General features: G+C 41.7%; 2 protein-coding genes across 2 annotated transcripts in view; both read left to right on the top strand.

The window, feature by feature from the left end:
• The first annotated feature begins 31707 nt into the window (after positions 1 to 31707).
• Positions 31708 to 121404, top strand: wnk2 (WNK lysine deficient protein kinase 2). The gene is given in 30 exon segments (XM_034166479.1): positions 31708 to 32773; positions 48642 to 48814; positions 53945 to 54165; positions 56047 to 56204; positions 57027 to 57115; positions 57257 to 57476; positions 57947 to 58214; positions 62957 to 63258; positions 81088 to 81891; positions 82350 to 82472; positions 83016 to 83129; positions 93895 to 94581; positions 98133 to 98179; positions 98299 to 98461; positions 98554 to 98670; positions 105708 to 105878; positions 106003 to 106045; positions 106127 to 106285; positions 111190 to 111549; positions 111552 to 111712; positions 111715 to 111876; positions 111879 to 112067; positions 113037 to 113094; positions 114672 to 114736; positions 114864 to 115453; positions 115575 to 115807; positions 115891 to 116100; positions 117747 to 117823; positions 121229 to 121273; positions 121358 to 121404. Coding segments are annotated over 29 exon segments (6642 nt in total). The 5' UTR covers positions 31708 to 32107; the 3' UTR covers positions 121241 to 121273; positions 121358 to 121404.
• Positions 121405 to 136537: 15133 nt separating this feature from the next.
• itih3b (inter-alpha-trypsin inhibitor heavy chain 3b) overlaps positions 136538 to 144179 on the top strand; it is a 290232-nt gene continuing 282590 nt past the window's right edge. Inside the window, exons 1-5 of the mRNA XM_034167581.1 lie at positions 136538 to 136637; positions 142436 to 142596; positions 142695 to 142799; positions 142898 to 143060; positions 143148 to 143258. Of these exons, the coding sequence (XP_034023472.1) occupies positions 136566 to 136637; positions 142436 to 142596; positions 142695 to 142799; positions 142898 to 143060; positions 143148 to 143258 (612 nt within the window). The 5' untranslated portion in view covers positions 136538 to 136565. The remainder of the gene's footprint in view (positions 136638 to 142435; positions 142597 to 142694; positions 142800 to 142897; positions 143061 to 143147; positions 143259 to 144179) is intronic.

The following is a 144179-nucleotide window of genomic DNA, read 5'->3' as shown; positions in this document are numbered from 1 at the left end:
CAACCTCTCACGTCCGGAATGCGAATCAATGGAGACCTACATCCGGGACTTGTTAGCTGCCGGGTTGATCTGGAACTCCACCTCCCCGATGGGTGCTGGTTTCTTTTTTGTGGGCAAGAAGGACGGCGGACTCCGTCCATGCATTGATTACAGAGGGCTGAATGAGATCACGGTTCGCAACCGATACCCGTTACCCCTGTTGGATTCAGTGTTCATGCCCCTGCATGGAGCCCAAATATTCACGAAATTGGATCTTAGGAATGCTTATCACCTGGTTCGGATCCGGGAGGGAGACGAGTGGAAGACGGCATTTAACACCCTGTTAGGTCACTTTGAGTACCTGGTCATGCCGTTCGGCCTCACCAATGCGCCCGCGACGTTCCAAGCGTTGGTTAATGACATCTTGCGGGACTTCCTGCATCGGTTTGTCTTCGTATATCTAGACGATATACTCATCTTTTCTCCGGATCCTGAGACCCATGTCAAGCATGTACGTCAGGTCCTACAGCGGTTGTTGGAGAACCGGCTGTTTGTGAAGGGCGAGAAGTGCGAGTTCCACTGCACTTCTTTGTCCTTCCTGGGGTTCATAATCTCCTCCAACTCCGTCGCCCCTGATCCGGCCAAGGTTGCGGCGGTGAGAGATTGGCCCCAACCAACAAACCGTAGGAAACTACAACAGTTCCTCGGTTTTGCAAATTTCTACCGGAGGTTCATCAAGGGCTACAGTCAGCCCCCTGACAGCTCTCTCTCTCTCTCTCTCTCTCTCTCTCTCTCTCTCTCTCTCTCTCTCTCTCTCTCTCTCTCTCTCTCTCTCTCTCACCAAGACAAAATAATAATAATAATGTTAAATGACTGTTTTTGAGCCGCACCACACCATGCAGTAGAGAACAGAGTGCGCTTCCACAGAGGCAGAAAATAGCACTAAAATGGTGCGGCATGCACACGCGACTGTGTGCACACATTAAAACGCAAACACACGCAGTATGTGTATAAGTATATTTGGTACAGTAGCCTTTGTTTGCAATTACAGAGGCCAAACGTTTCCTGTAGTTTTTCACCAGGTTTGCACACACTGCAGCAGGGATTTTGGTCCACTCCTCCATACAGATCTTCTCTAGATCTTTCAGGTTTGGAGTTTCAGCTCCCTCCAAAGATTTTCTATTGAGTCCAGGTCTGGAGACTGGCCAGGCCACTCCAGAACCTTGAAATTCTTCTTACAGAACCCCTCCCAAGTTGCCCTGGCTGTGTTTGGGGTCATTGTCATGCTGGAAGACCTAGCCATGACCCATCTTCAATGCTCTTACTGAGGGAAGGAGGTTGTTTGCCAAAATCTCGCAAAACATGACCCCATCCATCCTCCCTTCAATACGGTGCAGTCGTTCTGTCCCCTTTGCAGAAGAGCACCCCCAGAGTATGATGTTTCCACCCCATGCTTCACAGTTGGGATGGTTTTCTTGGTGTTGTTCTCATCCTCTAAACATGGTAAGTGAAGTTGATTCCAAAAAGCTGTATTCTGGTCTCATCTGACCACATGACCTTCTCCCATGCCGCCTCTGGATCATCCAGATGGTCACCGGTGAACTTCAAACAGGCCTGGACATGTGTTGGCTTGAGCAGGGGGACCTTGCTGCCCTGCAGGATTTTAAACCATGACAGCATCATGTGTTACTAATGTAATCTTTGTGACTGTGGTCCCAGCTCTCCTCAGGTCATTGACCAGGTCCTCCTGTGTAGTTCTGAGCTTTCTCAGAATCATCCTTACCCCACAAAGTGAGATCTTGCATGGAATCCCAGACAGAGGGAGATTGACAGTCATCTTGTGTTTCTTCCACTTTCTAATAAATAATCATAACAATTGTCTTCTACCAAGCTGCTTGCCTGTTGTCCTGTAGTCCATCCCAGCCTTGTGCAGGTCTACAGTTTTGTCCCTGGTGTCCTTAGACAGCTCTTTGGTCTTGGCTATGGTGGACAGGTTGGAGTGTGATTGATTGAGTGTGTGAACAGGTGTCTTTCATACAGGTAACAAGTTCAAATAAGTGCATTTAATACAGGTAAAGAGTGCAGAATAAGAGGGCTTATTAAAGAAAAATTAACAGGTCTGTGTGAGCCAGAATTCTTGCTGGTTGGTAGGTGTTCAAATATGTATTTGCAGCAGTAACATACAAATAAATGATTAAAAAAATCATACATTGTGATTTCCGGATTTTTTTTTTTTTTTTCTTTTTAGATTATGTCTCTCACAGTGGACATGCACCTAAGATGAAAATTTCAGACCCCTCCATCATTTCTAAGTTGGAGAACTTGCAAAATCGCAGGGTGTTCAAATACTTATTTTCCTCACTGTACCTGAAGATAGCCAGAATAGCTGGTGGCACAGCAACCACCATCTACAAGACTCTGGTTGAAGTATTTGCCACCTACCACATATCAACTGAAATTCAGGTATGTACTCTCAACAATTCTTGCATTTGGATTGGAATCTAGTGTTACATATATGGTGTACAACTCATAAGTGTGTGTACAGTATACTTACAGTGATCAACTACAGTAAGTGGTTTTCAATAGAAATTGCTGTTTTTCTATATTAGCATTTTACAAACGACCAGGTTGGGGGTCCAGCCTACAAATTTCTCAAGTTCAAGAAGGTAAATTGACCTTCGTAACTTCATAACTTTGACTTATTTAAACAATATGCAAATAAAATGTTTCTTAGTCTATAATTTAAATATTTTATTATAAGTTCACAAAATCATGCATTTGATTTCCCTATTCAGGTGTTTGAAATAAGGTGGCTGTCCCTTGGTGAGGCTGTAAAGGCTGTGAACCACAATTATCAGCCCCTACTGGTTCTGCTGGAGGAGGCTGTACAAGGGGAGCCCACTGCGACAGGCCTGCATAGACAGCTAAAGCAGTACAAATATATGGCTATGCTTCATGCGGTACAGTGGCTTACAGAAGTATTCAGCCCCTTGGCATTTCACGCATTTTAATTTGTTTATGGCATTTCAAATACAAAAACTAAATCAGGCTTCTCAATATAAAAATTTCTAAAATTATCTTCCTTACACTAAAACTTAAAGTAAATCTCACCAACTTGATATAAATTAATTAAAAATATAAAAGCCAAGCTGATGGGTTGCATAAGTAATCAGCACCTTTGGTATAATACCTGTAAATAATCAGTTTGTCAGTTTTCTTCAGACAAGTCAGGGGATGGATACATGAACATTTCCAAGTCACTAAATATGTCTTGAACTTTATTTACATCAGTTATGAAGAAATACAAACAGTATAACACTCTATGGTAAATCTGTGTGGAGTAGACAGTTTTCAAAAACTGAGTGACTGTGCAAAAAGGAGAAGAGTGAGGAAAGCCACCAAGACACCCAGGCAACCCAGAAGATGTTACAGGCTCCTGTGGCTGTGACTGGAGAAATTGTGCATAGTGCATGTTTTTCATTTTGTATCCCCAGTTATACAGCTTCATGATGAAAAGGTATAGATGAGGGTTTTATTAAAAAGAAGACCTGCAAGTTCAGCTACAATTTGCCAGAAGGTACATCTGAGATGCAAGCCTATATTTAATGTTTTGGTGAAACAAAACTCTACTCTGTACCACTTCACCTGGATATTGTCTTGCAGCATTACAGTACTCCCAAGCCTGTTGGGGATCAAGGCAGGGTAATGCAGCCTGTCATCAATGCAGAAGATGCAAGGAGAGCATTCGACCTCTTTAAGAGGCAGGTTGACCATTTGAGAGGGGAGGAGAGAGCGGGCGAGTTCCATTATTTCAGGGCAGAGGAACTTTTCAAAAGCTGTTTGGTGGCCCCAGGAGTGGGAACAGGGGCATATACAGGGGTATGCAGTAATTAACCCAGTTTACTGTAAATTACAATAGTATAATGATAATATTTACCAAATCAAAGATAATCTCAAATATTGAAATTACTGATAAACTGTGATAACATTAAGCCAAATACAAATAAACTGAAATGTTAATTCCAAGATGATTTTGACTAAATGTTTTGTACATATTTCTTTGTAGAAATGTACAAACTCATGCAGCTGGCCCTCATCATCATCATGCCATCCAATGCGGAGGCCAAGAGAAGTTTTTCTGTGCAAAACAGAATTAAGACCAGGCTCTGTTGTTGTCCGAGCATAGTAAGGCTTGACGAGCTGATCAGACTTTCCTATTGGTGCATTCCCCTGAAGGAATTCCCATACCAGGATGCTGTTGAGCAGTACATGTAGAACTCCCACAGGTGGTATTGTGAGAGATATGGACAGTGTTACAGTGTTAGCAGAAAAGCTTAACTGCCTAGTCATTGAAATGGAATCCTTTTTTAATTCTATGTTAACATTATATTATTATAAAGTACATGTATGTTAATTTCATAAATATCTTATGGGTAATGAACTTTGTAGTCCATATCATTTTTTTAATTTGTTAATTGGAATAAAGTTTCTCATCCACCAATTTTATAGAAATTTACAGCCATCAAATTTGAACTTGATTTTTATAGACAATTCTAGTTTATGAAATCTCTCTATACATGTTAATTTCAGAAATTTGGAAATGACACTGAGTCATTCTATTTTCATGAAAAGTGGCAAATGTACAGTGTAAGGTTGATTCTAAACATTATATTGTTATAGCATGTCAAATTCAAAAATGTGGTTAATGTTAATGGATTTTTTATATAAAGTGACAGCAGCTGTTCAGATTTACTTTATAGATTATACTAGTTTATTGAGTATAAATATTCAGTGATCATTTCTTTTGGTAGTTACATATATGGTTCCTTTAAATATTTAATCATTGTTTCATTATTTTCATGACTTATTTCTTCATTTTCATACTGTAGATACATATTTGTATATATTGTGAATAATTCATTTTTCATCTCATTAATCAATAAAAAGTTAAATTATTAAATGTGGTTGATTTGCTAATTAGGTTGTTAACATGCAGAAATCAAATAAGCATACAATATCCAGTTAAAAACTAAGAATAGGATAATAGAAACTATTTCCGAATCTACAAAGGTGCACAGTTTAGGGTGCAGAAAGAAGCAATATGCCAGCTACAGGGGGTTTAAACAAGCACATGCAATGAGTTGGAGTGAGTTGAGGCAGGCACAGGACAGGTACAGGTTCATGGAAGGTTGGAAACCATCACCAATGAAAAGAAGCCGTTACTTGCAAAGAAAAAGATAACATTTAAACGACAAGAAAGGGTGTATATATATATATATATATATATATATATATATATATATATATATATATATATATATATATATATACACTCAACAAAAATATAAATGCAACACTTTTGGTTTTGCTCCCATTTTGTATGAGATGAACTCAAAGATCTAAAACTTTTTCCACATACACAATTTCACCATTTCCCTCAAATACTGTTCACAAACCAGTCTAAATCTGTGATATCAAATCAAATCAATTTTATTTATATAGCACCAAATCACAACAAACAGTTGCCCCAAGGCGCTTTATATTGTAAGGCAAAGCCATACAATAATTACGGAAAATAGTTTTAATAATGGGAAATAATGATAGTGAGCACTTCTCCTTTGCTGAGATAATCCATCCCACCTCACAGGTGTGCCATATCAAGATGCTGATTAGACGCCATGATTAGTGCACAGGTGTGCCTTAGACTGCCCACAATAAAAGGCCACTCTGAAAGGTGCAGTTTTATTACACAGCACAATGCCACAGATGTCGCAAGATTTGAGGGAGTGTGCAATTGGCATGCTGACAGCAGGAATGTCAATCAGAGCTGTTGCTCGTGTATTGAATGTTTATTTCTCTACCATAAGCCATCTCCAAAGGCGTTTCAGAGAATTTGGCAGTACATCCAACCAGCCTCACAACCGCAGACCACGTGTAACCACACCAGCCCAGGACCTCCACATCCAGCATGTTCACCTCCAAGATCGTCTGAGACCAGCCACTCGGACAGCTGCTGAAATAATCGGTTTGCATAACCAAAGAATTTCTGCACAAACTGCCAGAAACCGTCTCAGGGAAGCTCATCTGCATGCTCGTCGTCCTCATCGGGGTCTCGACCTGACTCCAGTTCGTCGTCGTAACCGACTTGAGTGGGCAAATGTTCACATTCACTGGCGTTTGGCACGTTGGAGAGGTGTTCTCTTCACGGATGAATCCCGGTTCACACTGTCCAGGGCAGATGGCAGACAGCGTGTGTGGCGTCGTGTGGGTGAGCGGTTTTCTGATGTCAATGTTGTGGATCGAGTGGCCCATGGTGGCGGTGGGGTTATGGTATGGGCAGGCGTCTGTTATGGACGAAGAACACAGGTGCATTTTATTGATGGCATTTTGAATGCACAGAGATACCGTGACGAGATCCTGAGGCCCATTGTTGTGCCAACATCCAAGAACATCACCTCATGTTGCAGCAGGATAATGCACGGCCCCATGTTGCAAGGATCTGTACACAATTCTTGGAAGCTGAAAATGTCCCAGTTCTTGCATGGCCAGCATACTCACTGGACATGTCACCCATTGAGCATGTTTGGGATGCTCTGGACCGGCGTATACGACAGCGTGTACCAGTTCCTGCCAATATCCAGCAACTTCGCACAGCCATTGAAGAGGAGTGGACCAACATTCCACAGGCCACAATTGACAACCTTATCAACTCTATGTGAAGGAGATGTGTTGCACTGCATAAGGCAAATGGTGGTCACACCAGATACTGACTGGTATCCCCCCCCAATAAAACAAAACTGCACCTTTCAGAGTGACCTTTTATTGTGGAGAGTCTAAGGCACACCTGTGCACTAATCATGGTGTCTAATCAGCATCTTGGTATGGCACACCTGTGAGGTGGGATGGATTATCTCAGCAAAGGAGAAGTGCTCACTATCACAGATTTAGACTGGTTTGTGAACAATATTTGAGGGAAATGGTGATATTGTGTATGTGGAAAAAGTTTTAGATCTTTGAGTTCATCTCATACAAAATGGGAGCAAAACCAAAAGTGTTGCGTTTATATTTTTGTTGAGTGTATATATAGTATTTGGTTCCAAATTTTCCAGGTGAAGGCCCAACACTACATGTGATGCTGATCAGCACCTAAAATTTTGGACACCTTGATTTTTTTTAAATATATATATATTTTGTCACCCAAAAGTTGAATTGCTGCCTAAAACTCTGATATGTTTCCAATCTCCCTTTATGAAAGGGTCATCACTAACCACAGATGCAAATGCCAGACAAACAGAACAGTATAGAGACTGATTTTTATTTATAGTAAGTCAGCCGCCACTTGCAGTTGGTTCCATCTTTGCTATTGAAAAATTTTGGTTTAGCAATATTATGGGTTTGATGAGGATAAGGAAATAAATGTATGTATATCCTGTGACTGAGGGTGAGCAAAATAATCAAATCTATCAACAGACTCATCTTCATCTGTCTCATTCCTAACTTGTGATTCAAGGTTCTGCTGAGCTGCTGCCTCTGTAATCAGTCCCCAAGTGGACTTTGCGCTCCCTTTCACACTTTCTCCAGTTTCTCTAGACTCACCTGCACCTGTGTCACAATAAAAATATAATAATCTGTAAGGCTTTAGCACATTTGATATGGAAAACCCATTTTGACTTAACCAATTAAGATATTTCCAACAGCAAAATATGCAGGCTTATTTCATATAACTTGATTTACTATTTACTATCTTACTTTTAATGATAAAAAATATAACTAGTCACTACTATGGTTTGGGCATACAAAGTGGTTATATTGAAACTAATGCTTGCTTGTTCATACGCTGTTCCAACAGTTTACCTGTTCCTTCTGTACTGACAGCAGCGATCCCCTCATCACTGGCTCCTGCTTTTGACACTAAAACATATTTTATAATGGTCCTGAATCTCAGCACAAATCTCCCCTTTTTACAAAGCCTTTTGATCAATACAGGTCAGTTTTATTAACCCTCTGGAGTCGAATGACATGCCCTTGAATAAAAAGTCACATGACCTAATTAAGTGGATGTAACAATCTGCTGCACACTGAGGCTCCCTTTAAATGTGTGTTGAACATGGAGATTTCAACCTTTATAGCACTTTTAAAATTTTGTTAATAGGCCTAGTATAACTTGACTTATGAGTATTTTTTACACTATGCGTTTTCATGAATATTACTGTCATTTTTCGCTGCGCGTTTATGTACGAGGTCTATTAGAAAAGTATCCGACCTTATTATTTTTTTCAAAAACCATATGGATTTGAATCACGTGTGATTACATCAGACATGCTTGAACCCTCGTGGGCATGTGAGAGTTTTTTCACGCCTGCCGGTTACGTCATTCGCCTGTGGGCAGTCTTTGAGTGAGGAGTGGCCCACCCTCTTGTCGATTTTTTTCATTGTTTAGGAATGGCTCAGAGACTGCTGCTTTGTTTGATCAAAATTTTTTCAAAACTGTAAGGCACAACTGAGTGGACACCATTCAATAAATTCAGCTGGTTTTCGGTAAAAATTTTAACGGCTGATGAGAGATTTTGGTGTGTAAGTGTCGCTTTAAAGACGGCCCACGGCACCTGACGGCAATCTGCGCTCCGAGGCGGTGTTGTCTCGCTGTTTCAAGCTGAAAACTTCCACATTTCAGGCTCTGTTCACCCAGGTCGTCGTCAGAGAACAGAGAAGTTTCAGAAGAGGTCGGCATGAGGAGTTTATGCGGACATTCCACTGTTAAAGGAGATTTGGCCTCTTTTGCCTCTACTGGTGGTTGGCTCTCACTGCGGTATTGTATCACTTCCTGTTCCGGAGCACAGCGGTGTTTTTCTGTATCTGTTAGCTGTTTAATCTGCGCAGTTAGATTGATCTAGTTATCTAGATTACGATTTGTTTCCCAGTGTAATCTTTACGTGCCTTAACTAAAGCACTCCTTCTGCTGAATCACCCCTAAATTATTTACACATTATTCACTTTGCGTGTTTTTAGGAATCCGCTAGCTTAGCGTTGCTACTAGCTCTTAGTCGGTTTAGCATGGCGGCTTCTCCTGTCTCTCCCGCACTTTTCTGCTCTGGGTGTGAAATGTTTAGTTATTCCTCGGCCTCCTTTAGCAGTAATGGTACTTGTAATAAGTGTAGCTTATTCGTAGCTTTGGAGGCTAGGCTGGGCGAATTGGAGACTCGGCTCCGCACCGTGGAAAATTCTACAGCTAGCCAGGCCCCTGTAGTCGGTGCGGACCAAGGTAGCTTAGCCGCCGTTAGTTCCCCCTTGGCAGATCCCGAGCAGCCGGGAAAGCAGGCTGACTGGGTGACTGTGAGGAGGAAGCGTAGCCCTAAACAGAAGCCCCGTGTACACCGCCAACCCGTTCACATTTCTAACCGTTTTTCCCCACTCGACGACACACCCGCCGAGGATCAAACTTTGGTTATTGGCGACTCTGTTTTGAGAAATGTGAAGTTAGCGACACCAGCAACCATAGTCAATTGTCTTCCGGGGGCCAGAGCAGGCGACATTGAAGGAAATTTGAAACTGCTGGCTAAGGCTAAGCGTAAATTTGGTAAGATTGTAATTCACGTCGGCAGTAATGACACCCGGTTACGCCAATCGGAGGTCACTAAAATTAACATTAAATCGGTGTGTAACTTTGCAAAAACAATGTCGGACTCTGTAGTTTTCTCTGGGCCCCTCCCCAATCAGACCGGGAGTGACATGTTTAGCCGCGTGTTCTCCTTGAATTGCTGGCTGTCTGAGTGGTGTCCAAAAAATGAGGTGGGCTTCATAGATAATTGGCAAAGCTTCTGGGGAAAACCTGGTCTTGTTAGGAGAGACGGCATCCATCCCACTTTGGATGGAGCAGCTCTCATTTCTAGAAATCTGGCTAATTTTCTTAAATCCTCCAAACCGTGACTATCCAGGGTTGGGACCAGGAAGCAGAGTTGTAGTCTTACACACCTCTCTGCAGCTTCTCTCCCCCTGCCATCCCCTCATTACCCCATCCCCGTAGAGACGGTGCCTGCTCCCAGACTACCAATAACCAGCAAAAATCTATTTAAGCATAAAAATTCAAAAAGAAAAAATAATATAGCACCTTCAACTGCACCACAGACTAAAACAGTTAAATGTGGTCTATTAACATTAGGTCTCTCTCTTCTAAGTCCCTGTTGGTAAATGATATAATAATTGATCAACATATTGATTTATTCTGCCTAACAGAAACCTGGTTACAGCAGGATGAATATGTTAGTTTAAATGAGTCAACACCCCCGAGTCACACTAACTGTCAGAACGCTCGTAGCACGGGCCGGGGCGGTGGATTAGCAGCAATCTTCCATTCCAGCTATTAATTAATCAAAAACCCAGACAGAGCTTTAATTCATTTGAAAGCTTGTCTCTTAGTCTTGTCCATCCAAATTGGAAGTCCCAAAAACCAGTTTTATTTGTTATTATCTATCGTCCACCTGGTCGTTACTGTGAGTTTCTCTGTGAATTTCAGACCTTTTGTCTGACTTAGTGCTTAGCTCAGATAAGATAATTATAGTGGGCGATTTTAACATCCACACAGATGCTGAGAATGACAGCCTCAACACTGCATTTAATCTATTATTAGACTCTATTGGCTTTGCTCAAAAAGTAAATGAGTCCACCCACCACTTTAATCATATCTTAGATCTTGTTCTGACTTATGGTATGGAAATAGAAGACTTAACAGTATTCCCTGAAAACTCCCTTCTGTCTGATCATTTTTTAATAACATTTACATTTACTCTGATGGACTACCCAGCAGTACGGAATAAGTTTCATTACACTAGAAGTCTTTCAGAAAGCGCTGTAACTAGGTTTAAGGATATGATTCCTTCTTTATGTTCTCTAATGCCATATAACAACACAGTGCAGAGTAGCTACCTAAACTCTGTAAGGGAGATAGAGTATCTCGTCAATAGTTTTACATCCTCATTGAAGACAACTTTGGATGCTGTAGCTCCTCTGAAAAAGAGAGCTTTAAATCAGAAGTGTCTGACTCCATGGTATAACTCTCAAACTCGTAGCTTAAAGCAGATAACCCGTAAGTTGGAGAGGAAATGGCGTCTCACTAATTTAGAAGATCTTCACTTAGCCTGGAAAAAGAGTCTGTTGCTCTATAAAAAAGCCCTCCGTAAAGCTAGGACATCTTTCTACTCATCACTAATTGAAGAAAATAAGAACAACCCCAGGTTTTCTTTTCAGCACTGTAGCCAGGCTGACAAAGAGCTCTATTGAGCTGAGTATTCCATTAACTTTAACTAGTAATGACTTCATGACTTTCTTTGCTAACAAAATTTTAACTATTAGAGAAAAAATTACTCATAACCATCCCAAAGACGTATCGTTATCTTTGGCTGCTTTCAGTGATGCCGGTATTTGGTTAGACTCGTTCTCTCCGATTGTTCTGTCTGAGTTATTTTCATTAGTTACTTCATCCAAACCATCAACATGTTTATTAGACCCCATTCCTACCAGGCTGCTCAAGGAAGCCCTACCATTATTTAATGCTTCGATCTTAAATATGATCAATCTATCTTTGTTAGTTGGCTATGTACCACAGGCTTTTAAGGTGGCAGTAATTAAACCATTACTTAAAAAGCCATCACTTGACCCCGCTATCTTAGCTAATTATAGGCCAATCTCCAACCTTCCTTTTCTCTCAAAAATTCTTGAAAGGGTAGTTGTAAAACAGCTAACTGATCATCTGCAGAGGAATGGTCTATTTGAAGAGTTTCAGTCAGGTTTTAGAATTCATCATAGTACAGAAACAGCATTAGTGAAGGTTACAAATGATCTTCTTATGGCCTCGGACAGTGGACTCATCTCTGTGCTTGTTCTGTTAGACCTCAGTGCTGCTTTTGATACTGTTGACCATAAAATTTTATTACAGAGATTAGAGCATGCCATAGGTATTAAAGGCACTGCGCTGCGGTGGTTTGAATCATATTTGTCTAATAGATTACAATTTGTTCATGTAAATGGGGAATCTTCTTCACAGACTAAAGTTAATTATGGAGTTCCACAAGGTTCTGTGCTAGGACCAATTTTATTCACTTTATATATGCTTCCCTTAGGCAGTATTATTAGACGGTATTGCTTAAATTTTCATTGTTACGCAGATGATACCCAGCTTTATCTATCCATGACGCCAGAGGACACACACCAATTAGCTAAACTGCAGGATTGTCTTACAGACATAAAGACATGGATGACCTCTAATTTCCTGCTTTTAAACTCAGATAAAACTGAAGTTATTGTACTTGGCCCCACAAATCTTAGAAACATGGTGTCTAACCAGATCCTTACTCTGGATGGCATTACCCTGACCTCTAGTAATACTGTGAGAAATCTTGGAGTCATTTTTGATCAGGATATGTCATTCAAAGCGCATATTAAACAAATATGTAGGACTGCTTTTTTGCATTTACGCAATATCTCTAAAATCAGAAAGGTCTTGTCTCAGAGTGATGCTGAAAAACTAATTCATGCATTTATTTCCTCTAGGCTGGACTATTGTAATTCATTATTATCAGGTTGTCCTAAAAGTTCCCTAAAAAGCCTTCAGTTAATTCAAAATGCTGCAGCTAGAGTGCTGACGGGGACTAGAAGGAGAGAGCATATCTCACCCATATTGGCCTCTCTTCATTGGCTTCCTGTTAATTCTAGAATAGAATTTAAAATTCTTCTTCTTACTTATAAGGTTTTGAATAATCAGGTCCCATCTTATCTTAGGGACCTCGTAGTACCATATCACCCCAATAGAGCGCTTCGCTCTCAGACTGCAGGCTTACTTGTAGTTCCTAGGGTTTGTAAGAGTAGAATGGGAGGCAGAGCCTTCAGTTTTCAGGCTCCTCTCCTGTGGAACCAGCTCCCAATTCAGATCAGGGAGACAGACACCCTCTCTACTTTTAAGATTAGGCTTAAAACTTTCCTTTTTGCTAAAGCTTATAGTTAGGGCTGGATCAGGTGACCCTGAACCATCCCTTAGTTATGCTGCTATAGACGTAGACTGCTGGGGGGTTCCCATGATGCACTGTTTCTTTCTCTTTTTGCTCTGTATGCACCACTCTGCATTTAATCATTAGTGATCGATCTCTGCTCCCCTCCACAGCATGTCTTTTTCCTGGTTCTCTCCCTCAGCCCCAACCAGTCCCAGCAGAAGACTGCCCCTCCCTGAGCCTGGTTCTGCTGGAGGTTTCTTCCTGTTAAAAGGGAGTTTTTCCTTCCCACTGTAGCCAAGTGCTTGCTCACAGGGGGTCGTTTTGACCGTTGGGGTTTTACATCATTATTGTATGGCCTTGCCTTACAATATAAAGCGCCTTGGGGCAACTGTTTGTTGTGATTTGGCGCTATATAAAAAAAAAATAGATAGATTGATTGATTGATTTGGTAATGAAAGAACGTGTGGGCAGATTCGCATGTCGGGCCGGACCAAAAGCGAAAGAAACTCCACAACCTCTCATCAGCCGTTAAACTTTTCACAGAAAACCAGCAGAATTTCTCGAATAGTGTCCACTTGGATATCCCTCACAGGCCCTGAAAAAATTTTTGATAAAGCAATGCGCGCCGTCTCCAGCAGTGTCTCAGACAAAGGATTTCAGTCGAGAGGGCTGGACCAGTGCTCACTCAAAGCCTGCCCACAGGCGGATGACGTCACCGACACGCGTGACAAAACTCACGCATGCGCACGAGGGTTCAAGCATGTCTGGTGTAATCGCACATGATTCAAATCCATATAGTTTTGGTTTTTTTTATAAAACTGCCGGTTAGTTTTCTAATGAACCTCGTACACACACACAGCCAGAAGGATCATTTCCTTCTCTACTGCAGCAGTGACAACAGTGGGAAGAAATCTGATGAATATGAATATCCTCTTTCCTCATTGGTTGGCTGGCTTGTAAATTTTCCACCAATCAGAAGTCACTAACCCGACATGTGTTCACTAACCCCACTTATGTATGATCACAGCCCACCCACCCCATGTGGGTCTCATTGTGTGGTCGCTTTCTCTTTATTACTGGTGGAAAGCGTGTGTAGTTAGTGTTTTGTTGTTTGGTTTTCTTTTGTAAAAATGAGGCATTTTATGAATGTGGAACAAGCGCTTCAGTTATTTTTTGAAATGGAGGAAGACGGAGCGCACAGCGCGTCGTCAGAGTCTGAAACAGACAGTGAGGATTCTGGTGCTGAAAGAGATGATCCTTCTTTTGTTCTGGAGGAGCAACCAAAGCAGGTGGATCCACCAACGTGTGCACGGAGATCTGAACAGAGGACCAGAGCATGCGTTTCTGTTTCCAGATCCAGATCTCCGCTCCAGATGCAGACACCGCTCCAGCAGTAAGCAGATTTCAGCCTCGGAGAACACCAGGAGTCCAGGTTGATACACTTTCCACCCAAAGTCCAAAACACCTTTTTCTTTTGTTTATTGCAACTGACACAATTAGAGCAATTTGCACCAACACCAATAAAATTGCTGCAAAAAACAAGGCAGCAGGGGAAAAAATACAACTCGACAGACATTGAAATGGAAGATCTTTACATATTTTTTGGACTTCTGATACACATGTCGTTGGTGTCACTGCCAAGTCTCCAGGACTACTGGAAACAAAATAATATTTTGTCTGTGCCCTTTCCAGTGAAAGTAATGTCCAGAGACAGATTTAGATCGATATTCTGGAACATCCACCTAAGTGATCCAGATGAGGATGTAGAAAATGGTAGAAAAAAGGGAACACCAGGTCATGACAAACTGTTTTGAGTTAGGCCTCTTTATGATGACATCCTCAGTGCCTGCCAGGCATATTACCACCCGAGGAGGGAGCTGGCAGTGGATGAAAGGATGGTGGCGATGAAGGCAAAAAGTGGAATGATTCAGTATTTGAAGGACAAGCCAACAAAATGGGACATGAAACGTTTTGTGTTGGCTTTTTCAAGTAATGGCTACACACTCAAGTTCACCATTTACACTGGCAAGACTGTGACCACAAGTGAGCACAGGCTGTCATACGATGTGGTCATGAACCTGATCCAGCCATCCCCGCTTGGTACTGGGTACATTAACATGGACAATTTTTGCATGAGTCCCAAAGTGTTCATGGTCCTGGCTAACATTAAAATTGGGGCATGTGGCACATACAGGGAGAACAGATGAGGATGCCCCAGAGGGAGGGCAAATGCTCTCACAAAAAAATCTGAAAGAGGATCTATATACAGTGGCGGTCCTAGAGTGATTTACTCCCCAGGCGAAACCCCCTGCGTGCCCCCCGCGCACACTAACGTGGCCACCACCTCCGCCCCACCACCTATGAAAACACTAACTTCGTCCAGAACACCCATAATCCCACAAATTAACTCACAACAGCTATTTTCAAGAACAAATTTCCGGTTTTAATGACTACTGCGATAACAAACACAAAGAAATTGGCACAGTCTAATGTGTCATCATCCATGGACTTATCTGCAATGATCATCTCAAAAGTTTGCAGGAGGCATCATAATTGTTTGCCACATTGCTCACGATCCATGATGTGAAATTCCATCGAGTAGGAGCATTTCTGGGCAACCTTGAGCAGCCTGCAGACTCAAGAAAAGACATCCTCATTGTGGATTTTGAGAAAAATGTGGCAAACCCAGAGAGTGATGCAAAAAATATTCTGCACTCAGATAAGCATTTAGCCCCCTGAGACAGAACCAGATTCAGCCTGTGTGCATAGCAATGCACAAACATTGCACTGGGGGCTATTGCTTTAACTTTGGCCTGCAAACCATTGAGACAGCAGCCACGGCTTCTTCGTAAGGAAGACTATCAAATGACTTCGCCAAAATCCGGTCCACAGCATTCAAATTGTCTGCCATTATGTGCAGCTTGCTACCTAGCTAGCTCACTAGCTGGGACTGGCGGGAGGCTAGTGTGAAGTTTGTCCGCCTGTGAGTGCTTTGTGACGGTGGAGGAGCTCAGCAGCACCCGCTGCTCGGTAGGGACAGAAACTGCGATAGAAGTCAGAAAGAGTGATAGAAGTCAGTCTCCAAACACGAGCAGCTACAAAAAAACCCCACCAGAAATAGAAGCTCGATTTGTCGCTAGTCTTTTTTAACAAAGAAAATGCCGCTAAGAGGATTAGGAAAGTCTCCGGTTCAACTCAGAACAGAATGAAAACTAAAAAATGCTCCCACGGATGTTTACACTGCCCCATAGACCCCCAGACACGCTGAGCGTCCGATGGGCGGGACAAAGCCCAGCATTTATCCAATGACTCGTCTCGTTTCGCTGCATGCTTTGTGTCGCTATTGAACTCTGTGGATGCTCAGCGTCCACACTGTTTAAAGCACTGTGAAGCTGTGGGTTTGAGTGAGAGGAAAGCCGCGTCGTTACCAGTGATAAGAAGCTGATTCTGAACAAAAGTTGAGCGCGTTGTAACCACGACCCCCTCCCCCACCCCGGTTTTTTTTGGGGGGGGCAGTTTTTTGTTTTTTTTTCCCCGCACGGTCGTATATAATACGTTATATAGTACAATATATAACGTTATGTTACATGCCACAATGCCACACAATTCATTGACGTGACAATTTACAATATATATATTATTATCATATATGTATATTGTATATATACGAGGGCTGTCCGTAAAGTATAGGTCCTTTTTATTTTTTTCAAAAACTATATGGATTTCATTCATATGTTTTTACGTCAGACATGCTTGAACCCTCCTGCTCATGCGTGAGTTTTTCCACGCCTGTCGGTGACGTCATTCGCCTGTGAGCACTCCTTGTGGGAGGACTCGTCCAGCCCCTCGTCGGAATTCCTTTGTCTGAGAAGTTGCTGAGAGACTGGCGCTTTGTTTGATCAAAAATTTTCTAAACCTGTGAGACACATCGAAGTGGACATGGTTCGAAAAATTAAGTTGGTTTTCAGTGAAAATTTTAACAGCTGATGAGAGATTTTGAGGTGATTCTGTCGCTTTAAGGACTTTTCACGGTGCAAGACGTCGTGCAGCGCTCTCAGGCAGCGTCATCAGCCTGTTTCAAGCTTAAAACCTCCACATTTCAGGCTCTATTGATCCAGGACGTCGTGAGAGAACAGAGAAGTTTCAGAAGAAGTCGGTTTCAGCATTTTATCCGGATATTCCACTGTTAAAGGAGATTTTTTTATTGAAAGACGTTGGGACGCAGCCGGCGCGGCGCGGCGGCACAGGAAAAACACCTCCGTGTTGATAACCATTTGTTAAAATCCAGTTGGCTTTTGATGGCTTTCAGTGGAGTGAGTATATGAGAAATTTTTTATCAGCTGGAGATGTTCCAACTTGTCCTCAAGGCTTCCAACAGAGGTGTTTTTCCTGTGACAGAGCATCGCGGCGGCTGCGAGCCGACGCTGCAATCCGCCCGCACGTCTTTCATTAAAAAAATCTCCTTTAACAGTGGAATATCTGGATAAAATGCTGAAACCGACTTCTTCTGAAACTTCTCTGTTCTCTCACGATGTCCTGGATCAATAGAGCCTGAAATGTGGAGGTTTTAAGCTTGAAACAGGCTGATGACGCTGCCTGAGAGCGCTGCGCGACGTCTCGCACCGTGAAAAGTCCTTAAAGCGACAGAATCACCTCAAAATCTCTCATCAGCTGTTAAAATTTTCACTGAAGACCAGCTTAATTTTTCAAACCATGTCCACTTCGATGTGTCTCACAGGTTTAGAAAAAATTTTGATCAAACAAAGCGCCAGTCTCTCAGCAACTTCTCAGACAAAGGAATTCCGACGAGGGGCTGGACGACTCCTCCCACAAGGAATGCTCACAGGCGAATGACGTCACCGACAGGCGTGGAAAAACTCACGCATGCGCACGAGGGTTCAAGCATGTCTGACGTAAAAACATATGAATGAAATCCATATAGTTTTTGAAAAAAATAAAAAGGACCTATACTTTACGGACAGACCTCGTATATATATATATATATATAACGCTACATATGACATGATAATTTACAATATATAATGTTATGTTACATGCCACAGTGCCACACAATTCATTAGCATGATAATTTACAATATATAACGTTATGTTACATGCTACAATGCCACACAATTCATTAGCATGATAATTTACAATATATAATGTTATGTTACATGCCACCACACCACATAATCCATTAATGTGATAATTTACAGTATATAACGTTATGTTACATGCTACAATGCCACACAATTCATTAGCATGATAATTTACAATATATAATGTTATGTTACATGCCACAACACCACACAATTCATTAGCATGATAATTTACAATATATAACATTATGTTACATGCCACCACACCACATAATCCATTAATGTGATAATTTACAGTATATAACGTTATGTTACATGCCACAACGCCACACAATTCATTAAGGTGACAATTTACAATATATAACATTATGTTACATGCCACCACGCCACATAATTCATTAACGTGATAATTTACAATATACGAGGCCTGTCAATAAAGTAAGGATCCTTTTTATTTTTTTCAAAAACTATATGGATTTCATTCATATGTTTTTACGTCAGACATGCTTGAACCCTTGTGTGCATGCGTGAGTTTTTCCACGCCTGTCGGTGACGTCATTCGCCTGTGAGCACTCCTTGTGGGAGGAGTCGTGTTGTGTGTTGGGGGGTGTGGCTGGATATTTTGGTGTTCTTTTCTTTTCTTTGCTCTTCAGGTGGCATGGAAACTGATTTGTCTGTGGAGAAGGTGCTGGCTGAAGAGTCCTCACCCTCATCAACATCATGTGTAGCACCTGTGACGGGTGCTCACATGCAACCTTAAAGACTTTCAGCTGAAGCAGATAATTGGATGGCGTTCTGCATTTAAGTCATGTGTGATTCAAGCAGAACTGCCGGGAACTCGACCTTGTGATGTTCGTTTGTGAGACGCTGAGGACCGCGCCTGTGTTTGACACATCGAGCCCGTGAAGCAAGGAAGGGTGAGGACACATGCTGTCAGCACACATTAAAGGTAATTAAGTGTTTGACTAATTGTTGATAGTAACTTGGTGTTTTGTTACACAGTATACTTGAATTGTGATGAGAATTGTGCAGCTTGCTTCTCACTACTGTGGCGTGCGGATAAGTGATCCTCCACCTGTTATGAGAAGCTGCTCATTTGCATAAAGTTAAAAAACATACAGACCTGAATGTGTTGCTGATAGCATGTGTCTTTTGAAAGATATTGTTGTAACTGCTGACTTACCTCACCTCTTCTTTGCTTCACAGAGAGTCAGTTTGTTGTGTCCACCTGGGGGGTGTTTGGCGGTGGTAGTGGGTCCAGGAGCGCCGGGCTTTGATCCTTGCGGGCGCTGGAGAGCGTGCCAACAGTCACTCCACCAGAAGGACGCTATTTTTGTTTTTACACTTTTTATGCACAGCGGGTGTAATAAATATATTGTTTTTGGAACCGCTTTTCTGGTTATTTGTAGCGCTGGGTTCTGTCTGACGCAGGTCCGCTCCTCAACCCGCGTCGACACATAACAGTAGTTCCCGGCCATTCCATAATGGACCCAGCGGCAGAAGCGGTTCCTTTTGCCGAAAAAGTTCAAGAACACTTGAAGAAAATATGGGAGCAATTACAGCATCTCGCAAACCAAATTAAACAAACAGACGCCCGTGTTACGGAGCTTGCAGCGCAAGCCGCTCCGCTTCCTGCTGCTCCAGCTGCGGCATCATCGATACTAGTGCAGATAACTCCGTCACCCAGAGATTCGGCGTCCGAACCGATTGTTTGTCGTCCAGAGCCTTGTGTGGTGATGCAATGTTCTCTGGTTTCTGCTCAGTCAGGTTGGAGCGCCGCAGCTTTACGAGAATGTTTGTAGATGGGTTAAATGAGTCATTAAAAGACGAGCCGGCAGTCCGTGACGGGCCAAACAATTTAGATGAGCTAATATCGTTGGTGATTCGTCTAGATGATCGGATGAAGGAGCGTGGACGCGAGAGAGGACGCCCATCAGAGCGGGTTTTTTCGTCTCGGGGCTTTCCCCGACACAGATCTGGGCCGCCTCTTCTTCGCTCCACTGAGGCTCCTCCGACGGGACCTCTGGCTCCTCCTGTTGATGAGCCCATGCAGCTCGGACGAGCAGAGATTACTGTATTGCCCCGACATATAAACGTCAAGAAAAATAATGGTGACGTATCTCCAGGTGTTCTGGGACAGGCAATATAACACACATAAAAAAAAAATTAAAAAAATCTAGTACGGGTTAATGTTTTGTTTTCTTTAAATAGGGGTTATAATTTGTTTGGGGAGTCAGAGGCGTGTCTGGTGGAGTGACTGTTAGGTGGTTAGAAGTCCGCCTGGGCTCACGTCATTGTTAATTTCTATGTGTTTTTAGGTATTTTCTGTTTGGGTTGTTGGGTCGTTTTATTTTGTTGTTTTATTTCTCTACATCCCTAACCCCAACCTCACTTGCCCCAAGACTGTTTGTCTTGTGGGTTGTGGGGTGGTGCAGGTTGGTCACACTGAGTATTCTCAGAAGACCTCTGCACCGGGGGGGGGGGGGGGTGTTAGAGGCGTTTTTCTTGGTTTGGTTAGGGCCCGGTTCCACTCCAGCCTCGGTGAGCCTTTGTACCGTTCGTCATTGGTGTTGCCAGGGTGTGGTGCAGCGGAGACTTACCTCAGTCGGAGGGGTGGGCCGATCTGTTGCCGTTCGCCATTTCGGTAGTTCCACCCCTCCCGAGAGGCTGGGGTATGGTCGAGTTGGGGCACCGGACGTATTTCCGGTTCTCCGCTGCGCCTTGGGGTTGGAGCTGGGTTAGTTTTTTCCTGTTCCCTTCTCCGGATTAATGCTTTGAGCCGTTCGCCAAAGTTGATCCGCCGAGGGGCTCTGGGAGGGACCCGGGGTCTTTCGGGGTGCCGGGGAGGGTAACAGGGTTTACGGTCGTTTTATATCCCCCCGGGGTTGTTTTTGGTAGTCCTCCGGGGGTTGATTTTTGATTTTGTTCTGTTTCCTTCCGGGTTCCACCTCCAGGGTTGATGGGACGGTCCTCTGGGGGGGAATTGGCTTGGGGCCAACTAGCCAAGTGTGACCGGGTCTGGGGTTCCGGGGTTGTGGGGAGGGTACCTCCTGGGGTTGATGGTACGGTCCTCTGGGGGGCGCCGTTTGCTCCATGTACACCTGGGGACCTTTGTGGGATTATGGTTCTGGCTGTTCCTCCTGGAACTGGCGATGAAGGCCTTCTGGGGGGGTTGGGCTCTGCAGGTCATTCTGGGGGGGTTGTTTGTTATTTTTCTTTTATGCATTTACGTTTGTATTGTGTTTGTGGGGCTGTGTTGGGTTTTTGCGTTTGGGAGTTTTTCTTTTCTTCCCGGGGTTTGATGGGACGGTCCCCTGGGGAGGTTTTGGGTGGGTTTTATGTTTTTTTCTGTGTTGAATTGTACTGGGGAATGTTTTGGGGCTTTTGTTGATGCCAGCCGGCCTTCCAGCTGCGGTGCCTGTCCTGCTGTCTGTGGTGCTGTCTGCTTCCTGACGTGGACCCCGGAGGGAGGTGCTGTTCTCGGGCCTGGTCTGTTCGGTCGCCGGGAGGCTTCCCGTTGATGGGGGGGTACTGTTGTGTGTTGGGGGGTGTGGCTGGATATTTTGGTGTTCTTTTCTTTTCTTTGCTCTTCAGGTGGCATGGAAACTGATTTGTCTGTGGAGAAGGTGCTGGCTGAAGAGTCCTCACCCTCATCAACATCATGTGTAGCACCTGTGACGGGTGCTCACATGCAACCTTAAAGACTTTCAGCTGAAGCAGATAATTGGATGGCGTTCTGCATTTAAGTCATGTGTGATTCAAGCAGAACTGCCGGGAACTCGACCTTGTGATGTTCGTTTGTGAGACGCTGAGGACCGCGCCTGTGTTTGACACATCGAGCCCGTGAAGCAAGGAAGGGTGAGGACACATGCTGTCAGCACACATTAAAGGTAATTAAGTGTTTGACTAATTGTTGATAGTAACTTGGTGTTTTGTTACACAGTATACTTGAATTGTGATGAGAATTGTGCAGCTTGCTTCTCACTGCTGTGGCGTGCGAATAAGTGATCCTCCACCTGTTATGAGAAGCTGCTCATTTGCATAAAGTTAAAAAAGATACAGACCTGAATGTGTTGCTGATAGCGTGTGTCTTTTGAAAGATATTGTTGTAACTGCTGACTTACCTCACCTCTTCTTTGCTTCACAGAGTCAGTTTGTTGTGTCCACCTGGGGGGTGTTTGGCGGTGGTAGTGGGTCCAGGAGCGCCGGGCTTTGATCCTTGCGGGCGCTGGAGAGCGTGCCAACAGTCACTCCACCAGAAGGACGCTATTTTTGTTTTATAACTTTTTATGCACAGCGGGTGTAATAAATATATTGTTTTTGGAACCGCTTTTCTGGTTATTTGTAGCGCTGGGTTCTGTCTGACGCAGGTGCGCTCCTCAACCCGCGTCGACACATAACAAGTCGTCCAGCCCCTCGTCGGAATTCCTTTGTCTGAGAAGTTGCTGAGAGACTGGCGCTTTGTTTGATCAAAATTTTTTCTAAACCTGTGAGACACATCGAAGTGGACACGGTTCGAAAAATTAAGCTGGTTTTCAGTGAAAATTTTAACGGCTGATGAGAGATTTTGAGGTGATTCTGTCTCTTTAAGGACTTCCCACGGTGCGAGACATCGCTCAGCGCTCTCAGGCGGCGGCGTCAGCCTGTTCAAGCTGAAAACCTCCACATTTCAGGTTCTATTGATCCAGGACGTCGTGAGAGAACAGAGAAGTTTCAGAAGAAGTCGGTTTCAGCATTTTATCCGGATATTCCACTGTTAAAGGAGATTTTTTTAATGAAAGACGTGCGGACGGGTCCGCGCGTCGGGACGCAGCCGCCGCGACGCTCCGCCACAGGAAAAACACCTCTGTTGAAAGCCTTAAGGACAAGTTGGAACATGTCCTGCCTGTTAAACAATTTCTCATATACTCACTCCACTGAAAGCCATCAAAAGCCGCCTGGATTTTACAAATGGTTATCAACACGGAGGTGTTTTCCTGTGCCGCCGCACCGCGTCGGCTGCGTCCCGACGCGCGGACCTGTCCGCACGTCTTTCATTAAAAAAATCTCCTTTAACAGTGGAATATCCGGATAAAATGCTGAAACCGACTTCTTCTGAAACTTCTCTGTTCTCTCACGACGTCCTGGATCAATAGAGCCTGAAATGTGGAGGTTTTCAGCTTGAACAGGCTGACGACGGCGGCTGAGAGCGCTGAGCGACGTCTCCCACCGTGGGAAGTCCTTAAAGCGACAGAATCACCTCAAAATGTCTCATCAGCCGTTAAAATTTTCACTGAAAACCAGCTTAATTTTTCGAACCGTGTCCACTTCGATGTGTCTCACAGGTTTAGAAAAAATTTTGATCAAACAACGCGCCAGTCTCTCAGCAACTTCTCAGACAAAGGAATTCCGACGAGGGGCTGGACGACTCCTCCCACAAGGAGTGCTCACAGGCGAATGACGTCACCGACAGGCGTGGAAAAACTCACGCATGCGCACGAGGGTTCAAGCATGTCTGACGTAAAAACATATGAATGAACTCCATATAGTTTTTGAAAAAAATAAAAAGGACCGTTACTTTATTGACAGCCCTCGTATAACGTTATGTTACATGCCACAATGCCACACAATTCATTAACGTGATAATTTACAGTATATAATGTTATGTTACATGCCAATACGCCACACAATTCATTAACGTGATAATTTACAATATATAACATTATGTTACATGCCAATACGCCACACAATTCATTAACGTGATAATTTACAATATATAACGTTATGTTACATGCCAATACGCCACACAATTCATTAACGTGATAATTTACAATATATAACGTTATGTTACATGCCACAATGCCACACAATTCATTAGCATGATAATTTACAATATAATGTTATGTTATATGCCACAACACCACACAATTCATTAGCATGATAATTTACAATATATAACGTTATGTTACATGCCACAATGCCACACAATTCATTAATGTGATAATTTACAATATATAACATTATGTTACATGCCACCATGCTACATAATCCATTAATGTGATAATTTACAGTATATAACGTTATGTTACATGCCACAATGCCACACAATTCATTAAGGTGACAATTTACAATATATAACGTTATGTTACATGCCACAACGCCACACAATTCATTAACGTGATAATTTACAATATATAACGTTATGTTACATGCCACAACGCCACACAATTCATTAACGTGATAATTTACAGTATATAACGTTATGTTACATGCCACAACACCACATAATTCATTAACGTGATAATTTACAATATATAACGTTATGTTACATGCCACAATGCCACACAATTCATTAGCATGATAATTTACAATATATAATGTTATGTTACATGCCACAACACCACACAATTCATTAACATGATAATTTACAATATATAACGTTATGTTACATGCCATCACACCACATAATCCATTAATGTGATAATTTAATGTATATAATGTTATGTTACATGCCACAATGCCACACAATTCATTAACGTGATAATTTACAATATATAACATTATGTTTCATGCCACCACGCTACATAATCCATTAATGTGATAATTTACAGTATATAACGTTATGTTACATGCCACAACGCCACACAATTCATTAACATGACAATTTACAATATATGTTATCTTACATGCCACTATGCCACACAATTTATTAACGTGATAATTTACAATATATAACGTTATGTTACATGCCACAACGCCACACAATTCATTAACGTGATAATTTACAATATATAACGTTATGTTACATGCCACAACGCCACACAATTCATTAGCATGATCATTTACAATATATAATGTTATGTTACATACCACAACGCCACACAATTCATTAACATGATAATTTACACTATATAACATTATGTTTCATGCCACAATGCCACGCCACAATGCCTTACAATTCATTAACGTGATAATTTACAATATATAACATTATGTTACATGCCACCACACCACATAATCCATTAATGTGATAATTTAATGTATATAACGTTATGTTACATGCAACAACGCCACACAATTCATTAACGGAATAATTTACAATATATAACATTATGTTACATACCACCACGCTACATAATCCATTAATGTGATAATTTACAGTATATAACGTTATGTTACATGCCACAATGCCACACAATTCATTAACGTGATAATTTACAATATATAACATTATGTTACATGCCACCATGCTACATAATCCATTAATGTGATAATTTACAGTATATAACGTTATGTTACATGCCACAACGCCACACAATTCATTAAGGTGACAATTTACAATATATAACGTTATGTTACATGCCACAACACCACATAATTCATTAACGTGATAATTTACAATATATAACATTATGTTACATGCCACAATGCCACACAATTCATTAACGTGATAATTTACAATATATAACGTTATGTTACATGCCAATACGCCACACAATTCATTAACGTGATAATTTACAATATATAACGTTATGTTACATGCCACAATGCCACACAATTCATTAGCATGATAATTTACAATATATAATGTTATGTTACATGCCACAACACCACACAATTCATTAGCATGATAATTTACAATATATAACATTATGTTACATGCCACCACACCACATAATCCATTAATGTGATAATTTAATGTATATAACATTATGTTACATGCAACAACGCCACACAATTCATTAACGGAATAATTTACAATATATAACATTATGTTACATGCCACCACGCTACATAATCCATTAATGTGATAATTTACAGTATATAACGTTATGTTACATGCCACAATGCCACACAATTCATTAACGTGATAATTTACAATATATAACATTATGTTACATGCCACCATGCTACATAATCCATTAATGTGATAATTTACAGTATATAACGTTATGTTACATGCCACAACGCCACACAATTCATTAAGGTGACAATTTACAATATATAACGTTATGTTACATGCCACAACGCCACATAATTCATTAACGTGATAATTTACAATATATAACGTTATGTTACATGCCACAACGCCACACAATTCATTAACGTGATAATTTACAGTATATAACGTTATGTTACATGCCACAACACCACATAATTCATTAACGTGATAATTTACAATATATAACGTTATGTTACATGCCACAACGCCACACAATTCATTAGCATGATAATTTACAATATATAATGTTATGTTACATGCCACAACGCCACACAATTCATTAACGTGATAATTTACAATATATAACGTTATGTTACATGCCACAACGCCACACAATTCATTAGCATGATAATTTACAATATATAATGTTATGTTACATACCACAACGTCACACAATTCATTAACATGATCATTTACACTATATAACATTATGTTTCATGCCACAATGCCACGCCACAATGCCTTACAATTCATTAACGTGATAATTTACAATATATAACATTATGTTACATGCCACCACACCACATAATCCATTAATGTGATAATTTAATGTATATAACGTTATGTTACATGCAACAACACCACACAATTCATTAACGGAATAATTTACAATATATAACATTATGTTACATGCCACCACGCTACATAATCCATTAATGTGATAATTTACAGTATATAACGTTATGTTACATGCCACAATGCCACACAATTCATTAACGTGATAATTTACAATATATAACATTATGTTACATGCCACCATGCTACATAATCCATTAATGTGATAATTTACAGTATATAATGTTATGTTACATGCCACAACACCACACAATTCATTAAGGTGACAATTTACAATATATAACGTTATGTTACATGCCACAACACCACATAATTCATTAACGTGATAATTTACAATATATAATGTTATGTTACATGCCACAACGCCACACAATTCATTAACGTGATAATTTACAATATATAACGTTATGTTACATGCCACAACGCCACACAATTCATTAACGTGATAATTTACAGTATATAATGTTATGTTACATTGCACAACACCACACAATTCATTAGCATGATAATTTACAATATATAACATTATGTTACATGCCACAATTCCATGCCACAATGCCATACAATTCATTAACGTGATAATTTACAATATATAACGTTATGTTACATGCCACAACGCCACACAATTCATTAGCATGATAATTTACAATATATAATGTTATGTTACATGCCACAACACCACACAATTCATTAGCATGATAATTTACAATATGTAACATTATGTTACATGCCACAATGCCACGCCACAATGCCATACAATTCATTAACGTGATAATTTACAATATATAACATTATGTTACATGCCACAATGCCACGCCACAATGCCATACAATTCATTAACGTGATAATTTACAATATATAACATTATGTTACATGCCACAACGCCACACAATTCATTAACTTGATAATTTACAATATGTAACATTATGTTACATGCCACAACGCCACACAATTCATTAACTTGATAATTTACAATATGTAACATTATGTTACATGCCACAACGCCACAGAATTCATTAACTTGATAATTTACATTATATAACGTTATGTTACATGCCACAATGCCACACAATTCATTAACTTGATAATTTACAATATGTAACATTATGTTACATGCCACAACGCCACAGAATTCATTAACTTGATAATTTACATTATATAATGTTATATGCCACAATGCCACACAATTCATTAACTTGATAATTTACAATATATAACGTTATGTTACATGCCACAACGCCACACAATTCATTAACTTGATAATTTACAATATGTAACATTATGTTACATGCCACAACGCCACAGAATTCATTAACTTGATAATTTACAATATATAACGTTATGTTATATGCCACAACGCCACACAATTCATTAACTTGATAATTTACAATATATAACGTTATGTTATATGCCACAACGCCACACAATTCATTAACTTGATAATTTATAATATGTAACATTATGTTACATGCCACAACGCCACAGAATTCATTAACTTGATAATTTACATTATATAATGTTATGTTATACGCCACAATGCCACACAATTCATTAACTTGATAATTTACAATATGTAACATTATGTTACATGCCACAACGCCACAGAATTCATTAACTTGATAATTTACATTATATAATGTTATGTTATATGCCACAATGCCACACAATTCATTAACTTGATAATTTACATTATATAATGTTATGTTACATGCCACAACGCCACACAATTCATTAACTTGATAATTTACAATATGTAACATTATGTTACATGCTACAACACCACACAATTCATTAACTTGATAATTTACAATATGTAACGTTATGTTACATGCCACAACGCCACACAATTCATTAACTTGATAATTTACATTATATAATGTTATGTTATATGCCACAATGCCACACAATTCATTAACTTGATAATTTACAATATGTAACATTATGTTACATGCCACAACGCCACAGAATTCATTAACTTGATAATTTACATTATATAATGTTATGTTATACGCCACAATGCCACACAATTCATTAACTTGATAATTTACAATATGTAACATTATGTTACAACGCCACAGAATTCATTAACTTGATAATTTACATTATATAATGTTATGTTATATGCCACAATGCCACACAATTCATTAACTTGATAATTTACAATATGTAACATTATGTTACATGCCACAACGCCACAGAATTCATTAACTTCATAATTTACATTATATAATGTTATGTTATACGCCACAATGCCACACAATTCATTAACTTGATAATTTACATTATATAATGTTATGTTACATGCCACAACGCCACACAATTCATTAACTTGATAATTTACAATATGTAACATTATGTTACATGCTACAACACCACACAATTCATTAACTTGATAATTTACAATATGTAACATTATGTTACATGCTACAACACCACACAATTCATTAACTTGATAATTTACAATATGTAACGTTATGTTACATGCCACAACGCCACACAATTCATTAACTTGATAATTTACAATATGTAACGTTATGTTACATGCCACAACGCCACAGAATTCATTAACTTGATAATTTACATTATATAATGGTATGTTATACGCCACAATGCCACACAATTCATTAACATGATAATTTACATTATATAATGTTATGTTACATGCCACAACGCCACACAATTCATTAACTTGATAATTTACAATATGTAACATTATGTTACATGCTACAACACCACACAATTCATTAACTTGATAATTTACAATATGTAACATTATGTTACATGCCACAACGCCACACAATTCATTAACTTGATAATTTACAATATGTAACATTATGTTACATGCCACAACGCCACACAATTCATTAACTTGATAATTTACAATATGTAACATTATGTTACATGCCACAACGCCACACAATTCATTAACTTGATAATTTACAATATATAACGTTATGTTACATGCCACAACGCCACACAATTCATTAACTTGATAATTTACAATATATAACGTTATGTTACATGCCACAACGCCACACAATTCATTAACTTGATAATTTACAATATATAACGTTATGTTACATGCTACAACACCACACAATTCATTAACTTGATAATCAGTTAACTTGAACAATGGTTTGTAGGCAAAGTTCAACATCTTGTCTTACCTGTTTCATTGTCCTCATTTGTTCCTGAGCTTGATTTAGTGAAAAATGTGCCAATTTTAGTGCATTTTCCTGTGTCTGTTTCCAAAACTTTCCTGTTTTAGGTGGTAAATCACAACATAATTATTTTTTTGGAGATCACCTGTACAATAATTTAATTTTTGCAACAGCCAGCAACTCTCTTTTTGTTGTCATGTACACTGATAAAATAACAATAATAATAATTTTATAATAATAAATTTAAAATGAGGGTTATCTTCATACATAACTGGTTTATTTAATGGAGAAAAGAATCACATTTGATTTCACTTCCATGGGAATGCTAATATTTCAGTTTACATTTCTTTAGATCCACAGATGAAGATCAAAATTTGGGAGAAAAAAAATGCAAACAATGCATGATGAAATGTCTGTCAAACCTAAAACTTTTGCAGATTAGTTTATGATAAGTATTTACACATTTAGCCTAATATTTACAAACATCAAGCTAAACATTTAGCTAAATGTTGAGACAAATATGCACCTTAATAAAAGAGCAAATTAGTAGAGAAGCTTGAATCTTCGACTGGACTGGGTTGCTTGACGTGAGGACATTTCGCTTCAAATCACAGAAGCTTCCTCAGCTAAAATTCTTGCTCTGGTGGTCTGACTTCTGTCTTGACTCTTGTAGAGAAGAATAAACCAGAAGCCAACAAAAGATGGAGTTTTTAACCTAACCAGACCCCACCTACTGAGAGGCCGACTGCTATAGGCTAGTGACTAAACAATAGCTCTAATTAGCACCTATTGTGTGCTAGTTAGCACTCTCCTAATGATGGGATGGAAGCCTCCCCTGATGGCTCCCTTGATGACTCTCCTGATGATGTGAATGACTCATTATCATGAACAAAAGACTGAAACTGCTTTGACCTGAGTACCCCATTGTAAACAGGGGACAAAGCGTGTCTGAGACCCGCTCCGCGGTTAAGGCTGGGTTTCAACTGTTTTACAAAGAATGCTTCCTTGACACCTCTCTCAAACCATTTCTTCTCTCTGGCTAAGATTTTAACTTCCTTGTCCTCAAACGTGTGGTTAGTGTCTTTCAGGTGGAAGCAACCCAGTCCAGTTGAAGATTCAAGCTTCTCTACTATGGAAACCACCTGGACAACTGAGAGCCTTCACAGAAAAAGAGCAAATTGTTCCTCCCTGAAAGACAGATTAAGAGTCTAATGACATTTAGGGCATCTTTATTCAAATTTGCAATTCATGGATGTATTGTAGCCTGAGGTCTTTTGATGTTAAAAGTAATAATAAGATAATAAAAAATGGCTGTTTGTCCAAAATGTTGGTTTTTTTTGGGGGGGGGGGTCTCGCCCGGGGGTAATTTAGTGTAGAACCGCCACTGCATAGACACATTTTTGTGGAGAAAAACCTGCGCCTAATTAATTTTGAGGGCCCTTGAATTGTAGCCCATTCCAGTCCGTGTGTGAATCCGCCCCTGTCCCCAGCAGCGCTGTCAGAGGGACAGACACGGTGCTCACTGGAGACGTCACGATGAGGGAGGACATGCGGTCCCAGAGGACACTCTAGCGCATTATTGGATATTTTAGGTGTTGCTTGGGGCGTGGGCCGAGCTGTGATATCTTGTAATTCTGCAAACCTCATAAAGGTGTAAATAATGGAAGTCTTCACCGCGGCTGGACGTTCTTCTGTGCCGCAGTGATCATAATCCGCTTTTGTCCACTCCGGGACACTCAGCAGAAGGTGTGTGTGTGTGTGTGTGTGTGTGTGTGTGTGTGTGGGAGTGAACTTAAAGGATTCATACAAAAAAAGCCGAGATGTGAGTTTTGGAGCTGAGTCACATGATCACACCTGCTGTCTGTTTTCATCAGCCTGATTGCGGCTCCATCGTTGTTGGCAGCAGACGGCCGCTGCCTGCGCGCACTTGCAGTCCCGTCATGCGTCTTTGGAGTGATTAGTGCGTATGCGCGGCCCAGCCTACATCCTGTCCGCTCCTGATTGCCTGCGGAACAAATCACATTTTTTTCCAGCACGCGCTCCAACGGAGAACAGCTTTCGTGAGCTCATAGGCTGGACAGACAGTGTGACATCAGGAGGACTGCAGGTGGACCGGGGCGGCGCGAGGCTGCGAGCAGCAATGCGCGCATCTTCCGAGCCGAGCGTTCTGTGAGGAGGATCAAGTCCTAAACAATTTCCAACCATATGTGCATGGAGAACTGCGTCACTGCGTGCAGGTAGGCTGCAAAGCTGCTCTCCCGCCGGCGGAGGGAAGCATGCTGATCGCACGCCCAGTGCCGTCGGTAAGCCTTTAAGGATTCACCGGCCATGGATTCGGCGGACATAGATCCGCCGCTGGGATCCACATTTTGCTCAGCACCCAATTTAGACTCGGACATCAATGCAAACGCGAGTAGGCCCATTTTTGAGAATGGGGCAGATTACAACGTCAGCATCCAAAACGCAGCGCTGCGAGGAGCCAGCGACCCCAGCGCGTACCCGTCCACGGACTACCGCGGGCTGCTCCGCCAGAGGTTCGTCCGGAGAAGTTTGTGGGTGTCGGATTCGGAGGAGCAGCATCCGCTGGACACGCAGGAGTGCGTCAGCAGCAGCCCGGCGCTCAACATCGACCTGCGGACCATCGTCGGTCGTAATCAGACCCGGACTCCAGCAGCCCGCCTGGGCCTCCAGGGGAGTTCCGGTACGGAGAGCCAGCTGGGGCCGAAGGACAGCGCCACAGAGAGCGTGAGCGCCGACAAAGAGCAGGGAGACGGGAGCGAAACCGAGCCAAGACCGGGCGCTGCGCCCTCGGATGGCACCGGGAAAGCGGGGAGTGACGAGAACGAAGAAGAACCCGGGACGAAGGCTGTGTCCACCTCACCCGGGGGCCGCTTTCTTAAGTTTGACATTGAGCTGGGGAGAGGATCCTTCAAGACCGTCTATAAAGGCCTCGACACCGAGACCTGGGTCGAAGTGGCATGGTGTGAACTCCAGGTGGGTTCTTCTTTGTAAAGTCCAGCTCATTCTGCTTCTACAGAGTTTCCAGTTTCCCAATAAAGTGTCAGCAAAAGTCACTGACAACAAAAGGCAGTAGGGCAGACAAAACATATAGGACAATATCAAGTTTTAGAGACCTCCACCAAACAGGAGCATTATATTTAGAACACTATTTGCCAACTGTAAGTAAATGTGGAGTTATATCCTGTTGAGTTATATGATTATAGTCATAGATTTGGCCAGTGTCTTAAACTAGCAGCCCTCGGACAGGCTAAGATCCAGTATCCCATAGTTAAAAGGGGAACCCTGGTATTTTACAACCTGGACTCTGTTTTTATACATTTTAGGATCATGTTTTCACTTTGGAGAAAAATGAAATTAATCAGTGTTATACTGATTTAGAACACAAAACATCCTCTTGTGATAACCAACTGTGTTATTAGATAGGGCAAGTTAAAAAGACCAGTAAACCACTTCTCACCACCAGTGAACAGCTGAAAATATCATGAGAAGTATTTGGTAGCACAGAGAGGATCCATGCGGAGGAAAAGTGAGCATGTTTACCTCTTTAAATCTAAAGAAACCTTAAAAATGACCAATGGTAAAGTTAGCCACCTTACCGGAGTGTAGCTGTGCTCCCGTGGCTCTGATCTCCACTCAGTGATTCAGAACCGATTTGTAGATAATGAGCTGTGTCTTATAGAAGGAGCCCTCATCAGCAGTGCTGTTTGAAAAGGTAACCCTCAAAATGTGTGGAGCTAGAGCCCAAGTGGAAAAATGTTGAACTTGATGCTCACAGCGTGCCTCACAGGACCGATCCTGCTCCTGGAGATCACAAGTTGGGCATATTTTCTTCTTTACCTGCTGTAAAGTACAAGCCATCTTCTTTCTTTCTTTCTTATTTATTTTTTTGTTAACTAGATCACCACGCTTGTAGAGCACAAACCTCCACCAACATTAGTTTCCAATTCCGCAAAAAATTTTCAAGGTCATAGTCCTGGTACACAGTACATTTTTCAGAGTAAAATTTACTCTGCTGGGATAACATTTGGTCCCATGCATTCCAAATAGAGTTAAATATACTCTTTCACAGTGTAAAATCAACTCTTATTGGAGTAGAAACTATTTGACAAGACGGTAGCGCTGATTACACTCTATAATAGAGTGTGTAGAAGTGGCTTTTCACAAGTTAAATTAGATGTCATCAAATGTCAGGAGTGTGTATTTAGTTCATGCACTTGAATCGAAGTGTTTTGTGGTGTTTTCAGTTTTTTTTTTTTTTTTTTTCAACCTTTTCGCTTTCTGAATTCTTTTTTGGATAGTTTTCACAGAACATTGGTTATCTTTGCTATGCACAATTTGTCATTGTTTTTTGACACTTGGCTTCTGACTGATAACTGTAAGACAGACAAACAGGCATACAATTGGAACCTCCATCCAATTTTGGTGGTGTAGGTAAATCCACAACAGAAAAATGACTGATTGAGGCACTTTTGTTTGAGATACAATGCAAAATGTACACCAAATGGGCTTTTCAATATTAAATGTCCACAAAATCCACAATCCGGATCAGACCTGGATCAAATTTTGTCAGGCGACAGTGAGTGCCAGTCTGCACCTCACTTTCAAATATGAGTTTGATTGGGGCACATTTGATTAAGATATAATGTAAAATGTACAGTAAATGGGGTTTTCAATGTTAAATTTTAATGGCAACAAAATCTGTAATCTGGATCAACCTTTGTCAGTTGATAAAGGATACACTCTTACACAACACTCTCAAACATAAAATAAATTTGATCTTTTTTTGACAATTTAGAATTTTTGGATATTCATTCAATATTAAAGATGCAGGGGTGGTGACCAAGTGGTTAATGCGCTTGCTTTCAGTGCAGAAGGTTCCGGGTTCAAATCCCACCCCTGCCACACTTCTCCATGTAATGTGGAGTCCGGCGTAAAACCTATGCTAATTCAACATGCAGATCCACCTTGGATTTGCTGTGGTGACCCCTAGTGCAAACAAGGGAGCAGCTGAAGGGACTTACATTCAATATTAAAGATAGGGATTTTTTTTTCCTGGCTTTGACCTTTCACCTTGAAAATTGAATCAGTTCTTGCCTATCAGGATATGAATCTTCAGTACAAGTTTCATAAGGATATATGAAAAATTGTGGGCTTCAGGCTATTCACAAACAAATAAACAAACAGGTGAAAACATAACTTCCTCCAACTTGTAAAAATCTACCTAGTAAGCAACTAAACAAATGGGTGTCAATAAGGTACCAGCAATAAGAGCTCTAAATACAAACAGATTTTTTTTCAAACCTTAAAATTACATAATGTAGTTAGAATCTATGCATTTCAAGATCATTTATCACATACTGCCAGAGGTGTTATTAAAATAATACACACACTATTTATCATATAGGTGCAACATCTGACTTAAGTAGACTGGAACTAACATATTAGACCAGGGGTTTTCAAAGTGTGGGAGAGTGAGCCCCCCCTCACACACAATTTCAGTATCTTTGTGTGTTTCTTTTTATTCTTTTACACATCTTAAACAAAACCGCCTCAAGTTTGTGCTCTGGATCATAAACAAACTGCAACACATGTCCACTTTCCCACTGCATCGTCACTTTTTCTTTGCATTTGCACTTTGTTTGAGTGTAATTTGCCCAAAACCCCATTGAAAATGCTGTGGTTTGTACCCTGGAAGTAGAGAAATTACATCATATGCGTCATATTTTACCCCTTTTGCGCCCGCCCCCAAATGAGACTCTACTGCCCTATTAGGTCTACTATGCTATGATCAAAATAGTAGAAAATGAAAGTATTTTTTAAAGTATTGCCCCTATGATTAACTTCCTAAACTAATTTAGGAAAATGGATGTCTAAAATTAAGCAGTCATCAAAGGTGAGCACTCAGACACTTGATTACTTGATTGCAACCAGTGTTTATCACTACCAGGGCTGTATCAGAACTAGTGCTGTTGTATTCAAGTTTTGTCTTAGTCTCGAGGCAACTTTCTCACTTACTCTGGTTTGTTTCGGATTTGAAAGCAATTCTACTTGATCTTCACTCGATTTCAGACGAAAATGACCATACGCATTAATTAAAAATTATAATAAAATGAATAAATTAATTGACATTGTGTTGATTGGTGCTTTATTTGATTGAATTTGTTTGTCCCACTGAGTGCCAGGAATCAGCGAACAATACATTGACATTAAATTTGGTTTCATCAATTACAAAAATTTCATTTGCAGAACGAATTTCAAAAAGAAGCATTGTGCAGAATGTAAGTTCTGTATGTTCAGACTTTAGGTCTCGGGTTTGACTCGGTTTTGCCTCCTCCAAAGCCTCAGGCTTGACGTGGCCTTTACCACTCTAATGGCCTCTTCACACATAACACGATGCTGGGCGAAAGAAGCAGAAACCAGAAGAAAATCCATGAATAAAAAACAAAATGGGGAACCACAAAACATTCCACCTGCTGTCGGGAGGGACACACAGTCAGACAGGCATGCACGATACAAAACTGGCTGAACTGCCTTGCAATAAAGTTGTGTATCATTATTGAAGTTCTTCTAACTTTATTTTAAATTCATTGTACTCAGAAATGTCCAAATGAATTGTTACTTTAATTTTGTGAAGATTTATTTTTTTAACTTATTCCACTTCAGCCAGAATAAATTAAATGTTGCAATTTGCAGTGTTGCAATCAAATTGATTATCTTAAAACCATTGGCAACCAATTTCCGTTTTTTTTTTTTAAACAATCTGTGAACAATTGTGTAGGAAAGGGTTTTAATGTTGTACATGTTAGCGTTGCTCCTGTATATCACTGACAGCAAATTGTAATCCTAACAAGTTGTGGATGTAGAAAACAACTTATTTGAAATTTTAACAATTATTACTCCAGGCTGCTAAAAAATAGACTTAAATCAAAGCTATTAACTTTGGCTTTTTAGTAAGTGTTTGATTTTTTTTTTAAATGACTAATACTCTCAATTTCAATTTATTTTATTATATAGCGCCAAATCACAACAAAGTTGCCTCATGGCACTTCACACAAGTAAGGTCTAACCTTACCAACCCCCAGAGCAAGCACACAGGTGACAGTGGTAAGAAAAAAACTCCCTCTGATGATTTGAGGAAGAAAACTCAAGCAGACCAGAATCAAAGGGGTGACCCTCTGCTTGGGCCATGCTACAGACACAATCTACACACTTTTAATATAAAAAAACAAAACCAACAGTAATCAAAATGACAAAATATTAATGTTTTATGTGTGTTCCATATAATGACCAGTGCAAAATTAGAAGGATGTCAGGCCAAATGTCTGATGTCAACATAATGTCACAGCACTGGAATAATTTATTATAGTTGATAAGTAGATCGTGTCATTATTAAAAGCCTCACTTTTTGATTTACACTCACATTTACAGTGTGGATGTATTGCTTTTTTTGGTTTTTCATTCTCATATGTGTTGTGGAGGATTTCCAGCTCAGAAAAATAAATATAAGACATACACATGTTGGAATTAATATTAATAATTATAAGAGAGACCCGTAATAAAGTGTCTGGATACACACTAAAAAAAGAGAATTGTTGGATCAAATGAATAAAGTGCTTCAGCTGTTCACAGTCAAATGAATTAGGTTGATACAAATTAACTTAAGTAATATTTAATTTATTTGAGTGTTACTAGTTGAGCCAGTTTCATGAAGACTTCGCTGTTTTCAGTGCACTGGACCAGCTTGGGATCTCCAAAGTTTTTTTCTTCCCTTTGTTCAAGTGGCCACCGTACACAAACAGACCACAGCCAGGTTTTTTTTAAAATGCTGATATGTGGTTTGCAGCATACAGAAGATATTGGGTTTGTTAATATGCTATTATTGTGTATTATCATAAGATTTTTGTTATAGGAGCAATGATAATCAGTGGTTTTCCTGTAATGTAAACTTGAAAGCAGCAGGCTGTCTGGCAACTGTAGCTTTTACTAAAATCAAACAAACTAAAGTCACTTTCCTCATGAACCCATTAATAAGGAAAAACAAAAAGAGTGCTTGAAAACAGCAGCAGTTATATACAGCAAAGACTGAGGTCCTTGTTTGTGCCCCTGACGAGTTTGTTCCCACTGTGGTTGGGAATCTTGGTTCTCTGGCCCCTTTTGTTCGCTCAGCAGTGAGGAACTTGGGTGTTACGTTCGATCACTCCCTCAATTTTGACGCGTATGTTACCCGCCTGGCACAGTCTTGTTTTTTCCATTTGCGTAATATTGCCCGTCTGCACAGCATTGTGTCTAGGGCGGAGATGGAGATGATCATTCATGCATTTGTGTCATCACGTTTGGATTACTGTAACTCTCTATTTTTTAGCCTTAGCAAGTCCTCTTTGGACCGATTACAAACGGTTCAGAATGTGGCTGTGAGGCTGCTGACGAGGTCATCAAAGAGGTCACATATAACCCCAATCCTCTCCTCCTTGCACTGGCTCCCCATCCATTTCAGACTCCAATTTAAAATTCTAGTACTGACTTTTAGAGCTCTGCATGGTAAAATGCCATCTTATATCACTGAGCTATTACATCCATATGTGACAAGTAGGTCTCTGAGGTCTTCGGACCTGGGCCTATTGGTTGTGCCTAGGACAAGACTGAAGACCAGGGGAGACTGTGCTTTCGAGGTGGTGGCACCTAAAATGTGGAATGCATTGCCTTTGGACCTACGCGCCGTGGACTCTGTTGAAACATTTAAAGTGAAGCTAAAGACCCTTTTGTATAGGCTGGCTTTTACCTAGTTTTTATGGTTTTATGTTTCTGCTGTTTTCAATTTCTCTGTTCTTATATGAAGCACTTTGTGATTTCTATTTTGAAAGGTGCTATATAAATAAACCTTACTTACTTACTTACTAAAGTCATATGAAATAACTAAAAATAACAACCTGACTCAGTCAACATCAGACATATTACACTGGAATGATGTTCTTCGAAAAATGAAATCCTATATTTGCTTCACTGAGTTATGTCAACTGGTCCCACATAAGTTGGCTGTGTGAAATAGAATACACAATCCGTTTTAACCGTGTAACAAGTTGCTAAAATTAAATGTTCTTTCGGCTGCTCCCGTTTTGTTCGGTGTCGCCACAGCGAATACAACCAGATTCACATTGGTATTTGGCACAAGTTTTACACCGAATGCCTTTCCTGACACAACTCCAGTTTTACCTGGCGAAACACACACAGCTGCTGGTGTTCTGAAGAGGTCTCCCATCCAAGTACTAACCAGGTCCTGCACTGCGTAGCTTTTGAGATCTGACGGGATCAGGCTGACACACAGCAGGCCAACAGTTTGCTAAAATTAAATGTATATTAAGAAAATATACAGTTAATTATAACAAGATGTGACAGTATATACAATCAATTGTTGCAGTTAATTGCTACAGTTAACTGAATGTTCAGAAAAAAAAACAATTGGATATTTGGAATATACACAATTAATTGTAATAAGGTGTGACAGAATATACAATTATCTGAGATCCTTCTAGGCCTGAAGCATGTGGAATCGACAGGGAAATGTGGAAATCTGGCGCATGCTGAGTAGTTCTGGGAGCATCTTATCAGTGAATACTGGACCATGTTCCTTCTGTGACTGAATTGGTTCTGATCACTGACGGGCCAATTGTGCTCCATTTTCTGAGACTGGTCTTCACTCTTCACTGGATATCTTCTGAGACTTCAGTCCACTGGACACCACGATTACTTAGCTGCAGCATTTCTGTCTTTGCATGTGTGACTTTTCTTTGTTGTGCTTTGTTTTATTTATTTTGTTGTTGATATGGCCAAAGCAGATGGTCGCCTCACTGAGTCTGGTCTGCTTGAGGTTTCTTCCTGTAATCAAAAACCATCGGAGGGCGTTTTTAATGACCACTGTTGCTAGTGTGCTAGCTCAGGTAGTGGATAAGGTTTAACTTTAGCTTTGTGAAGTGTCTTGGAGTGACGTATGTTGGGATTTGGCGCTGTGTAAATAAATTGAACTGAATTGATTAGTCAGTTTGCCTTCAACTCAAGTTTGGGGTCTAGTAATACATCTGATGGAAATGCTATCTGGCATTTTAAATCCAATATGTATGAGTTCACAAAATCAGCCTAATGGTGCCAACAACGTATAGAGTATTGATGATATTTTCTTTTTATTAAAACACACACAAAAAAATAAATTCCATAGCTGCTGTTGAAATTCTGTCTAAAGGACAGTGACAGAGAAATGTACTTGTAGTGTCTCTTTCAAAAGACAAACTGTACTGCTATTGTTTTAAAGCACATCTACATAATTAACTGCAATTTGGCAAATAACAGTGCCTTTACTGATGTGATCCGTGCAAGAGTACGTACAACACAAGCAAGCGTGCATTTGTATCTCCGTGGCATCTGAAGAGTGAGCAAAGCTCTTGAGGGAGATCTGGTGATGTGTCCCTGGAGGTGATGCCTTAGCCCTTCAAGGCATTAACATCCCACAAAGCATGAGCTGTTTGTCTGTGTGCTGCTGTGTGTAAGACAAAGAGACACGCTGAGAAAACATGGATCCTTACAGAAGGACTTAACATTTGGAGATGTGCTTGCACCTTGTGTGTTATTTATATACAGCATCTTCTAAATGAGGAGCAAACATCTGCTGAGGGAGCTGTTTGCTAGAAAGTGATGCGACATGATTGGGGAGAAATGCCTAAATCTTTTTACCTTCACAGGATTAAGATATGTTTAATTGTTCGACATGATATCACAATATCATTTGTCTGAAGGCGATTAGTGAACACTGAATGTGGTACGTGTATCAGGGTGAATTCTGCTGATGCAGTCCTCTGCAGCGAGCTGAACCAGGGGATGCAGGCTGAGGTCATCTAAGGATAAATCTAGTGACTGGTGCACAGTAAATGAAGAGCTCTGTATTTATATTAATTGCCACACTGGGTGCTCATAATTTCAGTAGATAAAAACACCATTGCTGTGAATGTAAGGATTTAATTTTTTTACTCAGCTTTTACTGTGAAAATTAATAGCTTTGTCAGATTTTGCATCGGGAAGGCCACACCCTACTCTGTTCTCCTCTGCCTGCACAATATAACAATCTCTATGGTAAGACAGAGGTTGGAGCTAAAATATTTATTCACAGTTACTGTCAGTATTTTGAAGTCATCTAAAGTGGCATACCCTTCATAACGCTGGCTGTAATTTAAGATGTCTTAGGCTGTGCACTGCTTAGGTCACTCTGGACTCTAGAGGCCGAAACACGACTCCTTAGTGTCGGTCAATAATCGATGTCAAAAGATGTACAGTGGGTTATTCTTGTATTACTGATGTTTGAAACACTCATGCACGCACATGCATCCTTGTTGTCATTTGAAAGTGTAAATTAAGAAAGAATTTGTAAAAATCTACAGTTTAAATATGGGATCTGCCATGGAACAAATGACAGGTTGTATCTGCCTTGCTGAGTGGAGTCAAATGTAGAAGCTGTTCACTGTCTGCTGTTTTACTATTTACACAGTTTGGGGAAAGCAGGGGCCAGAATATTGATCTGCTGTACTCACATTTGCACAGTCCTGTGCATCTAAATGTGTGTGATGTAAGATTTAAGCCCTGGATAATGTTTAAATGTTGCATTTGCACCTTTGAGATCACTATTTACTGTTGATTTGTGACACAATCAACTCGTAATGGTCTTTTTCTTGAATTATAAGCAACGACTACATATTTAGAGGCTCATAAAGTCTTAAATCTCATGTGTATGTGCCAACTAATTACTTTGTCAGCTGTGTCACTTCATTAGCAAAGCAATAATAACTGCAACTGACATCAAGGACTCAAGGAAGACAACATAATAATTTTATCATTCTGTTATTCCATTTGTTAGCCTCACCCAAGTTCGCTGGACAGAGGAGTTTGGCGATGTTGATCCCTTGCAAGAGAACGAAGGTGCAAGTCTTTGGGGTCCTGGTGCTTCTTGTATTACTATAAGGTTGTGAGACTTGGAAGTTTACCACTTATCTAAGGGGATGCCCAGTTATCACATGGCAGCAGCGGGATGGCTGCTTTTGGGAGGTGGGGATGGGCCGGTTGTCTTCCTGGGTGGTTTCCAACCGGGACAGAGGACTGTTCCATAGTGTGGTGGATACAGGAACATGCAGCATCTGCCCATGCTTCCCCACCAGACCTAGGGTTCATTAAGTCCCACCAGTCCCAGCAGAAGACTGCCCCTCCCTGAGCCTGGTTCTGCTGGAGGTTTCTTCCTGTTAAAAGGGAGTTTTTCCTTCCCACTGTCGCCAAGTGCTTGCTCACAGGGGGTCGTTTTGACCTTTGGGGTTTTTACGTAATTATTGTATGGCCTTGCCTTACAATATAAAGCGCCTTGGGGCAACTGTTTGTTGTGATTTGGCGCTATATAAATAAAATTGAATTGAATTAAGAACCATTCTTCTGGATTTCAGCTCTGTTGTCAAAAGACAGACAGAGATGAATGTGGGTGAACAAATTTCCTCCTTGATGTTGGTAATAACATTAAAGGATAGTCAAGTAAGAGCACTGTTGGGGTTTATCTGTGACGGGTTTTTTCGTGTTTTACCCATGTCTTTTTTCATATGTCCTGCCCCATTCCTCCCGTGGTCCCTGCCTCCTGCGTGCATGTGTGGGTGCATGGGTCGATGTGGTTGCGATCCTCTTCAGGTCTGTCTCGTTCATGAACGAGCTTGTGGGCTTTTCTGTCTCGTGCATCTCTGTTCCTCCTGCCCCATGTCCTGCGTGTGTGTGTGTGTGTGTGCGTGTATGAGTACATGGGTTCCATGTGCCCCTCTCAAGTTCTGTGTATGTTGGAGTTTGTCTACGTCCTCGTCATGTATGTTGCTCATATTTGTCCACCTCTGCATCCTCACCTGTCAGTCTGGTTGTGTCTTTCTGTTGCACTTTAACTCCTGAGGTCTATGTTGGTTTTGTGGTCTGAATGTTATGCATGTCCCCCCCTCTCCTGCTGTGTGTGTGCGTAGGCCATGTCTGTTCACTGTGTGCACCTCCTCCTATCTCCGATCTGTGTATGTTTGAGTCTGATGCGTGTGAGTTTGTTTCTGCACGCGTGCTCTTGGTGTCTGTGGGTGTGTATGAGGGTGCCTTCGTTGTCTTGTTTATGCACGTCAGGTGTGACAGCCCCGCCAGGTCAGAGTGATCCGCCCCCCCCGCGATTATGTTGTTTGTTCCAATTACGCTGTGTTTATTTCTTTCTGACATGTGATCATCATACCTCTGTTCCAGTATCTGTGTACACGGTTCTGATGTTTCTGTTATACGAGGGCTGTTAGAAAAGTATCGTACCTTTTTATTTTTTTCAAAAACTATATGGATTTGATTCATACACTCAACAAAAATATAAACGCAACACTTTTGGTTTTGCTCCCATTTTGTATGAGATGAACTCAAAGATCTAAAACTTTTTCCACATACACAATATCACCATATCCCTCAAATATTGTTCACAAACCAGTCTAAATCTGTGATAGTGAGCACTTCTCCTTTGCTGAGATAATCCATCCCACCTCACAGGTGTGCCATACCAAGATGCTGATTAGACACCATGATTAGTGCACAGGTGTGCCTTAGACTGCCCACAATAAAAGGCCACTCTGAAAGGTGCAGTTTTATCACACAGCACAATGCCACAGATGTCGCAAGATTTGAGGGAGCGTGCAGTTGGCATGCTGACAGCAGGAATGTCAATCAGAGCTGTTGCTCGTGTATTGAATGTTCATTTCTCTACCATAAGCCGTCTCCAAAGGCGTTCAGAGAATCTGGCAGTACATCCAACCAGCCTCACAACCGCAGACCACGTGTAACCACACCAGCCCAGGACCTCCACATCCAGCATGTTCACCTCCAAGATCGTCTGAGACCAGCTACTCGGACAGCTGCTGAAACAATCGGTTTGCATAACCAAAGAATTTCTGCACAAACTGTCAGAAACCGTCTCAGGGAAGCTCATCTGCATGCTTGTCGTCCTCATCGGGGTCTCGACCTGACTCCAGTTCGTCGTCGTAACTGACTTGAGTGGGTAAATGCTCACATTCGCTGGCGTTTGGCACATTGGAGAGGTGTTCTCTTCACGGATGAATCCCGGTTCACACTGTTCAGGGCAGATGGCAGACAGTGTGTGTGGCGTCGTGTGGGTGAGCGGTTTTCTGATGTCAGTGTTGTGGATCGAGTGGCCCATGGTGGCGGTGGGGTTATGGTATGGGCAGGTGTCTGTTATGGATGAAGAACACAGGTGCATTTTATTGATGGCATGTTGAATGCACAGAGATACCGTGACGAGATCCTGAGGCCCATTGTTGTGCCAACATCCAAGAACATCACCTCATGTTGCAGCAGGATAATACACGGCCCCATGTTGCAAGGATCTGTACACAATTCTTGGAAGCTGAAAATGTCCCAGTTCTTGCATGGCCAGCATACTCACCGGACATGTCACCCATTGAGCATGTTTGGGATGCTCTGGACCGACGTATACGACAGCGTGTACCAGTTCCTGCCAATATCCAGCAACTTCGCACAGCCATTGAAGAGGAGTGGATCAACATTCCACAGGCCACAATTGACACCTTTCAGAGTGGCCTTTTATTGTGGGCAGTCTAAGGCACACCTGTGCACTAATCATGGTGTCTAATCAGCATCTTGGTATGGCACACCTGTGAGGTGGGATGGATTATCTCAGCAAAGGAGAAGTGCTCACTATCACAGATTTAGACTGGTTTGTGAACAATATTTGAGGGAAATGGTGATATTGTGTATGTGGAAAAAGTTTTAGATCTTTGAGTTCATCTCATACAAAATGGGAGCAAAACCAAAAGTGTTGCATTTATATTTTTGTTGAGTGTATGTTTTTACGTCAGCCAAGCTTGAACTTTCGTGCGCATGCGTGAGTTTTTCCACGCCTGTCGGTTGCGTCATTCGCCTGTGGGCAGGCTTTGTGTGAGCACTGGTCCACCCTTCTCGTTGTTGTTTCATTGCGAGGAAATGGCGGAATGATTTGGGCTTTTTTCCCATCAGAATTTTTTCAGAAACTGTTAGAGACAGGCAGCTGGAAACCATTATCTGGCTTTCGGTGAAAATTTTACAGGCTTCATAGAGAATAAGGAGTGTTACTACAGCTTTAAGGACGGCCCACAACGGCGCATGGCGCGCTGCGCTCCGAGCCGCCATCGAGAGGCAGAAACCACCACATCATTTCTAAATGGATGGCTGTGTGGAGCCGGGACCGTCGTGTGCAATTTCTCTGGTTATCACAAGAGCTGGACATCAGCCATTTTCTGGCAGATTTCACTTTTAACAAGAGATTTTGTCATGGAAATCCGTGCGGAGGCTTTGCGCGTCAGGACCGATTCGCTGATGAAGCGAGACAAAGGAGCACCTCTGTTTCGGAGTGCCAGAGGACAAGTTGGGACATGCCTATCTCGGCTTTCAGTGCTTACCAGTCAAGTGAGTATAAGAGAAATTGTGGAGAGCTGGGCATGTCCCAACTTGTCCTCTGGCACTCCGAAACGGAGGTGTTCCTTTGTCTCGCTTCATCAGCGAATCGGTCGTGAAGCACGAAGCCTCTGCGCGGCTTTCCATGTCAAAATTTCTTGTTAAAAATGAAATCTGCCAGAAAATGGCTGATGTCCAGCTCTTGTGATAACCAGAGAAACTGCACACGACGGTCCCGGCTCCACACAGCCATCCGTTTAGAAATGATGTGGTGGTTTCTGCCTCTCGATGGTGGCTCGGAGCATGGCGCCCCATGCGCCATTGTGGGCCATCCTTAAAGCTGTAGTAACACTCCTTATTCTCTGTGAAGCCCGTAAAATTTTCACCGAAAGCCAGATAAATTTTTCGAATGGTTTCCAGCTGCCTGTCTCTAAAAGTTTCTGAAAAAATTCTGATGGGGAAAAAAAGCCCAAATCATTCCGCCATTTCCTCGCAATGAAACAACGATGAGAGGGGTGGACCAGTGCTCACTCAAAGCCTGCCCACAGTTGAATGACACAACCGACAGGCGTGGAAAAACTCACGCATGCGCACGAAGGTTCAAGCTTGTCTGACGTAAAAACATATGAATCAAATCCATATAGTTTTTGAAAAAAATAAAAAGGTACGATACTTTTCTAACAGACCTTGTATATATAATTCTGGCTTGTCTTGTTCGGTTCTTATTTTACACAAGTTTATTCCATGCCTGTCTCTGTATGATTTGCACTTGGATTAGATATTTTTTGTTACTTCCTCTGTGGATTGTTGTTATTGTTGCTTTATGCTCTTTCTTAGTCACTTTGCAGCGTTTGATACCGTGGATCACCATATTCCACTTGATAGGCTGGAGAATCATGTTAGGATTACTGGGAATGCCCTTGCATGGTTAGCATCATATCTGTCGTTCTCACTGTGTTTTGTACATGAAATTTGGGGTTCCACAGGGCTCCTTCTTAGGCCCAAATACTTTTCTCCCTTTATATAGCACCCCTTGGGCACATATTGCAGCGTTTTGGGATTACCTTTCATTGCTATGCTGATGATACTCAGTTATACATGCCAATAACTGCTGGTAATCTCATCCACATAAAATCCTTAGAAGATTGCCTTGCATCAGTGAGAAGCTGGATGTCTAGCAACTTCCTACTTTTAACCTCTAAGACTGAAATGATGGTTCTTGGTCCAGTGAGACATCAACATCAATTTGACAAGCTAATGTTTACCCTAGGCTCATGTGTCATACATCACACCAACAAAAGTGAGTAATCTTGGGGTAATTTTTGATCCTACATTGTTCTTTGACCTCCACATTAGAGATATTATGAGGACTGCTTTCTTCCACCTGTGAAATATAGCAAGGATCTGTCCCATCCTGTCTATGTCTGATGCTGAGACCCTGATTCATGCATTTGTCTTTTGTACATTGGACTACTGCAATGTTCTGTTTTCTGGTTGACCTCAGTCCAGCATTAGGGGTCTCCAATTGGTTCAAAATGCTTCTGCAAGACTTTTGATACAAAGCAGAAAGTTTGACCACATTACACCCATTTTGGCATCCCTTCACTGGCTTCCTGTCCCTGCAAGATCAGATTTTAAGGTTCTGTTACAAACCTATAAAATTGTTCACGGACTGGCACCTCCCACCTCCCTTAGCTGACCTACTGTACGTAAATCCTATGTACCAGCCCGGGCTCTGCATTCTCAGGGTGCAGGAGTACTTTGTGTCCCTAGGGTGAATAAGAAGTCTGCGGGTCACAGAGCTTTCTCTTATCACGCACCTGCTTTGTGGAATGATCTCCCTGCATCAATAAAACAGTCCGATTCTGTAGAGACTTTCAAGTCCAGACTTAAGACGCACTTATTTTCCTTTTCGTATGGCTAGCATACTGACATAGTATGTTGCTATGCTTTCTACCATTTTAAAATTATTTTATTAATAAACAGAGCGGGCCGTGGCCTAAACTTTATCTAAAGTCTGGGGCTTTTAGTGAAACTTAGGGCTACTGCCCGGCGATCACCTTAGCATTTCTTCTGTTGTTCTTGTTGCCTAATGCTGACAAATTATACTGTATTTGTTGTCTTTCTGCCACCTGATTGTTTTTTCTCTCTGTTTGAGGTGCGGCTTCATCCAGAGATGGGAGTGGATGGCTTCTTCTGCAGGCCTCCCGTCCTGTACACCAGGATGGACTCGCAAAATTTCTTGTATATCTGTGTTGTCAATTGTGTCAGTAGCATGGCCCAAGCAGAGGGTCACCCCTTTGAGTCTGTTCTGCTTGAAGTTTCTTCCTCAAATCATCACTGTCACCTGTGTGCTTTCTCTAGGGGTTGGTAAGGTTCGACCTTCCTTGTGTGATGTGCCTTGAGGCAACGTTGTTGTGATTTGGCACTATATAAATGAAATAAATGAAATTAATTTGATTAAATTAATTAAATGAATAAATTAAATTTGTGTTTATTTAGTCTAAATGTGTATGTAGTCTTCCTTCCCCTGATTTGGTACACCTGTTAGTTATCTGATTAGTCAGTATTTTAGTCACACCTGGGTTTGTGATCCTTGCCAGTTCATTGTCAAAGGTTACATGTCTTCTGTGTCATCTGTCGTGCTAGTTCTGGATGTAATTTACTGTATTAGATTCTCCCTCCATGTAGAAGTGTGTTTTGTTATTTTTTGAATCTTGAGTCCCTCACTGTTTATCCACATCAACTGTATGGTTTTGCTTTTCATTATGGATGAAATAAATCACCTGGGTTTTTGTTCATATCCGTCTGAGTCTGACTGCCTGCTTTTGGGGTTCAAATTCATCGTCACGTATGGTCTCCAACAGTAACAAGCACATTCTCAACCCATAATCTATTTTGATACAAAACAGATATAAATGCAAGTTCTTGATTTGGACTTTTACAGTAATTTCTTTTGAAGTCAGTAGTTTTCTTGTGGGTCTGGTCTGTTTTCCTGGTGTGTGTTTTATACACAGAATATGACCCCCATGTAAACCGACTCAAAATATTAAGTTTGTTTTCACTCAACACATAATCCCGTCACAAGCAATTTTGACACAACCCTGCCGATGGACCAACACTAGAATATTTGAATGAGGGTGAAAAGTTATATTAGCAGCATTAGCTACTGTTTTATGTTAAAGATGAGTCTATCCATCAATCTCCACACACCACTTGAAAGTAAATTATATTTTGGACAAAGTAGCCACTGCTGAAACATCTCATCAAACATGGCTTCAACAGAAAAATAAAATTGGAACCTACTGTTTTATTGACATAATTGTTTATTTTTGTTCTTCTTTACACTTAGGAACGGAAATTGTCCAAAGCTGAGAGACAGCGGTTCAAAGAGGAGGCAGAAATGTTAAAAGCTCTCCAGCATCCGAACATTGTGCGATTTTATGATTTCTGGGAATCACCTTTGAAAGGGAAGAAGTGTATCGTTCTGGTGACAGAGCTAATGACCTCAGGGACACTGAAAACGTAAGTTAAAACAAAACAAAAATAAAAGGTTTTAATTTATGACTTGTCCAGTGTGTGTGTATGTGTGTGTGTGTATATATATATATATATATATATATATATAATTAGCGTGTTGCCTGTGGAGATCCAAGGGCTCTAGATTGGGTAGTGTTTATAAAATAGGTATTTTCAAGGGTGGTAATAAATTATGCAAAGTTTCTATAATGAGTTGGGATGGTGTGTGAGTCCAGAATGTTTTTAGAACTTTAGACCTCAACAGTTTTTCGAAGATTTTTATTTCCTGTTACTGTCTTAATGTATTTATAAATGATTTAGGTTCTTGTTATCATATACACACTGTTATTATTATTATTATCATCAGTATTATTATATATTATTTTATTATAACTTCTATTTTGTCATTTGATTTTTAGATGGACCACAATGGAAATTCTGGAATTTTCACTTTCTTGTCATCCATGTATTTAACGTGTTTACAATTATATTATGCGCTTACATAAAATCATGCTTGCACTCTTTTAATATAAAGATGATTTACCGCCCCCTGCTGGAATGGTGTGTGAGTCCAGAATGTAATTTGCAGCGTCTATTGTTCAGTGTTGTTCGCTAGTATCTGTAGTTTTTTCAAAAAATATTAGTTCTATCAGCGTTGTGTTTTGGCGGCGTTCATCCATGACCAAAAATACAGAAGCATACCAACCAGTAAATGCCAGCTCTCCCCAGTTTGTCTGTGATCGAAGTTATGCGCACGCACGCATGCACGCGTTCTGCCACAAGCAGGTGCTTTTAGTTTTACACACCCACAAACAGAGACGGTGGCAGAAGACATCAAAAGCACTACACTTTACACTCATAACGGCAGCATGGCAATTAACTCACTTGTGGTAACAGCAACATGACACTTAACTAAACTGGCTATACCAACTGAACTTCAAAAACACAATAAATCAATAACATCAACATCATTGTTAAACTAACATGAACCACAATAACATTTAAAACCCCAAACTCCCATGGTGCATTGCAGCACAATGTCCGTTGTTCACTGTTGTTAGCTAATATTGCTAATTTCCCCAAAAATATTAACATACATAAGCATACCAAACCGCAAATGTCAGCTCTCCCCAGTTTCTCCATGATTGAAGCCATACACATGTAAGCATGCACACACACACACACACACACACACACACACACACACACACAGAGGCTGCTTGGGTATTTATATATATATATATATATATATATATATATATATATATATATATATATTATGAGGTCAGATTTGCCTGGCCTTGGGGAATTACATCCATTTTGCAGAGGTGCCACGGTTTAACAAAGGAAATGCCATTCACAAACTTACATCCCCACCCACCAAAAACCAGAAACAAACAAACAAAAACCCAGGCCAATATAATTTTCAGTCAGTTGTCAGCTACTGGTGGGCAGTACATGCACACTTCTGTCATGTTAATAAGTCATAGGAGTTTATTCACTCTTATGTCCTTCACATTAGCTTATCAAGTCAAGTAAAAGTATGATTTGGCTTCTCAATCTATAAAATATTGCATTATCATATATCAACTGCTTTAAAACAGGTCAGGTCACGGAGCACATGCTGGTTGCTATGTTTTGCTGCATCCACCATATTATGTAACTACTTTTGGTCCGAGATCGAAACCACAAACACAGAATGAAAGCTGGTCTGTCCCCACCTCTTGAAAGTAGACCTCTGTGTGCTGTAGGCAGGTGAAATGTGGGTGTGCTCTTGGCCTTTTCCACCAGCTGATGTCCTCAGTACTGAGGCACCTGTGTGCTTGATCATGCCCAAAGAAATGCGTCACATGGCCAAAATGTCGTAGCTGATGTTAGCATGCATTGCAGGTGATGCTGCTCCTACGAGACTCCATAAGTCACCAAAAGAGTGACACAGTCATTCCAGTAGTACATAAGGATCCTCCGAAGAGACCTAGCACCAAAGACATCTGTTCATTGCCTTAGGTCACTGGTTGTCATCCAAGTCTCACAACCATACAGTAAGATAAGTGTCCGGACCCTAAAGACTTCCTAAAAATCACTTTATATTACGAATCAATATAATAGATAAAATAAACTTCCTTCATATTATTGGCTAGCCACTGTTCTCACTAGCTATTGTCTTATGGTGGTGGCTACAACAACAGCAACAATGTGATTTCACAAGTCATAAATTCTTCCTTACATAAACCATTTTAAAAGAGATCAATATAATTTGCAGCCAGTTGTAAGACAGTTTATTAATTTTGTGATTAAACGTTTCTTACACTATATACAAATACAGCAAATGTAATTGGACTACAATTCTCTTGCACTTTTTTATTTGGGAGCAGATGTTCTGAGCCTCAGGAACTGCCATGCAAAGTGCTCAACTTCACACTGGAAACTATTTGGGAATTAAGGATCTTGCTCACATCACCTTGGTGGTGGTAATGACGTCAAGATACCTGTTGTTCTTTCACCTTCCCTACCCACATTCAGAGGATCAAACCACAACCTGCTGTTGACAAGGTCACTACTCTAACCTTTAAGTCACCACTCCCCCAGGAGTGCTCATCAAGTCTTTTCTCAGCTGTGCCCTTTTGAATTTGTAACTTAATGGCTGTTGTTTTAGAAACAAGAATGCACACTTGTGCACCTAGCGTCTCACGCTGGCAATATGTACCATGGCATTCACTTGGCTTGATCATTGTTCAATAAATTAGATGCTATTCAACACATGCTTTTTATGTTATGGTACCGTGTTTGGAAATAAAATCAACCAGCTGTGTTGCCGCCATAACCATGCTACTATGTTGGAATTTAATTAAATAGAATACTGGAGAATTTTGGTAGTTCTGCTTTCAAAAATCTCAATAAGTGTAAGAGTTATATTTTCTGAAGACCAAATGTTAATGTGTTCATTGTGGGTGAACCCGGGTTAACATGATTAAGCATCTGAAAATTAATTAATTATTGTGGGTGATTGGTTATGGTACAAAATATAAACAAACAAACAAAACCATACAGCTGCCAGGACATAATAAATTATGATCATTAGCATGCCCTTCAGTATCTCACCGAGATGCGACTGGTGGAGAGTAGGTGGAGACACAAAATCGTGTCAAAACAGGCAAATAGGTGACAACCTTTTCATTTGAAATCACACTGAACTGGTCCTCCTGACATGTTCATGCACACTGACTGACTACTGGCAAAAATACGGGTGCAAATCTCGAGTAATCCACACACATTTTGCGAGAGCCACTGACATGTTAGTGGCACACACGAAAGTTGAGTGGCACTGGCGCAACCTTCATAGGTGCAAGGATTTGCATGTGAATGCCACGTGGCACTCTAACGGATGTTGAGCGCCATTGGTGTGGCTCAAATGATGACATTTGTGCACAGTGCTCAGGATGGCTGTGGATTGCTATTATATTGCTATTGTGTGAAAGAGGCTGTGGAAATTCCCATTACTTTAGGCACAGAAGAAAAAGCACTGTAAACAATAATAAAATAAAAAATAATTAAATGATAAAAAAAAAAGAGAAACAAGAAGAAAAGTGTGGACAGCCATTCATGGACTTGCAGAATGATGTCCAGGAGGAAATTTGTTGTCCAATTATTTTTGTCTGTTCAAAAATCAAGCGACATGCAGGTGCTGCCCTGCAACTTGGGTGAGAGACTGGTGAACCATCACTAACGTCGCACAAAATTGCACAAATTCCCCGTCGCAAGATGTTGTTCACAAGCTGTCACAGCCCAATGAGATGCTATCCTTTGAGGGTCTTGGTAAAACCTGATCATGGTCAATTTATAACCTCTGCAAGATATACATTAATTTGGTATGTCCAGTTTAAAAAAAAAAAAGTTGCAATGGGCACAAGAATTGACACTCTATTCAGTAAAGTTGGGTCCTTATAAGGTCTTGGTGAAACCCAATTGAATTCAATTTATTTTCATTTATGCAGCGCCAAGTCACAACAAGGTTGCCTCAAAGCACTTCACACAAGTAAGGTCTAACCTTACCAACCCCCAGAGCAACAGTGATTAGTTACGTTTTTGCAGGATACATGCATTTGGAATGTCTCATTCAAATTTTGTTAAAATACAAGAGGGTTTGTTTCAAGTGATTACAGACACAAGAATAAATAATCTGTGGGTGGTCCTTAAAGGGTCTTGTTGAAACCCAGACAGTCATGGTCAAATTTGAATTATTCTGCGATATACGTTTGGAATGTTCTGCTCAGATTTGAAGAAAATGCGATAAATTTTGTTAAAGGGATCATAAGCATAACTTCAAATCTATATCCCCCTTCTGAAATTATGACTCATGAGGAATAAAATTTGATCAGGTATTTTTTAAAAGAAACAACCCAACAACAAACTCTGATAGAAGAGCCCTCGGTCCTTGATAGCAATCACTCAGGCAGACAATCAGTCCATCGCTGCCTCTCAAAAATAGCATCTATCTGCCCTGTCCAGGTGATACGTGGATGTTCCCTTGGGCCTGTGCATTGAATCATGCTCAGGCAAAAAGCGCCACATGGTCATAGTGTTCTACCTTAACCTGTATAAATATCTAGTATGCTGATTACAGAATATACTGTAAAAACTTCAACTTAAAAACTTAAGTTCAATTGCTGCCTTAAAACCACAAGTAAACTCAACTCACATTAAGTTAGGTTGACACATTTACATTTCACTGAACTGACTTACAACCTTGAGTTGCAATGCCAATAACTCGTGAAGTTGAAATTTCATAATTCGTTATGTTAAGTGGAAATAAATTAGAGACACAACTTATAGTAACTAATTGAGCTTTTTACAGTGTATCACAGTCTTTGTTGGCAGTAAAAAATGAGGAAATTACTTTGACGATAACACTTTGCATTCTGAGAGAGCCACATACTCATTGCATCTGGAGCTGATGGTCCATGAAATCAGCACAAATTACAAACAAATTCAGCTAATTACAAATATTGATCATCGAGTACCGTCAATGACAGCTCAGTACACTCTCAAAAGCAATTATCTTTTCCTGGTATTGCTGCAAATTGCAGCCTCAGTGTCCTGGTAGTGGTGCTGAAGTGATGCTTTGTATTCCCACAGGTATCTGAAGCGCTTTAAGGTGATGAAGCCTAAAGTTCTTAGAAGCTGGTGTCGACAGATTCTCAAAGGCCTCCACTTTCTTCATACAAGGACTCCTCCAATCATCCACAGAGACCTGAAATGTGACAACATCTTCATTACTGGTCCTACAGGCTCTGTCAAAATAGGAGACCTGGGCCTGGCAACACTCAAAAGAGCCTCATTCGCCAAAAGTGTTATTGGTTAGTTTTACGTTTATGAGCAACATGATATTTATTTATTGCGTTAGAGCATGATAAATCATTTTCTTGAAATTAAAATTTGGTCTACATTTGACCAAACTGCTGGGTGCCAATGAATAAATATGTAATTTTATTGGTGAGTAACCTTATTATTACAGTTAGAATAGCCATTTGCTCATTGCTCTGTGTATGATCTAGCACCCAGTTACCTCAGTGTTGAGGATCGATTAAAGATTGGTAACTTTCACACAAGAATATTCTCCACAACTCAAAACTGAAACATGTCTTGTTTGTGCCTGTTTATGCTGAATAAATAACTTATGGTCCTGTCACACCTGGATAATTTAACCTCCATATGCCTCCGTATGAAAAATACACAGAATACGCTGGCATACATCTAATACATTATGGGTAAGAGCACGTTGAAGCACGCTGGTATACGTTGTAGTACGGTGAGTTCATCATAGAATTTTGGCCGTGCAGAATATTTTTGGCGTATGCCAGCGTATGTCTCATACGTCCCGCATATGTGGGCCATAAGCTGTAGGTAAGTTATGAGATTGTTGACACACGTTTCTTGTAAGATACTCAAGTCGAAATACATCCATTGATACTGTTCATTGATTGGCTCAACAACTGAAAGCTGCCGTCCTCATGCAAACAGTTCAGACTGTTACAGATATTAAAACCATTCTCCACACTGAGTAAATATACACTTACCTGTCAGTTTCAGTCAGATTCATCATCACAGCCTGATGAAAACTTATCCACATAAAGCATCCTGATTTTGAAAAAAATACATCTGGAAATATTTTAGTTCCTTGTCGTGGCTGAGCAAACGTAGTGTTTTTACAGAAGTCCCTCTGTGTTTGTCTATTCTTGGTGTGTTTTTCAGCCTGAACCAGAGAATGCTGGCACACTGTGCCACAACAAGAAAATTAACTTATTTTAAAAGCTGAGAGTCACAGCGCCTCATTCATTCACGTCAGCGTTTACCACAGACATTAGTTGAGTCTTCAGCATTCTGCAAGCGATGAAAATAAATCCCATGATCCACCGAGACAAAAATAAAATGAAAAGGAAAAAAGGTTAAATTACCCTGTTTGGCCTCTGTGTGGATGGCGAGGCCGCATGACAGTGTACACGCGTTCTCGGTGACGTGCACGTCAGCATCTGCATGCTATGCCTATCAAACAAAGGGGTTCTGCTGGTGGTGGAAACGCAAACCAAGCCAGACTTAACTGTTCCGACTCGTACCATACTGTACCGTACCAAGCTGGACCGCTCTGTGGATACAGGCCTGGTGGTATACGCTGGCTAAATCATCATGGTATGACAGGTGCACAACTTATTCAACATAGCCAGCATATTCACCAATTTGTTCATAAGTCTGCATACGCTGGCTAAATCGTCAAGGCGTGACAGGCCTATTAGAGGTTGTTTATCTTTTGACTGCCTCCAGTTGTTCAGGGTTGCTACAATGGACCCAGCAGAGATCCACATTGGAAATCATCACAGGTTTTACACCAGATACCCTTCCTGACGCAACTCAACTCAACAAGTTGCCCAGTTGGCAGCTTATATAACTTACCTTCTTGAGTTGAATAAAAGCTTTTCTTGAAGTTGAGTTTACTTATGTTTTTAAGGCAGCAATTGAACATAAGTTCTGTAACAGCAGTAAGTCAAATGGTATCAGGATTTAGCATAAATTTTCAACTTTAGTAGTTTACTATGACATTTGTTACACTGAAATGTTACTGTGATTAATGGCACAACATCTGAAAATGTTTTTTTCTGTGTTTGGGCATCATAAGGAAAGATTGCTAATCATTTGTGATCTTGTATTGTAAAATGTCACACTTTGTTGATTTCTTTCATCAGGCACTCCAGAGTTCATGGCCCCAGAGATGTATGAGGAGCATTATGATGAGGCTGTGGATGTCTATGCTTTTGGGATGTGTATGCTTGAGATGGCAACATCAGAATATCCCTATTCTGAGTGCCAGAATGCTGCTCAGATCTACCGCAAAGTAACCAGTGTAAGCTTAGTTTCAGTGCTCAGACTTTCTGTCATTACTGTTGCAATTGTCAAAGGCAATGTTGAAGGTCATTTATGCTCCATTTACATAAAAACAAAAACAGAAAATGGACACACGCAAGGATGACATGAATGCAAGATGCAGACAGAAGGATCTGTACGTATTTGTATTTAATGTTAAACATAAATGTGGCTGTTACACATACTGTCTAGACAAAGCACACAACTTGCTTTCATGTGAAATGGGCAAAGGAAGCACATTTTACCGTTAAAGAGACCTAGAAGAAGAAGAGGATCATATTTAACATGGGTAACCAACAAAAGCACGAAGCTTGTTTCCAGACGGGCCCACGGCACGTGTCTCTCCCTCCTCCCCAGCACCGATGTTAAGAGTGCCAGTCGGGAGCGTGGCTGCGATCGGGAAGAGAACACGAGTCGTTGGTGTCCCAGTCCAACGTGCAAGCTGTTACGCCACCACCAGGGAGGTGGTGGAGCAAAAAATGGCTATGTGTAAAAAAGTTGGATTTTTTTTAAATAAACAGATTATATTCAGATTTTGTTGAAAAAACTAACTAACTGATCATTTAATGCATCATTTTAGGTCTGTGTAGTTTTTAGATGCATAATTTGGAAGAAAATAACAATGCAGAGTGAGTTGTTATTGGTTTGTAGGCGTCAACATCACTTTGATGACTCCATCATTCATGTGTTTGTGACATCACAAACACTTGAATTGTGTTGTTTGCTTGTTGTAAATCGAGGGACTGTGCATCTGTTTTGATATCATGCTGTTTTGCTTGTTTTTTTTTCTTGTCATCACCAGGGGGTGAAACCAGCCAGCTACAGTAAAATCAGTGACCCAGAAATTAAGGAGATAATTGGGGAGTGTATCTGTCACAGATGGGAGGAAAGGTAAATGGATCAGGATTTGTGTTAATAAGGGTTGAGATAGCTGATCCTCACCTGAGCATGGTTTTATTTTGTTTCTGTTCCAGGATTTAGCTCTGATCCAGCTGATGTGTCTGTGCATGATTATGTTTGTGGTATTTGCAGGTACTCCATCAAGGACCTGTTGAATCATGCCTTTTTTGCAGAAGATACAGGTGTCAGGGTGGAGCTCAATGAAGAAGATGATGGAAAGAAGTCATCCATAGCCCTCAAGCTGTGGGTAGAGGATCCTAAAAAGCTGAAGGGGAAATACAAAGACACTGGTGCCATTGAGTTTACGTTCAATTTGGAGAACGAGGTCCCAGAGGTTGTGGCCCAGGAAATGGTAAAGGAATTCCACATGGTTACTAAAACTAATTAACATCAATCCCTCATTGCTCTGGTGGAATGCAAACAGACCATGAAAAAGAAACTGCTTGTGTATGTGACTGTGCCACATGTTTTCTAGTAAAAGAATCCTCCGTTCTTTTGGCTGTTATACTGCTTGTTTTTGACCTTCTGTGGTACAGTGAGACTGCATTGTGTTTCACCAGCTGACAGCAGTGTTCCAGGATCTTTTACAGCCCTCTCTTTACCTTGGAGCACTACCTTCAGGATTTTTAATTAGATGTGACATCAGTGGGATGGGGTGATGCCGAAGATATAGGCTTGCAGAATGCACTATATTGATTGAAACAAGAGCATGATCAATTAACTCATTAGTTATTAGGGTCTAAGAAAGGCAATCCATTGTGGTTTGAGTTGCACCTTTGATTTGTTCTGAGCTGCAGTGAGCATCTCACCTGTGTCCTGCAGGTGGAATCCGGCTTTTTCTTGGACTGTGATGTAAAGGTAGTCGGAAAGTCCATTCGGGACCGTGTTGCTCTGATCAAATGGAGAAGAGAGCGGACTGTTTCAGCAGGGAATGGTGAAGCAGCTGTGAAGAAGCCTCAGCAGAACCTTCTCCAGGTTCCCTGTATGGGAGTGCCACAGGCCACCACATTAGCCACAGCAGATCATGAAGACCCAGATTTGGAACAGCAGACTTTGATCTGCACTGTGCCAGCTGTCACGACTACTACATGTGAGAAATACACACCAGTATCATGCATCCTGTACAACAGTGGTGCCCATGTTCGGTCCTCGAGATCTACCTTCTTGACACTCTTAGTTGTCTCCCTGCTCCAACACACCTGAATCCAGTGAAAGACTCATTAAAAGCCTGTTAACAAGTCTTTCATTGGATTCAGGTGTGTTGGAGCAGGGAGACAACTAAGAGTGTCAGAAAGGTAGATCTCGAGGACCGAACTTGGGCACCCCTGCTGTACAACATCACGGCTGGTCATGGTATTATTTAGCCCCACAGCTATGAACAGCCAATTATTATTCCTTACACCTATTTGATCTTTGCCAAAAGGGAGTTTCCACAGCTTCCTTCATTTTCTATACCTACTTACTCCAGTTACTATTTAGAAAATTTGCCAGCATTAAAAAGGTGTCTGTTAGTACTTTATTGGTTGCACACTTGAATGAGCCAGTCAGTTTTGGCAGAGCAGGGAGAGATGGACCATGCATAGGTCCTTGAGGATAGGTTTGAGAACCACTGGCACCAAAAGGCCTCAGGGCATTTATAGGACTTTGTCATGAGCCAAAGTGTGATACGGCATTTGTGATCACACACAGCTGATGCACCATCACCAAATACTACCTGGGAAAATAATATAAAAATATTGTAATAATATGGCAATCACAGTTGTGTGTGTATATATATATATATATATATATATATATATATATATATATATATATATATATATATATATATATATATATATATATATATATACGAGGTCTGTTAGAAAAGTATCCAACCTTTTTATTTTTTTCAAAAACCATATGGATTTGAATCACGTGTGATTGCATCAGACAAGCTTGAACCTTCGTGCGCATGCGTGAGTTTTTTCACGCCTGTCGGTTGCGTCATTCGCCTGTGAGCAGGCTTTGTGTGAGCAGTGGTCCACCCCTCTCGTCGTTTTTTTATTGCGAATAAATGTCTGAACGATTTGGAGCTTTGCTGCATCAATTTTTTTTCCAGAAACTGAGAGAGACCTCCAGGTGGACACGTTTGGAAAATTAATATGGCTTTCAGGGCCGATTTTATGGGGATTATACAGATTAAGGAGTGTTACTGCCGCTTTAAGGACGGCCCACAACTGCTGAGAGCGCAGTGCGCTCCGAGCGCCGATCGACATGCTCAGACCCCGCTGGAACAACCAGATCATTTCCAACATGAAGGCTTTGTTGATCCGGGACCTCGTCTGACTTTCACAAAAAGGCAGAAGTCGTGGAACTTCAGCACTTTTTTGGCACATTCCACTGTTACAGGAGTTTTTTTCATGGAAAGAAAAGCGGAGGGACGTGCCACGGAGCCGTTCATTACGCGGGACAAAGCCACTTCGGTGTTGGTCTCACAGGACGGCTTTCAGGTGGATTTCAGACGGCTGTCGGTTGCTTTTCAGTTGTGTGATTATCTGATTGTGATTGTGCATGAGCTGGACATGCCCCAACATGTCCTGGAAAGCTTCATCACGGCGTTGCTTTGCGCGCGGTGGAGCCGCTCCTCTTTCCATGACAAAAACTCCTGTAACAGTGGAATGTGCCGTTCATTTCTAAACTGGACGCTGTCTTGATCCGGTATGTCGTCTGACTAGCACAGGAATTGTGAAAAGACGTGGACATCAGCACTTTTTCAGCACATTAAGACAGACGTGCGGAGGAGTTACGCGCGTCGCGGTGGAGCCACAGGCGAATGACGCAACCGACAGGCGTGAAAAAACCCATGCATGCGCACGAAGGTTCAAGCTTGTCTGATGCAATCACACGTGATTCAAATCCATATGGTTTTTGAAAAAAATAAAAAGGTCGGATACTTTTCTAACAGACCTCGTGTGTGTGTGTGTATATATATATTAAATGTCTTTAAACAAGAACTTTCTATTCTTCTATTTTTATCTTTTGTCATATTTTAAACATCGTTTTAAAAACATTTAAACATCTCTATGTGCTTTTAAATGTCTTTGGCATAACTAACATTTTAACATAAATAATAATGGTTGGGTATTGATAAGAATTTATCAAGATTGATCCCATTATCGAGTACGGTTATCGATCCGATTCCTTATCGACCTCTTGTGAATTTTCTATGTATTAAAAGTAGGCTTTACAGGTTTTCTATGTCAATAACATTTTATTGAGTCTTAAATAAATATGAAATTGGTCATTGGATCCTTGATCTCTGGACATCAATAAAAATAAACTAAATCTGTAGTTTTTTTCCAAAAGCATTTCTTTTCAGACATTAATGGAACAAATCTAACTCCATACCTCTGTGCTGAGCTCTTGCAGCCGGCTGTGCTGCAAGTCAACATCAATGTAATTCATAAAGAATGCAGACTGTCTCATTTTGAGGTTGGAGAAAATGTTTTAGTCTGTTGTCTGTGTTACAGCGTTTGGAAAGAGGTGTCATTTGATTTTGCTTTGAAGTTATTAATTCCGACCGGACTCTAACTTGACTCGGCAGAGAGCAGCGCAGTGTTTGGAGCTGTACAAACAGAATGAAGGACGATTCTCATTTCTTACCTGCAACAAGACAAGAGTCCCAATTACAACCCCTGGCAAATTATGGAATCACCGGCCTCGGAGGATGTTCATTCAGTTGTTTAATTTTGTAGAAAAAAAGCAGATCACAGACATGACACAAAACTAAAGTCATTTCAAATGGCATCTTTCTGGCTTTAAGAAACATTATAAGAAATCAAGAAAAAAAATTGTGGCAGTCAGTAACGGTTACTTTTTTAGACCAAGCAGAGGGAAAAAAATATGGACTCACTCAATTCTGAGGAATAAATTATGGAATCACCCTGTAATTTTCATCCCCAAAACTAACACCTGCATCAAATCAGATCTGCTCGTTAGTCTGCATCTAAAAAGGAGTGATCACAACTTGGAGAGCTGTTGCACCAAGTGGACTGACATGAATCATGGCTCCAACATGAGAGATGTCAATTGAAACAAAGGAGAGGATTATCAAACTCTTAAAAGAGGGTAAATCATCACGCAGTGTTGCAAAAGATGTTGGTTGTTCACAGTCAGCTGTGTCTAAACTCTGGACCAAATACAAACAACATGGGAAGGTTGTTAAAGGCAAACATACTGGTAGACCAAGGAAGACATCAAAGCGTCAAGACAGAAAACTTAAAGCAATATGTCTCAAAAATCAAAAATGCACAACAAAACAAATGAGGAACGAATGGGAGGAAACTGGAGTCAACGTCTGTGACCGAACTGTAAGAAACCGCCTAAAGGAAATTGGATTTACATACAGAAAAGCTAAACGAAAGCCATCATTAACACCTAAACAGAAAAAAACAAGGTTACAATGGGCTAAGGAAAAGCAATCGTGAACTGTGGATGACTGGATGAAAGTCATATTCAGTGATGAATCTCGAATCTGCATTGGGCAAGGTGATGATGCTGGAACTTTTGTTTGGTGCCGTTCCAATGAGATTTATAAAGATGACTGCCTGAAGAGAACATGTAAATTTCCACAGTCATTGATGATATGGGGCTGCATGTCAGGTAAAGGCACTGGGGAGATGGCTGTCATTACATCATCAATAAATGCACAAGTTTCCATTGATATTTTGGACACTTTTCTTATCCCATCAATTGAAAGGGTGTTTGGGGATGATGAAATCATTTTTCAAGATGATAATGCATCTTGCCATAGAGCAAAAACCGTGAAAACAGTCCTTGCAAAAAAAACACATAGGGTCAATGTCATGGCCTGCAAATAGTCCGGAACTTAATCCAATTGTCAATCTTTGGTGGAAGTTGAAGAAAATGGTCCATGACAAGGCTCCAACCTGCAAAGCTGATCTGGCAACAGCAATAAGAGAAAGTTGGAGCCAGATTGATGAAGAGTACTGTTTGTCACTCATTAAGTCCATGCCTCAGAGACAGCAAGCTGTTATAAAAGCCAGAGGTGGTGCAAAAAAATACTAGTGATGTGTTGGAGTGTTCTTTTGTTTTTCATGATTCCATAATTTTTCCTCAGAATTGAGTGATTCCATATTTTTTTTCCCTCTGCTTGGTCTAAAAAAGTAACAGTTACTGACTGCCACAATTTTTTTTCCTGATTTCTTATAGTTTTTCTTAAAGCCAGAAAGTTGCCATTTGAAATGGCTTTAGTTTTGTGTCATGTCTGTGATCTGCTTTTTTTCTACAAAATTAAACAACTGAATGAACATCCTCCGAGGCCGGTGATTCCATAATTTTTGCCAGGGGTTGTAGTGACTTTAATCTACACAAAAGTGACTCACGATTGACATTTTTAAATGGCTTTGAGAGGGGTTAAGAAGCGGACTTGTCACTTCTGAAAAGCAGCGAAGCAGTGAACCAACGAAGCAGAGGATCTGAGCACTGCTTCGTTATTTCAAGCTTCAAAGCGGAGCTGTGACAGAAGCGGTTGATTACAGACCTGCTGCAAGGTCTGTAATTAACGTAAAGAAATTATCATTTAACACCCTCAAAATCAACGGCCTCTCTGAAGGGCCGATAAGGGAATCATTAAGCAAAAAAACCATTGATGTTGGTGGATTGAATCATTTCTTAATGACTCTCAAAGAACCGGTTTATGATACCCATCCCTTGTGCCGCCCCTGAAGAACTCTGGTGCTCCCCAGGGTGGGCGCCCCTCACAGTTTGAAAACCACTGCTTTGGGTTTTGTGCTGAATTATACTGTTTTGTTCACTTTTTCATTACAGCTGACACCATGCCTATAGTTGATTTAAACAGTCAACAAAATGGCCCTTACGACTCCCTTCCAGAGCCCATTTCTAGCATTGAGAGAGTCTACAGCACCCCAGCCCAGCCTGATCCTCAGCTGCAGCAGGTGTCCTACCAGCAGTGCACAGCACAGCCCTCACATGACATCTACAACCAAGCATCCACACAACCGGTCCAGGCAGCCGAGCAGCAAATCACAGGTCAGCAGCATCCCGGAGCCTATCAACAGCCTGCAGCACAAATGCACAAGGGGCCTTATCAGTCTCAAACAGGAAATGCAGTAAGTACATTGTTTATTTTGACATTAAGGGCATTATCTTGATGATATAGTTGTGCTCAAAAGTTTACGAACCCTGACAGAATTTCTCAGACAATATGAATGACAAGACAAATATTTTTTTCCTCTCATGGTTAGTGGTTACATGAAGCCATTTATTGCCAAACAACTGTGTTTACTGTTTGTAAACCATAATGACAACAGAAACTACCCAAATGACCCTGATCAAAAGTTTACATACCCCAACAATTTTGGCCTGATAACATGCACACAAGTTGACACAAACAGGTTTGAATGGCTACACAAGTTAACCATCTTCACCTGTGATCTGTTTGATTGTAATCAGTATGTGTGTATTGAAGGTCAGTGAGTTTCTGGGTTCCTGACAGACTCTTGCATCTTTCATTCAGTTCTGCACTGATGTTTCTGGTTTTGGAGTTACCAGGAAAATCAATAGAATTGTCAAAGAAAAGGTATTTGAACTGCATAAAACAGGAAAGGGATGTAAAAAGATATCCAAGGGACTAAAAATGCCAGTCAGAAGTGTTCAAACTCTAATCAAGAAGTGTAAAATGAGGGATTCTTTTGGAACCAAACCATGGAGGCACTTGAAGAAAAATGGACTGCATGGTCAAGTTGCCACAGATGCAAGAGACGCAAATGCCACAAAAGTATCACGTTTACAATACGCCAAACAGCACAGAGAACAAAGTCATTTGGAGTGATGAAACCAAAACTGAACTTTTTGGCCACAACCATAAACATGTAATGCAATAAAGACACGCACATCCAAAACACGTAAAAAGGCGTGTACGACTATAAAAAATTATACTAAAGAGAGAGACGAAGGACAGGTCGCCGTTATGTTATGTCTATGAGTTAGTGCTGGGCGGTATACCGGTTCATACCGAATACCGGTGTTTTTTTTCTATGATATGAATTTTAGAAATACCTCACCTCCATACCGGTGAGTGCGTTGCGCAGAGCGGTGGAACGCCGTGCCCGTAGGGCATTGTTTGAGTGGGGACAGCTTAGCGATTGCACCAAACAAGCAGCATGAGTACAGCCCGTTTAGAGTGAACGGATGTTTAGTGGTGAGCATAATGGCAAAACAGGAGGAAAGTTCTGAAACTGAACAACCAGAACGAGAAACTGAAACGGAAGAACTTGTATCGAAACGAGGAGCTGTGTCCGTTGTTTGGAAGTACTTTGGGTTTAAAAAGTCCGACGTCGACCAAACTACAATACTATGCAAATGCTGTCGCGCTAAAGTTGTAGCAGGAGGAGGAAACACGAGCAATTTACTCCACCACCTCAGCCGCAAACATGTCTTGGAATATCAGGAATGTAAACTACGAGCTTCGTCCTCCTCGTCTGCAGGTAAAGTTAAAGCAAGCTGCACACCTTTTCCCTTTATGTTATTTATTTATTTATGGATCATTCCTTACTGGGAATAAAGAAGTTTTACTTAAGTTACTTTGGAGTTACTAAGTTTACTTTGGAGTTACATGAGTCATATAGTTTACATTGTTTTCAAAAGATGTTTAAGTTGGAAAACTTGCATAATAAAAAGGTCTGTATTTTGACTACAACAATCAAGCATTCTGATTCCTTTTTATTAATACTAGTGTGGACATTCATTTTTCTACAATATTCACTCCTCATAACAGTAGAATACGCCATTCCAAGCCATTTTATTGCAGTAATTATTCTCTAAATCATTAGAAAATAAGGCAAACACCCAGTTGTGCTTGAAAAGAAAAAATACTGTCAAATACCGTGAAACCGATATAATTTAGAAAAATACTGTGATATACATTTTTGGTCATACCGCCCAGCACTACTATGAGTTGTATTTTGTTTGCTGATGATACAATGGTGTTTTGTAGTGGGGATCATTTGGGACAGCTGTTGGACATGATGGGGATTTAACTACTGAGTTTCAAACAATGGTTTGATTTAAACAAATTGTCGCTTTATCTTGGTAAAACAAAGTGTTAATATTTTTGGAAATAAGCCCAGGAATTTAAGTAGAAATTTATTATTGAAGGATGCTGAAATTCAAATTGTAACTGAAACAGTCAAATTTCTTGGAGTTTTTATTGATGATAAATTAAGCTGGAAGGCTCATATTAATTATATTAAATCTAAAATCTCAGAAGCCATCAGAATCCTGTATAAAGCACAAGACTTCCTCTCCCAACATTCGTTAGTTACGTTATATCATTCATTACTTGTCCATATGTCCTATTGCGTTGAGGGTTGGGGAAACACATATAGAAGAAATACAAATCCAGTATTTTTTACTACAAAAGAAAGATATGAGTTATCAGTAATAAACCATATCGTGAGCTAACAAACCCACTATTTGTCTGTGTTGTTATCATTCATATTGTCTGACAAATGGCCAAAAAAATGTTTTCTAACTCTCCCTGATCCACTCCTAGGAAATTAACTCTATCAGGTGTGCTCAGCCAATCAACAGTTGGAAGACACCACTTAAAAACAAAACAAAACAGGTGTGACTTGAGTAGGTTGATGTGGAAAACATACAGGAACAGGGTTGGTGATCCCTGCTTTTTGACTTCATCAGTCAATCACAAATACTGACCATTATGAGCTTTTGTTCAAATCTGTACTAGTCACTTTGTCATCTGTGATCCTCTTTAACAGGAACCTTGCACACTATTTAGAAGGTGCACTTACACCCATCAGCCATAGCATTGTGATCACTCACAGGTTAAAATAACACTGATTATCTCATTACAGTGGAACCTGTCAGTGGGTGGGATATATTAAGCACAAGCTTCACATGTCCTCCTAGTTGATGTGCTGGAAGCAGGAAAAATGTGGCTGCATGAAAATTTATGTGTCTCTGACAAGGGCTGATTTGTGATGGATAGATGACTGGGCCAGAGCATCTCTAAAACTGCACCTGTTGTGGGATGTTGCTGGTCTGTCGTGATCAGTACCAATCAGAAGTGGTCCAAGGAAGGAAAACCAGTAAACCAACAACAGGGTCCTGGGTGGGCAACGCTTACCGATGTGCATGGGGAATTAAGGCCAGACTGTGTGGTCCGATCCAGCACAAGGATCTGCTGCTAACATTTTGTTCCAGATACAACAGCGCACCTTCAGAGGTCTACTGGACAGTGTTGGGGTTGTTATTCAAAAGAAGTATTGTATTACACATTATTTGCCATTTTAAAACAAATATAACACTATAATTACTTCTTTAGTCTCTGGAGAAAGTAACTTGTTACATTTTTTATTTCTTTTGCATTAATTACTTAGAAACAGTGTGTAGCCAAAACTTAAACCTATGTACACTAGGCATGTGAATCTAATCACTGACAACGATTCGATATGCACCTTGATACACTACCAGCGATGCGATACATGACAATACTGATGATACGATGTGATACAATTCACCCCTCTTCCCAATTCGATGCGATATGATATATATTTGATGGCGATTCACTTCCTCACAATGCGATACGATGTGATTTGGTGCAGTATGATTACAGATGGGTATTGAAAAGATTTTATCTATCAATGGCAATATCAATCCAATTCTTTATAAATTCCCTTATCAATACCTTTTGTGAATTTTCTGTGTACTAAAAGTCAGCTTTACAAGTTTTCTATGTCAACAACATTTTATTGAATCTTAAAGTAAATAAATATGAAATTAGTTACTGGATCCTTGATCTCTGAACAGAAATAAAAATCAGTAAAATCTGTACGTGGTCACTGGATCCTTGATGTACATGATGGATCCTTGATCTCTGAACAGAAATAAAAATCAATAAAATCTGTATGTGGCCACGGGATCCTTGATGTACATGATGGATCCTTGATCTCTGGACAGAAATAGAAATAAACAAAATCTGTAGTTTTTGTCAAAAGTATTTCCTTTCAGATATTAATGGCACAAATGTAACTCCATAGAATCTGAGCTGGAGTCTGCGCTGCACGTCAGGATGTAAGTCATAAAAAACGCAGGACATCTCATTTTGGGGAAAAAAAACCTGGTTTTGCTTGGTTGTAGTTTATCGTTTGTATTATAATGTTTGGAAAGAGGTGTCATTTGATTTAAAATGGCGATTCGCTCTGAAGTTATTAATTCCGACTGAAATCTGCGTGGCTCTTTGGAGCTGTGCACTTAGTCCCACAAAACAGAGGATATTATTATTATTATTTCCTTTACCTGATGGACAACTTCAGTTTACACAGTGGCTGGTGCTCTTGCCAGTGCACTTGCCGCTTCTGAAAACCATTGAAGCAGAGAACCAGCAAACAGCGAGTCGAAGCGCTTGCTTCATTGCTTCAAGCAGACCCGCTGCAGTCTGCAGTCAACGTAGAGAAGTAATCATTTTCTCAATAAAACACCCTTAAAACAACGGCTGCTCTGGTGTCCCGAACTGTCCGTGGTGCATTCAATGTGCCTCGGAAAAAATTGATGCAAGCAGGCAGCGAGTGATGCAACACAATTCAACCCATCAATTGAATCGATGCACACTGAATGGATCGATGCATTCGCATCACGCATGTTTGTATCTAGATACGGGTTCGTATCGATTAATCTCCACATGCCTAATGTGCACTGTACACATATAACCTATTCCTACCATTTTAAGGATGGCACCCTGAATGCCCTCCTGATGCAACTCCAGTTTGACTTGGAGAAACATACACAGCCCTTGATATTCCGAAGAGGTCTCCTATCCAAGTACTAACCAGGACCTACACTGCTTAGCTACTAAGAACTGACAGGATCAAACTTAGACAGTGCAGACTGGCTGAAGTTGTTAATGCAAGTTACAGAAATACCTGTTAATTATTTATTTATTTATTTTTAGATTTTTGTGTGCAGCAGCACAAGAGAAACAAGAGCAATCCAAGATTTTTGACATCCGTCAATCCGAATACGGCTCACCACCAAAATTCAGTGGAGTCTTCCATGCCCTATTATCTATCTATGGTGTAAATTTGGTGAGAATCCGTGAAGTAGTTTTTTGGCGAAATCCTTCAAAGCCTATATAAAATAAAATCTTGATCCAAAATCTGGATCTGGTGTCGACAACCGAACGGCGCCCCCTAGAAATTGGTCCTTCCTGGCTTCACTGCACATGCGGCATTTTGGGCCACAGCAGTCATTTTTGAGCGTCAGCAGCAGTGCACTGATTATCATCTTGTTTCTGCTTAAAACTGTCATCATCTACCAGTCATCTATCTCAGTGACAGATATCGGAACCTTTTGTACAACAATCATTTTCACATAAATTTAGCATTATTTCATCATAAAAGACGGGGGGCCGATCAGAGCGCAGCAGCAGTAGTGCGAGCGTTTTGCTCGCATATTGCACCTAAAATTTTATTGTGCGAGGAAAAAAAATAAAACGGGTGCACGTGTGCGAGAATGTATTTCAACCCTTTCATTCGCATTTTGCTCCTAAAATAAATAGTGGTCCCTCGCTAACGCGGTTCACCTTTCGCGGCCTATCATCGCAGAGTCATCTTGCTGCAGACTGCGAACGGAGGCACGAGACGTTACATTCTGCTGAGAACCATCAGTGCACGTGACATGGCGAGCGCGGAGCAGAAAGAGGATTTTAACCCGAGTGAACATAAAAAAAACAACAAAACAAAACGGCAGCAAAAAACTACTTTACTTTACTTTTCTCTGCTCTTTCTCTACCGGTGTTTTTCTGATGGCACCGTCCTGTTCACACCATGTGCGCGTCGTATACTGAATTTATGAGATCATGAGATGAAATAAACGGTCAAATATCCTTAAAAACATCCTTAAAAATGAGAATATATGAATGAACTGAGGAAAATTACGCAAACACTGGATAAAAAATAAAACCCTGCTGCAGTGATGTTCAGAGGCACAGATCACAAAAAGCAGGTGAGAACTCTGAACTTTAACAGCTGCTATTTTCCAAAGGTATTTATTTGTTCAGTCTTAAGCTATGAGGAGAAATAAATGACTTCATCACACTAAATGAACTAGAGTCAGAATAAAAATGCAAGCTGCTGATTTTTGTTATTTTCCAAAGTTATTATAAGCTGCAGCTATATGTTTTATTCATTTCAAAGTGAGTCGCCTCTTATTTTATTCTGATTTATTTATACAAAAAATATGGGGAATCAAATCAGCCTGCAGTGTTCTGTTCAGTTTATATCAGTTTTCCTGCACATGTCCAGGTATTTTTTTCCTCTTTATAAGAGTTTGGTGTTTGCATTTGCGCCACAAAGTTTTAAAACACAATAAAATGTTTACAATTTTCTTTAAAGCAGTTCTGTAATTTCAGAAATGCAACAGAAACAACCACAAATCAGAAAAAGTTGGGACTATAAGTAAAATGAAGATAAAAATAAAAATGTTGCAGAGTTGTCTTGGTGGCTTCCCTCACTTGTCTCCTTCCAGCATGGGCATTTAGTTTTTGAGAACTGCCAACCTGACACAGATTTACTATAAAGTCCCACACTGTTTGTATTTCTGAATGATTGATGTAAATGAAGTCTAAGAAATAGACACTGATTTGGAAATGTTCATGTCTTCATCCCGACGTTTCTCTGAAAATGCTGCAGACCTTAATTTAGGAAATTCTGTATGATCCGACTAGTCGACTAATCGCAAAAATAATCGTTGACTAGTCGACTATCAAAATAGTCGTTTGTGGCAGTCCTATTTTCAAACCATTTCCCGAGATTTTCGAAAAAGGGGGTAGTTTTTCGTCAGACCCCAGTAAAAAAATAAAATTAGAAAAAAATATCATGCAAAAAAGCCCATGATAGGGGGGTGATTGTCTGAAGGTTTTCCCTAGATAGGGGGTATATTTTCAACATGGGGAACAAGCATAGGTACCCCCTTGAATTGGGGAGTGGGGGGGCCGGGATTTTCTATTCAGGTTTGAACTTTGAGAGTGTTTACACACGAGAGAAAAGTGAGAAAATGTTCATGCCTGATTGAGAAAAGTGTATAAAGTGTGTAGTGAGGGTTTTACAGCTTTAAAACATCTATAATAATTGTAAAAAATAAAGCTGGCCACTTCGCGGGTTTCGCCTATCACGGGCTATTTTTAGAACGTAACTCCCACGATAAACGAGGGACCACTGTATATCCCATAGAGAAAACCATTCCCACATCTGTATAAATCGACAAGAGTGTGTGTTTGTGAGAGTGTGTGCTGTGGACCGTTGGTTGAATATAGCTAAGCGTAGCAGGCGACCTGAGTATAAAAAGTGGGACGGGGATGTTATGTGTATGTGAGGGTTTAAAATAATACAAGAAATACACAGCAAAAAGTAATGAAATGGACAAAAGCAATGATGTAAATAATGATAGAAAAGGAAGTAAACAATGAAATAAATACATTAGAATCATATAAAATGTGCATGTGTGTGTAGAAAAGGTACTTTCTGTACAGTATGTGTCTTTGCGTTAATAATAAAATTGTATCAAGAAATTTCACAGTGCTCCTAAATTTTTATCTGTGCTCCTAAATTTTTTCATTTAGGAGCACCTGTGCTCCTAGTGAAAAAGCTAAGCGTACAGCCCTGAGCAGCACGTCTGAGTGTGACGTGCTGCTGTTGCGCCTACGTCATTTTGGAGCATCAGTAATAATTCTCTGATTATAGCCTTGTTTCTGCTTAAAACTGACTTTAGAATGATTTAAGAGCTTTTCCTTTGTCATCTGCTGATTAATAATCACATTATTCCTCTGATCGCTTGGGAGTAGAGGGTCCATCTCAGACGTGCTGCTGTGGTCCCAAATGATCAGTGGTGGGCACAGCTAACCAAAAAGTTAGCTTTGATAACAGCTAATCAGCTAACTGAAAAGTTATCTTTTATGAAGCTAAACCGATAAACCAGCCAAAAAATTGTTAGCTACAACTAACCGATAACTTTCAGTATTGTCTCAGTTACACTTGCAACTATTAACAAGCTGATTTTGAGTTTTAATACAATGATCTTATTATTTTGATTTATAAGTCAAATTAATACGGATAGAATAACTTCTTTGGTGTAAGTTGAAGAAAATGGTCCATGACAAGGCTCCAACCTGCAAAGCTGATCTGGCAACAGCAATCAGAGAAAGTTGGAGCCAGACTGATGAAGAGTACTGTTTGTCACTCATTAAGTCCATGCCTCAGAGACTGCAAGCTGTTATAAAAGCCAGAGGTGGTGCAACAAAATACTAGTGATGTGTTGGAGCGTTCTTTTGTTTTTCATGATTCCATAATTTTTTCCTCAGAATTGAGTGATTCCATCTTTTTTTCCTCTGCTTGGTCTAAAAAAGTAACCGTTACTGACTGCCACAATTTTTTTTTCTTGATTTCTTACAGTGTTTCTTAAAGCCAGAAAGTTGCCATTTGAAATGACTTTAGTTTTGTGTCATGTCTGTGATCTGCTTTTTTTCTACAAAATTAAACAACTGAATGAACATCCTCCGAGGCCGGTGATTCCAAAATTATTGCCAGGGGTTGTACTTCTGCTTCTACCTACATTTACATGTCATGTTTTCCGTTTACATGTTCTAGGCAAACATGACATGTAAACGGACAAAGTTATCGTTTCAGCAACGCACAGATAGTCGGGCTAATCACCACTGCTGTGTGCCATTCTGCACAGCATCAAGTAGGTGCAATTCTGTACTGAGTTTCCACAATTTTCCAAAGGACTCGGAATTGCAGAGAGAGTGGGTTAAGATCAGGAGAGACCATTTTATTATCACAAGTACTTCCCGAGTGTGTTCGCGACACTTTGTCACTGCTGATTTGATTGAGCCTCCCACTTCTGCTGGACGACGACGACTACGACCTGGAGCTGTTCCTCTGCTTTTCCATTGGAATAACTATACTATCCCAACGCCACGACCTGGAGTATGGAAAAGAACAGAGTGTCCACTCAACACTGACCCAACAGAGATGCAGACTGAACCCGATGATGATGACTCGTGGCCCCATGGACATGACTACTGCGCCACCACTTCAGAGCCTGCCGCGCTTGATCTCTCCCTCAATGAGAGTGATGAGCTACGCGAGGAGATATCAATATCCGGAAACAAATCGAGGAGATAACCATTAGCAGCAAGTTCGGTTTGGAACGGTTTTCTACCTCTGATGAGGATATACGATTCTATACCAGGTAAATAAAATATCCACCATGTCTGACTCCATAGACCAATACGCTAGGGCTTAAAGCAATATTTGTGTGTGTGTGTGTGTGTGTGTGTGTGTGTGTGAGGGTGGTCCAGGTACTGATAAGATAGTACTTTATTTATCCCATAGGAAATTCAAGAGTTGTATAATCTGTTACGGTTGTTTTGTCATTATCAGAGATGCCAATATTGAGGTCTAATCATAGCTTTCCTATGCTATTGTATTCTGTATGTGTCATAGGCCTATAGCCTAACCTTGAATATGGCAGCAAACACAATTACAGCAATACAAATGCCCATTCTGCAATAAAAATAATAATAATTATTATTTTTTCTACAGATACATCCTCATGTGTCCTTGGACATAACCAATACATTAAATATATTCAACAGGTTTGCAAGTCATGCCCATCTCATGGGCTTTTGGAAGAAAATTGAGCCAGCCACAGTCAACATTGTATGGGTTACAAGAGCACGGAGTGCAGCAAAGACTGATCTGGTCCCTCACTGTGGCAGTGTAATGGTAAATGTTTTCCTGTTGCCTTTATCCTAATCGATTAGCACCCACCTCTCCCACATGCACACAGTACACTGCTTGTCAATAGTAAGTCTTCTCAACATACTTACAGTACACACACAGCACATGTCATTGATGTTAAAGGGGGCAATACACAGTATTAAGAACAGGGGTATGTAAACTTTTGATGAGGTTAATTTGGGTAGTTTCTGTTGTCATTATGATGTGAAAAGAGTAAACACTGGTGTTTTGCTTATAAATGGCTTCACCCAACCACTAACCATGAGCGAAAAAAGTTTTTTGTGTTATCAATCATATTCTCTGAAAAATGGCCAAAAAACGAAACTTCTGCCACAGTATATAAACTTTTGGCCCCAACTGTATATACACCTCTTCTGCTCCCACCATTAACGCACAAATAATTTCACTGCATGTCTTACAGCAGTAATTTGAATAAAATTAAATAATCAGGTCCCATCTTATCTTAGGGACCTCATAGTACCATATCACCCCAATAGAGCGCTTTGCTCTCAGACTGCAGGCTTACTTGTAGTTCCTAGGGTTTGTAATGGGAGGCAGAGCCTTCAGCTTTCAGGCTCCTCTCCTCAGGAACCAGCTCCCAGTTCAGATCAGGGAGACAGACACCCTCTCTACTTTTAAGATTAGGCTTAAAACTTTCCTTTTTGCTAAAGCTTATAGTTAGGGCTGGATCAGGTGACCCTGAACCATCCCTTAGTTATGCTGCTATAGACTTAGACTGCTGGGGGTTCCCATGAGGCACTGAGTGTTTCCTTCTCTTTTTGCTCTGTATGCACCACTCTGCATTTAATCATTAGTGATTGATCTCTGCTCCCCTCCACAGCATGTCTTTTTCCTGGTTCTCTCCCTTAGCCCCAACCAGTCCCAGCAGAAGACTGCCCCTCCCTGAGCCTGGTTCTGCTGGAGGTTTCTTCCTGTTAAAAGGGAGTTTTTCCTTCCCACTGTCGCCAAGTGCTTGCTCACAGGGGGTCGTTTTGACCGTTGGGGTTTTTCCGTAATTATTGTATGGCTTTGCCTTACAATATGAAGCGCCTTGGGGCAACTGTTTGTTGTGATTTGGCGCTATATAAATAAAATTGATTTTATTTAATTATATACATGTGACAAATAAAGTTCGTTGTATTCCTTACAAAGCATATTATGTCACTGTTTTCAAGAAAGCTTTGATAGTTATATTGTATTTTTTGCAGTAGGCTAATAAAATACATATATAATTCCAGGTTCTTCAACCAATTGATGAGTTCTTCCTGTTCATGAACTACCTGTCACTGGGACTGATGCAAAAGGATTTAGCCCACAGATTTAGAATTCATCGATCAACTGTAAGTCGCATTATTAACACCTGGGCCAACTTCCTTTATAATGTATTGGGAGCTGTGGATATTTGGCTAGATGAGGACACTGTGAAAGCTCACCTCCCAGATGTGTTTCAGGACTACGCTGACACTCAAATAATTTTAGATTGCACAGAACTGCGATGCCAAACCTCAAATTCCCTTCTCCTCCAGAGTGAAGTGTTTTCCACTTATAAATCACACTGTACGTTCAAAGGGTTGATTGGGATAGCCACTCATGGCGCAGTGACCTTTGTGTCTTCTCTTTATCAATGTGCTATCAGTGATAAAGAGATCTTAAAGCAGTCTGGCATCGTGGCCCTTCTTAAGTCATCTATGGCCATCATGGTGGACAAGGTTTTCCTTGTCGAAGACTGCGTTCCATGCAAAGTCCACATACCCTCATTTCTGTCAAAGAGAGCTCCACTGTCTGGGCCAGAGATCAGAAAGACTTAGTCCATTGCAAGACTGAGAGTCCATGTTGAGCGTGCAATTCGCAGGGTCAAAGAACATAAAATATTCAGCACAGTGATCCCCCTTTCAATCACAGGCAGCATAAACCAACTTTTTGCTGTTGCCTGCGTTTTGGTTAATTATCAAAATGGTCTCTTGGTGAAAACCTGGGCAAGCAATTGCTGATCTCAATTCAGAATTGGACAGATGATAATGTATCTTGTATGTATAGTTCATATCTTTGTAGTCACTTGTAATCTTTTTTCTAACATTAAAATCTTTTTAGGACGTGCACCGAACTGTAAGTGTAGGCTATGATAAGGTGAGTGATTTATTGTATGTAACCTAGTGCTGGGCGGTATACCGGTTCATACCGAATACCGGTGTTTTTTTTTTCTATGATATGAATTTTAGAAATACCTCCATACCAGTGAGTGCGTTGCGCAGAGTGGCGGAACGCCGTGCCCGCAGGGCATTGAGTGGGGACAGTTTAGCGATTGCACCAAACAAGCATCATGAGTACAGCCCGTGTAGCGTGAACGGATGTTTAGTGGTGAGCATAATGGCAAAACAGGAGGAAAGTTCTGAAACTGAACAACCAGAACGAGAAACTGAAACGGAAGAACTTGTATCGAAACGAGGAGCTGTGTCCGTTGTTTGGAAGTACTTTGGGTTTAAAAAGTCCGACGTCGACCAAACTACAATACTATGCAAATGCTGTCGCGCTGAAGTTGCAGCAGGAGGAGGAAACACGAGCAATTTACTCTACCACCTCAGCCGCAAACATGTCCTGGAATATCAGGAATGTAAACTACGAGCTTCGTCCTCCTCGTCTGCAGGTCAAGTTAAAGCAAGCTGCACACCTTTTCTGTTTATTTATTTATGGATGATTCCTTACTGAATGTTCAGGGAATAAAGAAGTTTTACTTCAGTTACTTTGGAGTTACTAAATTTACTTAGGAGTTAAATGAGTCATATAGTTTACATTGTTTTCAAAATATGTTTAAGTTGGAAAACTTGCATAATAAAAAGGTCTGTATTTTGACTACAACAATCAAGCATTCTGATTCCTCTTTATTAATACTAGTGTGGACATTCATTTTTCTACAATATTCACTCCTCATAACAGTAGAATATGCCATTCCAAGCCATTTTATTGCAGTAATTATTCTCTAAATCATTAGAAAATAAGGCAAACACCCAGTTGTGCTTGAAAAGAAAAAATACTGTCAAATACCATGAAACCGATATAATTTAGAAAAATACGGTGATATACATTTTTGGTCATACCGCCCAGCACTAATGTAACCTTTTCACTTTTATGTTAAAACTGACATAACACAATACATATGTACATACTGTATATTGTTTTACCTTTACTGTTAAAATGTGAAAATTAAATGAAAACAACTCTTCAATACAATGAATACATATCAATACAATAGACTGAATAACTTTTTTTTTTTAAATTGTTCATGTCTTCATTGCATTTTCAATTACTTGTGCATGGACAGGTACTTTGGCATGTAAGTGTAAAAGAAAAACATGGTGCACTTCTTTTTCAGCTCTTCTAATACATCGGTATCTCTGTAAATGCGCTGTACAAATATGTCATCACGTGCACAGATCACAAAATCACACCACTGCATTCCAGTTAACAGTAATTGGCCCTGAACGTGCCAGTAATAGCAATGACCCTCCTTTAATTTGTGAAGGCCTTGTGTCACCTTCAGAAATTTGCAGTCAATATGGCTTTGGACATTTAATTTCCACAAGCCCAAATGATGGGCATTCCAAAGGGTCATACACACGCCCATCTGGCGATGCACCCAGCCATGGGGCCTCTGGGTGGACCACCAGCCCACACTTTAAGTTCAAGTTTTTCAGAACGGCATAATCCTTCAAAGCCCCCGTTTCCATTTCCAGTCGTTCCTCGTATGATTCTTTCTGCAGTTTCTGGACCTCTAACATAGCTCACCTCTCTGAAAAGTGAGGCAGTCACTCTTTCTCTCCTAAGTGAATGCCACTCAGGTGAAGCACTTTGGCATCTTGTTGCCTCCTCAATGAGGTGTGACTGTGACAAGGTAACAGTGAGTTCAGATGTAGCTGTTCTTGGTGGGTTGGCACAAATGAACATTCAGTTGGGCTTAGATGGTAGCCCTCTAGTGGCACACTCGGGGATGGGGGTGCATCCCCATGTATGACAACAATGTTGGATGGAGGTGGTGGTTGTTGAAAGGACAGTATGCTGCCAGCTTGCACCTTCCCAAAGATGGAGTCCACAAGTGGCTTGTCAGCTGAGATATTCATTGTGCAGATGAGTGGGAGAGATTCTGTTTCCATTCCAGCATAAGCAGGTCCAGGATTGAGGGTAGCTGGGTGTGGAAGCACACCACTGTAGGCCTTGTAAAGTGTTGATCTGAAATGAAAGTGTTGATCTGAAATCTGAAATTAGGGGAGGTGATGGTCTAGTGGTTAAGGTGTTGGGCTTGAGACCAGAAGATCCTGGGTTCAAATCCCCGCCTGACTGGAAAATCACTAAGGGCCCTTGGGCAAGGCCTTTAATCCCCTATTGCTCCCGGTGTGTAGTGAGCACCTTGTATGGCAGCACCCTGACATCGGGGTGAATGTGAGACATAATTGTAAAACGCTTTGAGCATCTGATGCAGATGGAAAAGCGCTATATAAATGCAGTCCATTTACCATTTACCATGACAGTACACAGTCATTAACATTTATTTTAACACACTGTAGTCTGTCTATTAAATGTGGTGCTACATACCTTATTCCACTGGCTGTAGTAGCACCTGGTTTGGGCTTTAGGACAACCATTGCATCCACAGGTCCAGGCTTTACCCCCTATTTATTTAAAAGATGGTGTTGGTCAAAGTGATTGTACAAAGTGATACAAGTGTTAGATGCTGAGTAATTAATAAAATAGTAATTCATAAATTGTATTTATTTATTCATTAATTTATTCTTAGAGGGATGTGCAATATTTTAACAGGGCAATGAAGCAATAAGGCAACAACGCAACATAACATAATGTGAATGTCAAAGGCTTTTTATGACTTATCCAAACTTTGATAGAGGGCTGTGCAATATCAGGGCAATGGTGCAATAATTGTGGTGTAAACACATATTTTATTTATAGGATGCACTTCTGTGAAGAGTGTGTTTGTTGCTGTGGATTTTTTTGTGTGTGTGGGAGACTCGGCAAGACTGCATGCTAATGTTAACTGTTGTCTTTGATGGTGTCTACTGATGTGTGTGCTATGTGACCTGTGACAAATAAAGACAAATTAAAATTCAAGTGAGACAAACCATTGTTCTGGGTTTGTGCCATTTCTGCTCTGTCTCTGTGCACGACAGGACAGGAGGGACAATGGACATGCCTCATTCAGAATAATGGGCTGTCTGGAAAAGCAATGCAACTATGTGGTTGCAGATCCCACAACCAGCCACACAGGAGCAGTTGCTGTTGATCAGCACAACTGGATTTGAATCATGCAATGTCATCTGAAAAACACAGAGGCAAAATTGATTATCTTGAAAAGACTTTCTCCAGCAATGGCAATAGGAGCAAAACCTGCCCTGTCCTGTTGTTAGTGGTGTAGGCCACTCATCTGTTGTCTCATGTAACATTTGTACTGTTCTTCATTACTCTTTACATAGGATAGTACTGTCTATCTACTACACTCAAATCTTTCATGTCAAACTTCATAAATGTTAGTGGTCTAAAAGTTATCGGACCAAAATTTATCGTGAGATAATTAATCCACTGATGGTTTTCAAAATTATCTGAAAAGCTAATCTGATAATGAAAACATTAGCTTTGATAATTAGCGGAACTGTGCCCAGCACTGCAAATGATGCATGCGCAGTGAAGGCAGAGTGGACCAATTTTTAGGGGGGACCGTTCGGTCGGCAACACCGGGTCACCTCCAAAATTTGTCTTTCATGGCCTAATATGGATCTGTGGTGAAAATTTCATCAAAATCTGTGGAGTAGGTTTGATGTAACCCTACTAACAGTCAGACAGACAAATAAATAAACACTGATGAGTTTATTACATCTTTGGCGGACATAAAAATGAATGAGCTCTTCTTACCCATTACTTCCATTTTCTATCGTATGACTTCTTTTTCACCAAAGTCTGCTCCATCCACTTGAATATTCTAACGGGACGGACATCGACCGACACAGCTCTGTTGGACTTGAAAAAGTAGAGGATTGGCCCTTTCTTCACCCATTCTGGCAGGTCAAAGAAGAATGTTGTGATAGTAAACAGTTATTGGCTCAGTTATTGCTATGGTTCTATTGTACATTTGTGTTTGTTTGGACCAGGAAGGCAAATTCATGTCAGTTATGACTTAACAAGTGGATAGGGGAATGCAGTAAACTTTGTGAGCACTCTTAGGAACTGCAGTGTCATTATTGAATTTCAAAGAGTAACATGTTACTTTTTTGAGATTAGAGACAAATGTAACTGATTACTGTAAAAACAAAATTGTATATTGTTTAATAATTTTTAGCATGACCAAAGCAGATGATCACCCCTCTGAGTCTGGTCTGCTTGAGGTTTCTTCCTCAGTGTGTGTGGTTACCACTATTGCCTATGGGCTTGCCTAGTATCTCACTGAGGAGCGACTGGTGGAGAGGAGGAGGAGACACAAAATTGCGGGAAAACAGGTGAAAAGACAATAACATTTTTTAGGTGGAAACTCACTGAATTGGTCCTTCTGACGTGTGTGCATGATGGACGACTATTCGCTGAATGCCTTCAACAATAGAGTGGCAGTGAAAATTCCGGCCACAAATCTCGAGCAGTCTGCACACATACCACGCGAGAACCAATGATATGACATGTAGCACACATGCGAAAGTCTAGTGGCACTGGCGCGGTCTTTGCAGGCGCAAGGATTTGCATATGAATACAATGCGGCACCCTCATGGATGTTGAGCGTCACTGGCGCATCTGAAATAATGACACATTTGCGCACACACACACACACACACACACACACAGTACTCAGGATGGCTGTGGGCTATAACATTGTTTTGTGAAAGATGCTGTGAAAATTCTCCTGACTTTAGGCAGAAAAGCACTGAAAATAATAATTAAATAAACAAATATAAATAAAAAGAATAAAAGCCTGAACACCCACTCACAGACTTACAGAATGATGTCCACTGAGCTGCGTCTCTCAAGTTCTATTGACGTTGTCACAGACGATGAAAATAAAAACAATAAATCCGGATCGCCTCGGCTACAGGTGAGGTCTGTCTGCGGTCCTCAGAAAATAAAGTAAATAGACAAAATCTGGTTTGTGCAGCTCATGTCTCCAGCTTGCTTAGGCTTGCGCACGCCAGGAGGGTGCCGGCCAGTTGCAGAGCAAGGTGGGTGGAGGCTGCTGGAGTGTTCAGTCGCTTCTAGAAGCTCCGTTCCTCTCTGATCATATAAAAAAAGTGTGTCAACCCCTCACAAGTTGTCTCACATGTTGCGCATGTTCTGAGTTGCAGACACTACATGGTGAGGGGTACGAGTTGCCTGCCTGATGATTTGATGAGGGAGTTCATCGTGGTGAATTTTTTGGTCTGTCCTAAAATGAAGTGTGCGTACGCATCGCCCATGCAGCAACTGAGGCAAGGGGACTGTGAATGGCTGAAAACCTCCTGCCGAACTGCACGAATTTCCTCGCGGATGCTGTTCGCAGGCTGTTGCATCCCAGTGAGATACTACACTTAGGGACCATTAAACCTTGTGAAACACCTTGGGTTGAATTATGTGATATTGGGCACGATATAAATAAATTTAATTGAATTACAGTTTTCTTACTTTTTAATGCGTTACTGTATTCACATTAAATTTGTACTTTGTAATGCATTACACCTGACACTGCTAGTGGAGTCCGTGCCTTGATGGGTCAGAACTGTTTTGATGGCAAAAGGAGGATCTACAATTTATTTGGAAGGTGGACACAATGTTATGGCTGATTGGTGATGTATGTGCGAGATTTTCTGGTGAGTTGATGGTCTGTGCCATTGTATCAGAGTGCACCATTGGACAGCAGCCACTAAAGCTCTCTGCGGTGAAACATTGCAACAGTAAGGTGAAGTTTAGCATTTTTCCATATGATTTAAATTTTTTCTTTTCATTCACTTTTTGCTGTATGCCTCTTTGTGCCAAGTTGAAGATAGGGCCCTAAATCTTCTACCATGCAGCTTTCTCTTCACATGTATCATTTTGTTCTCAGTGTTTCTTCTAAAATAACAGAATGTTTGTTTTCTGTTTGAAATAATGCCTCATCAGCACCACTACAGTGACCCTTTTGTATGCAGTGACAACGGCATTATGAAGGGGAGCACAGGGTGTCTTAGACGTGGAAGTACCTCCCTGATTGAGCTGTTACGGTGTCCCACACATGATCTACACAGAGAACCCTCAGAGAATCCATCGCTGTTAACTCCTCTTTTGCTCTTCCATCACCGCTGTCATCATGACTTAGCAAGTCATTGCATTTCAACTCCTCCGCTCTTGAATTTACAGCGTCCTTCAGAGCCCCGTCTGAGCATGCCATGCAGCTCACACCTGCACCACCGCTGCAAGGCATGCACGTCTCACCTCCTGAGGGACAGGGCGACACGAAGCGGATCTTTAGGACACTCACATGCACCTTCTTTCTTCTCATCAGCCCACTTTCCTCCAGCATATTCACCAGTCTCACCCACATCTCCCAACCTTGCAAGGGTTCCTCCATTAGCCTCACGCACTCTCTTGCCGTCAGCCACTTCTAAGACAGCACCAGGGTGTGCTCTGGTGGCTTCACCCACTCCAAATGTACTCCCAAGGAGCTTCTGTGAAAGCAGAGACCTCACTCTTCTCAACCACTGTCTCCATCACATCATTGGCCGCAGGACCAGCTCCCCAACTTTATATGAGCGAGGACCCAGTTATCTGGTGCACAGCCACAGGGAGGTGGTGGGTGTTACCTCCTCAGTAGGTGACCATACAGGCAAGACCCAAAACCTGGATGGTACAGTTTTCTCGTGGTCACATCTGGACAAGAAGCTGCTATTTATGCCACATGAAGGTGAAGGCAGACCAGATCCAGTGGTATGTCACAAAACCCAGACTAAGTCCTGCTGTAGCATTAGTCCGCTGTAGCCGCTGGTCCCTGCGGTTATTTGCTGTCCTGATTCTACCAGCTGCCTTGCCAGCCACTTTCTGCTCCTGCCTCATCCACAGTAATGATTTCTCAGTTGAGGGTCATAGCATAGTAAGAGAGCAAAGAGTAAGCGAAAGTGCTCACTCAGGGTGCAGACATAAACATAAATGGGTGGTTAATCTCATTAATACTGTGCCCCCCCTTTAAAAAAAAAACAAACTTCCACTGCCCTTCTCTCTAAAAGGCATCCACTCTGCTTTATTGCACATACTTACCCTTGCTTTTTGGCATACTGAATTTTTTCACCTCCCAAGCTTTAACCTATTTATGTAGCGCATAACCTTCTTTTGAGAATTAAACCATATCACATGCAGTAAGCGTGGTCTCTCTTTTGTGTTTATGAAAGATGGTTTCTGCTCCAGCTACGCCGGCACCTTCACTGCACCCCAACAGACAGACGGCACAGAACTTCCCAGCAGCAGCACCCCCTCTGCAGACACAGCTTACCGCTCAGCTTAGCCAAGAGCAGGTACTGCACGCACTGCGACAGTCCCTGGCAAGAACTGTAGTGCGAAAACACAAGTAGGCAGATAAACAGAAGTCACACATCAACAATACTGTATGCTTGATTTCATGAATCTACACAAAAAAGTTTTTTTTTTTAATTTCATTGTATTAACTGTGTTGAATATACATATAGGTAATAGTATGGTGCTGAACAAATGCAAAGTATGAAATGTTAATGTTAGTATTGTTGGTCTGTATATCTGCATGTTGGCGTAAGTAGAGGGTTGCTAATTCAGTGCATTTATCATGTTTTCACCCATAATTTCTTTTCTGTTCATGACATGTCAAACCAGCTTGTATACAGTGTCACGTAGCGCAGTCATGTATTATAACTGTCTGTGGTCTATAGAACATACGAGCCGCCCTGAAAAAATGCATCATAAAGGTCGACCCACTGTACAACTTGTTTGTTAAAGACAAGTTTGAAAATCTTCTAAAGGACAGTTTCTTTTAATTGAATAAGTTGTAAGCAGATCAAAAACAGTCATTTAATTTTCTTTCTTAGTCTTTATCTGCTGACCAGCCTGGATCTCACCTGAGTCCTCTTGATGGTACTAGTTTTCCGCAGTCAGTCTCCGGTGGTCCTGCGCCTCTCCAGCCTCTGCCTATCAACACGCAGGTGTGTTTTACTGACAGGAAAATAATTTGGAACTAAGGTATAGACAGAATTTGCTCTAGTCATCCTCCGGTAATTAATGTTGAAATGACAAATAGGTAAAGGTCCTACATAGGTGGTTCTTCAGAGGGGCTTAGTATGGCTGAAGCCCCCCCAAAGCTTTTTTAGTAGCCCTGCCAAAAGCTGATCAGAAAACTGAAATTTGCTATTCAAAATCCCGTGTTTTAAGCCTGTATTTTACAGTCTACACTGCATGCACAGTTATTAGGCAAGTGAGTATTCTGACCTCATCACCATGTTTATGCATATTTTCTAACTCCAAGCTATATTAGCCTGAATGTTTATTAGTGATATGTATTTGGGTAATGGAGGAGGGTGTGGCTGAAAGTGGTGCATTTTTGGCATATATTGAGCAGCTTCTTTCCCTCAGCCTAAATGGGCCAAAAAAAGATTTAACAGTGAAAAATCAAAAATTGTAAAATGTTTTAGAGAGGGATGCAGCACTCTAGAAACAGCAAAGCTGTTGAGGCTTGATCACTGAACAGTCAAAAGTTTTGTTGTAAATAGTCAAGAGCCCATCTTAAATCACATCAAATCAATTTTATTTATATAGCGCCAAATCACAACAAACAGTTGCCCCAAGGCGCTTTATATTGTAAGGCAAAAGCCATACAATACTTATGGAAAAACCCCAACAGTCAAAACGACCCCCTGTGAGCAAGCACTTGGCGACCGTGGGAAGGAAAAACTCCCTTTTAACAGGAAGAAACCTCCAGCAGAACCAGGCTCAGGGAGGGGCAGTCTTCTGCTGAGACTGGTTGGGGCTGAGGGAGAGAACCAGGAAAAAGACATGCTGTGGAGGGGAGCAGAGATCAATCACTAATGATTAAATGCAGAGTGGTGCATACGGAGCAAAAAGAGAAGGAAACACTCAGTGCATCATGGGAACCCCCCAGCAGTCTAAGTCTATAGCAGCATAACTAAGGGATGATTCAGGGTCACCTGATCCAGCCCTAACTATAAGCTTTAACAAAAAGGAAAGTTTTAAGCCTAATCTTAGAAGTAGAGAGGGTGTCTGTCTCCCTGATCTGAATTGGGAGCTGGTTTCAGAGGAGAGGAGCCTGAAAGCTGAAGGCTCTGCCTCCCATTCTACTCTTACAAACCCTAGGAACTACAAGTAAGCCTGCAGTCTGAGAGCGAAGCGCTCTATTGGGGTGGTATGGTACCCTAACCTTATAAGTAAGAAGAAGAATTTTAAATTCTATTCTAGAATTAACAGGAAGCCAAATGAAGAGAGGCCAATATGGGTGAGATATGCTCTCTCCTTCTAGTCCCTGTCAGCACTCTAGCTGCAGCATTTTGAATTAACTGAAGGCTTTTCAGGGAACTTTTAGGACAACCTGATAATAATGAATTACAATAGTCCAGCCTAGAGGAAATAAATGCATGAATTAGTTTTCAGCATTACTCTGAGACAAGACCTTTCTAATTTTAGAGATATTGCGCAAATGCAAAAAAGCAGTCCTACATATTTGTTTAATATGCGCATTGAATGACATATCCTGATCAAAAATGACTCCAAGATTTCTCACAGTATTACTAGAGGTCAGGGTAATGCCGTCCAGAGTAAGGATCTGGTTAGACACCATGTTTCTAAGATTTGTGGGGCCAAGTACAATAACGTCAGTTTTATCTGAGTTTAAAAGCAGGAAATTAGAGGTCATCCATGTCTTTATGTCTCTAAGACAATCCTGCAGTTTAGCTAATTGGTGTGTGTCCTCTGGCTTCATGGATAGATAAAGCTGGGTATCATCTGCGTAACAATGAAAATTTAAGCAATGCTGTCTAATAATACTGCCTAAGGGAAACATGTATAAAGTGAATAAAATTGGTCCTAGCACAGAACCTTGTGGAACTCCATAATTAATCTTAGTCTGTGAAGAAGATTCCCCATTTACATGAACAAATTGTAATCTATTAGATAAATATGATTCAAACCACCGCAGCGCAGTGCCTTTAATACCTATGGCATGCTCTAATCTCTGTAATAAAATTTTATGGTCAACAGTATCAAAAGCAGCACTGAGGTCTAACAGAACAAGCACAGAGATGAGTCCACTGTCTGAGGCCATAAGAAGATCATTTATAACCTTCACTCATGCTGTTTCTGTACTATGATGAATTCTAAAACCTGACTGAAACTCTTCAAATAGACCATTCTTCTGCAGATGATCAGTTAGCTGTTTTACAACTACCCTTTCAAGAATTTTTGAGAGAAAAGGAAGGTTGGAGATTGGCCTATAATTAGCTAAGATAGCTGGGTCAAGTGATGGCTTTTTAAGTAATGGTTTAATTACTGCCACCTTAAAAGCCTGTGGTACATAGCCAACTAATAAAGATAGATTGATGATATTTAAGATCGAAGCATTAAATAATGGTAGGGCTTCCTTGAGCAGCCTGGTAGGAATGGGGTCTAATAGACATGTTGATGGTTTGGATGAAGTAACTAATGAAAATAACTCAGACAGAACAATCAGAGAGAAAGAGTCTAACCAAATACCGGCATCACTGAAAGCAGCCAAAGATAACGATATGTCTTTGGGATGGTTATGAGTAATTTTTTCTCTAATAGTTAAAATTTTATTAGCAAAGAAAGTCATGAAGTCATTACTAGTTAAAGTTAAAGGAATACTCGGCTCAATAGAGCTCTGACTCTTTGTCAGCCTGGCTACAGTGCTGAAAAGAAACCTGGGGTTGTTCTTATTTTCTTCAATTAGTGATGATTAGTAAGATGTCCTAGCTTTACGGAGGGCTTTTTTATAGAGCAACAGACTGTTTTTCCAGGCTAAGTAAAGATCTTCTAAATTAGTGAGACGCCATTTCCTCTCCAACTTACGGGTTATCTGCTTTAAGCTGCGAGTTTGTGAGTTATACCACGGAGTCAGGCACTTCTGATTTAAGGCTCTCTCTTTCAGAGGAGCTACAGCATCCAAAGTTGTCTTCAATGAGGATGTAAAACTACTGATGAGATACTCTATCTCACTCAGAGAGTTTAGGTAGCTACTCTGCACTGTGTTGGTATATGGCATTAGAGAACATAAAGAAGGAATCATATCCTTAAACCTAGTTACAGCGCTTTCTGAAAGACTTCTACTGTAAACAAACTTATTCCCCACTGCTGGGTAGTCCATCAGAGTAAATGTAAATGTTATTAAGAAATGATTAGACAGAAGGGAGTTTTCAGGGAATACTGTTAAGTCTTCAATTTCCATACCATAAGTCAGAACAAGATCTAAGATATGATTAAAGTGGTGGGTGGACTCATTTACATTTTGAGCAAAGCCATTTGAGTCTAATAATAGATTAAATGCAGTGTTGAGGCTGTCATTCTCAGCATCTGTGTGGATGTTAAAATCGCCCACTATAATTATCTTATCTGAGCTAAGCACTAAGTCAGGCAAAAGGTCTGAAAATTCACAGAGAAACTCACAGTAACGACCAGGTGGACAATAGATAATAACAAATAAAACTGTTTTTTGGGACTTCCAATTTGGATGAACAAGACTGAGAGTCGAGCTTTCAAATGAATGAAAGCTCTGTCTGGGTTTTGGATTAATTAATAAGCTGGAATGGAAGATTGCTGCTAATCCTCCACCTCGGCCCGTGCTACGAGCGTTCTGGCAGTTAGTGTGACTCGGGGGTGTTGACTCATTTAAACTAACATATTCATCCTGCTGTAACCAGGTTTCTGTAAGGCAGAATAAATCAATATGTTGATCAATTATTATATCATTTATTAACAGGGACTTAGAAGAGAGAGACCTAATGTTTAATAGACCACATTTAACTGTTTTAGTCTGTGGTGCAGTTGAAGGTGCTATATTATTTTTTCTTTTTGAATTTTTATGCTTAAATAGATTTTTACTGGTTATTGGTGGTCTGGGAGCAGGCACCGTCTCTACGGGGGATGGGGTAATGAGGGGATGGCAGGGGGAGAGAAGCTGCAGAGAGGTGTGTAAGACTACAACTCTGCTTCCTGGTCCCAACCCTGGATAGTCACGGTTTGGAGGATTTAAGAAAATTGGCCAGATTTCTAGAAATGAGAGCTGCTCCATCCAAAGTGGGATGGATGCTGTCTCTCCTAACAAGACCAGGTTTTCCCCAGAAGCTTTGCCAATTATCTATGAAGCCCACCTCATTTTTTGGACACCACTCAGACAGCCATCAATTCAAGGAGAACATGCAGCTAAACATGTCACTCCCGGTCCGATTGGGGAGGGGCCCAGAGAAATCTACAGAGTCCGACATTGTTTTTGCAAAGTTACACACCGATTCAATGTTAATTTTAGTGACCTCCGATTGGCGTAACCGGGTGTCATTACTGCCGACATGAATTACAATCTTACCAATTTACGCTTAGCCTTAGCCAGCATTTTCAAATTTCCTTCAATGTTGCCTGCTCTGGCCCCCGGAAGACAATTGACTATGGTTGCTGGTGTCGTTAACTTCACGTTTCTCAAAACAGAGTCGCCAATAACCAGAGTTTGATCCTCGGCGGGTGTGTCGCCGAGTGGGAAAAATGGTTAGAAATGTGAACGGGTTGGCGGTGTACACGGGGCTTCTGTTTAGGGCTACGCTTCCTCCTCACAGTCACCCAGTCGGCCTGCTTTCCCGGCTGCTCGGGATCTGCTGGAAGGGAACTAACGGCGGCTAAGCTACCTTGGTCTGCACCGACTACAGGGGCCTGGCTAGCTATAGAATTTTCCACGGTGCGGAGCCGAGTCTCCAGTTTGCCCAGCCTGGCCTCCAAAGCTACGAATAAGCTACACTTATTACAAGTACCATTACTGCTAAAGGAGGCCAAGGAATAACTAAACATTTCACACCCAGAGCAGAAAAGTGCGGGAGAGACAGGAGAAGCCACCATGCTAAATCGGCTAAGAGCTAGTAGCTGTGCTAAGCTAGCGGATTCCTAAAAACACACAAAGTGAATAATGTGTAAATTATTTAGAGGTGATTCAGCAGAGGGAGTGCTTTAGTTAAGGCACGTGAAGATTACACTGTGAAACAAATCGTTATCTAGATCAATCTAACTGCGCAGATTAAACAGCTAACAGATGCAGCAAAACACCGCTGTGCTCCGGAACAGGAAGTGATACAATACCGCAGTGAGAGCCAACCACCAGTAGAGGCAAGCAAGAGTGTAAGAGTGTCTTCTTACTGAGAATGATCTTTTTGAGCCACTGTAGTCTGCTTTTAGAAAACATCACTCCACAGAGACAGCGCTTATTAGAGTGGTGAATGATTTTCTGTGTGCAGTGGATTTGGACACACAATGGTTTTAGTGCTTTTAGATCTTAGTGCTGCGTTTGATACTGTGGATCATCGTGTTTTACTTGATAGGCTGGAAAATTACTTTGGGATTACTGGAAGTGTCCTTGCTTAGTTAACGTCATACTTGTCCAGTTGTTCTCATTGTGTTGTGTATAATAACACTACCTCTGGCCTTGGTGAAACTAAATTTGGGGTTCCACAGGGCTCTGTGTTAGGCCCCTTGCTTTTCTCACTTTATAAAGTGCCCCTTGGGCATATTCTGTGGTATTATGGGATTACCTTTCATTGCTATGCTGATGATACACATGCTGATAACTGCTGATAGTCTTACCCATATAAAATCCTTAGAAGATTGCCTTGTATCTGTGAGAAGTTGGTTGTCTAGTAACTTCCGACTCTTAAATTCTGATAAGACTGAAATGATGGTTCTTGGTCCAGCCAGACATCGGCATCAATTTGACCTGTTGGCACTTAATTTTGGTTCGTGTGTTATACATCATACGGACAAAGTGAGAAATCTTGGGGTACTTTTTGATCCTACATTATCCTTTGGCTCCCACATTAGAGATATTACGAGGACTGCCCTCTTTCATCTGCGAAACAGCGAGGATTTGTCCCATCCTGTCTATGGCTGATGCTGAGACTTTGATACATGCATTTATTTCTTCCAGATTGGATTATTGTAATGCTTTATTTTCTGGTCTGCCGCAGTCTAGCATTCGGGGTCTTCAATTAGTGCAGAATGCTGCTGCCAGACTTTTGACACAAAGTAGAAACTTTGACCACATTACCCCATTCTGGTGTCCCTTCATTGGCTTCCGGTTTCTGCCAGATTGGATTTTAAAGTCCTGTTGCTGATCTATAAAATTGTTCACGGACTGGCTCCTTCCTACCTGGCGGACTTGGTTAAGCCCTACGTACCTGCGCGGCAGGGCTTTTGTGTGTTCCAAGGGTGAATAAAAATCTGTGGGGTATAGAGCCTTCTCCTACTGTGGCCCTACTCTTTGAAACGATCTACCTGCAGTTATTAGGCAGTCTGACGGTGGAGACTTTTAAATCAAGACTGAAGACTTTTTTTAGACTGTCTTGTCATTAATCTATTCTGTTTTTATATTTGCTTTGTAATTTCTTTTTATTCTACTGTGTTTTACCTTTTTATTGTGCCCTTTTGATTTAAAATTTAGATTTTAAATTACTTTGTGTTGTCATAAACTGTGTTATGTGAAGCGCCTTGGGGCGACTATGAGATGGCGCTATATAAATTAATAAATTGAAAATTAAATAAAAATTGAAGAGCGTCACAAGTAATATGGAGAAGAAAAGACACAAATGAACTGCAAAAGACTAGAGAAGAATTAAACATGACACTACCAGGAACCTGTTATCCTCCAGTGCCACCATATTCCAGAACTGCAACCTACTTGGAGTGTCCAGAAGTGCTCGGTGTTCAGTGCTCATAGACATGGCCAAGGTAAGGAAGGCTGAAACATGGCCACCACTGCTCAAAACCCACATGTTGAACATCAAGATTGGGCCAACAAATATCTGAAGACAGAGTTTTCAAAGGTTTTATGGACAGATGAAATGAGAGTGATTCTTCATAGGCAAGATGGACGGACCTGTGGCTGGATCACTACAGCACCACTTCGAGTCAGATGCCAACAAGGTGGAGGAATGATTCTGATATGGCCTGCTGTTATTAAGGATCTGCTTGTTTGGCCTTTTTAGGTTGAAGATGGGCTTAAAATCAACCCCAAAGAGACCCTTCAAGCAGTGTTACAGGAAAAAGTCTGCATCATTTAACAAGGCAAAGATATTTATGCAGGACAATTAGGAAATAACCGTCTTGTGTCTGATGGTTTGCGGACGTTCATTTACGGTGACATGTTAGCTTTTTGCGACCATATAACAGCATGAATGTCCACAAATCATCAAACACAAGGGGGTTATTCCCATTCCTATTCAATTCCATCGTTTGCATGGTTTATTTTTCTGTAGGTAATTTGGCCGACGAGGCTTACTGTCAACGACAGTAAGTCAGGGCGTGGAGTAATCCATCAAATGTGATAATCCATCACATGTGAAACGGTAATTCTGTATCAGAATCCACATCAATACTTTCATATGGTAGCTTAAATTCACCCATTTAGGCAGTGGCATCGTTATGCGACTTTCTTTCGCTCTCAGCTAACAGCGATAACAGCTAGCAGTGCCGTTTCAAGATCTGCCGCCATCTTGAAACCGAGACTTCCGGTTAGTGATCCTCTCGCTGTCGTGTTTGGCATGATTAGAAACACCTGCTCAGCTGTCAGATTTCCAGGGAGTGAAATGGTCACTGGAGGTGAAATCCACGCTGTATTGGAAAGTAATTTTGTTGTCGTTGTTGTTAACCCACAAGGAATGAGGAGTGCTTCAGTGGTGTGAATATCAGTCTAATGCCCCTGTCACACGGCACTAACGAGGGACACTTAAGCCAAAATGAAACAATAAATCTGGACTTATGTTGACTTTCAGTGACATCATTTAACCATCGTCCAGCTTCGTTCCTATACGAATCCTGATGGCAACTTCAAGTCATCTGTATTCCATATTGCTTTCTGTCTTTACGGTTCCTCATCCTTTCCGTAATTCCCGTACCGTCGGGGTTCCATTTGGCTGTCATCCAAAAAACAGAAGAGTGATGGACTTCTGCTGAGGACCTTCTTTGAGAGACTGTTCGTCAGTATGGTCCCGGTGTGAAGGGAGTGCTCAACTCCTCACACGGCTAGAAAGAGACAGCAGCCAGACGAATAGCAAACTTCGACTATGGGTGCCCGGCCGCAGGGTCAATAGTCACTTCCGGTTGTTATGACATCCCACGGAACGGCCGACTGATCCGTTGTTATGACACCTCACAGAGCGGCTCACTGATCGAAGCTGGACACGGTTAAACCATGTCTCCAAAAGTCAACATAGGTCCAGATTTCTTGTTTCATTTTGGCTTTGGTGTCCTTTGTTTGTGTCGTGTGACCGGGGCTTTACATTCGTGGTTAGGAAAGTTCAACGGCCAAAATACCAACATTCTGGGCGCAATGAACATCTTTTCACTATTATTTGATTTCTTTGTGCGACTGACATCATTATACAAGCTTTCAAATGGCTATTCCTACCGCCACACAACTTCAACCACACACGAGAAAGTTTTTTGACAGTTATTGTTGTTGAAAGAAACCATGTCTCCTTAACTAGATAGTTGTGATGTCATCACACATGCGCAAAGGCGCTGTCTAGCGGCATCTTGAAAATTGTCCATTGTGCGTCTCGTTGCATAAATTGATAGTTCTGCATCCCGACAAACAGAATCCACAAAAATACTTTTGTATGGTAGCTTAAATTCACCCATTTAGGCGGCGGCATCGGTATGCGACTTTCTGTCGCTCTCAGCTAACAGTGCTAACAACTAGCAGCATGCGCAGTTGGTGTTCTGTCAAATTGTGCGTCTCGTCGCATAAATCGACACTTCTGCATCCCGACAATATTGTACATGCATGCCCATGCGCAGTTGTGCGTAGGACAGGAATGACATCTCATCAGAACACCGGTCAGGGCATGGAGTAATACATCCAAATGCGAAACAGTCAAATATTGTGCCACCGTTACCCCGATATTATACACGCGCACGAATTATACACGAATTCCTCCGCACGTCTGTCTCAATGTGCCGAAAAAGTGCTGATGTCCACGTCTTCCGCAATTCCTGTGGAAGTCAGACGACGTCCCGGATCAACACAGCGTCCAGTTTAGAAATGAACGGCACATTCCACTGTTACAGGAGTTTTTGTCATGGAAAGAGGAGCGGAGGAATTCCGCGCGTCGGGACGGAGCCGCATGGCGCAAAGCAATGCTGTGATGAAGCCTCACAGGACATGTTGTGGCATGTCCAGCTCATGCACAATTTCTCGGATAGTCACACGACTGAAAAGCCATCTGAAAGCCATCCTGTGAGACCAACACGGAGGTGCTTTTGTCCCGCGCCATGAGCGGCTCCGTGGTGCATCCCTCCGCTTCTCTTTCCATGAAGAAAAAAAAAAAAAATCCTGTAACAGTGGAATGTGCCGAAAAAGTGGTGATGTCCACATCTTCTGCCATTTTTGTGGAAGTCAGACGACGTCCCGGATCAACAAAGCCTTCACGTTGGAAATGATCTGGTTGTTTCAACGGGGTTTCAGCCTGTCGATCGGCGCTTGGAGTGCGCCGCGCTCTCAGCAGCTGTGGGCAGTCTTTAAACCGGCTGGAGCACTCCTTAATCTGTGTAATCCCCATAAAATCATCCCTGGAAGCCATCTGAATTTTCCGAATGGTGTCCACCTGGAGGTCTCTCACAGTTTCTGGAAAAATTTGATGCAGCAAAGCTCCAAATCGTTCAGACATTTATTCGCAATAAAAATCTGACGAGAGGGGTGGACCACTGCTCACACAAAGCCTGCTCACAGGCGAACGACGCAACCGACGGGCGTGAAAAAACTCATGCGTGCGCACGAAGGTTCAAGCTTGGCTGATGCAATCACACGTGATTCAAATCCATATGCTTTTTGAAAAAACAAAAAGGTCGGATACTTTTCTAACAGACCTCATACATTATCCAACTCATAAGCAGGAATGAAAATGCACCTGTTTTACCAATTCATTGCAATATATATATAGTACCAATAATTAGCTTTGAGACAAGATTCCAAATGTGTTATCCACCACACGATGATTTCTCTGTAATTCTGGGAGCGATGAGAGAATGGTTTCATCAGACAAGTTCTGAGAGCAAATGCATCATCGGCTAGGAAATTATTAACTGGACAAAGTTGGATACATTGGAACAACAAATTGCATGGTAGTGCAGGGATCAAATTCATGCAAGTGTCAAGGTGCCTTAAGTCCCCTTCCTTCTCACCAGCTTCTCTGTCATCTATCTACAACAGTGGTGACCCTCCTATGTAGTGCGCTCACCATCCACCGCTACCTCTAACTCCACATGTTCCAGTGTCAATACAAACTCTGTCCACCCCTCAGACATCATTGTTTACACCCAAAACCCATATCCAGTGTGGTACTCCCCATTCCCCTTCTTGACCTGGCTGTGACTGCTGCAGTTCCCCAGCAGCAGGGCTGCCCTTCATTATCTCAGCCAAATGTTGGCCACTTCCATCCCATTCATCCCTTGACTCTGCCCCAAGTACAGACCTCCTCCTCCCTTTCTAACCACCCCGAGCAAGAACTAGCCGAGAAGCTTGTCCACGTGGATAATTGGCTCAGTTCTCACTGTGTTTGTTGGGTCATGGGAAAATCTGCTTTGCTGAGGTGGCACTGTTGGTTTGGTGCACAAAATTGAGTTGCAGACAATTCAGTTTGCTGGTCTAGAAGTGAGGCTTATCTGCTACAAATGTGCCTTATTTCTTTGCAGATACAGACAGCTGTTCCCCAGGGAAATCTGGGAGATGTTCAGATTTTGGACCCAGTCCAACCCATCCTTCCTGGTGTTGAGCCTTCTATATGGGGAAATGGGATGGATACAGAAACTGCTACAACTGTGGAGCAAGCTGCTGCTGCTAAAATTCCAGTTCCAGTCCAAGTTGAAACTCAAGCTCCAGCACACAGTGTCACCATGGCCCCGACACAAGACCATGCGCCAGTGCAGCTGCTGACTCAAGTTGCAGCAATGTCTCAAACTCTAGCTTCAAATCTTGTTACAACTCCGAGTTCAGTCTCAGATCAAGCTCCAACTGCAGTGGTCACTCCAGAATCAGCTCAAGTTCAAGCTCAGTTCACAATAAACACACCAGTTCCTGTATTGGGGCCCTCTTTCGAATCACCCAAAGGTTCACCTACCAATTTAGAAACATCTACAGCAGTTGGTAGACCACAGCCATCAGTCCCAGGTTTAGTCTTGGCCCCTGTCATACATGCTGCAGTACAAAGTACCGGCCCTGCTCTCCCTCCACCTCATGCTATAGCTTCAGTCCCAGCTCCACTTCTTCAGTCTGCTGGCACCCAGACAACTGTACCTGTACCTGAGGAGGCCAGCCTGGCCGCAGATCAACAAACCCTAGAAACTGCATCTAGCATACTTCAACCAGAGACTTGTATAGAGGTAAGTTTTAGTGCAATACTGATCTGCACAGCACATTCTTAAAAAAGTAATGTTTACTGATGATACGCTCAAAATACATGAATACATGCTTTGTTTTGATTCTACCACTGGGGGGTGCCAAAGTAAAAAAATTTAATCATGTTAAAAATAGACCATTGTTACATTCTTTGGCGCATGCATACCGAATACTCCGCAAGTTCCTCATGTAGAATGTTGTGGGGTGCAGCACCCTTTAATGTGGAAATGCGTCCTTTGTGTAAATACACAGACATGACTGAATCTATGGATAACACTGTGACTAATTTCCATAACTTGCCCAAAGAAAGTTGGATAAAGTCACTTCAACGTGTCCCAGATGTGACAATCAGAACAATAAGACAGTGTTCAATAGAAAACATTTCCACTGTCAGCTGTAATTTTTTTTGACATTGTTCAATATTACAGCAATAAAAACAGCTTGTTTGAAACTATATTTAATGTCGATTGAAACGTGCTTTGCACAAATGATAGCTGTGTTTGGGAGGAAAGCCAGAAATACAGCAGACTTTTCATTGTTCTCAGGGAGATTGCACAATGTCATAAAAATGCAACGTTAGATTCATTCATCAAAAACATTCAAGGGTACTGCTCCAGTCATCATTTAACCCCCCCACAACTCAATATTTTTCAGGTGTTTAGAAACAGTAAAAGGTGCACTGCACTGCAGGCAGGTGAACTTTACCTGACCTCTCAGACTTTGTCCTTGCATTTGGAGGTCCTCGGGGTGACTCAGCTTGTCTTTGTCTGTCCCCAGCAGCTCTCAGACAACTTCTGAATTTCTCGTAAATCAAAGTGTCCATATAACAGGGCCTTCAGACTTGGATCCGGGGGGCATTAAAGTTTCGTTCAAGCCTTATATTCCTGTCCAAACCTGAATCAAACCCGATAGACCTTTTAATGTTTCTGTCAAACCTGTTCTTTACATCTGAAACAAATACAGGCAAACAGGAAGAAAGCAGTTAGATCCTGGATTTTCATTCTTTTTAATGAACAAAAATGGATGTTTGCCTCATGTGAAGAAGACCTGTGCACGCAGAGTCAATAAAATCGTTGAATGTGACCTGTTATTGGTTTCTTTCATCCTGATCCATCATCACAGACACACTGGTGTCCAAGTAAGATGTTCTTGTTCTGGAAATACTTTAATTCCTTATTGTGGAAACTGTCTGTGAATAAATACAGCATTTTTGAAGAAGTCCCTCTGTGTAATAAGATGCTCTGGGTGCATTTCCCTCTCTGCTGTCGCTTTGTCCTGACAGACAAAAAGGAAAAAAATTACTTATTTTAAAAGCTGAAAAAGCTTTTATTAGCATCATAGTGTTCCATTTATTCACGATCAGTATTCACAGCAATCTGTCATTTAGCTTTCTGCTTGCGACGAAAATAAATCTCATTAACAGTCTACCAACAACAAAAAAAGGTCCTCCTTAGCTGGCAAGGAGAGCTGCTCCTTGGACATGTTTTGGATGAATATGCAATTAATGCTTTGCCCCGACGTTGGCAACAGACTTGGGAGTTCATGCTTAGTCCTGCGACATTTACACACCGCTGCGCATGCGCACTCAGAATGTAACAGCAGTCTGTTCGACACTGAAATTGTTCACTGTCATGATTCACATTTTCATGGACAAATGAACAGTGTGACACACGTCAAGGTTTATTAAGATAAATGAAACAAAAGAAATGTCCAGTGAAGAGCCTCTGGTATCTGTCTGTTTCTTTGAGCCACACTGGTTCTTTGGGCACCACGGTAGCTTACACCCCGTATTCCACATGATGGCGTTCTATTACGATCCCATACGATCCATAAAAAGTGTAAAAACAGGATGTCCTTACTCCGGCGTGCCTCATATCAGGCTGGCTTCTAAAGTGCAGACCTGGCAACCTGATTGAAAACAAAAGTAAAGCTATGCACGGCTGCGTTCTCAGCCAAAACTGCAATAAATGCTGTGTTTGCTTTGAATCTTTACCCTGACTCACTAAGAGTACCCCATTTAAAGACGTTTGAACATGATTAAAGCTGTAAAGACTACGAACACCTGGAAGTGACTGCGCAGTGATGCCGATTTGGTGAATCGGGATGAAATTTTTGAACAGCTCGAAAATTTCACCTTGATTGAAACTGCCGTAAATGATGGTTGTAACTGCTGTGTATACCAAGTTTGTTCAAGATTGACAGAAGATGGATCAAGAAGTTAATGTAATGCTTCAAAATGTACCCCGATTTGCTATTCAGGATGAAATGGGAAGGAACAGCGCAATGTGGAATAGGGTTGTTAATGGTTAACACTTCAGCTTTCAGGCTCCTCTCCTGTGGAACCAGCTCCCAATTCAGATCAGGGAGACAGACACCCTCTCTACTTTTAAGATTAGGCTTAAAACTTTCCTTTTTGCTAAAGCTTATAGTTAGGGCTGGATCAGGTGACCCTGAACCATCCCTTAGTTATGCTGCTATAGACGTAGACTGCTGGGGGGTTCCCATGATGCACTGTTTCTTTCTCTTTTTGCTCTGTATGCACCACTCTGCATTTAATCATTAGTGATCGATCTCTGCCCCCCTCCACAGCATGTCTTTTTCCTGGTTCTCTCCCTCAGCCCCAACCAGTCCCAGCAGAAGACTGCCCCTCCCTGAGCCTGGTTCTGCTGGAGGTTTCTTCCTGTTAAAAGGGAGTTTTTTCCTTCCCACTGTAGCCAAGTGCTTGCTCACAGGGGGTCGTTTTGACCGTTGGGGTTTTACATAATTATTGTATGGCCTTGCCTTACAATATAAAGCGCCTTGGGGCAACTGTTTGTTGTGATTTGGCGCTATATAAAAAAATTGATTGATTCATTGATTGATTGTTGTCTCACAGTAAGAAGGTTGTGGGATCACTTCCCACATGGGGCCTTTCTGTGTGTAGTTTGTATGTTCTTCCCGTGTTTACGTGGGTTCCCTCCGGGTGCGCCGGCTTCCTTCCACATCCATAGCAGCCCAGTCTCACGTTTTTTTTTTTTTGTTGTTTTTTTTTTGTGCTCCCCTCACAAAATGAGTCAAATTTTCGTGACGTTTTTTTTTTTAACTCATTATTACTAACCCTACTCCTTTCCCCAACCCTAACCATAGCCACCCAGACTCCCCCGCTTCACTTTTAATTTCGTGCAGCCATCATTGAATGAATTAGAATGAATTTGTGCTGCCGTGATGAAAATGAGACGCTTTTCGTCACAATATCACAAACCAATAGATTAATGTATATTTCATGCTGCTGAATCACAACTTGCCGTGAGACTATAGTAAGTTGGTATAGAAAATGAATGAACACAGGTTCTTTTATGTCTCTACAAAATCTGTCTTGCCACTGCTGTACAATGCCTTCTATATTCATGTAGACTGCGTTATCCACACCGCTTCCACAGATAACCTTTTGGAAGTTACAAACATGCACACAGACATAATACTCATTTTAATGCCAGTGTCTCAGAGTCTAGCAGTGATCCTAACCATTTACACGTAACTGTTAATCTTGTCTCAGGATGTCCATGAAAAAACAGGACCATTACACAGCTCTGCCTATGACAGGTGTGTATCCAGTTTACACCACAATTTCAACATATGAAATTGAGTTTTCTAATTGTTTTAGCAATTAAACCCAGCATCATTAAACAATAAACATGGTGTTTCTAATATTTACATTGTAGTGTCAACTCTGATGTTGCATCGGGTAAGGAAACAAGTGACGGCTATGACAGTTTGGCTGGTGTGGGGAAAGGGGATGGAAAACCCAGGAAACACCATCGCAAGTCTGCCCGGATGCGGTCTCGACAAGAAAAGACAAGCAAACCCAAACTGAGCATGCTCAATGTAAGTCAGAATTTATTCCAGTGTTTCCAGTGTTACTATTTGTGATTGAAAGGTATTTTTATGCAACCACTTCCACACCCCTGCCCCTACAGGTTTGCAATACAGGTGATAAAATGGTTGAATGCCAGCTGGAGACTCACAACCACAAAATGGTGACATTTAAATTTGATCTGGATGGAGATGCTCCTGAAGAAATCGCCACCTATATGGTTAAGTCACATCTTAAATTTTACAATCTTAAAAATATAACGCAATGATAAAATACACTCAGCCATATAAGCATGTAGTCATTGAAAGAGTGTGTAGAAAGAATGTGATCTTTTGACCCCTTGCAATAGGTCAAGGTCAACTTGTCCAAAGTCTGTGTCCCAAGAATGCTCCCTGTGAATTTGAAGACCCTACCAGTCCTAGGACTGGACTTATGCTGAGCACAGACAGATGGATGAACGGATGGATGGATGGAGAGGCAAATGGAAAGACGGATGCAGAGTCTTTGCAATACCCGATGGCCATATTTTGGCCTTGGGTAATTACAGTGTGTAGGATTTAGTGCCATCTAGTGGTGAGGTTACAGATTGCAATATGTTCAGCATTTCCCTTTATATTTTCACTTTGGTGAGGATGAAGATTTCTGTTCCCTTGCCTTCTTTGTGATAAACGTTGTACAACCCCAATTCCAGTGAAGTTGGGATGTTGTGTAACATGTAAATAAAAACAATACAATGATTTGCAAATCCTCTTCAACCTTTATTCAATTGAATTCACCACAAAGACAAGCTCTTTAATGTTCAAACTAATAAAATTTGTTTTTGTGCAAATATTTGCTAATTTTGAAATGGATGCCTGCAACACATTTCAAAAAAGCTGAGACACTGGTATGTTTACCACTGTGTTACATTACCTTTCCTTCTAACAACACTCAATAAGCGTTTGGGAACTGAGGACACTAATTGTTGAAACTTTGTAGGTGGAATTCTTTCCCATTCTTGCTTGATGTACGACTTCAGTTGTTCAACAGTCCGGGGTCTCCGTTGTCGTATTTTGCACTTCATTATACGCCACATATTTTCAACGGGCGACAGGTCTGGACTGCAGGCAGGCCAGTCTGGTACCAGCACTCTTTTACAAAGAAGCCACGCTGTTGTTACTTGTGCAGAATGTGGCTTGGCATTGTCTTGCTGACATAAGCAGGAACGTCCCTGAAAAAGACGTTGCTTGGATGGCAGCATGTGCTGCTCCAAAACCTGGATGTACCTTTCAGCATTGATAGTGCCATCACAGATGTGTAAGTTGCCCATGTCATGGGCAATAACACACCCCCATACCATCAGAGATGATGGCTTTTGAACTTTGTGCTGGTAACAATCTGGATGGTCTTTTCCTCTTTTGTCTGGAGGACACAACGTCCATGATTTCCAAAACAATTGAAACGTGGACTCATCAGAAGACAGCACACTTTTCCACTTTGCATATGTCCATTTCAAATGAGCTCGGGCCCAGAGAAGGCTGCAGTGTTTCTGGATGTTGTTGATGTCTGACGTTCACTTTGTATCAGTTTTAACTTGCACTTGTAGATGTAGCAATAAACTGTGTTGTGTTCCTGAGCCCACGCGGTAAGATCCTTTACACAATTATGCTGGTTTTTAATGCAGTGCCACCTGAGGGATTGAAGGTGATGGGCATTCAATGTTGGTTTTCGGCTTTGCCGCTTACATGTAGAAAGTTCTCCAGATTCTCTGAATCTTCTGATTATATTATTAACTGTATATCAAATCAATTTTATTTATATAGCGCCAAATCACAACAAACAGTTGCCCCAAGGCGCTTTATATTGTAAGGTAAAAGCCATACAATAATTACAGAAAAACCCCAACGGTCAAAACGACCCCCTGTGAGCAAGCACTTGGCGACAGTGGGAAGGAAAAACTCCCTTTTAACAGGAAGAAACCTCCAGCAGAACCAGGCTCAGGGAGGGGCAGTCTTCTGCTGGGACTGGTTGGGGCTGAGGGAGAGAATCAGGAAAAAGACATGCTGTGGAAGAGAGCAGAGATCAATCACTAATGATTAAATGCAGAGTGTTGCATACAGAGCAAAAAGAGAAAGAAACACTCAGTGCATCATAACTAAGGGTGGTTCAGGGTCACCTGATCCAGCCCTAACTATAAGCTTTAGCAAAAAGGAAAGTTTTAAGCCTAATCTTAAAAGTAGAGAGGGTGTCTGTCTCCCTGATCTGAATTGGGAGCTGATTCCACAGGAGAGGAGCCTGAAAGCTGAAGGCTCTGCCTCCCATTCTACTTTAAAAACCCTAAGAACTACAAGTAAGCCTGCAGTCTGACAGCGAAGTGCTCTATTGGGGTGATATGGTACTATGAGGTCCCTAAGATAAGATGGGACCTGATTATTCAAAACCTTATAAGTAAGAAGAAGAATTTTAAATTCTATTCTAGAATTAACAGGAAGCCAATGAGAGAGGCCATATGGGTGAAATATGCTCTCTCCTTCTAGTCCCTGTCAGTACTCTAGCTGCAGCATTTGAATTAACTGAAGGCTTTTCAGGGAACTTTTAGGACAACCTGATAATAATGAATTACAATAGTCAAGCCTAGAGGAAATAAATGCATGAATTAGTTTTTCAGCATCACTCTGAGACAAGACCTTTCTAATTTTAGAGATATTGCGCAAATGCAAAAAAGCAGTCAAATCAAATCAATTTTATTTATATAGCGCCAAATCACAACAAACAGTTGCCCCAAGGTGCTTTATATTGTAAGGCCATACAATAATTACGGAAAAACCCCAACGGTCAAAACGACCCCCTGTGAGCAAGCACTTGGCGACAGTGGGAAGGAAAAACTCCCTTTTAACAGGAAGAAACCTTCAGCAGAACCCGGCTCAGGTAGGGGCAGTCTTCTGCTGGGACTGGTTGGGGCTGAGGGAGAGAACCAGGAAAAAGACATGCTGTGGAGGGGAGCAGAGATCAGTCACTAATGATTAAATGCAGAGTGTTGCATACAGAGCAAAAAGAGAAAGAAACACTCAGTGCATCATGGGAACCCCCCAGCAGTCTAAGTCTATAGCAGCATAACTAAGGGATGGTTCAGGGTCACCTGATCCAGCCCTAACTATAAGCTTTAGCAAAAAGGAAAGTTTTAAGCCTAATCTTAAAGTAGAGAGGGTGTCTGTCTCCCTGATCTGAATTGGGAGCTGGTTCCACAGGAGAGGACCTGAAAGCTGAAGGCTCTGCCTCCCATTCTACTCTTACAAACCCTAGGAACTACAAGTAAGCCTGCAGTCTGAGAGCGAAGCGCTCTATTGGGGTGATATGGTACTATGAGGTCCCTAAGATGGGACCTGATTATTCAAAACCTTATAAGTAAGATCCTACATATTTGCTTAATATGCGCATTGAAGGACAATACCTGATCAAAAATGACTCCAAGATTTCTCACAGTATTACTAGAGGTTCAGGGTAATGCCATCCAGAGTAAGGATCTGGTTAGACACCATGTTTCTAAGATTTGTGGGGCCAAGTACAATAACTTCAGTTTTATCTGAATTTAAAAGCAGGAAATTAGAGGTCATCCATGTCTTTATGTTTGTAAGACATTCCTGCAGTTTAACTAATTGGTGTGTGTCCTCTGGCTTCATGGATAGATAGAGCTGGGTATCATCTGCGTAACAGTGAAAATGTAAACAATGCTTTCTAATAATACTGCCTAATGGAAGCATGTATAAAGTGAATAAAATTGGTCCTAGCACAGAACCTTGTGGAACTCCATAATTAACTTTAGTCTGTGAAGAAGACTCCCCATATACATGAACAAATTGTAATCTATTAGATAAATATGATTCAAACCACCACAGCGCAGTGCCTTTAATACCTATGGCATGCTCTAATCTCTATAATAAAATTTTATGGTCAACAGTATCAAAAGCAGCAATGAGGTCTAACAGGACAAGCACAGAGATGAGTCCATTGTCTGAGGCCATAAGAAGATCATTTGTAACCTTCGCTAATGCTGTTTCTGTACTATGATGAATTCTAAAACCTGACTGAAACTCTTCTACAATTATAATAGAATTAGCTAAGATAGCTGGGTCAAGTGATGGCTTTTTAAGTAATGGTTTAATTACTGCCACCTTAAAAGCCTGTGTACATAGCCACTAATAAAGATAGATTGATATTTAAGATCGAAGCATTAAATAATGGTAGGGCTTCCTTGAGCAGCCTGGTAGGAATGGGGTCTAATAGACATGTTGATGGTTTGGATGAAGTAACTAATGAAAATAACTCAGACAATCGGAGAGAAAGAGTCTAACCAAATACCGGCATCACTGAAAGCAGCCAAAGATAACGATATGTCTTTGGGATGGTTATGAGTAATTTTTTCTAATAGTTAAAATTTTATTAGCAAAGAAAGTCATGAAGTAATTATTAGTTAAAGTTAAAGGAATATTCGGCTCAATAGAGCTCTGACTCTTTGTCAGCCTGGCTACAGTGCTGAAAAGAAACCTGGGTTCTTATTTTCTTCAATTAGTGATGAGTAGTAAAATGTCCTAGCTTTACGGAGGGCTTTTTTATAGAGCAACAGACTCGTTTTCCAGGCTAAGTGAAGATCTTCTAAATTAGTGAGACGCCATTTCCTCTCCAACTTACGGGTTATCTGCTTTAAGCTGCGAGTTTGTGAGTTATACCACGGAGTCAGGCACTTCTGATTTAAGGCTCTCTTTTTCAGAGGAGCTACAGCATCCAAAATTGTGCTCAATGAGGATGTAAAACTATTGACAAGATAATCTATCTCACTCACAGAGTTTAGGTAGCTACTCTGCACTGGGTTGGTATATGGCATTGGAGAACATAACAAAGAAGGAATCATATCCTTAAACCTAGTTACAGTGCTTTCTGAAAGACTTCTACTGTAATGAAACTTATTCCCCACTGCTGGGTAGTCCATTAAAGTAAATGTAAATGTTAGTAAGAAATGATCAGACAGAAGGGGGTTTTCAGGGAATACTGTTAAGTCTTCACTTTCCATACCATAAGTCAGAACAAGATCTAAAGTATGGTCAAAGTGGTGGGTGGACTCATTTACATTTTGAGCGAAGCCAATTGAGTCTAATAATAGATTAAATGCAGTGTTGAGGCTGTCATTCTCAGCATCTATGTGGATGTTAAAATCGCCCACTATAATTATCTTATCTGAGCTAAGCACTAGTCAGACAAAAAGGTCTGAAAAATTCACAGAGAACTCACAGTAATGACCAGGTGGACGATAGATAACAACAAATAAAACTGGTTTTTGGACTTCCAATTTGGATGGACAAGACTAAGAGTCAAGATTTCAAATGAATTAAAGCTCTGTCTGCGTTTTTGATTAATTAATAAGCTGGAGTGGAAGATTGCTGCTAATCCTCCCCCTCGACCCGTGCTACGAGCATTCTCACAGTTAGTGTGACTCGGGGGTGTTGACTCATTTAAACTAACATATTCATCCTTGCTGTAACCAGGTTCTGTAAGGCAGAATAAATCAATATGTTGATCATTATTATATCATTTACTAACAGGGACTTAGAAGAGAGAGACCTAATGTTTAATAGACCACATTTAACTGTTTTAGTCTGTGGTGCAGTTGAAGGTGCTATATTATTTTTTTCTTTTTGAATTTTTATGCTTAAATAGATTTTTACTGGTTGTTGGTGGTCTGGGAGCAGGCACCGTCTCTACGGGGATGGGGTATTGGGGGAATGGCAGGGGGAGAGAAGCTGCAGAGAGGTGTGTAAGACTACAACTCTGCTTCCTGGTCCCAACCCTGGATAGTCACGGTTTGAAGGGTTTAATAAAATTGGCCAGATTTCTAGAAATGAGAGCTGCTCCATCCAAAGTGGGATGGATGCCGTCTCTCCTAACAAGACCAGGTTTTCCCCAGTAGCTTTGCCAATCATCTATGAAGCCCACCTCATTTTTTGGACACCACTCAGACAGCCAGCAATTCAAGGAGAACATGTGGCTAAACATGTCACTCCCGGTCCGATTGGGGAGGGGCCCAGAGAAAACTACAGAGTCCGACATTGTTTTTGCAAAGTTACACACCGATTCAATGTTAATTTTAGTGACCTCCGATTGGCGTAACCGGGTGTCATTACTGGCGACGTGAATTACAATCTTACCAAATTTACACTTAGCCTTAGCCAGCAGTTTCAAATTTCCTTCAGTGTCGCCTGCTCTGGCCCTCGGAAGACAATTGACTGTGGTTGCTGGTGTAGCTAACTTCACATTTCTCAAAACAGTCACCAATAACCAGAGTTTGTTCCTTGGCGGGTGTGTCGCCGAGTGGGGAAAAATGGTTAGAGATGTGAACGGGCTGGTGGTGTACAGGGGGCTTCTGTTTAGGGCTACGCTTCCTCCTCACAGTCACCCAGTCGGCCTGCTTCCCGGCTGCTCGGGATCTGCTGGAAGGGAACTAACGGCGGCTAAGCTACCTTGGTCTGCACCGACTACAGGGGCCTGGCTAGCTGTAGAATTTTCCACGGTGGGGAGCCGAGTCTCCAATTCGCCCAGCCTGGCCTCCAAAGCTACGAATAAGCTACACTTATTACAAGTACCATTACTGCTAAAGGAGGCCAAGGAATAACTAAACATTTCACACCCAGAGCAGAAAACTGCGGGAGAGACAGGAGAAGCCCCCATGCTAAACGGGCTAAGAGCTAGTAGCTGCGCTAAGCTAGCGGATTCCTGATTGAGCAGAGAGAGTGCTTTAGTTAACGCACATGAAGATTACACTGTGAAACAAATCGTTATCTAGGTAACTAGATCAATCTAACTGCGCAGATTAAACAGCTAACAGATACAGCAAAACACCGCTGTGCTCCGGAACAGGAAGTGATACAATACCGCAGTGAGAGCCAACCACCAGTAGAGGCAAGCAAGAGCTGTGCAAGCAGCTTGCACCTTCGTGCATGCACACGAAGGTTCAAGCTTGGCTGACGTAAAAACATATGAATCAAATCCATATATTTTTTTGCATAAAATAAAAAGGTCAGATACTTTTGTCACAGACCTCGTACAAGTGAAGACCAGTGAACCTCTTGTTTCGGGCTGTGTTGACATTTTTTTAGCATAATAATTCACACGTGTGACATATCTGCCTTTAGTTTGAACCCTTCTTGCTAACTGTAGCGCCCTGGTGGCCACTAAGTCTACTGTTGCAGTGTAGTGTTGTTTAACAAGTCTCATTGTTGATGGCAGGTAGAAAATGGCTTCATCTTGCTCTTCGAGAAGGAGATCTTTATTGATCAGCTCAAGGACATTGTGGATAAGGCTGAAGACGTGCTGAATGAGGACATGGAGGGTGAGACAGTCTCTGCCTTGAGTTGTAGTCCTCAACAAGGCTTTTGTTCTGAAGGACTGGTAAGCGAGGTAAGAGCAGTGTGAATGCAGTGCAATGTGCAGCATTATAGCACATGCATTTTTCTACAGTATGTCTAGAGACAGTCAGACAATACGCTTCTTTGATTTGAATCACATCTGTCCAACTCTGTAGATTCAGCAACCCGGAGTAACTCAGCCTGTCTATCAACAGAATGGTACACAGTATTTATACTTCAAAATTATGTCCTCCTGTGTCAGAAATGATCTTTATTTACATGTTTCAATTTGGATTGCAGTTCTCCACACAGGCAAAAGATGGTTTATAATCTGCCCCGTTGAAGAGACTCCCACATCAAGTCAGGAGATCATGTCAGATGGTACAACCACACAGTCCCCTGTGAGTTCGGCTCATACCCATCCTGACAGCAGTACTCCGAGACCGCCTACATCCAGAGGTCAGCTGTTTCAACACATAGATTCTTCATCCAATCTGAAAATCTTGCGGAACAATATCACTACCCTTTGGGAGATAAATACATGACATCCTGTAGGTCTAACTTTAGAACGGATTAATAATGAACCATGGAATGTTGATCTGATAATTACTTCCAAGGAGGTTATATGTTCATCTGCAACAGTTTGTTTGTTACCATGATTGCTCAAATATTGACTGGACTGATTTTTACAAAAATTTAAGGGGTCAGACAAGGTCCAAGAAACCATTCAATTCTGGTGCACATATGTATCCATATTCCTCATCCTGTCAATTTATTGGGAGGTTGAGTCATGGCATAATGACGTTAAGTAATGACATTGCTGCACAGAGATATATGGCATTGTCAGTATATTTTCAAGAGGATGAAGGTCCGACTCTTTAGTGTTCTCATGCTTTTAGTCTTACTGTGTACACCTGACTTCTCAAGGAGAACGTCTACTCCCAGTTAAGTGAAGGAAAATGGTCCACAGGAAGGCACAATAAATGCTACAAGGATCCACGGGAGCTGTTCCAATTCAATTTTCAATTCACTTCCATTTATTTCATTCATATAGCGCCAAATCACGACAAAGCTGCCACAAGGCGCTTCACACAAGTAAGGTCTAACCTTACCAACCCCTAGAGCAAGCACACAGGCGACAGTGGTAAAGAAAAAACTCCCTCTGATAATTTTAGGAAGAAACCTCAAGCAGACCAGACTCAAACGGGTGACTCTCTGCTTAGGCCATTCTACTGACACACCTGACAGTACAAATATACAGGAAATTTTGGTAGTCCATGCTGGTGCACAGGAGGGAAGGCCAGCAGAAGAAGATACCCACTCCCATCTCTGGATGGAGCTGCACCTCAAACAGAGAGGAAAAAAACAGACTCAGGTAGCAGAAGGACAACAAATACAGTATAATTTGTCAGCATTTAGCAACAAGAAAAACAGAAGAAATACTAAGGTGATAGCTCGCCACAAGCCCTAAGCTTCACTAAAAGACCTGGGAATAACATGTGAGGGACTGACTCAGCTGTCATCAGTGATCCACACAGGAATGGAAGTCTTACAAAAAAAAAAAAAATGTGGACAAACGACACAGAATAAAAGAGGAGTAAGAGGAAGTAGAGACGCCAAGGTCCTGACCAAACGTCCCTCAACAACCACATGCAGCAGCTGTCAGAAACAGTGTGCATCAACACTGGGCCTGTTCAGTCATCTTTGGCTCCACCATTCTGACTGGGAATTGACCAAGAGACCATCTTCCCCACCACTGAGGGATTGCCACAACAGCAGTGGTTGTAAGACCTGGAGACTAACCAGTGACAAAAGAGAATGACTGGATATTTTTGGTTCTAGATCTCTCTGGACAACCCCTGGGAATCACTGGAATCACTTAGTCTCACAAGAACTGTCACTTAAGTAGACCCAGATGAGGTATGCTACTTATATTGTGGTTGAACATCCGTTACGATACCACAGTCATGTGACGTGTTTTCCTGAGGATGACCTAGCATGCAAGTGCCTCAGTGCTGAGGACCCAAGTGATTGGATGAGGCCAAGGGGATCTCTATGTAACACCTGGCTCTGGTAGATAGATGATTAGGTTTAGGAGATGGCGATCTGCTAGGTTACTTACCAATTGGGACCCAAGATTTTTCTGTAGGGTGCTAGTTGTAGCAATGCACAACATCAGCACGTACTCCCAGACATGTCCTGATCTGAATTTATTCAACATCGTGAAATTGAGCATTATTCAGCAATTCATCAAGAAATAATATGAATCTCTTTTGGCAGTCTCTCAAATTTGAGGATGATTGTGTTACATCATTAGCAGCTGTGTAGGTATCCTTGAATATGGCTGTGAGTCCAATCTTTGCAGCACGTTTTTTTTGTTGTTGTTTTTTTGCTTGTTTACTCCTAGACTGTTTGACGTGAGCCAATCCTTGATGAATTATCTCCAGTTGGTCCCCTCTTGTTTGGCTTTTCTCATCTTTTAATATCTATCTATCTATCCATCCATCCATCCATCCATCCATCTATCTATCATCAACTGGGCAATGATTAATTGCATCCAAAAGTGAATTCAAAATAGTGTATAGCACAATTTTATTTTAAATGTTCTGCCATATGAACGATTTTTGTTTATGCAGTTGCAGTTAAATAAAAATAAATTATGGTTACCCAGTGATGTCCAGTAGTCCCCAGTGAAAGCAACAGCGGGTGCATGTTGTAAAGTTGTGGCTTTTGCAGTCTTTATGGTGCGTTGTGAAGGAATCTCTTACATGCCGTCATTTGTTACGATGCTCAGAATGTCTCTCAGCCCAACGTCTTCCACAACACTAATCGGCCTGCAGTCTGTAGCAGTCCATTTCGCTGTCACATTTGAAAGCTTCTCTTGCCTTTGTTTGTCTATAGTTCTCCCACACACTGCATCTAATGTGCTGCAGTAGATTTCGTTGAATGATTTTCTGGTGTCAGATATGTGTGTGCTGCATTTAAGTAAAATTTAAGACTCAAAGTCCTCTGCTGATAAGAAAATGCAACTTTGCAGTGGCTGCAAATAACTTTGGTTCTGTCGACTATGCCGTCTGGAGGCACTTTAAAATGAAAATGGCCATGAAAAAATTCCGTGTCTCGCTTCATGTTGGTTGGTTTATCTGCAAATTCTTTTCTTTTTTCCGTTATCAGATCACACCGTTCTGTGAGCGCGACAGCAGTCAGCGAAGGACTTGCAAAACAAAAGCCTGTGAGCAACAGACTCTTACAATAAAAGAAAAAAAGAAAAAAAAACTGCATTAACATGCGATTAAAAAAAATTGTCGGCATTAATTCATTAATGCGTTAAAGCAATAATAATGCGTTAACTTGCCCAGCCCTAATATATATACACTCAACAAAAATATAAATGCAACACTTTTGGTTTTGCTCCCATTTTGTATGAGATGAACTCAAAGATCTAAAACTTTTTCCACATACACAATATCACCATTTCCCTCAAATAGTGTTCACAAACCAGTCTAAATCTGTGATAGTGAGCACTTCTCCTTTGCTGAGATAATCCATCCCACCTCACAGGTGTGCCATATCAAGATGCTGATTAGACACCATGATTAGTGCACAGGTGTGCCTTAGACTGCCCACAATAAAAGGCCACTCTGAAAGGTGCAGTTTTATCACACAGCACAATGCCACAGATGTCGCAAGATTTGAGGGAGCGTGCAATTGGCATGCTGACAGCAGGAATGTCAACCAGAGCTGTTTCTCGTGTATTGAATGTTCATTTCTCTACCATAAGCTGTCTCCAAAGGTGTTTCAGAGAATTTGGCAGTACATCCAACCAGCCTCACAACCGCAGACCACGTGTAACCACACCAGCCCAGGACCTCCACATCCAGCATGTTCACCTCCAAGATCGTCTGAGACCAGCCACTCGGACAGCTGCTGAAACAATCGGTTTGCATAACCAAAGAAGTTCTGCACAAACTGTCAGAAACCGTCTCAGGGAAGCTCATCTGCAAGCTCGTCGTCCTCATCGGGGTTTCGACCTGACTCCAGTTCGTCGTCGTAACCGACTTGAGTGGGCAAATGCTCACATTTGCTGGCGTTTGGCACGTTGGAGAGGTGTTCTCTTCACGAATGAATCCCGGTTCACACTGTCCAGGGCAGATGGCAGACAGCGTGTGTGGCGTCGTGTGGGTGAGCGGTTTTCTGATGTCAATGTTGTGGATCGAGTGGCCCATGGTGGCGGTGGGGTTATGGTATGGGCAGGTGTCTGTTATGGACGAAGAACACAGGTGCATTTTATTGATGGCATTTTGAATGCACAGAGATACCGTGACGAGATCCTGAGGCCCATTGTTGTGCCATACATCCAAGAACATCACCTCATGTTGCAGCAGGATAATGCCGGCCCCATGTTGCAAGGATCTGTACACAGTTCTTGGAAGCTGAAAATGTCCCAGTTCTTGCATGGCCGGCATACTCACCGGACATGTCACCCATTGAGCATGTTTGGGATGCTCTGGACCGGCGTATATGACAGCGTGTACCAGTTCCTGCCAATATCCAGCAACTTCGCACAGCCATTGAAGAGGAGTGGACCAACATTCCACAGGCCACAATTGACAACCTTATCAACTCTATGCGAAGGAGATGTGTTGCACTGCATGAGGCAAATGGTGGTCACACCAGATACTGACTGGTATCCCCCCCCAATAAAACAAAACTGCACCTTTCAGAGTGGCCTTTTATTGTGGACAGTCTAAAGCACACCTGTGCACTAATCATGGTGTCTAATCAGCATCTTGGTATGGCACACCTGTGAGGTGGGATGGATTATCTCAGCAAAGGAGAAGTGCTCACTATCACAGATTTAGACTGGTTTGTGAACACTATTTGAGGGAAATGATGATATTGTGTATGTGGAAAAAGTTTTAGATCTTTGAGTTCATCTCATACAAAATGGGAGCAAAACCAAAAGTGTTGTGTTTATATTTTTGTTGAGTGTACATAAAAACATCATACATATCTTTGTAGGGATGGTGGCCAAGTGGTTAATGAGCTTGGTTTCAGTGCAGAAGGTTCCGGGTTCAAATCTCACCCCTGCCACATTTCTTCATGTAATGTGGAGTTACATTGGCATAGGTAAAACCTATGCCAATGCAACATGCAGATCCACCTTGGATTTGCTGTGGCGACCCCGAGTGCAAACAATGGAGCAGCCGAAGGGACTTACTTACTATCATACATATCTTTGAGTGTTGGAATATGGACTTGAGTTGTTACTGTATGTTTGTTGCACTTAGGCAGAGCAATGCATCGTACTGATTTCCCATCTCTTTGCAATTTTTCTCACACATTTCTTGTTTTGCCCACAGCTGAAGATGGTTCATCCTCCACAATGTCTGGTGGAAGTGGCGGCTTCTCCTATGATGTACATGGATTCTGCAGTCCTCCAGTAATGTCCAACACAGACCCACTCCTCTTGGCCATCCTGTCTCCTCCTGTGTCAGCACCACCAACTCTTCAATCAGTAACTGCAGTGGAGCCAGTCAGCAGCACAATGCAGTCTAGCGTGTATAAGGCCAGGCCAACCAGGGCTCAGACTTTGCCTCCATCTTCTACACACGAATCTTTCCCAATGGATGAGTCACAAGGATCACCTCTGGGCTCCTTCTCACCCATCCATACAGCTCAGCAGTGGCAGAGATCGGATGTTGCTGTTTCTACGGCAGAGGAAGTCCCTGTTGCCCTCTGGTCATGCCCTTATCCCTGGATGTGAGTAGTTCTCGAGCTGGATCTCCCCTTACGCCTCTCCCACTCCAGGATTCAGTTTTGGGCAAAGAGCCACTGTCTGTCTCCTATTCCTCTGCAACATTGAGTGAGCGCCCACAACCAACCTAGTGGTGCTCCACCAGCCTTTTTCCATTGTGAGTGGGACTAAAGTGTCATCACTACCCCAGAGCCCAGCACCATCCCTGCACACTGCAGGGCCTGGTGAGTCAGATGGAGAAGGACGACTGGTTCGTGGGGGTTTTGTGGACAGCACCATAAAGACACTTGATGCAGAAACATAAGAAACTTGCTATACCAAGAATATGCCCCCATGTATCCATCAGGTGGCACTGCAGAGACACCAGGCTCCGGCACGGGTACATCCAGTCCTCCTCCTGGTCCAGATAGTGCTGCAGGCGGGTCAGGAAACAGTACTCCAGGGCCAATGGGGGAAGTACGCTATAGAGCAGGAGAACAACTGGTATGTAAATTAACTTCACTGACCCAGTTAGGCCACTGTTTTGCTTACTTATCACGTTACGGGGTAACATGTCATATGTCATGGAATCCAGTGTACGTTGACCTTGTTTGGCCTTACTTTGGAGACCAAGCACTCAGCACGGTTAAAACTATTCCATTTATTAATCCTATTATCTCAATCAGTAATTTTCATCACCTTTTTTTTCATCATAATTGGAGCAACTTTAACTTTTGACCCCTGTACAACTGAAATTGACCTTTGTCCCCATTTTTTGCTGTTTTACCCCATAACTCTATAATATTCAGTCTAGATAGCTTAACCAGTGGTATCCAAACTATTCCAGAAAGGGCCGAGAGGGTGCAGGTTTTCTTTGCAGCCACTGACTCCAGCAGGTGATTTCACTGATGAACTCATCCCATCTGCTCAAAGTCAAGTTCATCAGTGAAAATCACCTGCTGAAGTCAGTGACTGCAAAGAAAACCTGCACCCTCTCGGCCCTTTCTGGAAACACTTGGAACCACTGGTCTAAACTATACATTTTTGGAATTTTTATGACCAGACAAATAATGTGATGTACTTTTCAATATGAATGGAGCATTTTTAAATTGTGACCTCTGTATAATTCTTCATTGACCCCTACCTGGCTACAGCGGCCACTTGGGATGGCCAGCATACTTTTTTTGTGTAGGCCATGGTACCACTGAGGCTGGATTATAGTGTTGATTTGCCATCTTAAAGTGGTACTGATGAGGTCAAAATTGCCTCCTTGTTCATGAACTATCACCTCTGTTCACTTCACCAACCTACTCATTGAAGTGGCTCCAATCACCACTCTTTCTTCCTTAGGTAGAGCTGCATTTTGCTAAATTGAGTTATGACAATTATGTTAATAGGTCAATGATTTTATGAAAATGTTTGTTGAGTGTGGAATTATTTGATTTATTTATTTTGTTGTTGTCTTGATTTTAGCCTCAAATTCCAGAGAGAATGGACAGTCTGAGCACACTCAGTGACTCAGCTGTGTGTGGTATGTACAGCCTGCACAATTACATCGAACACGACAACTGCCCACTTCACTCAGAAATTAAATGTTGTTCTTACTGCTATATTTTTGGAATGTTTCATTTTCACTATACACTGTAACATCCAGAGTTTAACCTGTAGAGTTTTTAAACAAACTTTTTTTGAATAGTGGAAGTTTTTATTTTTAATTCTATTACTGTATGTGCCTGAAGTATGTTTGTCATAAGTGTAGACAGAGGCCAATCATAACCCAGAAGATTTATATGAACAGGCCAATCACAGCGATGTGAATAGTATTACATTACTCATGAATTTTGTTATTAAAAGAAATGAGGAAAGATAAATGAATAGTCAGCCCTTTTTCAGCAGAAATGTGAACATTTTTGTGGGAAAGTCTTATTTATGAAAGATTATTTTTGTATTGTTTGTGGGTCCAGTCACACGGCACACGGCAATTAAGTCACAAATTGTCGAGAAAAGGTGGACGAATGATCTTGCACCTTTCCCGTCACCGAAAAGCCTGCAAAACCGAAAAGCCTGCAAATCAAGAGCGCTAAAAGGAATGAAACAAAACCGAAGCTAAGGAAAGAAAAACGAAACAAACATAGACATCGACGCTGTAAATGAAATCAAAAGGAAACATTCATGATGACGTGACTGACAGCTGGTATGAGACCGAGTGCAGCAGCCTTGTCCCTCATGTCCGCAGCACCTGCAGGTGTGGGATCTGGTTGTCTTGACAACAAGTGAGAGATATTGTTGTTTTCACAATAACAATGTGTGGCACATGCAGGCCAGCCACAAATGGCTGGAGGAACGTGTGTAAATAGTTAAAGTAGTTGATAAATGTTCTTGCTGCTGTTGTCTGTATGATGACGTTGCTTTTTGTCCCACACGTGGACGAGTCGTCAGCGATACAAGGATGTTATGTTCAGCTCATTGGAGCTTTAGTTAGTGATCAGTTCAGATATCGTCAATATTCACGCAGTACGTTGGACTTGGGAGGATATGGAACGCTGATGTAAAAAAAGTTTCTGACTGGTAATAAGAGCTTTTGGTGCAGGTTTGATTCTCGTGGGTGGCATATAATTTGTATTTTTTATTTTCACAGCAGCTACATGATGTGTAACCACATTGCTATGAAAAGCTGCTGTGTTCCCACGTGCACAAAACCGTCACAGCATATATTTTTAATTTTTGTAATTTATTTTTTCTTCACACCAGCTGCGCGATGTATAACCACATTGTGCAGCTGGTGGTACTGTGTTCCCACATGCATGAACCATCGCACTGACATTGTGCTCGCCTCCCGTCAGCGCGATGTTTCGTGGTGCGCTCATACGAGCTGCTCCGATAGGTGTCGCCCTGAGTTGTACATACTTGCACTATGCGTGAAGGGGCCCTAAACAATGCCTCTGAAAGTCAATGTAAGTCCAGATTTCTTGTTTTATTTGGGCTTCTTTGTCCTTCGTTAGTGCTGTGTGACAGGGGTTTTAGATAATGTCTGCCTGGATGTATTTGTTACCATCAATTAATTACTGCAGTGTTGCAGTATTTATTATTGTGGAAATTTTCCTGCAGCCTCCCTGACAAGGAGACACATTCCTCACTCTGCTTCCTGCTCTGGAACAAGAGGAAGATTTAAGGTCTGAGATGACGCCAAATTTTTCTAATCTTCAAGGGAAAGCAGAATTGTCTTAGACTGGTTAAAATCCAGTTCACTAAGCGTTTTCTAATGATCTGTCATTAAGAAACCTGTTTTTTCTTTGTCAGATAATCTCTGTTCCTCCAGATGTAGCCAATAGACCAGATGTGAAACAAAGGAGCTGGAGTAGTGCTGCTTCTCCAGCTCACCATACAGACCACATCAGGGATCGCAGTCAATCTGAAGTCATGGCTGCATCCACAACTATTGGCCGTTTCTCTGTTGTTAGCACTGAAGATGATATCACACTAAGGACACGCTGCAGCCGCTACTCTGCCCCACCTGATTTCTACCTGGATACACCCGCTGCTGTGATAAAACAGGGTTCCCTGCCACGTGCCCAGACCTCAGCCTCAGTCCCTGTTGATGTCACGGTCCATCCTCGGTTCCTCTCTTCAGACTCTGGTGCTGAGAGCAGTCCTGTAAAGCTGCCTCCTGCCACCCCATCTCAACACATGCGCTCAGAACGCAGAGGAAGTGACCTCATGAAGAGGGCGGTGGCCTTCCTCCGTCGCTCTGGGCGCAGCAGCAGCGTGCAGAGCTCTGACTCGCCAAACAGACATGTAGGCGTACATGGTTCAGCTTATGCTAGCAGTGATAATGACTCAGAGATGGAGGACTCCGATATGAAGAGAGAACTGCAGAGACTCAGGGAGAAGTAAGCACAGGCACCCCATTTGGGGTTGTTTACGACCATTACTGGAAATTAGCTCTGCCGCTTCACTTATTCGTAAGTGATCAGTACATATACTGTATCTATATGTTTTCTATTTCCTTAGACATCTTAGGGAGATCTCTGAGCTGCAGGCGCATCAGAGAGGGGAGGTGGAGTTGTTGTATCGCCGCCTTGGCAAAGTCCCACCTCCTGGCTTGGGCCTCTCACATGCCGCACCGCCCACAGGCCGCCGGAAGAGGTCTAGCAAACACAAGCTGAAGGCTGGCAAACTTCTTAGCCCTCTGGTTCAGCAGTTTAGAAATGTCACAACCAAAACTTGTGATTCGAGCAGAGCTGGTGAGAATTTGATCAGATGTTGAGGATTAAAAAGAATACCACTTACTTACCCATGTGGCTTCAATTCTGTCCATATATTGCAGGAGAACCAACAGCAAGTTTGAATGGATCTCCAGCCAAAGGTTTTGTCCAGGCTCATGGTAGGGCGCGCTCATGCACCAGCTACCTTCCAAATTCTGCCACAGAGCCTGTGCAGACGCAGCAGCCATGCTCTCTGAAGGGCTCCGTGTCTTCTGATAACATCTATGCTGGGCTCCCTGCACAAAGTGTGGGCACACAAGCTGCCCAGGACAGGTGCCTGATAAACAAAATAGACTCCAGCAGCACAGATGGTTATAACATCTAAGCTACACAGCATTCTATTTAACAACTATCAGCATTTGCATTGAATAAAACAAGCACTTATTTGCAGTGGTGGGCACAGCTAACCTAAAAGTTAGCTTCAATAACCAGTAATCCGCTCAGCTAAAGCATTTCCCTGATGCTACTGCTGAATGAACTTTTATTGTAGAATTTACCTTAGGCTTGTTTTATTGGCTCTGAGACCCTGAAAAACAGACCTGAAGAGCTGAAAATTTAATACATTCAAGCACAAACATGGAGGTTCCCAAAAGGTTTAGCATGCCAAGATACACGATGATCAAGATATATCATCATGTGACCGGTTCTCAAGAGAAACCTGTTCTCAACAGAATTTCCCGATGAGCACTTCTCACATGACCTGCGCACATTTTGTCATTGGAACACCAGTGGAATTTTGCCTGTTTGTGTAATTTTGTGTCAAAAATCAGGAAATGTTGCATGCTAAGGTAAGAAATATAGCTCATTGAATGGAAAGTGTCCAAACATTTGACTGATAATTAATTGTATATGAACCACTAAACTATCTAATTCCCGCTACACCTACTTTTTCATAGTATAAACATTGAACTATTTATCAAAGAAGGCAATCAATTGATTTGTTTTATGTTTTAATCAGAAGGTGAAGATTTGACCTAAAAAATAGAACATGACATAATGGGATCTCTGTTGCAATTTTTTCAACTGCAGAAGTGTGCAGGTGCCATGGTTCATATTTAAATCCCCCCCCCCCCCCCCCCCCCCCCCGCAAAAAAAAAGAAAAAAGATTTTGATTGTGGAGTTGCTTTTTTATTCCAGCTTAGGAAGCCAAACTGACCAGCCAAACAGACCTGGAACCCTGATACATGTGTATTTTTTTGGAAAAATATTTTGGCATGACAGGACATACCCGGAACCCTTGGTGATGTCATATATCCATGTTCACTTCAAATCGCTTGAAGCGTTATTGCTAAATTTGGTGCTCTAACCTAGCATATCCATTATATATACAACAAACCAATAAGTAACAACAATAATTGATAGCAAACATGAATATATCGGTCCGCATTATAGAAAAAGGCCTTAACAGTAATGTAGTGAGAACTGGTAATGCCATGGTACATAAATAATGAAATCAATAAAATGAAACAGTTGTTTTCAATGAAAAACAATTTATTCACAGTAGAGAATATATAAAATTAATAAGGCATATTAAGAACTAAAAGCATGCATTTACATGTGTGCTTTTATTTAAGAATAGTCATACCAATAATTTTAATTAATAATAATAATAAAAAAATCTGTGTCAAATTTGCCTATTGGATGAGTGTACAAGCTTCAACAGGAACAAACATGATTTTAGGGTTTAGAAATATTTTTAACCATTACACTTTATAAAACTTATAGTTAGCTGAATTAAATTTAATGAGTTTCAAAGTTAGCGAAAAATGCTAATCTGCTAACAGAAAAGTTAGCTTTGCTAGTTACAGTAGCTGTTAACTGATTAGCAGAGCAGTGCCCACCACTGGTTGTTTGTGATCATATGTTTAATAACGTTTGCTCTTCTTACCCTGCTTTCTTCTCCCCTCTTTGACTACACAGGCTGGTCTAATTACACACAACCACCTGAGAGAGTCGCCTATAAATCCAGTAGCAAGCCACGAGCTAGATTTCTCAGTGGGCCTGTGTCTTTATCTATCTGTTGTATCTTTTCTCTTTTCCCACATAGCTTCATGTCTTGTTTTTTGTACTTATTTTGTCCTTCTTTTAACGCACCTCTGTCTGTCTGTGACAAACATTTGCTCTGTCATGCTCACTTTCCTTGCTTCGCTGTTGTCAAGTGCCTGGATTTTTAGTTTTTGTACTTTTCTTGTTCAGTAGAATATTCTTTTTTTTTTTTTTTTTTTTTTTAACCAATGTGAGCTCGGTTTGTAAAGCACACTTATACTGAAAGGACAGCATGGTGGATTAGTGGTTAGCACTACTGCTTCACAGCAAGAAGATCATGGGATCGCTTCCTGCCTAGGCCTTTGTGTGTAGAATTTGCATGTTCTCCCCATGTTTGCGTGGGTTCCCTCTGGGTGCTGGTTTCCTTCCACATCCAAAGGTATGCAGGTTAGGTGAATTAGACACTTTAAATTGTCCATAGGTGTGAGTGAGGGTGTGGCTGTGTCTGTCTGTTTATATGTGGCCCTGCGATAGACTAGCGTCCTGTCCAGTGTGTACCCAACCTCTCACTCTATGACTGCTGGGATAGGCTCCAGCCCACCCACCGTGACCTTTGATTGGAGTAAGCGTGTATAGGAAATGAATGAATGAACATATCCTGAAATATTAAATGCATTGTAGTTTAAGATCATTTCAGAATCCAAACATGAATCATCAACTTATAGTACAAGTACAATGTTTCTGTTTCTGGGACTAGTTGTTTTTAAAACATTCAGAAGTCTGGGTTATGGACAACTACGGTTCATCTTACTGTTGTAGTTTTTCATATAACTGCACATTTAAAGGAAAGGTTCACTTTTTTTGAAACACCCTTTAGTCATATTAAAATATTTATAGAAATTTTAGTGTTCAAGTGCTGCTTACTTACCTTTGATTTCATCATATAAGTGAAATCCAAATTTTGAACAAATTGTTAAAAAGGAAATACATGTGTATCAATATGCCAGTATAGCACTAAATTAATTTAAACTGCCTTTTGGAAGCCTTAAATGTTTACTTACAACATATATTGCTGTTGACATAAAATTTTTTTAAGGGTTAGGGTTGACACAAATTGGTATATTAGTTAAAAAAAATTCTTAAGAACGTCAAACCGGTCGAATGTCGAACCTCGGATTCAGGAGGAGCAGTGTGGTTTTCGTCTTGTCACGGCACACTGGACCAGCTCTACACGCTCCATCGGGTGCTTGAGGGTTCATGGGAGTTCGCCCAACCAGTCCACATGTGTTTTGTGGATCTGGAGAAGGCGTTTGACCGTGTCCCTCGGGGCACCCTGTGGGGGGTGCTCCGGGAGTACGGGGTCCGGGGGTCCTTTGCTAAGGGCTATCCGGTCCCTGTACGATCGCAGCAGGAGCTAAGTATCTCGGGGTCTTGTTCACTAGTGAGGGACGGATGGAGCGTGAGATGAGTTTCCTCCCCAGGGTGGCTGGGCGCTCCCTTAGCGATAGGGTGAGGAGCTCAGTCACTCGGGAGGAGCTCGGAGTCGAGCCACCGCTCCTCCACGTCGAACGGAGTCAGTTGAGGTGGCTCGGGCATCTTTTCCGGATGCCCCCTGGACGCCTCGCTGGAGAGGTGTTCCGGGCATGTCCCATTGGGAGGAGGCCCCGGGGAAGACCCAGGACACGCTGGAGGGACTACGTCTCTCGGCTGGCTGGGGAACGCCTTGGGGTTCCGCTGGAGGAGCTGGGGGAGGTGTGTGTGGCTCGGGAGGTCTGGGCGGCTTTGCTTGAGCTGCTGCCCCCGCGACCCGACTCCGGATAAAGCGGTAGAAAATGGATGGATGGATGGATGGATGGATGGATGGATGGATAGGTTATGAGTTCCATTTTGTTGCCATTTTCAATCTATGATGGAATTTTAACTCCCATTATGACTGACTTGTTGACTTGTATTAATTTTCAAAAGTATATTTTGTAAAAAAAAAAAAATTGTGAACAGAGCACTTTGCTTGATAGCAAACAATGTTTTAATATGACTAATATGGCGGTGGTCAGACCTAGACCTTAGAAATGAAAGAAACTAGCTCATTTCAAGAAACTTGTAACTTCAAAACCACACATATGTGGAAAGTGAGAGATCAAGAAAAAGGTCTACTTCAGCTACATATGTATAAAATCCTTTCAGCAAGGTTGTGTGGACTGTTGACCATGTTATTTGACTTTTAGAATGTAACCGCTGTTGAACGATCAGAAAATATATATATTTTTATTTGTTTGATTTAGTACATTTCTGTCCAGAAACGTTCTCTCTTATAGACCTCCTTCATTGTGTACTTCACTTAGCCATCTTTTTTTTACCCTCTTTTCTTGCGCAGCTAAATTTGTAGATAGCAAAAATTCATTTAAAAAAAATTTTGATGGGATGCTTGGAGGTATGACCAGTATTTGCATTTTTAGACTAACAACTCTTAAAGAATAGTGCTTTATTTCTATCTGATTTAGTAAATCACTGACAGCCACACCTGCTCCTAATCCATCAATCAATCCAGCATCCACTAAACATTCAACAGATGGCCAACATTTCTATGGGGTATTAAGTAGGCAAAACAAAGTTGTTTTCTGATTGTTCAGGTCAAAAATTCATTGCTTAGAAAACATTTTGGTCTAATTATATGTTTATTTAATTTGTTGAATTACAAACTGAAAACTTTGTAACTTATGTAACTTATTGTGTTAACAAACAAGATGGGGTGGATTATTTTATCTATAGTATTTGTTCACTCATTGTATTTTAGGCTTTCCCAAAGCATAGAAAAACGTGAATTTACTCGTATTCTTATTGTCTGATTTATCAGCAGGAATGGGCTACACGACCAGTTTACTCAAATGTGGAATTACAGTTCTTTGCAGCCCTCACATTTAAAATAGTTTATACATATATAATATGCAGAACCTTCCTCTTGCATATTATGAGGAGCCTTCAAAAAGTCTGTAGCCCAACTGTGATTTTGTGTGATGTTTCCATGTGAATGTGCTTCTGGTCAGGGTTCAACAAGTAGGGCGACAAATTCTGTGCACATCTTGAACATATTGAGGTGATCATGATGGATTGTTTCATTGGATCCAGCAGAAAACGTCACTTCATTCCTGTATTTGGGCTAAAACCTTTTGAAAGCCCCGTGTTCAATAATTTGCCTTGGCTCTCTTTTGGACACATGCATGATTTTATTATTAAAATGTTTGTTTTCTTAAGCTTTTTAATTTCCTGTTTCTTTGGTTGGATTTGCATTTACTTATCTGTTGCTTTTACACAGTGTTGTATCCTTTTATTCAGCAGCTCTTGCTTGCACTGCATTTGCAACATTGTTAGCATCTAATACCAATGGCAGCATGTAAAATGTTCTTTCTCTTTTAGGGTCAACACTGAAGAGACTGTGTCTTGGCAAAGAGCGTAGCAGCAGTACGTAGATTTTTGATTTATTCAAAATCACATCTGCGTATATCAGACAGCCTTCAGCCTAATCGCAGTGTCATGTGTTCTCAGGCACTGGACCAGGATCAGGAACATTCAATCAATCACAGCATCTGCCAGCAGGGGCCACGCCTCCTCCTCATCAGCTGGTGATGGGATTGGCTCAAGCTCAGGCCAATAACAGCAACAACAAGACAGCTGCCTTCACTGGCACATCATTTGGTGTCAGTGAGACCAATGTGCCAGAAGACCTGCATAGGCTGATGGATGACTGGACGCAGGAGGTTCTGATAGTCACTCACAAACCACGTACCAACTCTCTGGGCATCAGTGGGCCTCACATGTGGGGTCAGGCTGTGCCTCCATCACAATGGGATGAAGTATCAGATGTGAGTCTCCTGCCAGATTTTACATTTCACATTTTTTACAGGCATCATATTTATAAAAGGATTAATAAGTGAGCCACCTTGTTGGATGAGAGCAGTCAGCAGAGGCATAGTTTGAGGTCTTTGCCTCCTTGTGTCAGTCTGATGTACAGTATTGTATTCCCACAGATTATTTTAGACTAAGGAGAGTCATCAGACTGCAGGTTTTCATTCAGTCAAATCATCTGCTGAGATGGCTGGGCTGAATAAAAGCCTGCAGATTGCTGGAACTTTATGCAGAAAATGCCAGAATATAATATCAAAGCAAGGGCTTGCACTCCTAAAATCAGGACAGACACCCAGGGCATTGGACACTGCAGTTATACTGCAATATGCTACTTTCTAAACTGAAAGTACTTCCTGCATGCTACATACATAGCAATTCAATCACAAAAATGCCAGTTTCTGTGTATGTTTCAGCACAGTTTTTATGACTAACCAAGCCATCAGGGGTGAACGTTGAAGGCGCACGCCCTCAAATCATAGCTTTTGTCACTGAAATCTCAGAGGTGTCTTCAGCACGGTGCAATACTTCTACCCAAGTTCAGTTAAGTTCATGATATTTCAGTAACAGGTACAACCCCAGTTCCAATGAAGTTGGGACGCTGTGTAAAATGTAACTAAAAACAGAATACAATGATTTGCAAATCCTCTTCAACCTATATTCAATTGAATACACCACAAAGACAAGTTATTCAGTGTTCAAACTGATAAACTTTATTGTTTTTGTGCAAATATTTGCTCATTTTGAAATGGATGCCTGCAACACATTTCATAAAACTGGGACAGTGGTATGTTTACCACTGTGTTACATCACCTTTCCTTCTAACCACACTCAATAAGCATTTGGGAACTGAGGACACTAATTGTTGAAGCTTTGTAGGTGGAATTCTTTGCCATTCTTGCTTGAAGTACGACTTCAGTTGTTCAACAGTCCAGGGTCTCTGTTGTCATATTTTGCGCTTTGTAATGCGCCACACACTTTCAGTGAGCGACAGGCCTAGACTGCAGGCAGAACCCTCACTCTTTTACTACGAAGCTATGCTGTTGTAACACGTGGAGAATGTAGCTTGGCATTGTCTTGCTGAAATAAGCAGGGACGTCCCTGAAAAAGATGTTGCTTGGATGGCAGCATGTGTTGCTCCAAAACCTGGATGTACCTTTCAGCATTGATGGTGCCATCTAACACATCACATACCATCACAGATGCTGGCTTTTGAAGTTAGCACTGGTAAGAATCTGGATGGTCTTTTTCCTCTTTTGTCCAGAGGACACGACGTACATGATTTCCAAAAATAATTTGAAATGTGGACTCATCAGACCACAGCACACGTTTCCACTTTTCATCCATTTCAAGTGAGCTTGACCCAAAGAAGGCGGCGGCATTTCTCGATGTTGTTGATGGATGTTGTTGCTTTGCATGGTTGAGTTTTAACTTGCACTTGTAGATGTAATGACGAACTGTGTTAACTGACAATGGTCTTCTGAAGTGTTCCTGAGCCCACGCGGTAAGATGCTTTACACAATGATATCGGTTTTTAATGCAGTGCCGCCTGAGGGATCGAAGGTCACGGGCATTCATTGTTGATTTTCGGCCTGGCCGCTTACATGTAGAAAGTTCTCCACATTCTCTGAATTTTCTGATTATATGATGGACTGTAGATGGTCCATCCATCCATCCATTTTCTTCTGCTTTATCTGGAGTCGGGTCACGGGGGCAGCAGCTCAAGCAAAGCCGCCCAGACCTCCCGAACCACACACACCTCCCCCAGCTCCTCCGGGGGAACCCCAAGGCGTTCCCAAGCCAGCCGAGAGACGTAGTCCCTCCAGCGTGTCCTGGGTCTTCCCCGGGGCCTCCTCCCGATGGGACGTGTCCGGAACACCTCTCCAGCGAGACGTCCAGGGGGCATCCAGAAAAGATGCCCGAGCCACCTCAACTGGCTCCTTTCGATGTGGAGGAGCAACGGCTCCTCCCGAGTGTCCGAGCTCCTCCCGAGTGACCGAGCTCCTCACTCTATCTCTAAGGGAGCGCCCAGCCACCCTGTGGAGGAAACTCATCTCGGCCACTTGTACTCGCGATCTCGTTCTTTTGGTCATGAGCCAAATCTCATGACCATAGGTGAAGATCGGAACGTAGATTGATCTGTCAGCTCTCTCTTCATCACGATGGTCCGATACAGTGACCGCATCACTGCAGATGCTGCACCAATCCGTCTGTCGATCTCACGCTCCATCCGTCCCTCACTCCTGAGTAAGACCCCGAGATACTTAAACTCCTCCACTTGAGGCAAGGACACTCCACCGACCTGAAGAGGGCAAAGTACCTTTTCCGGTCGAGAACTATGGCCTCGGATTTGGAGGTGCTGATTTTTCTCCCGGACGCTTCACACTCGACTGCAAACCGCTCCAGTGCATGCTGAAGGTCCTGATTTGACGAAGCCAATAGAACCACATCGTCCGCAAATAGCAGAGACGAGATTCTGTGGTTCCCAAACCAGACCCCTCTACACCCTGGCTATGCCTAGAAATTCTGTCCATAAAGATAATGAACAGAAACGGTGACAAAAGGCAGCCCTGGGTGGAGGCCAACGTGCACTGGAAACAGGTTTGACTTACTACCGGCAATGCGAACCAAGCTCCTACTGCGGTTGTACAGGGACCGGATGGCCCTTAGCAAAGGACCCCGGACCCCGTACTCCCGGAGCACCCCCCACAGGGTGCCCCGAGGTACATGGTCAAACGCCTTTAAACGCCTTTTCCAGATCCACGAAGCACATGTGGAGTGGTTGGGCGAACTGCCATGAACCCTCGAGCACCCGATGGAGCACTTAGAGCTGGTATATAGCTTGAAATATGTAGGACTGCTTTTTTGCATTTGCGCAATATCTCTAAAATTAGAAAGGTCTTGTCTCAGAGTGATGCTGAAAAACTAATTAATGCATTTATTTCCTCTAGGCTGGACTATTGTAATTTATTATTAACAGGTTGTCCTAAAAGTTCCCTGAAAAGCCTTCAGTTAATTCAAAATGCTGCAGCTAGAGTACTGACGGGGACTAGAAGGAGAGAGCATATTTCACCCATATTTGCCTCTCTTCATTGGCTTCCTGTTAATTCTAGAATAGAATTTAAAATTCTTCTTCTTACTTAGGTTTTGAATAATCAGGTCCCATCTTACCTTAGGGACCTCATAGTACCATATCACCCCAATAGAGCGCTTCGCTCTCAGAATGCAGGCTTACTTGTAGTTCCTAGGGTTTGTAAGAGTAGAATGGGAGGCAGAGCCTTCAGCTTTCAGGCTCCTCTCCTGTGGAACCAGCTCCCAATTCGGATTAGGGAGACAGACACCCTCTCTACTTTTAAGATTAAGCTTAAAACTTTCCTTTTTGAAAAAGCTTATAGTTAGGGCTGGATCAGGTGATCCTGAACCATCCCTTAGTTATGCTGCTATAGACTTAGACTGCTGGGGGGTTTCCCATGATGCACCCAGTGTTTCTTTTTATTCACCTCTTTTTGCCCTGTATGCACCACTCTGCTTTTAATCATTGGTGATTGATCTCTGCTCTCTTCCACAGCATGTCTTTTTCCTGATTCTCTCCCCTCAGCCCCAACCAGTCCCAGCAGAAGACTGCCCCTCCCTAAGCCTGGTTCTGCTGGAGGTTTCTTCCTGTTAAAAGGGAGTTTTCCTTCCCACTGTCGCCAAGTGCTTGCTCATAGGGGGTCGTTTTGACCGTTGGGGTTTTTCTGTAATTATTGTATGGGTTTTGCCTTACAATATAAAGTGCCTTGGGGCGACTGTTTGTTGTGATTTGGTGCTATATAAATAAAATTGATTTGATTTGATTTGGTCCAATGTGCCGTGACCAGGACGAAAACCACACTGCTCTATCCTGAATCTGAATTGAATTCTCATCACCAGTACTCTAGAATAGACCTTACTGGAGAGGCTGAGTAATGTTAGCCCGCTGTAGTTGAAACACACCCTCCGGTCCCCCTTCTTAAACAGAGGGGCAACCACCCCGGTCTGCCAATCCAGAGGCACTGTCCCTGAACGCCACGCGATGTTGTAGAGGCGTGTCAGCCAAGCCAGTCCCACAGCATTCAGAGACTTAAGGAACTCGGGAAGGATTTCATCCACCCCAGGAGCCTTGCCACCAAGGAGATTTCTAACCACCTCAGTGACTTCGGCCTGGGTAATGGATGAGTCTTGGCCTCCCTGAACTCCTCCCAGACCCGGGTTTTTGCCTCTGCGACCGCACGGGCTGCGGCACACTTGTCCTGCCGGTACCTGTCAGCTGCCTCCGGGGTTCCACCTACCAACAACGACAAGTAGGACTCCTTCTTCAGCTTGACGGCATCCCTTACTTCCGGCGTCCACCACCGGGTTCGGGGATTGCTGCTGTGACAGGCACCAGAGACCTTGTGACCACAGCTGCGAGCGGCCGCATCGACAATGGAGATGGAGAACATGGTCCACTCTGACTCCATGTCTCCAACCTCCCCCGGGATCTGGGAGAAGCTCTCCCGGAGGTGGGAGTTGAAGACCTCACTGACAGAGGGTTCCGCCAGTCGTTGCCAGCAGACCCTCACGATACGTTTGGGCCTGCCAGGTCTGACCGGCTTCCTCCCCTCCCAGCGGATCCAACTCACCACCAGGTGGTGATCGGTCGACAGCTCAGCCCCTCGCTTCACTTGAGTGTCCGAGACACGTGGCAGAAGGTCAGATGATACGATTACAAACTCGATCATTGACCTCCAGCTCAGGATGTCCTGGTGCCACATGCACTTATGGACACCCTTGTGCTCGAACATGGTGTTCGTGATGGACAAACTGTGACTAGCACAGAAGTCCAACAACTGAACACCACTCGGGTTCAGATCGGGGAGGCCGTGTTTCCCGATCACCCCCTCCAGGTCTCACTGTCGGCGCCCACGTGGGCGTTGAAATCCCCCAGGAGAACAATGGAGTCCCCAGTCGGAGCACTATCGAGTACCCCTCCCAGGGACTCTAAGAAGGTCGTGTACGCTGCACTGCCGCTCGGCCCGTAGGCCGAGACAACAGTGAGAGACCTGTCCCCGACCCGAAGGCGTAGGGACGCGACCCTCTCGTTCACCGGAGTGAACACCAACACATGGCGACTGAGCTGGGGTGCAATAAGCAATGCGACCCCAGCTCTCCGCCTCTCCCCATGGGCAACGCCAGAAAAGTGGAGTGTCCAGCCCCTCTCCAGGAGTTGGGTACCAGAGCCCAAGCTGTGTGTGGAGGTGAGCCCAACTATCTCTAGTCGGTATCTCTCAACCTCTCGCACAAGCTCAGGCTCCTTCCCCCCTAGCAAGGTGATATTCCACATCCCAACAGCCAGGGGCTGAGTGCGGACCGGGCAGCCGGGCCACCCACCCTCGACCGCCACCCAATCCTCTCTGCACCTGACCCCCATGGCCCCCTCTGCAGGTGGTGAACCCACAGGAGGGCGGGCCCACGTCCCTCTTTCGGGCTGAGCCCAGCCGGGCCCCATGGGCTAAGACACGACCACCAGGCGCTCACGCGCGAGCCCCAACCCCAGGCCTGGATCCAGGGTGGGGCCCCAGCTCCACCATACCGGGCGACGTCTCGGTCCTTGATTTTTTTTTTTACTGGTCGTGGGAGCTTCTGAACTGCCCTTAGTCTGACCCATCACTTATCACCTGTTTGCCTTGGGAGACCCTACAAGGGGCGCAAAGCCCCCGACAGCGTAGCTCCTAGGATCATCTGGGTATGCAAACTCCCCCACCACGATAAGGTGGCAGCTAGAGGGGGAGACTGTAGATGATGGGATCCCTAAATTCCTTGCAATTGAATGTTGAGAAACATTATTCTTAAGCTGTTGGACTATTTGTTCATGCAGTTGTTCACAAAGTGGTGATCCTCGCCCCATCTTTGCTTGTGAATAGCTGAGACGTTTGGGGATGCTCCTTTTATACCCAATCGTGTGTGTCTTGAGTTCCCAAACGCTTATTAAGTTTTGCTAGAAGGCAAGGTGATCTAGCACAGTGGTACCAAACATACCACTGTCCCAACTTCTCTGAAACGTGTTGCAGGCATCCATTTCAAAATCAGCAAATATTTGCACAAAATCAATAAAGTTTATCACTTTGAACATTAAATATCTTGTCTTTGTGGTGTATTCAATTGAATATAGGTTGAAGAGGATTTGCAAATCATTGTATTCTGTTTTTATTTACATTTTACACAATGTCCCAACTTAATTGGAATTGCGGTTGTATTACTGAAGGTTCAGCTCTCATGTGATGACCTACACGGGTAAAGAGCAGCAGGTCTGCCTGTGTGAGTCCACTGAGAAAGGCCACCAAAAAAAGGCAAACTGCCCTACTTGCCCTACTTGTTTCCACTCTATATATGTAGCTATGTGCCATTTTCCCATTCCTCTTATCTCCAGTTCTGTTATGGTTTAGATCACAGATAGTCAAAATCGAATCTCAAAATGCAGGCAGCAAGACACAGGGATTATGAGATGAGATTTATTGTCATTGTCATTACACGAGTGCAACAACAACGAAATTACAGTTACACTCCAGTTACCTCAGACAAAATACAGCAATTAAAACACAGTTATTACTAGTTGAACATAATAATGGCACACACAGAATTAAAGACAACACATACATTTGACATTATTTATGTGCACTAAACTTGAAGCAGTCTGTCGTCCGAATTGAGGGAAAGTGAGTGAAGGCCGCAGCAGGACGGGCCCGTCCACCCAGTTTATGTGCAAAAGCTGAAGTGATTTATTTCCACAAAAAGATTCCCAAGGTGACAAAATCCACACAGTGAAAAAAACAAAAGGGGCAGAGAGAACAGAGTCCAAAAACAGAATAATACTCAAAGATGATAACTGACAGAAATAACACTGGGAGAAGGTGAAGGATCACTTATGAAATACTCACAGAGAGAATACGTAGGACCCACAATGATCAGAGGGAATCAAATGGCAAACAAACACAGACAAGAGAGGATATAAATAACAATCTAATCAGTGACAGGTGCGAACAACTCAGGAAACAGGAAGGATGAATGCCCATGAAATGTAAATGAACATAAGGTGATGAACATAAGGTGATTGAAAACAAAAATCTGAACACGAGAGTAACTAGAAAATAATACACAACAGTAAAACTAACAATGGCAAACTTATAAACAGAAGAAGTACCAAAAACAAACATAAAAACCCAAGATCTAAACTACAGAAACTAATGTGGAACTCAGTTTGTGTATAAATAGAACCAAGACAGGACTAACAAGAACTGATACAAGAAGAATATTCTCAGAAAATCATACAACAGAAAAACGACACAATAACTGAAACTAATACCACAACCCAAGGAACTCAACACATAGAACAATAGTGGACACACTGCTAACAGGAGGTAAAAAACATCATCATCGCAATGGTGACACAATGCAGGAACTCAAGGGCAGGGACGCTCCAACATGGAGGACTTCGGGACAGAGGAATGTACAGAGCAATAACACACCAGGGAGCTGCACAGAGCTGACTGAATGAGACAGGGGAATGTACAGAGCACATACACACCAGGGGGCCACACACGCAGCTGACAGACAGGGACCGAGGAAGGTACAAAGCAAATGCATAGCAGGAGACCACACACAGATGACAGATTGAGACAGGGGAACATGATCGTGAAACCCTAGACAGAGGAAGGGAGACAAACAACCATGACCAGGACAGATCAAGGACAAACACCAAGGGTGAGCCAGATGGGGAACTAGACACAGAGACAAGCAGGAGAATGGACACAAACCACCAGACATAGAACCGGGACCAGGAGTGCACAAACACATACACGCACACCCAACAGGTTCAACGAGAAGGCATCACTTTTCCAAACAGTGCAGAAACCCAGATATCCTCCAGTCTTGAAAACAGTCCTCGTTTACAGCTACTTCCTTTTTTGATCGGGCTGTTGAACTGCCAGTCTGTTGGTGACAAAGCTATCTTCATTGCTGTCTCTGCTAACCATTTATCAGTAGCGTCACTTGCTCTAACTGAAACTTTGACCAAACCTGAAAACACTGCTACCTCCACTGTGATTTCCACTCATTGATACTCCCATTTGTCCAGGTGACGAGGTGCTACAGGTCTCTTAGTTTTCTCAGTATACCTCCTTTGGATATCATGCCATCATGCTGACTGCTCCAGTTAAAGTAGTAGTTGTCATTTTATATATATATATATATATATATATATATATAGTAGTGTTCAGAATAATAGTAGTGCTATGTGACTAAAAAGATTAATCCAGGTTTTGAGTATACTTCTTATTGTTAGATGGGAAATAAAGTAACAGTAGATTCAGTAGATTCTCACAAATCCAGCAAGACCAAGCATTCATGATATGCACACTCTTAAGGCTATGAAATTGGTAAATTAGTAAAAAAAAAAAAAAAAAGTAGAAAAGGGGGTGTTCACAATAATAGTAGCATCTGCTGTTGACGCTACAAACTCAAAACTATTATGTTCAAACTGCTTTTGAATCAATAAACTAGTATTTAGTTGTATAACCACAGTTTTTCATGATTTCTTCACATCTGCGAGGCATTAATTTTGTTGGTTTGGAACCAAGATTTTGCTCATTTACTAGTGTGCTTTGGGTCATTGTCTTGTTGAAACACCCATTTCAAGGGCATGTCCTCTTCAGCATAAGGCATCATGACCTCTTCAAGTATTTTGACATATCCAAACTGATCCATGATACATGGTATGCGATATATAGGCCCAACACCATAGTAGGAGAAAAAGCAGGGGTGGTGGCCAAGTGGTTAATGCGCTTGGTTTCAGTTCAGAAGGCTTCGGGTTCAAATCCCACCCCTGCCACATTTCTCCATGTAATGTGGAGTTGCGTCAGGAAGGGCATCCGGCGTAAAACCTGTGCCAATTCAACATGCAGATCCAACTTGGATTTGCTGTGGCGACCCCGAGTGCAAACAAGGGAGCAGCCGAAGGGACTTACTTTACCATAGTAGGAGAAACATGCCCATATCATGATGCTTGCACCACCATGCTTCACTGTCTTCACTGTGAACTGTGGCTTGAATTCAGAGTTTGGGGGTCGTCTCACAAACTGTCTGTGGCCCTTGGACCCAAAAACAACAATTTTACTCTCATCAGTCCACAAAATATTCCTCCATTTCTCTTTAGGCCAGTTGATGTGTTCTTTGGCAAATTGTAACCTCTTCTGCACGTCTTTTTATTTGAACAGAGGGACTTTGCGGGGCATTCTTGCAAATAAATTAGCTTCACACAGGCATCTTCTGTCACAGCTCTTACAGGTAACTCCAGACTGTCTTTGATCATCCTGGAGCTGATCAGTGGGTGAGCCTTTGCCATTCTGGTTATGCTTCTGTCCATTATGATGGTTGTTTTCCGTTTTCTTCCACGCATCTCTGCTTTTTTTTGTCCATTTTAAAGCATTGGAGATCATTGTAGATGAACAGCCTATAATTTTTTGCACCTGCGTATAAGTTTTCCCCTCTCCAATCAACTTTTTAATCAAACTACGCTGTTCTTCTGAACAATGTCTTGAACGTCCCATTTTCCTCAGGCTTTCAAAGAGAAAAGCATGTTCAACATATGCTGGCTTCATCCTTACATAGGGGACACCTGATTCACACCTGTTTGTTCCACAAAATTGACGAACTCACTGACTGAATGCCACACTACTATTATTGTGAACACCCCCTTTTCTACTTCTTTTTAATAATAGCCCAATTTCATAGCCTTAAGAGTGTGCATATCATGAATGCTTGGTCTTGTTGGATTTGTGAGAATCTACGGAATCTACTGGTACCTTGTTTCCCATGTAACAATAAGAAATATACTCAAAACCTGGATTAATCTTTTGTCACATAGCACTACTATTATTCTGAACACTACTGTGTGTGTATGTATATATATATATATATATATATATATATATATATATATGTGTGTGTGTGTGTGTGTAATCGTATAATTTTTTAAAGAAAGATGGGACTTGCTGTTTGCACTTTTATATTTTGAATATGGCACTTGCCATTAAAAGATCACATTTGTAATTTTAAAAATATATATAAGTATATTATAATTTATTTTCTTTCTGATTCATGAAGTAATTGTTAAAAAAAATCTGTCAATCAGTTGATTATGAAAATAATTGTTAGTTTTGCTTTCCTGTGTATTTTTATTGTTTATTTTTTATTAGTACTCTGTCTGCAGGCTGTGCAGATTAATTTTTGCTGCAGAGGGCGACAAAAATCTTAATGTGGAATTATCGTCCCTGCAGGTATTAAGATGGACAGCTCCACCTGCTGACAGCTGCAGGCTTCCCCAGATGTGGCCCAGGTCAGCAGTTCTGAGCAGCGCCACAGCACCACACCCCTCTTATCAGCTGTCCTCCTCTGTTCCATTCAGGGGTTTATCCTCATCTGTGTCTCTAACACAGTGTCCCACATTGCTCTTGCCTGTCCCTTCAGAGGTCTTGGTTTTTCCTGCAGCCCAGGTGGTGTCCAACCCCGTTTCATCACCACTGGTTCAGTCCACAAAGGCCAAAGCGAGGACTCTGTAATTGAAGTAGCATCTTGTCTTCCAACTCCTTTAAAATAAAAAATAAAATTCCAGGTCTAGCCATTCTATTTGCATATATTGTATATATTTAACCAGCATGTATGTAACCCTATGTACATACCTGACTCCATTCTTTCTTCTTCATTAGATTTGCATACTTCATACCTCAAGTCCTTATGGCACTGCATAATCCATGGGCATAATATAATATAGAAGTGCATTAAAAGAAGTCTGCTTTTGCCCTTTCATTCTGTAAAGTCTTATTACTAGTTAAATGTATATGATGCGCGGTTCTTTAATTCTGTTTCCTTCAAATCACTCAAATATATATATATATAAAGCTGCCCTGTGTACATTATATGAAGTTGTTATTCTGTACATAGCTCCTGTGTTTGTACAGTTAACATTAGATATTCCATATGTTGGTGCTGCAGCTTTGAGTCTCAGTGCAACACCGTTATTTCCCACAATCATGCAATCACTGTGAAGACTTGGCGTTGCTGTTGCTAGGACCAGTCGCTTTCTCAGTCCAAGGATACGGCTTCATTCTTCATCACTGAAATGCTTCCAGCACAAGCGCTTGAACTAAGAGGTTTGAACTAACTTGAACTTTATCTTCAGGTGTAAAATGCCTGTGGGAGTGCCTTGAATTGCTGTTTCACCTTTCGGAGGAAAAGCATTTAGATTCAAACATGAGAAACAGACACGAGATGTTCTATGTACAATTTCACCTTCAAAGATAAAATTTTGTGATTTAAATAATGTGGATTGAGTATTTAGTTTAAGAACAAAAACACAATGACATGAATTAATCTCATCATGTTGCAGATAAAGTGTCACAGATTGTTGAACTGTCCAAAACAGAGTCAAATAGGTTATACAATGCCTTTGTTTTAGGTTATGCTTGTTCTATTGCAGCATCTCAATGTGCTCAGGTTGATGCAGCAAACAAGATATTATGAAGAAACTATTGTTTATATTATATGAAAAGGACCGAAAGACAAAACCATAATCACCCCATACCTCTATGCTAATGCAGTCTGTAGCTTTACATATTGTTGCCTTTGTGATTTTTAAGAGATTACTGTGTTTGGTTGTTGTTTGGTAAATGTTAATGACATGACATCCTCAGAGGGCATGTGGATGATGTGATTTATTGAAAATCTTGTTTTGTACAGAATTTAGGGTTTTTGGATTGCATTTATTACACGCTGACCTTACAAGACTACCAGGTTTCTAAGAATAATTGTATGAAGTGACACTGATTTAATTCACTTTTGAGAAAACTTTGAGCAAACATGGTTTCACTGTTTCTATGGAATGGCCTCAAACCAAAACTTACATTTATGAGTATTGTATCTTAATTTACTTAATTTTAACATCTAGAACCATCTGCTTTATTCATTGTTTTGACATATTTTAAATTGTTTATTTTTTAAACAATTATTGAAAAATGTGTAATCATGATGAATGGTAGTATGGACTTGTTAATCTGTATTGAGAGTCATTGCAGACTTTTCATTTTTCTTCATGCAAACTGCAGACTCATAAAGGACCCTGGCTTGATGATAGCATAGAGTCGAAAGCGCATAGTGCATTTGGAGTGAGTCCAATTCTACTATGTTAATTACGTTGAGCTTAATCTGTGTAAACAGTACAGAGTAAACACAACTCTAGTGAGTACATTTGGTCATACTCCAAATAGTGTGAAATCAGATTTTATCTGTGTTAAATGTCATATTGTTAAATCAAGTTGGAATTCATTTATTCGATGACAGAGTGGACTTACGATCATTTGGAGTAGGATGTATGTACTCATTGCAGAGTATTTTACTAAAGCCCCTTTCACACTGGCGCAAATGTAGAGTTGCGCATTGTGGCGTACCTACTATGTTGTTATGTAGCTCTGTGCAGTTCAGCGTTGAGTTTTTGCTCCCCAATGCAGCAGTAAGTAGAAGAAATTAAATGTTTAATTGCGTACAGCACTGGTCGAATAAAGCATGTTGTTTTAAGCAAGTCTAAGCTTCTGCATGTAAGTGTGCGCTACACTGAGCTACTGCATGCAAACCTACACAGCTGTACAATGTAGAAACTGAGTCGGTGGCTCCGAACGTCGCGTGGTAGAAACAAGCCGGTTTAGCGCTGTGGAGAGAGAGAGAGGCTTTGCAGGAGCGCGATCATCCTCATTGGAGCTGCTGAGTGCCAACACGACATAATATTTTGTGTCGTCTGCAGTGATCTCTCAGAGCAAACTGTGCCTCGGTTTGTGCAAACCACGCAGCAGTTTACAGAAGCGAGACTTTGAGCATCAAGTGTGAAAAGGTTTCAGATTCGCATGTGAACAGGTTTGATCCATGCATCCTGCAGTGCGCGAGTCTGTGATAAAATGATCCACACACCCCACATTGTGTGTGCGTGAGCTGGCAGGGATCCATCTTTTAAAATGCACATCAGAAAACATGGTTACATTCTTTCAATTCATAAAATGGATTTCTTTCAAAATAAAGAATGCAAACAGCAGGTGTCAAAAAAAGAGCAGACAGAAAGAAAGACAGCACTCTCATGGTCAAACAAGAAGCCTGACGTTTAAGTATGTGAGTTTAAATGGCAATATATTCCTTTTTTTTCTTTTTCTTTTTTGGGGGGACACGCGCCAGACTCTGAACTTTGTCATCTGATGTTACGGGCCGTGACAAGACAGGAGTGTTTTCCAAGCGCAGCAATGTGACATGCAAAAACTACGAGTACACGCGCATTTCAGCTGTACTCTAAACGCAACTCTATGTTTGCGCTGGTGTGAAAGGGGCTTAAACAAAATTTACTGCTTAAGGTTCAGGGGGCAAAGGGGTCAGATTGAGTCACTTAATTAGTCATGGATGTGTTTTGAAAAGAAATTAAATGAAACTATCAGAGTATCATCTTGTCATTCCACCAAAAACATAAATGCCCCAGAACCTGGCGCACTGCTATATAAAAGGCGATCGCAGAAGTGAGAGGCTTTCTGATGAGGGAATGATTCTCCGTGCAAAGCACCAACATGGGAACAGCGGTCATAGACCTCAGCTCCTGCAACTGAAGCATTTGAGTGCTTTGTGTACATAACAGAAAAGCTCAACTTTCTACAATTGTTTTCTGCTGCCTCATGATAGAATTCCATCAGTGATGTGCCTGACCACACCCCATTAACACCCCCATGGGTGCACATATAAGCGCAAGTGCTCCTTGTGTTTAAAGAAGATAGGTGCTGGGAATGCAAATGGAAAGTGCACCAATTGGAAACTAGCAATGAAACTTATTCTGCATGGTGCGGCGTAGCACTCTGTGCTGCTTAGCACCAGGTGGAAGACGAGGCCCAAATTCTCTTTAATGGCTCCATTGTGAGTCTTTACGTTTGTTATCTGACACAATTAGAAATGTGTTCTGAAGCCATGCCGGGAATTCACACAATTGTAACAGTTAAATTATACTCATGTCTGTACAGTGTGATGATATTCTCGTTGAAACTGAACATTTGTCTTAAATGCAGAACATCTTGGATTTTTTTTTCTTTTTGCTGTTCTGCAATACATTTGCTATGCAGTTATTTTGATTGTGCTTTACATGGAAATAGCTGTTTTTGATGTGCTTGCAAAGAAAACTAGGTGTATGCCTGCTGCTGCTGTATCACCTATTTTCCTCGCACTGTCCTGACCTGAGTCCCATTTCCCAAAACCATCGTAAAGTTAAGTTGATTTTAGTACAATAGTGTGAATTTAATCATCTTAAACCTGGAATGCTTTTGGGAAATAATGCTCTGGTTTGAAGTACTTTCACATAAGATGTACATACTTGAAGACAAAACTAATAAATTGATTTTCGCTTGTCACATATGCACTGTTTCTCTGTTTCTCGTTTACTGGAGCTCTTCAAACTACTCTTGATTTTGTTTGCAGTTTTCCATATGGTTACAAAGTCCCTGTTCAGTTTGGATTAAACTATCAGTGTGAAATGACAAAAGGTCACAGATTTAGTGAATTTCTGGAAAAACTGAATGCAGGGGAACACATGCACAGTGGGGACGTGCAGTTTTGTGTGAGCATGTTTGCGCTGGGCGTGTTTTCTTCTGCATGTTATGTGCACATTGTGTAAGAGAGAAAGACGGTCTGCATTTTGCAAAAACACATTGATCCTGTCCTTGAGCATTTGAAGTTAAAAGGCAGTGTGAGTTGTCTGACTGTTACTAGGGTTGGAGGTGTTATGGAGAAAGCTGTGGTGCATGTTGCCCTCGCTGGGCTGCTGCTGACTTTTACTTCCACGCTACCAAACAAGGTGAGATCACACTTGCAGCGAAACAGAATGCATTTCAAAAATCATTTTGAAATCATACAACAGATGTAACATATTTGAGACTTACTTGATTTTTGTGTCTCATCTTTGCATCACAACTAGGAGGGATTTACGCTAATTTAATTCCACTTACTAATTACCTGCAAAAAATATATATATAACTCTTGCATCATGAAATTGAAGTGTCATAATCTGATTATTTTAGACTATTTTGGATTACTGTCATATGCACATAAATAGAAAATAAAAGTATGATTTACACTGAGCTGTACAGCGCTGTCATCTACTGTATATAGATATCCTTTGATCCATTGAGGTTTTGCACATTTTAATTTATTTACAATAACAAAGAAATTAAGCTTCATTCTTCAGGAACCATCACCTTTCAGTGGTGGAGAGGTTTGTGTGCCGCTATTAATCTGAGAGTTGCGTTGTCTGGAGCCTTTGTGCACCTGGTAGGGTCTCCCAGGGCAAATTGATCTCAGACGACAATGACACCATGACAAAACGAGGCAGAAGAACTGTGAACCAGCCCAGAGGAAGCCCGGTGTTGCTAGCCAAATATCCCCTCTGAAAATTGGTCCGCTCTGCCTTCTCTGCGCATGCATGCGAGACTGACTCTGAGTCTGACTCGATACACCCAAGGCGATCACTTTTAAGCAGAAATGAGGTGCTAATCAGAGAATCGCAACTAACAGTCCAAAATGCAGTAGCAGCACGTTAGGCTTTGATGTGCTGCTGTCGCACTCTGATTGGTCCCTGTTTTTTTTTTTTAATTATGAAATAATGCTTAATTTATGTGGAAATGATTGTTGTACAAAACCTTCAGATATCTGTCGCCGAGATAAATGATGAGTGCAGTTTAAAGCAGAAACGAGGTGATAATTGGTGAATCGCTACTGACGCTAAGAAATGACGTGCAGTGAAGACAGGTCGGACCAATTTTTAGGGGGGTGGGGGGGGGGGACTGTTTGGTTAGCAACACCAAGGCCCCCGTCTGGAGTCAGGCCGTCAGCAAGCACCTGGTGGCTGGGCTTGCCATGGCACCCAATCGGGCACAGCCCAAAAAGGCAATGTGGACCTTCCATCTCCACCCTGTGGGCTCACCACCCGCAGGGGGATCCGCTGGTGTTGGATGCACTGTCTCATGGGTGGCAGTGAAAGTCGAGGGCCTTGGCGGACCAGACCCGGGTGGCAGGGGCTAGATCTGGGGGTGTGGAATGTTACCTTGCTGTGGTGGAAGGAGCCAGAGCTTGTGCGAGAGGTGGAGTGATACCAGTTAGATCTGGTGGGCCTCACCTCCATGCACTGCTTCGGGTATGGAACCACTCTCCTTGATAGGGGTTGGACTTGATTCTTCTCTGGAGTTGGCCGGGGGTGAGGTCCCAGGCGGGTGTGGGGATGCTCACGAATCCCTGGCTGAGTGCCGTTACATTGGAGTTTACCCTGGTAGATGAGAGGGTCGCCTCCCTGCGCCTTTGAGTAGTGTTGGGGGCACTCTGACTGTTGTTTGTGCATATGCACCGAACAGCAGTTTGGAGTATTTGGCCTTCTTGGAGTCGCTGAGTGGAGTCCTGTATGGGGCGCCAGTGGGGGACTCCATTGTTCTGCTGGGGGACTTCAACGCACATGTGGGCAGTGACAGAGACACTTGGATAGACGTGATTGGGAGAAACACCCTCCCTGATATACAACCCCAATTCCAATGAAGTTGGGGCATTATGTGAAATGTAAATAAAAACAATACAATGATTTGCAAATCCTCTTCAACCTATATTCAATTGAATACACCACAAAGACAAAATATTTAATGTTCAAACTGATAAACTTTATTGTTTTTGTGCAAATATTTACTCATTTTGAAATGGATGCCTGCAACACGTTTCAAAAAAACTGGGACAGTGGTATGTTTACCACTGTGTTACATCACCTTTCCTTCTAACAACACTCAATAAGTGTTTGGGAACTGAGGACACTAATTGTGAGTGTCATGATTGGGTATAAAAGGAGCATCACCCAAAAGGCTCAGCCATTCACGAGCTCATTTGAAATGGACAGGCACAAAGTGGAAAAGTGCTGTGATCTGATGAGTCCACATTTCACATTGTTTTTGAAAATCATGGATGTTGCGTCCTCCGGACAAAAGAGGAAAAAGACCATCCAGATTGTTACCAGCGCAAAATTCAAAAGCCAGCATCTGTGATGGTATGGGGATGTGCTAGTGCCCATGGCATGGGCAACCTACACATCTGTGATGGTACCATCAGTGCTGAAAGGTACATCCAGGTTTTGGAGCAACACATGCTGCCATCCAAGCAACGTCTTTTTCAGGGAAGTCCGTGCTTATTTCAGTAAGACAATGCCAAGCCACATTCTGCACGTGTTACAACAGTGTGGCTTCATAGTACGTAAAAGAGTGCGGGTACTAGACTGGCCTGCCTGCAATTCAGACCTGTTGCCCATGGAAAATGTGTGGCGCATTATGAAGCGCAAAATACAACAACGGAGACTCGGACTGTTGAACACCTGAAGTCGTACATCAAGCAGGAATGGGAAAGAATTCCATCTTGAAAGCTTCAACAATTAGTGGTGATCTTCGCCCCATCTTTGCTTGTGAATGGCTGAGACCTTTGGGGATGCTCCTTTTATACCCAGTCATGAGTGTCCTGAGTTCTTAAATGCTTATTGAGTGTTGTTAGAAGGAAAGGTGATGTAACACAGTGGTAAACATACCACTGTCCCAGCTTTTTTGAAATGTGTTGCAGGCATCCATTTCAAAATGAGCAAATATTTGCACAAAAACAATAGTTTATCAGTTTGAACATTAAATATCTTGTCTTTGTGGTGTATTAAATTGAATATAGGTTGAAGAGGATTTGCAAATCATTGTATTCTGTTTTTATTTACATTTTACACAACATCCCAACTTCATTGGAATTGGGGTTGTAAACCTGAGCGATTGTTTATTGGACTTTTGTGCTAGTCATGGACTGTCCATAACGAACACCATGTTCCAACATAAGGATGCTCATAAGTGTACATGGTGCCAGACAAACCTAGGCTGAAGGTCGATTATCGATTTTGTGATTGTATCATAGGATCTGAGACTGCATGTTCTGGACACTTGGGTGAAGAGAGGGGCAGAGCTGTCAACTGATCACCATTTGGCGGCAAGTTGGATTGTGGGAAGACTTTGGACAGACCTGGTAATCCCAAATAGATAGTGTGGGTAAACAAGGAATGTCTGGAGGAGCCCACTGTCCGACAGATCTTCAACTCACACCTCTGGCGGAGCTTTTCTAACATCCCTGTGGAGGTTGGGGTCATTGAAATAGAATGGGCAATGTGCAAAGCTTCCATTGCTGAAGCTGCAGAGGGACCTGTGGCCTGAAAGCACCTTAAGGGGCGGCAACCCTCAAACACTGTGGTGGATACCGGTGGTCAGGGAAGCAGTCCGACTGAAGATGGAGTCCTTCTGGGATGTCACCAGTCCTATTTGTGATATTCATGGACAGGATATCAAGGTGTAGTCGGGGGAGGAGGGTTTTCAGTTTGGTGGGCTCAGGGTCTGATCACTGCTTTTTGCAGATGATGTGGTCCTGTTGGCCTCATGGGCCTGTGACCTCCAACACTCACTGGATCGGTATACAGCCGAGTGTGAAGCAGCTGGGATGAGGATCAGCACCTCTAAATCTGAGGCCATGGTTCTCAGCAAGAAACCAATGGATTGCCTACTCCAGGTATGCGGTCTTGCCCCAAGTGAAGGAGTTCAAGTACCTCGGGGTCTTGTTCATGAGTGAGGGAACAATGGGGCGTGACATTGGCATTTTCTGGTTTACCGCAGTCTTGCATTAGGGCTCTCCAATTGGTTCAAAATGCTGCCGCCAGATTTTTGACACGACGCAGAAAGTTCGACCACATTACACCCATTTTGGTGTCTCTTCACTGGCTTCCTGTCCCAGTGAGATCAGATTTTAAGGTTTGCTGACCTAATTAAACCTTACATACCGGCCCGGGCTTTACGTTCTCAGGGTGCAGGACTACTTTGTGTCCCTAGGGTGAATAAGAAGTCTGCGGGACATAGAGCTTTCTCTTATCGTGCCCCTGTTCTGTGGAATGATCTCCCTGCGTCAATAAAACAATCAGATTCTGTGGAGACTTTCAAGTCCAGACTTAAGATGCACTTATTTTCCCTTTCATATGGCTAGCATACTGGTACAGTTTTGTTTTACGCTTTTTACTCTTTTAATTCATGTTATTAGTAATTGGAGCGGGCCGCTGCCTCAACTTCACCTAAATTCTGGGTCCTTTAGTGAAGCTTAGGGCTAGCGGCCGACTATCACCTTAGTATTTCTTCCGTTTTTCTTGTTGATTGATGCTGGCAAATTATACAGTATTTTTTGTCTTTCTGATGCCTGATTCTGTTTTTTCTCTGTTTAAGGTGCAGCTCCATCCAGAGATGGGAGTTGTGTTTGTGTTGGCGACCCTCCTGTCCTGTGCACCAACAGCAATTCTTGTATATTCGTCCGTGAATTGTTCTGTGAATTATTTCTGTAATTTATGTTTGTAGCATGGCCCAAGCAGAGTGTCACCCCTTTGAGTCTGGTCTGCTTGAGGTTTCTTCCTTGGAGGGAGTTTTTCCTTACCAGTGTTGCTCTGGGGGTTGGTAAGGTTTGACCTTACCTGTGTGAAGCGCCTTGAGGCAACTCTGTTGTGATTTGGCACTATATAAAGGAAAATAAATTGAAAAATTTTAAAAATTGGCCAGAGAATCATCGCAGCAGGGATGGTATTGCATTCGCTCTACCGTACTGTTGTGACGAAAAGGGAGCTGAGCCAAAAGGCAAAGCTCTCGATCTACTGTTCAATCTGGGTTCCTACTCAAACGAAACACATTTTAGTCTCACCTTTTTCTGTGTGATGAGCTCTTTAATTTGGTATTTTTGTGCATTGTTGCAGTGTTTTTTTTTATAATTGGCATTTATTGTTTTATTGTTGGAGTTTATTTTGTTTAGTGCTTTGATTCCTGTAAAAGTCCTATGTAAATGTAAAATTACTATTATTAATAACAAACTTGTGATTTTTTTTTTTTTTTTTGGTATATGAATTGCACCAGCATATGAGTCAGAGTATAAAAAAACACTGCTCTGGAAAATATTATATGTAAATTTTGACACATCACTCCATTGCATAGTGCACATATGTCAAATCCTGTATTTTTTTTATTTCACCAGCCAGTGCATCATTGATAAATCATATTTCTATTCTCATGGAGCAGGTTTACAAGCAACTACATGAAATTATGGTTTGATGCTTTTTCCATTTACTGTCAATAGTAGAGCTTTACCTATGTTGCAGTGATAATCTGCTCTTACTAAAGATAAAATGAATAATTAAAGAGAAGGAAGGGCTCACGATTCCCAGTAGTAGAGATTTGTTTTGGGGACATTTTTTTGTATCCTGCAGACAGACTGTCTCCAGCATTAGGAACTTTCATCCAACTTAAACTGCCAACAAAGTAGTGAGAGATTAAGTTTGTATTACCTTAACTGCAATGTACCATGAATAGTTGCATATGTCCAATGTCGCTGCCATGTGAAATTGGTGCAGTGGCTTAACAAAATTATTAGAAATGGGTGTCTGTGTTTTGACCAGTAAGATATCAGCTCATTCCTATTAAGCAACACTGCTGCTTATCTGTGATCACTTGGTCTTTGACCGGCATGTTCAACCAAGCCAGTTTTTAAAATTGTGAAATGTGTTTTTTTGCATTTACTCAGGATGACTGGAACATCTACACCTTTCACATTAACTCCACAGTGAGCGGCCGTTATGCCACCACTGTCATCACGAGCCGTGTGGCAAATCGTATGGACGAGTCAAAGGAAATAGAATTCCACGTTCGTATTCCCAAAAATGCCTTCATCACTAAATTCAGAATGTGGGTCAATAAAATTGTTACACACTGCACAAATATTTCAGAGAAACTTGCAGAATTAGAGTAAGTAAATAATGAAATACAAACTTGGACTTCCTCAGGTTCATGGATGGTGAGGTGTACGATGGTGTGGTGAAAGCTAAGGAACAAGCTCAGCAGCAGTACACTGACGCTGTGTCTCGTGGTCAAAGTGCCGGCATTGTCAGGTACACGCAACACTATAATACTATAATACAATATATTGTTTTTGTGTTGTGGATATTTTGTGTGTCTTTTACTACGTTATCTTCGGCCTCTCCTGCAGTTCTGTGGGCAGGACCCTCGAGGAATTTAAGACCTCTGTCAATGTGGCTGCACACAAAAAGGTGACGTTTGAGCTGACGTATGAGGAACTGCTGAGACGTCAACTTGGCAAATACGAGCTGCAAATCCACGCTCAACCCATGCAGCCAGTCAAAGACTTCAAGGTGTGTGTTCACAAAATCATTCATGCTGTCATAAGGTCTTCTGTGGTCAAATATATTTCTGCTGATATTTTATTCTCCTCCTGTCAGATTGACGTGCACATTCATGAGAAAGCAGGGATCAGTTTCCTTGAGGTTAAAGGAGGACTCAGTACCAAAGCCCTGGCTAATGCCATCACTAAAACACTTACTGACAAAGAGGTACACAACAAACTCACACACCCAACATCCAGCAGTACTTAATGTACGAGGTCTGTCAATAAAGTAACGGTCCTTTTTATTTTTTCAAAAACTATATGGATTTCATTCATATGTTTTTACGTCAGACATGCTTGAACCCTCGTGCGCATGCGTGAGTTTTTCCACGCCTGTCCGTGATGTCATTTGCCTGTGAGCACGCCTTGGGAAGGAGTGGTCCCGCCCCCTCGTCGGATTTTCATTGTCTGGAAATGGTGGAATGAAAATACCAGATGGATTTGAAAATCAGAATTTTTTCAGAAGCTGTTAGAGACTGCCACCTGGAAACCATTCAAAAAATTTATCTGGCTTTCAGTGAAAATTTTACGGGCTTCACAGAGAATAAGGACTGTTACTACAGCATTAAGGACCCCTTTAAGGACGCTCGGCGCGCCGCGCTCCGAGCTTCGACGACGCGGCACAAGCCACGGGACCATTTCTAAACGGATGGCTCTGTGGATACGAGACCGTCGTGTGCTCTTTCTCTGGTTATCACAAGAGCTGGACATCAGCCATTTTCCGGCAGATTTCACTTTTAACAAGAGATTTTGTCATGGAAAGCCACGCGGAGGCTTCGCGCGTAAAGACCGATTCGCTTTGGAAGCGAGACAAAGGAACACCTCTGTTTCGGCGTGTCAGAGGACAAGTTTGGACATGTCCAGCTCTCCACAATTTCACTGATACTTACTGGACTGGTAAGCATTGAAAGCCGAGAAAGACATGTCCAAACTTGTCCTCTGACACGCCGGAACGGAGGTGTTCCTTTGATAAATTTTTCGAATGGTTTCCAGGTGCCAGTCTCTAACAGCTTCTGAAAAAATTCAGATGGAAAAAAAGTCCTTTTCATTCCGCCATTTTCAGACAATGAAAATCTGACGAGGGGGC

The sequence above is a fragment of the Thalassophryne amazonica genome, chromosome 3, assembly GCF_902500255.1.
Source record: "Thalassophryne amazonica chromosome 3, fThaAma1.1, whole genome shotgun sequence".
NCBI classification, from domain to species: Eukaryota; Metazoa; Chordata; class Actinopteri; order Batrachoidiformes; family Batrachoididae; genus Thalassophryne; species Thalassophryne amazonica.
This window is presented reverse-complemented; position numbering and strand designations above follow the sequence as displayed.